This window comes from Fistularia commersonii, chromosome 10 (assembly GCF_037954325.1).
Source record: "Fistularia commersonii isolate RoL2024-O1a breed Wild chromosome 10, RoL_Fcom_v1.0, whole genome shotgun sequence".
In the NCBI taxonomy this organism is placed as follows: domain Eukaryota; kingdom Metazoa; phylum Chordata; class Actinopteri; order Syngnathiformes; family Fistulariidae; genus Fistularia; species Fistularia commersonii.
Window position 1 is genome coordinate 15,543,034 of NC_141293.1, and position 144,179 is coordinate 15,687,212.

Sequence of the window (144,179 nt, forward strand, 5' to 3'; positions counted from 1 at the left end):
GTCTCTTCTTCATATTTGAACGGTAAATGTGAATTTTTTTGAGAAAAAAACTAACAAAAAAACCTACAAGTGGTAAAGCTACGTGGAAAATAACTTAATGGAACAAATCACTGAATAAATATCACCATTTAATTTATTTTTTCATTTTGCATTTTTTTCTTTCCGTGATGGCCCAGCCTCCCCTGCCTCTACTGACTGCACGTCACTGGTATTGATCCTCTTCAATACGAAGTAAATGTGATTTAAATCACACAGTATGACTTCATGTAACCAGCTCAACAAGGAATATCAATAATACTTCAGTTATTATGGTACAGGACTGTCTCAGATAATTAGAATATTGTGATAAAGTTCTTTATCTTCTGTAATGCAATTACAAAAACCAAAAATGTCATACATTCTGGATTCATTACAAATCAACTGAAATATTGCAAGCATTTTATCATTTTAATATTGCTGATCATGGCTTACATCTTCAGAAAACTCAAAAATCCTATCTCAAAATATTAGATTATCATGAAAAAGTAATTTTTGTTTTTTTATTCTAATTTTCTGAGACAGTCCTGTATATGGGGAAGAGGAACCTGATGGAAAACATGATCCAGTTTTGGGAAAACATGAGAAAAATTTCAAGAATAGGACTGTTGTGGGGGGACGGTGATATAAGTCGTCACCCTCCCTTCCATCCTCCATCCAGCCACCTCAGGTGCGCCGCCGTTATTTACAATTTCCCTTCATTTCCTGTTGCTGTCCGTCTCCCGTCTCCGCCACTCTGCATTCACGTCACGACTGCGGGTGACATTGACAGGAGACTTAATTTCCTAATGGAGAGCCAGATGTGTGTGTGTATGTGCGACATTCTGTGAAATGTACCATAAGGTTCGATCGTAGTTACCAACCACCACAAACCAATTAAAGATTATGTGTGTGCTCTTTTCCTTTTAAATTAATCATATCTTTTACACCGCGGCGCTTTGACTGGTTCCGCTTACTGACGCTGATTTACGCCAAAGTGGAATTTTTCCCATGACTGACAGCTTCATTTCTGTTCACATGTCGGACGCTGAGGGGTGAGTCCGTAGAAGGCGGTGGTTGGCGTGGGGACGGCGAGCCCATCCTTCTTATAGATGCAGGGCACGAACGTCCTCAACTCTTCTGTTCTGTCGCAACAAACCATGAGATCAATCAGCTAAGCACAAATTTACATATCGCCGCTTGTATCAAAGAGATTAGCCCCCCCCACCCCCCCATCCTCGCTGGTGCAAGATAGGAATCAGTTTAAGATGGGTGGAGGTGCTGGGGGGACATAATAACGAATGAATTTGATCTCTGATAGGCTTTTTGGTGTATGAAGGTAATGGAGATGTTCAGTGGTGGGTGAAGCAGGGGGACACACTTTTGTGTGCATGTGTTGACTCGTGTGTGTGTGTCTGCACGCTTGCTTAGGCGGGATTTTCAGAAACATTTTTTTGAATCAGTCATTGAAGAAATAAAAGCAAACGCTGGAAGAAATGCACAGATGGTATAAGGTCGTGGGGGGTCATTTCTTGATTTTTTTTATTGTTTTTAAATCATTATAAATTCTACACAACTGGAACAATATTGAAAATAATAATAAAAAAAAAAGATACATCAACACACCACAGAGCTCACAACAGCGTACCACAAAATATACAGTGTACAATACAGATACAAAGAAGAAAAGCACTGGGAATATCTCGGGGAAAAAGGAAAAAAAAAAAAAATCTATGAACTGCCAGCTATTGGAAAAGGATAGGAAAGTTCAGTAGTTCCAAAAGTGAGAATCCCCTTTTTAAAGAAAAAAATAAAATTAAATAAAAAAAAACTTTTAATACCACAATATCTTTCTCGTATAAAAAAAAATCAAAATTCTAAAACGATGCTCCACATTGAATTTCTCCCTGTTATTACAGGTTCGCTAACAGTCAATAAGCTCATGGTGGTAGATCAGTAGAAAGACATCGAAAGCTAAAACAAGCCCCTGCAGGCACAGATAGTGGTTTGAGGTGACCTTTTTTTTTTTTAGTTTTGGATATCAAGGCCATCGGTTCCAGTGTACAATTAAGTTAAAGGGCACGTCAAACCGCCACCCCCTCCTCCTCAGCCCTCCAGCCCCTCTCGGCGAGAACACCACCACCACCACCACAAAAATCCCTGGACCCACAAATTAACCCCCCCACCCACCTCCATCTCCCATTGGATTGCCTCTTTGAGCGCCAGCTTTTTTTTAATTTTATTTTTTTAGATTGTCGATTATTCCTGCCCATCCCTCCCTCAAAACGTCACAGTGAAAGTCGATGATAACCGGGGGCTTTCCGCTGGCGCGCCTTTGCTCGTGAATGGGTTTCATCTGTGACCGAAAAGGCCTCGTGAAAGCAACTTGGTTTGCAATTACAGTCCCTGCTAGCTGGTGACATCGAGCTTCTCATCACTGGGCTTGACAGGCAGGGCCATCAGTGGGCAGAGAGGAGGTGTTACATAAAAAAAAAACAGGAAACCCATGAAAAATAAAAAAGGAATTAAAAAAAAAAAAAAAAAGTCAAATACTAATATACAGCTATGCTGGAAAAGAAATTTGTACAACCTGATAGCTTGCTTGTTTGGCGGATTTGGATTTAAAAGAGGCGAAGAAAAGCCCGGGCTGCTTTAACGTTAAGCTAATTAAAAGAAGGCTTAAAAAAAAAAATGCTGAGAAATAATAAAAAAAAAAAAAAAAAAACATTCAAAGGCGTGTGATTAAAGAAAATTCAATTAACTATAAAAGGACCGAGGCAAATATGTAATTAAAAAAAGGGAGGATCTTTGGAAGCGAATGTCGGAGCTGCATGTCCGACGCCGTGCGTGTGGACTGAAGGGGGGCGAGTAGAAGGATGGAAGCCGGTGATTGTTTACCCAGAGCAGAGACTTGGAAGTGCACGCCAAAGCCGAGAAGCAGCTGGCAGTGCAAGCAATCCAGATCAAACCAAAAGCCGGGATATTAACAATCGACGCTAGCGCTCGCGCCGCCAGAGCCCCGCCCCCTTCCCCTCGGCCCCACCCCTCCAATCCCATTGGCCCCACTATTGATCCAATTTCCACCTCCTCATCCTTTCCTTAGCCGCGTGCAAAGCAAAATTAAAAACCAGCCCCATTTTTCTTCATTACCGCTGACCTCCTTCCCTTCGTCCCTTTGCTTGGTCCTGACATCACTGAAGAGGAGAGAAACAAAGAGCAAAAGAAAAGATTATTACGTTGAAACACCACAAGCATGATATGGCGAGCGTATATGACCTCCCCATGTGTTCATTTTTCCGATCGTTCCCATCATAAAATCAGCCTTTTGATTCTAACATGGTATCGAAGCTTACATATTGGCCTGTGACATCACCATGATGCTCTACATCAGGGGTGTCAAACTCATTTTCACCGAGGGCTACATCAACATGATGGTTGCCCTCACTGGGCCACATGTAATGGTAACAGTATAAATGTAACTAAAATATAACTACTACTCTTTAATGTAAAAGAAATCCAAAATGTTACGTATGCATTCCTATCTTTCTTGAAACAGCCTTCCATGTCCATCAACTTTTTTCTCTTCCTAGACATTTAGGGATTATTTGAATCATGTGGATACACTGCAATCTAACGGCGGGATGCCGTCACTTCGCGAGTCACATGATTGGCATGAATTGTGGGAAATGTAGTTTATGGTGAATGCACGCATTTGACTTCTTTATTTTAAGACAATCGAACCTTTTAAGATGTTCTCGCGGGCCACATAAAATGACGTGGCCGGCCACGTTTGGCCCGCGGGCCTTGAGTTTGACACGTGCTCTGCATGGATCAGCAGAATATTGATCCGCAGAACCTGATAAAAAGCGATAACTGATAAAATCAGCGGACTGATATATTGGTCTGACTCTTCTGGTTTCTGAGACCCTCCCCACGCCCCCAAACACACACACACACACACATACACTCTGCAATGATTTAATAAGCGGTTTTCACTCACACTGGCTGAGTCTCCCTTGGTATTAGATCTCAGGGCACTGTATAACTGTCATATTACTATTGACGGCATTTTCCTCAGCGAATATCATAAGCGCCTGTCATTTTATTTGATTATTTACTGATGCAAGACGCCGCACATAAATACATCTGTCACCCGGCCGGTTAAAATGCGTCAAGATTCACATTCAGAACAAGATCCCTAAAATAATTCCTCTAGAAAAATCCCCAGAACGACAAGCTAGAGGTATCCTGTTTTTTTTTTCTTTTACATTTTCTCATTATATCCATTTCAAAAGCAAGGAGACGTGTTTGGTCTGGAATAAATAAATTAAATAAAAAAATAAAAATAAAAAAAAAGAGTCCCAGTTGGCTGTCAGTAATTTCAAACATCAGGCCGCTCTTAAAGCGCCTTTTTGCATTTCGGGGATCAAATACGCAGAGACGGCTTGAACTGACATGCAGCGCATCCTTTTCACACCCTGGATCTAAAAAGGATTTTAAGGCACGTAAAACCAGAGAGACTGATGATATTTCTGCGTTGATGTCAAATAATTCAGATTTATATTTAAAGTATATTTGAAAACTGGATGCTAATATTGCCAGTTGGAGCGTACCTGCTCCGTGGACGGCCTCTTGTTTAGGAGGCCGGCTTCCTCGTTGGCCTTGTCCGTCTTCATTTCCACCACGATGTCATTGTTCACCTCCCCGCTGGACCTGTGAGGACACATTTGGAGAGATCGGCAATCAACAAATGCAGTGCTGCTTTTCTGAAGGACACATTAATAAAATAATTAGTAAATAAATTACGCAAATTAAATAGATAAATACAGCCACTTATTAAAAAAAATTGTGAAAAGGGTCACATAGATATTCGGGTTGAATATTACCGGCCATAAACATGCATATGATGTGTAATGAAGACATTATAATCACGTTTTGGCCGCTTATAAAAATGAGTAAGATGCTTACTCACAGCAATGGTGAAAAAACATTAATAAAAACCTGTGAATTTCTAAAGATGACTTATAAAATTACAACAAACTCAATGATTTATCTTTATTATCCTTCTAATTATACCACAAGGTCTTGATCAGGTTTATTGTATCATCATTAATATTAATGCACGCTTTTTATACATAAATAAATGATCTGCTAAATTTGAATTTATCAACAGCGGAATATTTCACTTTGCAACTACCGGCTGCAACAATGATCATCTAAATATATAAATATACATATCTTACACATATTTTTGGAAAAATGTTGGAAAATTGTATATGATGTGTTTTCAATATCCTATAATCTAGAAAAACAGTTACTATACATTGTAAGTAATAACACATTATTGTGATAAAAAGGTTATAATAAGGTGTCCAAAGAAAAAAAAAAAAATGACTGAGCTGTTTCATGCCGATATCACATCAGCTGATTTTTCACGTATCCGCCCCCCAACATCACGTACACTCTACGTATTTTTAGCTTTTGTTCCGCGCTCATGTTTGTACCCGGCTTCCAGACAAATTTCCCCTCAGGGACAATAAACTTAAAACCAATATGAGCTCAAGAGTGTCTTTTACGGTGCAAAAATTGCATTTTTGTGTTTCATTTTAAAGTCGGGCGGGTAAAAGCCGATTTTGGTAGCATTTCCCTTCAGCTTCGAAACTCCACAGGCGCGCAACCTTTTTAATCTGTTGCTGTTTACTTTATATAGTGCTGAATTTATTCATTTCTCTTGAAACAAAGAGTTCATATTTACCTACGCGTGCCCAACCCCAACCCCTCCCCTTGTCAGCTTCCTGTCTACTCACACTTCTTTCTTGTCCCTCTTCCTGCAGGGCAGCTTGTTCTTCTTGCCCAGGAAGTAGATGGTGGCCACCAGCAGCAGCAGCAGCAGGACGCACACCACCACGGCGATCACAACGCCGCTGGACCCTCCCTGCTGCTGGTCAGCTGGGGCGCCGCAATGCGGGGAGGGGGCAACATGAAGGAGGGGAGGGCGAAGGAGGGGGTAGGTAGAGGGGATGGAAGCGGTGGAGTGGAGGCGGAGAAGAAGTGAGGGGTGGGTGGAGGTGGTTTTTTTTTTTTGGACAGGGCAGGTGGATGGGAGAGAGGCGTGATGGGGTTGGGATTGATTGGTGGAGAAAAAGTTAGATCATATTGGATGGGGGGGGCAGGATGAGGCAGGACAAATGGTGGAGGGGGGGGGTTGGCGGATGGGCAGGGTGCAGATGGAGACAATGGATGGAGGTAAGGAGGAGGGAGGGTTGGGGGAGGCAGGATGTGGAGTTAGTCTGAAGTTCTGAATAAATGAAATGTAATGGGACCCAAAATAAACAGGGGCCTGTATATTCAAACACAAGGCAACCTCACCCACCCACCCACCCAGTCTTGTATTACTATCCTTATGGGGACAGGACCTCGCAGAACCTTGGATCAGATGCTTCAGGTTGGACTCACAAGGACATGGACATGTTTTACCTCTATCCTTCCTTTCATGCTTTTCCCTCAAGCTGACCCCTGATAACTGGAATAAGTTTTTTTTTTGTGATTTTTTTTTTTTTTTTGTGAAGAATTGACCACAATGAAGAGAACCACATCCCGGTGGCCAAACCTAGGAAATGCAGGTCTGGCTTTCTAGATTATTTTCATCTGAAAGCATCTGAAAGCTTAATCCACATATTTATTTGAGCGCCTCATCCTCTAAAATCCCTTGAATTATCTTATTTCAATTATATATATATACATATATATATATATATATATATATATATATGTGTGTATATATAATATGTTCATAAAATATATGTACATTATTTAAAGCCTAAATTTGAATAAATCATATCTACAGTAACAAAACATCACAAGACAGATATGGTGTGTTTGGGCTGCGTTATTTATTTTTTTCTAGAACAGCTGTTTTTTCAGAACTTGAGGGACATCTTGTTTTAACAGCCGGCTACAGAAAAGCCTGAAAAAGCTATCATTTTCAGCAGGGATTTTTGTTTTTTTCTATGTAAACAACGCAGCGGCAGTGTAAACTGGGATGTTTCAGAATCTTTCGACATGTCTAAACCGACCCTCCGTCTGACAAATTTGTGCTGCAGAGCTTGACAATTAAATGAACCGCTCCTGCAGCTGTCGTCAGGGAAACCGACGTGTTTCGCGAGCGCAAAGCCGGCTAGCAGACAATGAAGTGCCTGTTCGAGAAATTGCTCCACTTGAAATCTAAATTAGCATGATCGCTAAAAGGAAAAGTAACGAGACATCGGGGAGGTCTGTCCTCATAAGTGCAGAATACAAGTATGCAAACACCAACATATCAGCTGTTGTAAACACAAATACACTAATCTGTGTGTGAGACACACATCAATATGCACACACAGACTACAAACACCATCCACGTGTTGAAAGGGTTAGCGGTACAGACCTGACTCAAGCACAGGGTTTCCAGAGAGCAGCACTTTGAGAGAAAGAAAGTTTCTCAGTCCCGCAGCAAAGCAAAGCAAGAACCATGAAAAGACACGCGAGTGCACGCGCACACACGCAGACACACAGAAGCTGAACATTTATAGTCTTACGCATGGCAAACCCTGCGAGCGAAAGAGGGAAAAAAGCGTGAAACAAGAGGGCGGTCGGAATAACAGGGGTGACCGAAAAGGCGACGCAAAGAGAGGAAAGGAAGGAATAGAATAGAATAGAATCCTTTATTGTCCCTTGAGGGCCACAAAAACTTGTAGTCGCATCCACAAAATATTAGACAAACATTGTACAAAGGTGAAGAGTGGAAGAAGAAGAAGAAGAAGAAGATGAAGAAGGAAAAGAAAAAGAACAATATACAATATCCACAGTGTTTGGTAGCAAGAGGGCAAATATACAAGATTACAGTGCAGCACAGGGAAGTGTGTATGTGTGTGTGGATCAGTGTAGGTGTGTGAGTGCTTGTGTTGCGTGTGTTCATGTGTGTGCTGTCCGCATGTGTGTGTGTGTGTTTTTGAGGAGGGAGGTGGAGGAAGGGGGAGGCGGGGCAGGGTTCTAAATCACAGGGTCTGCACAACAAAGAGTCCTGAGAGAAGGAGGGGGAGGAGGAGGAGGAGGAGGTGGGAGAAGGCTCTACCTCTGTTGGCCGAGTTGTCGATTGCTGCAAGACAACAGAGAGAAGAGGAAAACGGCACATGTTAGCGAGCAGGAAGCTAGGTGGCGCTCAAGATCAATACATCTGTAAGCGGATATCGGTTATTTATCAGCGTCATCAGCGTACGTACATTACTAAAGAGAAACAATGTTACTTTCATGAGAGATGAGATCGGTTTGTTGGATCTACGCTCACGTTATTCAGGCGATGAAATTTTCAGGCGATGAAATTTTCAGGCCATGAAATTTTCAGACTTGTTTTACATGGAAAGTGTCATGAGACAACTATGTCGCAATTTGCAGCCAAATAAACAAAATCTGACTTGACCTACAGATTATTAACTAGAGACAGCATCACATTCATGAAGGATGTGATCTGTTTGTCGGATCTACGACCTCGACGGAGGCTCACGATATTCAGGCGCCGCATTTCACTTTGTGACGTCTGCCCTCTGATTTAGATGATAGCATACGTTTTTGCTACTTAATTCTGAAATTATAGTTGAGGAGATATTTTTCATTTTACATTAACATGTGTCCGCAAAAATGATCCACATCGGTCCGAATCGTATGTTTTGAAATGGAAACAAAATACATTGATTCATCTTTGTCAAAGTGGACTTTTCTGGCATGGCGGCTCCACCACTCACCTTTGATATTTACTTGGAAGACCTTGCTATCTGACCCGAGATTGTTGGACGCCTCACAGGTCACGCCATTCTTCATGACCTCCTTCGTGGCCTGCAGGGTCAGCGTGCTCACCACCTTGTTACCGTCCAGCGACACCGACTGGCAAAGATCGGATCGATGCAGGTGTTGGGGAAGAGACAGAAACAGCTTAGTGATCATCGTAATAGGTCTTCTATATGTGAGTTTTTTTTTCTTTCTTTTTTTTTTTTTGATTTTTCAGGGGGTGGAACGGAACAGTGCACTTCATCCTTGAAAAAAATTAAAAATAAAAACACATCCTGTTGTGTTGAGACTGTTTAAACCCATACCTCTTCTCCTGCGGGCGTCCACGTGAACTGGGGCGAGCCGTAGGCTGAGCACCTCAGAGTCACCTTGTCTCCTTCTTTCCCCACTTCACCAGCGACTGGAGTCTCGATCACTGGCTTTCCTGGGAGGGGAGCGGAGGAAAACTCAAACAGCCACCAAAATGGAAGCACACCCTCTCTCAGCAATTTCCACTGACCGGACAATGTCTTTACTCCCAACCAAAACAGTACCAGCAATCTGCTCATGTTCCTGTGTTTGTTGGGTGGAAGTTTGGCATTTCCAAAGGTCTGGGGCTCCACGCCTCAGGTTTTAGAAGGAAGATGGAGCCACAATCTACGCTTTTTCTTTATCCTTGTTCGAATCAGCCTTCGCCGCCTTCTAGAAGCACCACCTTTTCTTAAACCAAGTCTGATTTCCCTTTCTTTTAATCAAATTTTTCCTTGAAACGAAACGCTTATTTGATTTCTGTGTACTGCTCTGTACACTTTTGCCTGTGACTTTCAAAAACACTTGGAAAAAAAATACACTATATATATATATATAAATACAAACACATTATGTGGCACTGCAGCACAATAATTAGCACTACCGCTTTACAGCAAGAAGGTCCCTAGTTTGATTCCAACAGTGGGACCTTTCTGCATGGAGCTTGCATGTTCTCCTGTCTAGGTTCTCTGCAGTTTGTTTACTGACTTCTCTGAATTGCTCAGACATGTGAATGACAGAAAGACAGAGTGAATGGTTGTATGTCTCTATATCTGAACCTGTGATTGACTGGTGACCAGTCCAGGGTGAACCCTGCCTCTCACTCAATGACAGCTTGGATAGGCAACACCCCCCCCCCCCCCAACCCAAGTGCAAGACAAGCAGGATAGATAATGAATGAATGAATATATTTAATCTCTGGTGGTGGATCTTCTTTTTGGGTACAAGTTGGTGAGCAAAACAGTGGATGTGACACTTAAGCCGACAGATGTGGGTTTTACCTTTGACCATGAGCTCCACAGTCTTTTCGGCCATCAATCCAGGAACGGACGGCACAGCGCCGACACACTTGTACATCCCGGCTTGATCATAGGAAATGTCACTGATGGACAGAGTGCCGTCCTCAGAGAGCACCTCGGAACCCTGGAAAAATAGGGTGACATTAAGAAATGAGGCCTTTTGGGTACAAACTCTTCATTAGCTCTTCCTTTTTTGCTCTCTGCGGCCAAGAAAGAGGGCTGAACCACTCAACCCAGGGCTGATTTTAACTAAAAAAAAGGGAAAAAATGATGGGTTGTCTTTTTTTTTTCATCTTACTCTCTCTCCTCTTGAAATAAACACATTCCACACCCAGAACGCCGGCGGTTTCTAACGCACCCATGAGACGCAGCAGTGGATCCGAAGGCTCGACAACGTCGGAGTGACATGCCGCGCATAACAAGTGGAGAACCGGCGTTGAGTATCAAAAAACGAAGGAAAAATAAAAAGCAGTATCTCTCTGATATGTTGTTGTACAGCATCTGAATGTAAGAATTCACTTCAGATAGACTACAAGTGTAAACAAATATTTTCTTGCGGACCATCTCTGCAGAAAGCTAAGATTGGAACATTGTACCACGTGCATCAGGCATCATAGGAAAGGTCAACACGTGCAGTCAAAAGGCCATGTCCACACTGAGACGAAAATGATCTTTTTAATTTTCAGAAAACGTTTTCCGTAAACATTGTCTCAAGAAATGTTGCAGCCTACATGCCGGGCCTGTACGTAGCCCTGTAATGCCGGCACAGAATTCCACCCAAAACAGAGAAGGCGATATCAGCATACATATAGAAGTTGTGTGATGAAAACAAACATGGTAATCTGCCATTGTTGTGGCTCATGCAGGTTAAGGGAGATTAGGGGGCATTGTTTCAGAAAAGATGTGTATTGGTCATAAACACAGCAACGCAGGGATGGCGTTCTGAGATTTATTCAAAAAAAGCCCAAACTCACCCATGAAAAACCCCCTTGCCTCTAAGCCAATATGGCAAATTTGCATGAAGCAGTTCAAGATCTGTTACAAAACTGTATCAAATCTGAACCAGAATAAGAAATTGTACTCAGGCGCAGAGGAAGAGACAGAGGCTGACCTTCTTCCACACGACCGTGTGTTGAGCCGAAGCCTTGGTCTTACACTGCCATTCCACCTTGTCTCCGAGCATCACGGTCTGAGGTTCAGCCGGGGTCACACTCATCGGGTCAATGTCTGCCGACGAGACGGAGGATGAGACAAAGACATGACAAATCACGATGCAGATGTGATGTTGTGAATGAAAAAGAAAAGCCTCCAAAAATGGTGGCATTGTTGGTATGGGGGCCTTTCCACTGAAATCGCAGCCCTTTAGGCCATTTCCGAGTTGTTGACTGAAGGGTGGAAATTCAAATATGGATCTACAAGGAAGGCAGCCCATTGATATTCATTCCATTCTATTTCTGCGAATTTTTCATATTCAAAATCGAACAAACTAAAAAAAAAAAACAAAAACACACATGTAGATTTGCTTTACTCACAGTGCACAAGCAGGGAGATTACCCCGCTCAGATCAGCCTCCAAGTTATCATAGTCGATGGCGACGCACTTGTACTCGCCACTGTCTGTGCGCTTGGCAGACTTAAGCACGAGCAGACCCCCCTGACCGATGATAGCTTTATCCTAAGACAGACAACATTGCCGATTTAAAGACAGCAGAGTAGAGTGGTCGTTCATCTGTGTGTTATATTCACACTCACATTTTTGGTGAAGTCAAACTCCGGCTGAGGGTTTCCATCCGTCTCGCACTTCATTGTGATATTATCACCCTCTTTCACCGGCTCCGTGTTAAGTAAGGTAAAGGACGCCGTCTCCGAGGGATCTAGATGGACAAGAGTAGACAGGAGAGCAGGTAAAAATTGCTACCCTTTGGATATACTGTTGCGGTAGGGGGGTTAGGGTGGGGATGGGGGTGGGGGTTAAATTTAACTCCTCTTCTTTTCTCACGGTCATTAAACAGGATAAGATTATTGCACAGTTTGCTGTGCTGCAACTCTTTCCACTGTGTAAAACTGTGTAATTAAAATTAAAGGTCAGAAATCTGAAGTTTTCAATTGGTGCAGCTCACATTTTAGAAATAGTAATTTAGCAACACATGTTATGGCTAGGTTTCTAATATTTTTATGAGGATTTGCAATACTTGTGACATTTTTAATATATGTAGTTGTATATGTAGAGACATACAACCATTCATCAACTCATTCATGTGTCTGGGATATCTGGGTTCTCCAGTAAACTACTTTATGTTTTTCGATTGTAGGGGGGGGGGAACTAGTTAAACTGGAGGATTGTCCTGGTCAAAATGCCTGTTTCTGCAAAATAAACACATCGGCATCGATGTCACTCGGCCCGGCCCGCCCCGCATCTCCGCACTCACAATTCAGGTTGATGGTGATGGTGTTGGACTTTTTCTGTTTGATTTCGTCCCCTGGCATGCTGTACTCCATGACGCACTGGAACACCGAGTCCTTGTCCGCCTTGGTGGGCTGCATGTGCAAAGTGCTCGTGATGGTGTAGAGACCTGAGGCCTCCTTCACCACCGAGGGGCTCATGTAGGTTTCTGGCAAAATTTGTAAAGTTGAGGGTTAAAAGATTGCGAGACGCAGCAAGTGCAGGTCATCGTCCGATCGTGCCAGGATATCAACTAATAAGGAGGAACGTACTCTCTTTCCTGTCCTTGACTTCTGGCAGGGGCTGACCATCCTTGAACCAGATGATCCTCGGCTGGGGATGTCCGTTCATCGTCTCGCAGGTACCGATCTGATGCACAAGCAACAAGTCAATCAGTGACTGAAAAACAATACGGAAGGGTATTTTATCTGAAATAGATTCAATTTCTGACATTATTTGAATTATAGAGAATATTCTGCAAAATATTATTTCTGCTAAATATCAGTAAGTGACTCACAGGAAGCTAATGCTAGCCACTGTCTGCAAATATTAGCAAGTTAGCTTGAGGATGCTGGCTGCTCGATGATATGTTCACCTCCATTTTTATTGTTCTTAATTATTAGCCCAATGTGACTCACAGGAAGCTAAGGCTAGCCACTATCTGTGAATATTAGCAAGTTAGCTTCTTCAGCATCATTGAGGATCCTGGCTGCTGGATGATATCTTCACCTCCGTTTTTATTGTTTGAAATTATTACTCCAATTGGTCCTAAATTGATAACTGGACCCTAATTGTGATTTTAAGTTGACGAAATGGAGTTTGCGATGTAAGTAAAATACTAGCCATTTGATTAAGATAAAAATACATGGCATTGTTTTAATCTTACAATGTTACGGAATCAATTTCAAACAAACTTCACAATGTGACTTGCTAATAATATATTTGATTGTCAAGTGGCAAATTGTGGCTGCACTGTTGAAATGTCATTGATGTCTCACTGGTGAAACTCAGTCTGAATATGACAATGTGATACCCCAACTTAAACATGATCCATGTCAGGGAAAAATTATTATTATTCTATTTTGGTGAGTTGATAATGTCGACACACCTCAGAACTTGTTTCCGATCCAACAGAAATGGCCTGGCTTGATGGTTTTGTTAGCTCTGGTTTCTCTGGAGCATCTGAGATGGAAAAACAGAGGAAGATTAAGTATTGTTTTTTTTTTCCTTGGAAGGCCATGCCTTATCACAGGCACACACACACACACAACCAAACACACACAAACCTCAAGACTGAACTTGTTAATCACTTAAAGTAGTAAATATTCCGTTTCGCAGCAGTCCACTGTGACTGGGTTCACACTAGCTGATAAGGCTCAAGTGAAAAACACACCTCCCTCGCTCTCTAGTTCACACAGGTTACTTCTCTTCTTGCATTGTTTGATTCCTCCGTGGGCTTGTTCACACCCAAGGTCATGCTATCACTGCCAGCTGTCTGTAGCTTGTAAAAAATAAAAACAGCGGGTGGTATTTTTCCTCTCACACACAAATAGCAAGAAAAATAAACTTGTTTTCTGGAATTCCAAATCATTCTACCACCAAATTTCTATTTTTATGTGTGTGTTGCAAGCTAGAGTCGTACAACAAAATTATTACAAACTATGACCTGGATTATGACTTATGACCCACTATCAAACTTCTCTGGTGTTTACATTTGACTTCCTTTCGGAGGATTCCATCGTCACTGAAGCCAGAATCCATCTAAACAATAGTCACCGTGTTCTTTTCTGCTGTGGCCTGCTTGTTGTGTCTTCCATGACACCTTTGCTTTGAGCCAGAGCAGACTTAGCGAGAAAGGTGGTTTGCCAAATAAAGCATTGCCATCTTAGCACTGTGAGAAAACACAGTGGAGAGAATGTAGAATGTGAATTATCCATCTTGTTCTCTTATTTTTTCAAACCTTACCAAGATTACATCTGTGATCCTCCATAGTAGAAATCCTTGGTGGAGAACGTCATCAAGGCTAACGTTACAGCAATAAGTGAGCCACAGAACTAGCATCAGTAGCTAATGCTAGACCCATTCTTTGAATGTTAGCAAGATAGCTAGGCTAGCAACTTTGTTGTATCCAGCCACTTGCCAGTCAGCACACACATATACAATATCATTGTCTAAAAAAATACGCCACTGTTAAGTGATTTGTTAATGTACTTATTTTACAAAGCTGAGGCTAGTCCTATCATAAGAATGTTTAAAAGTTAGCTACCTTAGCATCTTCGTAGTATGCAGCTGTGGACTGATCGACGTACATACGTTATCATTTTTTAAAAGAGGTGTACAGTGATTTGCTTATCTATTACTTTTTCTAAACTACTGCTACTCCTCATTTTGTGAATGTTAGCAAATTAGATTACATTTGTGTCTTCATAATTTCCAGGTCACGAAATTTATACCTTTTTATTTTATTATTTATATTATTTATTTATACAATTTATACCTCAAAAGTATCACAATTGGTTCCTTTATTTATTTAGCTAAACCAATGCTAGCCAATGCTAGCCCTTCTGTGAATGTTAGCAAGTTAGCTACATTAGCATGTTGACAGCGTCCACCTGCTGGAAAATCGACAAGCATATTTTATCATTATTCACCATAAATATACCACAGGATTGAAAACGGCACACATAATCATTATCATTCTCCAAATTAGAATTTGGATTTAATATTCTAAGGATCACTGTCAATATTAATCTGGAGAATTTTTTTTGCTAAATAAAATAAAATGAAATGAAATAAAATGAACTTTGAAAACTAAAAACCATTTTCCATCAACCGGTTGTCTGAAGAGATTCATCTTCAGCAATAGTGAATTTCTTTTCCAAATTCATGACCAAAAGCTTCAATTTCTCATTTTTCTCTACCGTATTCTGTAACCACATAGTTGATCAAATCCGTTTATATTACCAAATATTTGATAATTCAAAGTTGTTATTTTGGTTCACTTAAGTTATTCAGTGCATAGTCTATCAAACCTACATTAGAATTATGAAAAGATGACCTTTAATTAAGAAAATCACCGGGACTTTAAAAGAGAATTTCCTTTTCCTCACATTTTTAGTGTGTTTGTGTTTGAAAGGCTGTTTGTGAAGATTTCCCTTGAGAGAGAAACCGAGCTGTCTCAAGTCTCAAGAGACCTCCCAGTAAAAGCATCTAAATCATCCCCCCAAAGTTTCTCGTGGTTAAATATGGGCAAAGAAAAAATCTCTGAGACTGTGAGAAATGTTGAGAAACGGTGCAGCTGCGGCCCTTAAGCCTCCCTAAAAATGCCACTGTCCGAGAGCTCTTCATTGAGTTATTGTCTTTACAGATCACCGGGCCCGTTCGGCCTTAACGACTTTTCTTATTCGATTGATTTAGACTTCATTGCTTCTGAGTTCATAAATGTTAAAGGACAACTTGGAAGCACTTTTTCCAAGTAGCATCATAAACCGAAAAAACTCCTCCGACACGCAGTTTCCCGTAGGGGTGGGGGTGATTGATCAGCGATCCTAAATGCAAATGAACTCGATTCATTTCACTGTGACCGTTAATTGCTTAAAAGTGTGATTGATGTGGGCTCCCCGGGTTGCCGTGGGAGGTGCAAGGACAAGGAGGGTGAGCCCTCGGCGCCGCCTCGATAAATATCAGCCGTTATTTAGGTGAGATATATGAGACATGACAGGTATGATTGAACTATTCATCAATTGTGTCAAGACTGATTAGATTGCTGTTAATTGACCTCTGGGGAACTTATCAAATGAAATTGCTAACCTTACGCGTTGAATTAGCTTCCAAAACACACCGTGCATAATGAAAGTTGAAGTCCACCCCAATCTTTCTGACAATGGACACGACAATGACATCTTGTATGATTCTTTTTATGAAAATATGTTTTGGTACCAGATTCGCCGAATGTATCGCACGCATAAAGAGCAATTAATCCGCTACTGCATGATAGCATGCGTGAAGACGCCTGCAGATGTGACTAAAGTCTGCATGTTAGCCGCGCAGACGACGACGAGCCATGAATTCCAGGGTGTGAGCGGCCGACTCACGGAAGACTTTAAGCTTGGTGGAGGCTTCTCCGGTGCCGGCGGGTCCGGCGATGACCACGCAGGTGAGGGTGAGTTCGTCCGAAGCCTGGACTGACGTGATGGTCAAGGTGAAGTCCTCCTCGACGGTGACGCGGCCGGTCAGACGGGTGTTAGCCTCGCTTTTCCCCACGCCGCCCTGGGAGCGGAAAGCAACTCGCGTTTTGCTCCCTTGATCTTCCTGAATGGAGAGACAATGCAGCGACAGAGGGAGAAAAATTAAAAGAAGCGACAGGAGGAACTCCTAGGAAGTATACTGCTCAAAAAAATAAAGGGAACACTTGAACAACACAATGTAACTCCAAGTCAATCACACTTCTGTGAAATCATAGTGTCCACTCAGGAAGCAACACAGATTCAGTTTGACTTGTTTTAAGGACATTACATCAAAGTTGGATCAGCCTGGAGTGTGTTTTTACACTTTAATTTTGAGTGTGATTCCTAATCCAGACCTCCATGGGTTGATACATTTGATTTCCATTGATCATTTTTGTGTGATTTTGTTGTCAGCACATTCAACCTTGTAAAGAGCAAAGTATTTCATAAGAATATTTCATTCATTTAGATCTAGGATGTGTTTTTTAAGTGTTCCCTTTATTTTTTTGAGCAGTGTACATACGTGGAATGAAGTATCGGAGTACTTACGAGGTACCACTCCACGACCGCGTTGGACTGCGGCGGCGACGCGTCAAACGAGCAGGGAAGTTTGGCCGTGCTGTCTTTTAAAACCTCCACTTTGGGAGACACATTCACCGTCACAGCGCTGCATGCTGTTGAGAAAAAGAAAGAAAAAAAAAAAGTCTGTAAATAAACAATAATAATTTGTGTGATTTAACATTAACCGCTTAATGAAATTTTATTTTATTTCATTAAAATGGATTTATGAATTGAATTACTTTTGAAACAGTGATTTATTCTATTTATCCTTTGTTTACTGACCCCGACTGAAGTGAATTCAATTAGAGATAAACATTGGGAAGCATTTATCTATTTATTGTAAATCAATTTTTGAAGTCTCATCATGAAAAAAAAAAACTCCAGGCAAGAAAGTAGAACAAGAGTTGTGGTGGTAGGGTAGGAGCTGAATCCCTTCCAGAGATTTTTGTTCTTCCCCACTGTTAACTCTTCTTGTTCAACATACTTGTAACTTTAAAATGCAATTAAGAATCACAGAAAAACAAATGATAAACAGCGCAAATGAGGCAAAAAAAAAAAGTAGAGGATGTTTTGAATGGCGTAACGCCACATGCCCGCCAGTAGGCAATGTTTAATCTTGGTGCAAAGGTCCACTGGGAGGGGAGGGGGTCAAGAGACCAAAGCTAAATATATGTCATAAATAATCAATTAGCATGGTACACTTATATAAATCCAGTGTCCTCATATGGGGACATTTTATTTCTAAAGACTGATTCATGTTCATATGCTTGTTTTTGTGCTTCCCTCTGATTCCCAACACTTTGGAAAATCTGAAGCTGGCATCTCAGGGGGGAACGACGTGCCTCCAAAAGCGAAGCTTTGCAGAAAAACCATCATCACGTGACTCCCAGGTGGAGAACCGAGGGGGAGACGTTTTCCTGGGGTGACTCCATATTTCCGGGAGTCATAACAGACCTCGAGCAGCCACTCGTCACCACGTCGTACTTAACAAGCTTTTCCAAATCCCATCTCTGGCTTTCTTAGAAGATCGTTCCCCTGAAAGGTGACGAGTAACGACCACCCGTGAAAAACTTGGCGGCTCCCGAGCGCCCGCGAGGCTCCGCACACGAGCAGGAAGGAAAAAAAAAGGCAAATGAAATCACTGCAGCGGCACAGAGCATCATAAATCTTTGGGCAGAGGAACAAATGAAGCCAGATTGGGAAGTTGTTGTGAGCCCGATGCTATAAAAGTACAACAACATATTGACAAAAACACCTTGACCTCATGGGCTCCCATTTTTACGACGCCCTCAAATATGTCCATTTGTTTCTCAATTTTTATTAAAAAAGAAAAAACTTGGGGTCAGATAGAGCTGAGCGTGACAGAGAGCTAAGCATGGTGAATCATACCTTGCTTTACGATCTATTTTAGTCTAAATGAAACCATAAACGCGGCGGTGAGGACCATCGATTGAAACCATAAAGTCATTCGGGCAATATTCACTAGAGTTATAACTCCGGTAAAGGGAAAGTGGGCTCATTTTCACAAAATAAGCGCCACTCTCTTTCTGCTACCATTTATTGTACAATGCCGGACTCTCGAATGAGATAAATGGGGACATACAGCAAGGGAACAACGGTAAACAAACACTAAATAAGCCTAAATTCGAGTTTCCGCGCAAACGTCAAGTATAAAAAATCATCCGAACGATGTTCCTCCTGGAGGAGCCGGGACATCCTGCATTCTGTAAAACATGCTTGAATAATGTCACAGATTTTCGAAAGTACAAAATATACACTTTACACTCACAAACTTAAATTATTGATATGTTGTGAGGAACTGCGGAGAGTGTGTGTGTGTGAGTGTGTGTGTGTGTGTGTGGGGGGCGCCTGGGAATCGAGTCCTGGTTGTTTGATGGAGCTGGTTTTCTTTAATAACAGGGCAAAAGTGTGTATGTCTGTGTGTGTCGGGGGTGAGGACATCTTGTTGTCGGGAGGGAGAGAGAGAAGAAGGAAAGAGGAGAGAGGAAAAAAGGGAAGGGAAGGAGGTAAGAAGAAAGGAAGCGGGGAGGAAAGAATAAATATAGGAATGAAAAATGAGGAAGGAAAAGAGGAGGTGTGACGGGCGGGGATGATAAAGAAAAAAGGTAGGACACGAGGGAGGGAGGAAGGAAGGAAAGGAGTCGAGGAAAAAAATAAATGAATGGCAGGAAGGGAGGGAGGTGAGAGAGATGCAGGAATGATGGAAGCAAAAATAGAAAGCAAAAGGAATCGATGAGGAGAGGAGGGAAGGAATGAAAAGGAAAGTGGGAAAGGAGGGAGCAATAATGGGGAAGAAAGAAGGAAGGAAGGAAGGAAGGAAGGAAGGAAGGAAAGGAATGATTGAAGCAAAGTGAGTGAGGAAAGATAGAAGGATTGAAGGGGAAAGGAAGTTTTGAAGGCTAGGACCATGTGTCCGTGTGTGTGTGTGTGTGTGTGAGTGTGTGTGGCCCCACACTGCGACCTACAAAGCTAATGGGGTCAAAGGTCAGCAAAGCGTCCCCACGAGATGAAATAACCCAGTGTTGCTCTCACTTTCTCTCTCTCTCGCTCTCACACACACACGCAGACACACACACTGAGTTGATCCCACAAAAATCGAGTGTATATACAGTATATATACAGTGCATGTACAATATATACATTCATTTCTTTTTTCTCCTCTATGTTTAAAACACTCTATTGCCCTGGAGTTTTTACTCCAATGACATGTTGCCATGACAACGCTAAAAAATACCATGTCTTGGATTACCTGTGAATTTTAACATCTTGCAGTTGTTAAATGTGGGGCTAAAAAGAGGGACTTGACAAGTACCTTTAGTGCTGTCCACCTGACATTAATGATTTTTTTATTTACTTATTCATATATATATATGTAAAAATACAATTTTTCAATTCAAAACATTTTTATGTTGAATGTTAATTTTTGGTTTTCTTCGAATTTCTACAATATTTTGTAATTAATTGATCGTTTCTAAATGTTTTCTTTCTGATTTTAAGGCACAAAAAGAAGATAATCTAACCCTAATTTTAAGCACATTTTTGCTTCTATTTGTTCTTTTAATAATTTCAATTTACATTTAAGTACATTTTGAAAGATATACTAGGTTATTTCTCACAGGCAAGTGATTTTTTTTAGAGGAAATCAATGGAAAGGATAAATTTCTGGCTTTTTTTTTTTTACCCCTTTGAACATTTTTTTCTTATTCCACTTAATTTCTTTAAGACTTTCCATTATTTTGGGGGATTTTTTTTTCCCCAAAGTTCCCAAATAGTGATATAATAGTATAATAGCACCAGTAATAATAATAGTACAACTAATACTATTACCAGTAATAACAATCATATAATTACATGTTTTGTTATTATTAATAATAATATAACAAAATAAATAAACTCATCTAAATAACCGCCGCTGAACGTAATAGTATTATTATTATTGCTTTGATATGCTAATAGTAGTATATCTCTATGTTGTTATCGACTGGCAACCTGTCTGAATGATCCCCTGATCCGCCTGTCGACAGCTGAGACCGACTCCGGCCCCCAAACCCCCCTCATGACCCTGAGTGCAGGATAAGCGATAAAGCAAGGCAGTCACAGCCCCAGAGTTTGGTGACGATGAAAATTTTTCGAATTCAAAACAAGTCCAACATTCACTTCCTGTTCAGAGAATAAAAGCAGACGTGCGTGTCACTTCTCCTTGTTACTTATTTCATGCGAATTTACTGCCAGATGTTATAATGGAATGTAACTCAGGTGTGACTTTCAGTCTTTCAAGCTTGATCTTGATGGGGATGGGGGGGTGGGGGGGAGGTGGGGGGGTCGCCATAAATCAAACTTTCGCAGCGGAGTGTGTCGGCACAAACTGCAAAAAAAAAAAAGGAGGGTCGGGACGCTCGATGGTTTCGGGTGTTTACAGGCGTGTGATTTGTTTTTCACCACCAGGTTGCAGCTTACATGTAAACAGAGCTACCGGGGAATTGAAAAAAAAAAAAAAAGCCGGTCGCACGTGTCACATCTCGCCTTGTTTCTCTTTCATACACACTCGAACACACACACACACACACACGCATCTGTCAATGTCATTCAGAATGGGTTTTGTTGTCGGGTGATCAATCAGGCCGCAGCACCAAGGCAGCTGGACGGATGGAGCAGGCCAATTAAAAGCGTTATTAGGGAGGCCTGTCTGAGCCTGGAGCACCGTGTGCGTGTGTGTGTGTGTGTGTGTATGTGTGTGTGTGTGAGTGTGTGTGAGTTAGAAACATGGGGGTCTTGTTAGCTAATGCGGGGCAGATAATCGGATTTTTCTTTCTCAAAAACGAGGGGAAAGTGTACGCGAGGTGCCGTGTGATGGGGTTCGTGGACGACAGATGGTAACGAGATGGTCGGACGGTGACCCCATACACACACACACACATACACACACACGCACACACACACACTCTCTCTAACAGTGTATCTATAATGCATGTGATATTTATGAGAACTACACCAAAAAGGCTTGGTTAAGTGTAGTGTGTGTGGGGTGAAAAAAGAAGAAAAAGAGGAGGAGGATGAAGAAGCGGCAGCCTAGCAGAGCGAGGACACCCGGAGACCGTTTCGGTCCCGCGTCTGCTGAAAAGTTAATGTGAAGCCGTCTTCAATACCCATCTCCTTCTGCAGGCTTGGCTGTCTGTGCCTGCATCACATCTCTTTCAGACACACACACACAGACGTGAACCCCTCATTATGAAAAGAACCAGCTGGATCTCCTCCTGACCCCCCCACCCCCTTCACTTCCCCATTCCAACCCCTCCCCTCTCAGTGTTTTCCCCTCCACCTACCGTCCTATTCTGGACATCAAAAACAGTCTATTCCTCCATCCATCCATCCATCCATCCATCCATCCATCTATCCATCCATCCATCCATCCATCCATCCAACCCCCGTCCTCAAACAGCATTCTTGAATAGCCGGCAAGCAAAAAAACGTGCGTGATGGAGAATGAAGACAACGGTGGGGAAAACAAACTGCTCGTTTCGGGGATGCGAGGGTTCCCGGTAAACGTGGATTCGCTCCAACACAAGTGTGTGAAGTTAAGTCCCACACGGATCCTATGGTTTGCAAAGGACGAAGGAAGAACGATGTGATTCTAAAGGATGTGTGTATATCCGTGTGGGTGTGTGTGTGTGTGTGTGGCCCCAAACAACCTTGGCTGTAACAGGATTAGTGTATAACTGTTGACAAAGCAAACAGAAGTAAAAGCCTCAATGTCACGAGGAATGGTCGCATATGGGTCTTTGGAAAGATGTCGAAAAAACATCAGAAATTTTCACACAAAAGTAAATCTGTGGAGGTTCTCAGTCATCCATGTCACGGTGAATTCTTTTTAAAATCTTGTCGTGGCAACTGGACTTGAATTTCTTCACTTGAAGACCCACGATCCGAGCTGCTTCTTCAGCTCTAGTTTCCTATAGGGGAGTTTCCGAATATAACTGTCAGGGTTCCGGGTAGTTCAAGGTTATGAGGGTTTGTTATGGAAATGGAGGGTTCATCTGCAGAAAGTAGGTCCACGAGAGTTGTTCTATTAATGGTGTGTTGTTCGCTGGGGACAAAGGAGCAACTTTGGGGGTTAAGAGATGAGTTTGGGATGAATATGGACACTGCCGTCTTGAAAATAGCCCTTGTCCTTCAGGTGTAGGTGGAGCGTGGAGTCCCGTCCTGAAGAGGTGGCTCTTCTGTGTTAGGCTAACCGGTTGCGCAGAGGTTGTTTTGTCTGTAGACGTCGTCACAATCCTCAGTGCAAGTGGCAGCATACACTACATTCTCAATCTTATGCCTGGATGTTTTGTCTTTGGGTTGCACGAGTTTTCGTCTCAGGGTGTCGTGGGGTTTGAAATGTACCGGTATGCGGTGTTTGTTGAACATCCTTCGGAGTTCCTCCGAAACACAACACGGTACGACGGTGTTTTTTTCGTTTGTTGTTGTCTTCCTCCTGTTCTACGATCCCGCGACCGGTGGTTTCCGATTTGGTGAAGGCCAATTAGAGTCGCTACGGGATCTTGCTGCTTCGGCGAGCCTCTCGGGGGTGAAAGAGAAGATTTCAACAAGAATTCGAAGAAGATTTTAACAAGAATTCACAGAAAAAGTAAAGAAATTTCCCTTGAGTTGGGATTTAGATAAGATGGGATTTTTAATCATTCTATCCATTTATAAATTTAAAAATGGGAAAGTTATTTGATTTATTTTTGATTCATGATGTCTGTGTATACGGGCAAAGCGGGGTAACAGGGAGCTGCGATGGTCAGGGGTTGCCATGCCGAACACCCAGCCACACACACACACACACACACACACACACACACACACGTTGACAGGACATAATGAATGAACCCCTGATGTTCCCAGCCAGATTGAACTCCCAAAATGAAATTAACAGGCCTTTCATGCTCTCTCGCGGGTCATGTGATCGTCTGACTATGTGACCGGACGGGAGGAATTACGCAGCGTCAATTTATCCGTTTACACAACAAACTTGTTTGGAAGTTGGTCCGAGGACATTGCGTTGACTAACAAAAAGAGGATACCTGCATGTATTGTAAAGAAATAATTCTGCTAGTAACTCAGTCAGTCAAATTCAGGGCTCTACATAGGATGAATTACCCAATGAATGTATATGTGTGTGAGTGCTCCTTGATATGCACGTTTGTGTGTGTGTGTGTGTGTGTGTGTGTGTGTGTGTGTGTGTGTGTGTGTGTGTGTGTGTGTGTGTGTGCATGAAGTAGGAATCGGGCTAGGCCAGACCGCCAGTATCAGGGTGGTACCATGTAAGGCCTGGAAGACCGTCAACTCCTGACCGATGAGACCAGAACAGGTGCAGTGCAGGGAACAGCAGCTGGTGAAAGAGACACATGCACACAACCTCACACACACATACACACACACACACACACACACACTCACACACACTCTGCAACAATGAATGCCACACAGAGGGTGAAAAGACCTGCAGCAGGAGGCGCCGCACCGGGAGGGAAGAATGGGGCGCAGATGACGGTTTCCATGGGGATGATCATAATAAATCAGATTTTAAAAAAAAGTTAAAATATTGCAAAAATGGTGTTGACCTTTGATAAAGATGTGCTGATTTAGAAGGAAAATGTAATACACTGTTATTACACACACACGCACACACACATTAAGTGTTACAAGAAAAGATTTTCATAAAATTGCAGAGGCTTTGGCCAGAAATGATAAGGTAAGCAAACAAAGCAAAAACATTCTGTCGCTCCTGCATTTCATACATGCTCTATTACCGTGTAATAACCGTGTCTGAATCACAAACCAGTCCAAACAGTTCAGCCATGTGTCACTGTGGGATCTCGCAATCACGTGATGACCAGGCCAGATTGACTCATTTCCAGTTTTTGTGGACCATAATTACCAGTTTTCCCCGTTGGGCATGATTTATGTGACAAAACTCTTTTATTTAAGTGGAAAAAATTGATTGAAAAAGTAAATAATCGTACAGATTTATCTGCCTACTTGATTTTAACCTCCCACCCCTTTTAGTTTTCTGGGTCATAGTAACCTGATCAGAACCGAGGTTCCAGTAAAAAGTCAATACTGCTCTACTGATAATATGCTATTTTCGCTATCGTATAAGGTGCAAAGTTTTAATGAACATTTTTGAAGTAAATTTTTGACTTTTCTAGGAGGGGCTGACATTTGCTACTACGAGAAATATTCCGGAAATCCTCTCCTCCAGCTCTTCCTCAGAATAAATCCATGTTTATTTACTTTTATGCTTTTGCGTTTTACATCGGTCGTATATCCTTCCCTTCTTGCAAGCTTGTGTACACATACTGAACACGAGGAGGGAATATTTCTGGAATGGAGCTCGGCCCTCATTTTAAATGACTTCCTGTGCGTTTGATGTGGGTTGCGCTTGATATCTGCGTGCACGCGCGCCTCTCTATCCTGATTAAAGGTGAAGATAAACCCCGTCCCGGAAACGTGGAGGCCCCACATTAGGTCTTCGCGGCGCAATTACGGGATGCAGAGGGGATGTCTGGACTTGAATCGTGAAAAAAAAAATTAGATTCACTGAAAAAAAATCACACCTGGAAGCCTGTGGCAACACACACACACACACACGCGTGTGTTTGCACACACCTGGGTTCAAACTGGTTTAGGAAGCACGCAAACACTCGGCGTCTTAATAAGCAAAGTATGTCTGGCGAAGAGTCTGAACAAAAACACAGATTTTTATGCGTAAGATAAGAACCTTCTTATTCTTTTGCCTTGCGCTCACTACTCAGAAGTCTGCAGGGCCGTTTCTCTTTTTTTGTAATTATATGTCAAATTTCATTTCCGCTGAGGGCCCGATTGATTAGCATTTTGAATACGCTCGCTCTCGTTTGGAATTGGAAGTTGATGTGAAAAACGAGAGACGGTGGGGTGCACCGGGGGGCGGCGGGGGGGAGGCGAGGGATTTGAGGGCGGAAGAGGTCGGACGTTCCCGGCGACTCGATGTTGACGCAACGCGGCTGAGTTAAACACGAGGCTGTTAGCAGTTAGCCTGCGTACACACTGCTTTCCCACAGCCATAAAGCTAACAATATTAGCACCCCTCTGTTGACGGAGTAAAATGCAGAACCCCTGAGTGTGTGTTGACCTCAACAGGGCACCGGGGTAACGCTACAGTGTGTGTGTATGTGTATATATGTGTGTGTGTGTGTGTGTGTGTGTATGCGTGCGCAGGCTCTACAAATAATAAAAGTTTTACTGGTGTGTGTGTATGTCGTGTCATCCCATGGCAAGTTTTAGGGGCTGGAGTTAAACAGTGTGGACGACACTTTTGTCAAGCGGGAGATTCCCCCTTCCTCAGTTGCCATGTCGACCGAATGATAAGACAAATGTATTCAAAAAACTCGAGAGCTGCATGATAAGAGCCCCTCTCAGAAAATCAGGAAATCGGTTTGGCCTCAAACCCCTTTAACCCTGCAATAAATATCATTATTTCTCTTAGCTCATAATTGTTGACATTTTCACAAGTATTATATTTCGAAAGATTGCACACATTTCTTCCTTTTTTTCTCTCTGTGATTTTGCTGATGTGATTACCAATTTCCTGGAATTTTTTTTGCAGATGATCCAATTTTTACTTACATTTATTTTTGCGTTACCAAATTTAACGGGGAAAGATGAACAGCGACATTAAGGAAAACTTTGAGCAGAAAATTAGCAGTTACAACAATTATTAAATTTCCTTATCATCTGAAGAGTCTTCAAATGTGTGTCTCTGTCATTACAACAAAAAAATGTATTTGGTTTTAATACATTTTTATTTCTACCAATTTCTTGCTAATTTAGCGTATAAACTGGGGGAAAGTGTCCGTGGGTCAGAGCCTGATTATGCAAAATGAAACGGCAACGATGATATTTGTTGAAACCAAAGAATGTGACAAAGAAGATGCCAAAAAGAAATAAACAATCTAACCAAAGCGGAATATCAACTGACTCTGCTGACAGTCACCCACTTCACTGCTGAAAACCAAACCAAAAAAAAAAAATCACACATTTCATAATGAAATAATAAAAAGAGCCGCCAATGCACGGGATCTTGTAAGTTTCAGTGTCGCGTAAAGTGCCGCGGTGAAAAAAAAAAAAGAAAGTAGCTTTGATATATTGTCCCGCTGATAAACTGGAGGATCCTTTGAGTGTCCCCCCATTAGAGATAACTGAGGTAAATGGAACTCATCTCTCAAACAGAATACCCGGGCAATTTCTAAAAGCTAATATGTTTTAGCGGACACAATCTGGCGCCATTAAATGTGACTCCATTAAAGGGGAGTTAGAACGACAAGAGCTAGCATCTCTCTCCGACTGGACCTCACGTCGGGGGGCTAAAAAAGAAAAAAAAAAATCCCATTACTTTTCTAATCCGAGGGCACGAAACAGAGACGATCCACCGGTTACTCCCCCTTTCATTTTTTTTCACCTTTCGGAGAGGGGTGATATCCGGTGCGAGAGAGAAAGAGAGGCCAATCATTGGGTATCACCGAAGGGAGCAGCGACAAGACATGACGTTAAAATTTCATGTTTCCTGGTGCCAATATGGTCATCTTCAACACTGTCTTTCACCTCTTCCTGCCAACCCTCTTGCCTCAGGCCTTCCAATTAACCTCCCCACGCCACCCCGACCCCACAGTCTCCCACCCGCGCACCTTTCCCAAAGTACCCTGCGGCAGAAGCATAAAACCTATGCAGACGGGAAATGGCGGTTTCCCCATCGGCCAAAAACTGTAAGCTCACTTGCTTAGTTTGCTAATAAAGAGGAGGGGATGAGCGGAAAATGGTGGAAACACCGCAGAAAAAAGAAGTGTGTGTCTTTTCTATATCTCCCTCTGCCCATCACCACCGCGCCCCTACTTTCCTACATATCGATCACGGTAAATGACTTGCTTTAATGGGCTTGAGTGTTTGTCACAGAGACAATCTGCATGCATATGTTGCTGCAAATTTTACCGGCATCCGTAATGGGTTATTCTAATGAGGCCCCGTTCGATGAGGACGGGCGCGGAGAAGATTATAAAGTCGTCTCCAGAGCCCATAAGACCTGCCCTGCAAAGATGGATGGATCGGGCGTAAACGCTAGCGCTAACCGGTGCTGTCCTGGCGTAATACACTTTCTAGTGGTGTTACACAACAAAGTGAACTAAACAAAGCGACAATTCACAATACCGGTAGCAAACTGCAGAAGTATGGCAGTATTTCTAGCGTGTAAAATCATTTACGGACGATTTTTCTCTCGTGTGCTTAAGACGACGGGCCTATACTTTGGGCAATTTCAATGGTTCCATTTTGCATTTGGAAGGTATTGGAATTTCACAAAATCCAAAATGCGGAATAAATATACCCAACAAGTCATCACCGGATCCGCGGAGTGAGCGGATTATTTCTGCGATGGAGTAAACAACGCAATCGGATATCCTTTATCGGATAAAAGCTGTAATCAGATTATAAGAAATCCGATAAACACAATATTGTGTTTTAAGTGAGGCACTTTTTGAGAAATCTCGCTTATTCTAACTCATTTAAACCCGTTTTCTTTTCTGCTATTGAACTACAAAGGTGTGTGCAAATCAGATTGTTGCCATGAACCTGGTTATTTTGATGCAGTTACCGCAGCGCATAAACACACATGGGCAATATCAAGCAAAATTAATCAAAGTTTTTGCATCGCTAATACTGCTCTCCAGACATCTAAACCGACCCACATTTGCACCCCTGGTTCAAGAGAGTGAATGGTACATCCCATAACTGAGATTTAGGTCCAAAAACAATGTAGTTTCCCTTGAAATACATTGACCTACAAAGTCAGACACCCGAAAAAACGTTGATTCTCTTTCTTTGCAGGTGATGTTCAAAAGAAAGGAAGGAAAAGGCATTTGATGCTGAGTTTTTGTGGTTCCTTGGGCCACAAGTAACAATAAAAAGCTACTCTGAACACTTCCACTGCACAAGCCCACTTACGCCAAATTACATCTGGCATTGAACTGCAGTGGAAATAGCTTAATCTGCATTAAATTGCAGGTCATCCCGCTGTTCTGTATCGCAGTTAATTATCAAACCCTCTCACCAGATAGCGGAAACCAAACATGGGAGCTCTTTCCTGCCCAACTTCCGCAGACCAGCTGCCAGTTCGTGACTCCTTGGCATCTTTGTCATCCCGTCCGCCCGTCCCTTTTCTCACAGAATTGATTCCCCAAATAGATAACGAAGTTCTGCTTTCACCCCTGTTTTCCTATGCGGCTGGGAGGGGGAAAAAAAAAAATCTTTGCTGTCTGTCAGAGAGGCTGAGTCAGTATAAAATTGTTAAAAAAAAAAAAAGAAAAGGAAGGGGAGGGCCATAGAGCGACGGCTAATCTCACTAAAAGGGTTGAGACAAAATGTCGCCTCCCCCTCCCCGCGCAACGATCCTTGAATCAATTCATTCCTAACATCGTTTTTCAGAGCAGATAAATGCGCGGCGCTCCCCTGCCCTGGTACGGTCATAAAAGCCCCGCCGGACTGCGTCCATTTCATCCATTGTTTACGTATACGTAGGGGGGGGGGGGGGGGGCTTTAAGCATACACTCGCCTTCCGGTGTGTTTGAATAAGATTTAGATTGACAAACACACCTATGTACATTTGCTTAAGGGATGTTGATGTTGGTGGCGGGGGAGGGTCATGGTCGAGTGTTGCAGATAATTTGAAAGGTGAGAAAGAGGTGGAAGTGGGCCAACGTATATCCCTTATGGCGTCTCAAGTGACCGCGAGCGGTATGTTCGGCAGCGTGTTGGGATGTTGACCATAATATGGAAAGGCCAGTCTATTTACAGTAACCTATTTACATTATGAGCAGTGTTACATTGACAAACACACCTGCCTGCCCTTCATATCACAACAGCTTGGCTCCTCAAACACATCATCATCCCCAATACTTCCTGCCCTGAGTCATCTCCTGCTGAATTCTGGCAGCCAGGTGTTTTGTTGCCCAAACAAAGGGTATGTAAGCTGGATGGGGGTTGCACACACACACACACACACACATACACACACACTCCACAAGCTGAAGTGGAGTTGGCACGCAGGCGCTAGTGGTAAATAACACAGGGCCGCTAACACGCTTAGCTTCATCAGCTTGCTAATATAAGCTAACTATCAGGTTTCTACATTCACTGAACTCTAATCTGGATTAACCTCTTTTGTTCTCGGAACACACACACACACGCACACACAAAAAACAATAACATCATTTACCTAAATTTACATCTGAAAGCCTGTTAATGATGGAAAACAATGTCGGCACGTTAAAGTTAAGAAGCATCTCTAATCCCTCGCCTCCTGGCTGATAACAATTAGTAAAACTGCAGGTCTGTGAAACATTATCACCAGGTTTTATTTTCAATGCGAAACCATGATGATATCATTCTAGTTTCTACGGTTTGCTTTACTTCCTGCCTCTCTGCCGAGCAAGCGACGGAGAAATGCCGTGTCCGCTTTGCAAACTAGCTGTTGATCAGAAGCTAACACATTGTTAGTGTGTCATATGAAAAACCAGAAAGCAATATTTTGAACAGTGGATTCTTGTAATTATTTGGCGCAGCGGATTCCGTTTCCACTTGGCAGCAACAAGGTTTTTGGTTTGATTCCAACAGAGGGCCTTTTTGTGTGGAGTTTGCATGTTCTCCTAATGTTTGCATGGGTCTCTTCACACGGTCCAAAACCTTTTTTTTTTTTTTTTGTTGTTTTACAAACCCCTGTTCATGTGATTTGGAGACGATACGACTGCATTATAACCAGTTGTGTCAGTCGGCAGATTTTAGCAGAATTCACCATATCGTCACCCTCTTAAAATAATCGTCATTTTTTCACAAAAATGTTTTTTTTGCCTAAATCATCTCCTCATGATGCTGACCACCATTGGCAAAATTGCCAACATCCTCAGTGAAACAGATTGTGCCATTCTACCCCTTTAGTAGAAATTGCCTATGTCAAGAGTGTGTCAAATGGCTCAGTTTTTTGTGTTTCCTGAAAAATCTGCAAAAATGAATTTGGCGATTATTTTAAGAGGGTGATGATATTTCTTTAACGATAAAGAGACAAATTTCGAGTTAAATGTTTTATGAGTAGAGGACCTGATTGGATTGCTGTACGGTATGTTACATTTAGATGAACTATATAACTAACTAAAATATAGCCAAAAATTGTATATTTTGGAATTCATTTGGACCATGAAAAACAGAGTAGTTCAGTCTTGGGCTCATCCCAACCATATAGCAGTGGAAGTTATACATTTATTAAACAATGGTAAAACAGTGATCAGATCAGAGAATTGCATTTTTTTTCTTTTGCATTTTTTCATTTTTTCTTTTGCATTTTTCTTTTTCTTTTGCATCTATCTGATGAAAGAATTGACATCTGGACTGCATATATTTTTCTGTCTGTTTTTTTTTTTCTTTCTATTGCTTCTCCTTAATCGGCACCCGCACACACCCCTCCTCCACCCGTCCTCTATCTTGTTTCTCATTCACCCTCAGTCGGAGCCTAGCAGCACTCCAACCGTCTCATTTTGAAATCTCTCCTACGCTTCACTTCTTAATGAGCCTTCATTTTGGCGGCGGAGAGCGAACCATCCTGACCACTTCAAGCTGACAGCGGCTCCCACTCGAAGCCCTCGTCTCATGCCCGCCTGGGACGACGCGAGAGGGTCGGAATAGGGGGAAAATGCTGGAACAAATGGATATTCACCTCCCCCATTAGCCTCCATTATCAGTGAACATCACTTTATAACTAGCAGCTAACAAGGCTACGCGTTGGGGATTCGGATGCAAGCCTCTTCAAAGTTTCGGACGCACGCATGCGGAGTGTTGGCGCACGGCGGAGAATTCCCTAGTTTTTTTTTAATGCCCCAGCAGAAATTGGAGCTTACTCGCTGAATAAAGGGGGTCTTATAAGGGGGTGAAGGGCGACCCTGAAGGGGCGCAGGCCAGTCGGGCATGTCAAGCCGGTACACCGCTCTGCAATGAGATAACAGGCCGCTGGGGGGGCCCACGTTGAATCATTCCTCCTTTTCATTTCCCCTCTACTCTCGTCGCTTATCCTTTCATACCAAGCCGAAAAAGAAGAAAAAAAAAAAAAAGGAAAAAATCAAGCTGCTCCGCTCGGTGCGCTGGTTAAGCCCCAGTGTGTGAGGCAGATAGAGGGATAGAAGAAGGGGTAAACATACTGGCAGGGAGATATGGGCAAAGGAGAATGAAAGGGGCGTGAGGGCGTGGATGCGAAAGCTTGACTGGGATCAAATATGTGTATGTGTGTGTGTGTGTGAGGGTGTGTAAGGGTGTGCCGCCACCGCTGTTTGGCGGGCAGAGGCAAAATGCGGGCTTATCAAAGGATGGCGAGATGGGGTTAACACCTTCAGACAGGATGGGTAAGACCCGACCCCCCCCACCGACGCCATCCCAGGACGATCCCTTCACCTGTCCTCCCTTTCTTCTCCATCCCATCTCAGACTAATACAGTGTTAACACTGGCAACACTCAGCAGGGGGGGGGTTGGAGAAGTACAGCATACTGTGAACCAAGAAACTTACCACCAACAAAAGGTTTCCTGCTCTCTAGACAACCTACGCTAATTGACAGTCAGCACTCGCCTCCTCTTTCCTTCCCCCTTGATGGAAATCCTTGCAGGGGTGGGAGATCGTGGGTGTTGCTGGGGGGGTCAAAACCTGGTATTTTATCTAAATGCAACGAGCTGTCTGCTTATCAGCTCCCGCTATCCCACAACAGAGTATAAGCCTTAGATTTAGAACGCTCCGTCTGGCCCTAAACCTGTAGTCCAACCCCCTTGGCATACCGCACACACAGCCACACACACACACACACACACACACACACACACTCTCTATTTCATGCCCCACCTCCAACCCCCCCCCCTCCCCTTCTCCCAGAGTTTCTGTCTTTTTGCCTATTATGGTGGATTAACTTATCATGCTTCGATGAACTTCGGTAAGCGTGTATGTGTGTGTTGGGGGGGGTTACAAAGTCACACGTCAGTACACTCACAAACGCTGGCTTGGCTGGCAAGCAGACGCGGTCACAAGCCTACTGGCACAGACACCCCAAGCCTTCTGGAGAACCGCATGCCGTGGACTGCTATGTGTGTGTGTGTGTGTGTGGTTGCACATTGTTTTCAATAAAGGAACTCCCGCGTAGAAACTGACTAAAAGGTGAACAGTCAAAAAGTATGCTACCTAATAACCCCTCCCGGATCCCCTTTAACAATGCTGAGTTAATTACCACCACTCTTCATTTTCTTCTATTTTTTCCCTTTTTCCCCTTAAGTTTAAGCATTACATCGTCTGCCATCCCTATTCGTCTGCGTTCCCGCGCTCCTCTTCTTTTTTTTTTTTTCCCGCCCCGCTGCCTCTCGCCTCTCTTGACACAGTCCGCTATGCGACAGACTTAAATTGGAAGTAAATATGGTTATGAGCCCCATCTCTACCACTTTTTTTCACAACACACACACACACACACAATCTTGGCAACAGCTGACAGTCTGGTACTGAGGTTGTGTCTCCCCCGGATGAAGTTTGGAACCACGGTGAGTTTAATTAGAGTGGAGAGGGAACCCACATGGCTGGCTGGCTGACTGGCTGCTGTACGACCGGTTGAGAGGCTCCCTAACAACCATATTGCGAGCCGCGGGGGAGATTCTCTTAAGAAAACACAAAAAAAATGTTCACACAAACGCCGCAATATTTGTAGCGTCAGTTGAACACAGTCAGAATCCGTCCCCCGATCTCAAACCGGGTCCCGTGTTCAGATATTAGAAATGCAGCTGATCAATATTCGCGTCACGTCACGTTATCCCCCAACCGCCGTCTCGGGCTATTTTGTCACGCGTTTATTTTTCAAGTTGGTGGGGAAACGTGGGTGAATTCTTTTCCCAGAGGGTCGCTTCTATTTTCTGCACCAAACACTTCAAGACAGGCGGGCAGATAAGCCAGAGACGTAGGAGATAGCGACAGCCTCCGCTTGTCCGTACATGGCCGAGACACACACACACACACACATATGCATACATTTTTACACACCCAGTAAGCATATTTCAAATATCATGTACAGGGCAAGCGCATAGTTTACGTGGCACACATATCACACATTATGTGCACATATTTTAACGTAAATCCTGGGCAGGAAACAGACGCCACTATGTGCGCGCGTTTTGAGTCTGACGCCAGACGTCGTTCCTCGCTTATCGTCACGGCGACGATGACAAACCTGGAGTGCAAACAGGCCGGATTGAAATTCAAACGGTTTCCCGACGCGGGTTAATGTTGCTGCTACCGGTGAACTTGGGCGTCGGGGGAGGGGAGGGGAGCCGGGGGGCCCCGGGGCCGAGTCAGAGGTGTCGGCAGCGCAGGCCAGGGGCCGAATAACTAAACCGGCAGGCAGGCGGGGCAGATAGGCAGGGTCGCATTATTATTGATTGTTCGACAGTATGTCAGCAGGGGGGGGGGGGTTTCACCGAGACAGACAAATAAATTGTGGCTCGCCGTCAAAGTCAGGCTGCTGACACGGAGCCGGCAGGGGGAAGAAAATCGCTCAAGGTGGGATTACAAGTTGGGGGCGATACACACGGGCATAAACGGCGTCCGCGAGATACCTGATAAAAAGTGGTTGTAGAGCTAACGCTCGAAAGCGAAAACCACAGAGTTAGGGCGAGAGGAAATGTCAGCTGCGGATAATTTCAATTCCGAGCTGTGACTTTTTAATGCGTCCGCTTCGTGCAAATTGGACATTTTTCAGAATTGGTGAAAAAAAAAAAAAGTCAAGCTCATTTACACATCAAGGGCCTCCTCAGTGGAGACTTACCAAAGGTACATTATTCCTGTCCTCATAAAAAATTCCAATCTGCGATTCTTTTTTCACGTTCATTACGGGCTGTTTGATTATTATTCATTGCTTGGCTGATGATGTGATTAGAAATGAAACTGGAGACAACAGGACAAATAATTAGGGGCAAAGAAGCTGTGATTTAAATATTCAAATCCCCTTGTCATTTTGACTGATTCCCATAATCTGGCAAATCTGTGAAAGGCATTCAAAAATAATTGCCTGGCCGGGTAATTGTCAGGACCGCCCGACATGGCACACGTCTTATCCCGTTAAGGTCGCACCCGCGCTGCGACTCTTTCATCCGAGAGCACCGAGCTACATCCGTCATTGTCTGCTAAATGACTGACTGCCCCATCTGAGATGGCTATCAGCTAAGCTAACCAAAGCCTGCCGATAGTATCTGGAATGTGCTGAACCCCAGAGACAAAACGCCGCACGTCTCGACCTGCACAGACCCGCACCTCCGGGCGATGGAAGATACGGACGCGGGTGTTTGATAATGGAAGTGGGTGAGGCGGCGGGGGGTGGGACGGGGTTTTGTCCCGCGAGACGGACGTCATCCGCAGCGGGGATGTTCTCGTCAATGGAGGGAAAACAGAGGTGGGCCGGAGAAGAGCTTGAAGCAGGTAGGGGAACAATTTTTGTTGACGTAGAGTTGACGCGACTTCCGGTGCCAATAAAACTGCCGGTACGAGACACGCAAACGATGCCCGCCGTTGTTTTCGCCGTGCCCCAGCCAGTCCGTACCGACCATTTTATTAAAAAAACTGCAGTTTCTTTGAGAATCGGCGCACAATTGTGTTTCTTTGACCATTAACAGCATTGGGAAAGGGTGTCAAACTACAAACTTGTGGCTGAGAACTCAAATCCGAGGGCTCGTCAGTCCAACTATACATATAGAATTCCACTATTGATTCCAATATAGACAGTTGCTTAAATATATGTAATAAATATTTATATAGGCTTGATTGATTCCTCTTTAGACCTCATACTGTTGACTGGATGGATACAAATAAAGAAACGATTGATACCAAGGTACAAGTGACTAATGCCAATGTAGAGGTGACAGATTCTAACATATGCCGGACGAATGCAGCTATAGATGTGATTGATGCCAGTGATAGATGCCGCTGTAGACGTGATAGATATTTATGTAGGCCCTGCAAAAGTACTGAAGCTATGGAAGTGTGTGTGTCAAATAAAATTCTTTTTTAAAACTTGAACGTTCCAAAGAGAAAGATATACTTTGACGCCTTCTGTGCCGACTTGAAATGACTTCTCGTGGGTGAGGTGGATCTCCGGCCGCGCTCAGTTTAGTAGTGAAACCCCTCCCCCGCGGAAATCGGTTACCGTGGAGACAAGGGAGATGGAAATGGAGTTTAATGGGACTGACAATTAAGTCTGGTATCAGGTGCGTCTCACAAGTGATGGTAAGTGCTTTTAAACTTCTCGTGCCCTCTAACACATTCACTTATACGTCCTCATTTACACAAAAAAAAAAAAAAAAAAAGCCTTTCCTCACCCGTTGGGATTCCCATCGCCTTTTCATATATTATTATTCCCTCCCGCACTGGCGCATTTCCTTTTTTTTTCTCAGTGCACTAGAGTCAAAGAGAAACCGGTTTAATGAGTCACTCTAGACACAAATATCTCATCAGAAAAAGCTAAATTGTTATAATATTGAGTTAAAAGTTTTTGACCAATACATTTTCATGTAAAAATACCACTTTTAATATTGACGGTTCGATTTGAAATGAATGGGCGTTGCGCATACGTTTGGATAAACCCAATTATCCGGACAAGGGGGTTCTGAAACATGACTTTGCAAGATGAGCAAACCAAAGTGACGTAAATATGATTTTCAGCGGGTCGAGACCTTTCACCTCACGATCGAGACAAGAGGCCGACTGAATGTGCGACGACCGACAGCATTCCCAGTCGGAAACACGCATAAGAAAGCGGTGCGTCACTTAAAGCGCTAACGCATCAGTCACGACGTAACAAGGCCATTCATTGTTCCGCCTACTTTCCGAACTGAGTGAAATACATCGCCAGATAAAGATCTAGCTTGTTCTCCTAGCCCTGCATCCGAGGGGCTTTGGCGCCGAAACAAACTGGCGTTTGCGGGACATGCAGAAGGTTTTTGAGAAAATCTGCGCCATTGTTTTTTTTTTTTCAAAGAAGGGTCGATGATGCCGACCTATCAGCAGCCGCGTTGACCTGGCGTCTCCGGGAGGAATCCCAAAATTGGAGTATAAAGACGGGTGAGATTGTGAGCGTGAAAAAAGAAAGGAAAAAAAAACAGCACGAGATGTTTTTTTTTTTTTCCTATAACTCCTCGATCGAAAATGACATCAGAAAGGAATGCAGTCCATACCGTACCGCGGTTAACTTTGATAAGATGTGAGAAAAACATCTAGGAGTGAAAGAATTTATTGAAATGCATTCCGTATATAACCGGAGCTCTGCAATCTTGTGACTGTATCCGGATCTGGTGCCACATGCTTTTCATTCTTTGTGACATATACACACACACACAGTCAGGAACACAAAAACACACGCAGTAGGCACGAGATAAAAGATAAAAAAAGCAAACGTGACACTTTTTTAATTCTGTTTAGACCCCCCCCCTGTTTGCGTCACACCAAACAGCGTGTCCGATATCGCATCGCTTTGAGTCACTTCTCAGTTTGGAGTACGTCCTCTGAGTCAATATATCCCTAAATGTCAATGGGACGACACTGAACATTAGTAGCACAGAGGATAGAGTTACACACATTCCAGTTTTTGCATGGAGGGCCTGGGGGGGGCAAAGTTTGACATTTACGGTGGGCTGAAGCTTGTCCGTGCAGGTGTAACACAGGCGGGGCGGATGGGGAAGAACAGGAAGGAGAGGCGGGGGGGGGGGGGCGGCGGCGAAGGGCTGGCTGTCACATTCAGGGGAAAAAAAGGCGAGGACTGCGGGAATGTGGCGCAAAAGAAAAACACGGTTGAAGGACGGGAGATGTGGAAGATGTCGATCATCGGCACGGAGTTAGACATTTTTTCCACGGCTGCAGCTGGAGAGGTAGCTGCGGGGCAAAGACACTGACTCCACTATCTCCATAATGAGCTGCGAAACCTCAGGCTGACATTGTGGGGGGAAGGTGAGCGAGGCGGAGTTTCGGGATTCGGTCGCGCATAAATGCGGGCCGGCGGCCTCGAGAGACATCCGTAAGACGCGTTTCTTGAATTTACGTTAAGCAATACGAGTAATCGGGTTATCCCTCCGATGCCGCAAATCAAACCGACAGATTGCTCCCCGCCTCATAAGGGAACTTACCGCTTCAGTACTTTTGTAATCTATACTTTGGCAAGGACTTTCTCGGTTTCACTCCTCCCACCCAAGCCGACACATGTGGAGTCCAGACACGCAGAGAGAGCATTCCGGATGGTTAAGACCATCATCGCGGGAGCTCAAACATCACCGCACGATCGCTTGTGGGTTTTTAATTTCCGAACCCGGTAGACGACATAATATATCACGTTCCCTACGCCGAACCATCATTCAGGCTGACACTCGCCAAAGTATCCGTCTCCATGGTGATGAAGATGTCTGGTGATATGTGCTAATCCACCCGCCCGCTTCCTGAGGTTCCATACACTATTTTTAACTTTTATAAAAGCTTTTAAGGCCAATTTCCCTCCACTGAGTTGAGGGTCGGCGGGCCGGAAGGGGTGCCTTTGTTTCACAACACAACCAATTTATGAAGCTTTTTTTTTTTTTTCGGACTGTTTATTCAGCTTTTGGATGGGATCACGGCGCAGGCGGCTTTTGCAAACACAGGCAGCGCGGCGTGTCAGTGTTAGCGGCTAACGCTTTGGGCAGAGCCGCTGATCGGGTCTGGCTCGGGGTGACACGGGAAGAGGGGGGGGGGCGGGTTGTTTCCACGTTTGGATATTGACTCGTGTTTGTACTAGAGCCTTGGCTGCCCTTTGCGAGTCAACTGGCTGATAATCCACTGCCGGGGCTCTGACCACACAGACGAAGGGGTAATAGTGGGTGGTAGGAGGGGGGACAGCGGAGCCAGAGAAACACTGGAAAGCTTTGGGATTCGGCACCTGACGTCCAATTAGAGAACAACAGGAACTGGAGAGAGAGAGCGGCGACAGTAAACCCCCCAAAAAACTTTAACCCTCTCGTTCTTTCAAAACCGAACCTTGCAAATCGAACAAAAGCACTGGCTGTAATTTGGATACCGGGCACACGGGATACAAAAATGATATTCAATTGAATGTGTTTTGAATAAACACAAAAATCCTCTTTGTCACGTTCGTTAACCTTTTTATGTACTTTGAAGTGTTTTCACAGATGAAAACGCGGATAACAAACTTAAAGGAGATGAATATTCATTTTCTTATCAAGTAAACCATTCATTCGTTCATGCTTGCAGGGTCACATGAGTGGGGCAGGAGCCAATCAGAGCTGTCATTGAAACAAGAGCCGGGGTTTGACCTGTCAATCAAAAGTCCGGACGTAGAGACATCATATGGACAACCTAGATCAGGGGTCTCAGACTCGCGGCCCAAGGGCCAACGGTGGCCCTCAGAACAATATGTCGTGGCCCCCCCGCCTGAAATCTAATCTTTGTGTTACTACGTTTTTTTCTCACATGCATCTGGGGGTTTCATACAGTGGATTTCAAAAACAACTGAGCAAAGAAAAAAAAGAAAAAGTAACTTTGCAATATATTTTTTTGCCTCAAAATTTGAAACCAAAATGATTTTTTTGATGAAAAATACGCCTCGTCACACTGTTAAAACGATCTTTCTTATTTCTATAAAAAAACACGATAGCAAAAAAAAAAAAAATGGGCAAAATTAAAAAGATTGATTTAATAACCTGAATAGCCACAACTAACCTTGTAAACATTATACCTCTCCTTTACATGCTACCAATCAGTTTTCAATCAGTGGCAAATTTTCCCACAGTGACAAGATTTTCTCTTTTAACTCAAAAATATTTTTAGGCTGTTATTTCATCAATTCTTTTTTAATATTCATTTTTAATATCAATTCATCATGTGTTTTTTAGAGGAACAGTTCATTACAAATCAAGATTTTTATAATGGAAAAGGAAAAGGAAAAATTTAGACTATCAGTTTTACTGGTTTGGCTCTCTTGATATCCAATTAGGTCGTATGCGGCCCCGGAACCAAAATGAATTTGACCCTGATCTAAAATGACGAGTTCGCTTCAGGATGGGAGGCCGTGCTCCGATACTCGGACGCAGCCAAAAGAGGGAACAAGCATGCCATTGTTCAAAAACCGTGAGCTTTATTTCCTAGAAATTATCATAGGACGTACAATCTACCCGCGAGTTCAAGGTACTGCTCAAGGTTACCAGTGGAACCGAGTGTTGTGCAGTCACACGGCCGTGGCTGATCCAGAACCGACGCCCCCTGTCTGCAGGCACGGGTGAAAACAAATGGTGTACCGTGGGGTTGAGGGGCTGCGAAAAAGGAGTGCATGTGGAAATTATAATCTTTTTTTTGCGCTTCCTTCCTCACCAAAGAAGATGGGGTATCACAACCTGGATTATGTGTCACCAGCTGGCAATCACTAGCCGCCAACTGGATGGCACAATATGCCACTGTGGATACGGCTGGAGTGGGTGGGGGGCAAGTGATGTTTTTTTTTAAACTTTGTTTTTTTTCTACGACGTGAAAATGAAGACAAAGGACGGGGGGGGGGGGGCAAGAGGCGAATTCTTGCTATGTGAGGCCCCTTGGGTGCTCTGGCGCGCTCTGCGAATTCACAAATCCGCTGCTGTCCCAGTCACCAGCTGGTACCATGTGGAATTGCACACACACACACATACACACACACACACACACACACACACACACACTTATTTATAACATCTGTTAAATCCGGATTGCGAGTCTGGCTGGGGTTGCCGCAACATTCACATACTCCTGACTGGTCAGAGTGACAACGGCCACACACACAGCACAGTCCAGCGCCTCCCCAATCAGTGAAAAACCCAACACGCCCACCCAAAGACACACACACACACACACACACACACACACACACACACACACACACACAAACACACACACATGCTGCTGTGTCGGTTCAGTTAACTGCAGAAGCATTCCAGGCACATATCAAAACACACTCGGACCTTGAGAAAACCCTCCCAACACCTGTAGACCACGGCGCGCGCGCACACACACACACACACACACACACACACACACACACACACACACACACACACACACACACGCTTGACACACCCATGTCACATGTGGCATCCTGCTTGCTCCTTTCCTCACCCTTCCCTCTGCACTTCCTTCCCTTCCCTATGCTGTGTGTGTGTGAGTGTGTGTGTGTGTGTGTGTAATCAGGCTTGTATTAATACCTGCATTCCAGCAGCCTCCAGGAATGTCTTAACAAAGTATCCTTGTTCAGGTACTCAGACATTTTGCTGAAAAGTGCACAGATAATACGGCGATGGTTGCCATGTCGTATGCAGTGCTGGACAAAAACGTCTCTGCAGTGGCTCGTTGCAATATTATTGAAATTGACTTATAGATACAGGCAGCGGCAAAAGTACATTTCTCATGTAATTCCTTTTTTTTCAGATTGCTACATCGTACGTCGCAAATTTTAGGTAAGACGAGAAAACGGTAAGCGTGTTTCTTACAACTTTCCATGGTTTCTTTGAGATGACATGAAAGAAATCCATTAAAAAACTGAAAAAAGGCCAAATTACCATTAATTATGACTTGAGTAGACAATTAGACACTATTCTTGTTCATTTTAATTGGAGATTTCTGTCATTCGTTCATTCCTTATCTACTGCTTCTCCAGAGCTATCCTGTCATTGGGCAAGAGGAAGGGCACCCGCCAATCACAGTGCAACATATAATAACCGTTCACTCGCTTATTCACACATTGAGGATCTCAAATGGACCCTCCTGGATGTTTTTGGAAACACACACACACACACACAGAACATGCAAACTCCACACAGAAAGGCCCCCTTGTTGGATTCATTCATTCCTCGGGACCCGTCTTTGAGAAAAGTGCAAACAACCGCATCCCTTCTTGTCCTATGATAGAGACACAAGCCATCATGAAGACCAGGGGTGTCAATTTATTTTGGCCACATACGACCTCATTTGATATCAAGGGGATCAAACCAGTAAAATCATTAGTCCAAATTTTTCCTTTATTTTACTGTAAATGAGGTTAACAGGTAAATTATAAAAATCTTGATATGTAATGAACTGTTCCTCTAAAAAAATACATGATGAATTAATATTAAAAAATGAATATTAAAAAATAATTGATGAAATAACACCCTAAAAATATTGTTGGGTTAAAAGAGAAAATCTTGTCACTGTTGGAAAATTTGCCACTAGAATTTATTAGAGAATTGATTGGTAGCATGTATAAGAGGAGGTATAGTGTTTACAAGGCTAATTGTGGCTATTCTGGTTATGAAATCAATCTCTTTAATTTCGACCGTTTTTTTTTGTTTTTTGTTTTTTTTTTTGCTATCGTTTTTATGTTTTTTATAGAAATAAGAAAGATCGTTTTAACAATGCCACCAGCCTTTTTTTTTTTCATCAAAAAATCATTTTGTTTTCAAATTTAGAAGCAAAAAAATACATTGCAAATTTATTTTTCATTTTATTTTCCTTGCCCGGTTGTTTTTGAAACCCACTGTATAAAACCCCCAGATGCATGTGACAAAAAACCGCGAGGCGTTACAGAGGGCCGCGAGTCTGAGGCCCCTGATGTAGACGGAAACTAATCCGATTTTGATTTCTACAACAACTATTTTTTTATTCCGAGATTGATCGTGAAGTACCTGCTGCTGCATCACCATAAGTACGACAGTCGTACTTGAGCTGTATTTTGGGAAATCAATATGTATTGACGTATTGATAATACTCCATAACCCTAATCATGTTATAGATTTCAAAGAGGGTGGTAAAAAAAAAAAAGGCGATGACATTTTGAGAGCTCACCCGCCCTCCTCCATCCCACCCTCCTTTGTCAGCCCTTATTATTGAACATGTGTCCTCTCTGCCTCTGCTATTAACCACCCAACCACCCCCATCCTTATACACTCCAAGCGGACAGGGACACACACCCACATGCACACACAACACACACTACCCAACTGCTAATTGACGTGGGGAGCCTGCTTCTTTCATCCGAAGTGTGTGTGTGTGTGTGTGTGTAGATGGGTGACAGCGAGCCAAGAATGGGATCAAAGTGTGTGTGTGTGTGTGTGGGGGGGGTTGTCGGGTCCTGAAAAACCCCTTCGTGCCACTCCAAACCAGCCAAGGAGGTGCTGGAAAAAAGACAACTACCCGCGATGCGTCATTGGTCGCCACAGCGGCTGAACCTCGCAGACGAGCAGGTTGCGCTGCGTACTCACGGCGAGGAATACTCGCCGCCGGGAAGAAGACCTAAGATGCTCTTGAGGCAAAACAGCGGGGTCGTAATTACTTTAGCCACTAATAACAAGACGCTAAATCAGTTAACCACTTTGCGAGGCTAACATTATCCCTTAAATTACCATCCTTCACGTTTTGCCGTTGGTGGGACAAGTAACCGAGACCCATTTAGCCGGATGGATGTATGAAGAAATAGAATCCCATTGATTTTTAGATTAAATATTCATATAGACCCGCAGCCAGTGAGTCCTTTTTTTTTGTTTCCCCTGCAGGGCTGAATCAGAGCCGGGTTTCGTAACAAGACCGTGCCTCATATTACCAGAATACCGGCGCAGCGGATGAACAACACCGGAGATTTAGTTATGATGTTTCGGATGGTGAAAAACAAAGTTTAAAAAAAAAAAAACGCATCCGCCTTAATGGAAGTGGAGTGCTTTTCAGCAACCGGCGCTTTATAGATGATGGCATAAATCGAAAGTGGCGGTGAGTCCAAACCTTCTGGCTCAACTGTTAGCATTAGTCGCATTGTTTGTCAAAAGAAATTACCTTCCCCGGCGTCAGGGATCACAAGAGACGGCCCATCGCTGCTGCGACGAGGGTGCGTTTTCGGTCCCGTTATTATGACGATGATTAAGAGGCCACGTCTCGGGCCTCGATCGGGAAATGAGATGCGAACGATAGAGGGTAAGACAAGGAGGAGACAGCCATCAAAGCATCGATTTACAAAGATGGGAGGTGCGTTTAAGAGGCTGGCAGAGAATCCCAGGGTGAAACGAAGCTAAGCCAGAAGAAAGTCGAAGTGAGGTAAAGAAAAGGACGAGTCTAGGCGAGGCTCCGGCAGTAGGGACGGGGACGGGGGGGGTAACTTTACCCATCTTTTCGTTCAAAGTCAAGTACAGACAAGCAGAGGGGGGCAACTTTACTGCTTGGGTCCACGTCTAACGCAGAAGTTTGATAAGACCGAGGCGCCTCGTGACTCCTCGGGGCGGCCGCAGGAGCCGGGAAGCCGCGTAAGCCGACACTTGCTCTGTGATGCCGCCGCGCCGCTCCGACTCTCAGGTAACACGGGGTAATCCCCCACCCGCTTTCCCCAGGTCGCCCATTCAAACGTGAAGCCTCTCCGCAACCTCCTCGCACCACACACCACCCCCCCTTAAAGCAATAAGATCTCATTGTCAAACTGTGACCAGCCTCACGGGAGAGGTTAACCACCGTTGCTTAACCATTAACTAGATTGAAGTTGGGCGAGGGGGAGCGCAGGAATGTTCTCTGAGAGATGAGAAACCGAGAAGGACAAGAGAAGTGGTTGTTAAGAGAGATGTGAAATCGCGGCGTTCCAAAACCGACTGTTTTTTTTTTTTTTTTTTTTTTTTTGTTTGTTTTGCGAGCGTATTCGCACACGGTCATACATTCTGTACACACACGTTACACACAGGACCGTTTCCGCCGACCTCTCCGTCACCTTTCCTCTCCCCGCGTTATCGTTACGCCACTCAGATACTCTTGGGAAGAGAATTCCTCTGCGCTCGACAGTCGGATTTCTGAAACTGCCTCTGAGGAAGCAAAGGGTCAAGAGGTTGTTCCCTAAAATGATAATACTTTTTTTAACCAAACGTTAAAAAGTAGGCAATTTTTGACAATTCGGTTAAATTGATAATATGCTAAAAACATAGCTCTTCACCAAACACTACCCCACTAATCGCACTTAACCCCCCCCAGAAAAAAAAAAAAAAAAATTAATGTATGTGAGTACATATAGTTTTGAGATGGCTATTTGGTAGCACTTTTTGTAAGTCGCTTTGGATAAAAGCGTCTGCCATATGACTGTAATGTAATGAAAAAATATGGTGAAATTTATGTGAAATAAATGGTGAATATATATGTAACGTGGTAAAAATAGGAAAATTCAGGTGCACATTTTATCGAAATCATGTATATGTATGTGCGGTTAGCATAAAATAACAATGTTTTGCCATTTCTATGTATATTAAAATATGATAATGAAGGAAAGCGGCCCGACGTTCAAACAGAAAGACAAATTTGAATCACCGCTACAGGAGTTGATCCGTAGGAGGAAGAGGAGGCCAACCGACGCGCCCAAAACCGGCGGAGCGCGGAGACGGGCGGCGGCGGATTGGAACCCAGTAGGTGTGCGGGAAGGGCGGGCGAGTCGGGCCTTTTTGGAAGGGTGCGTTCAACAACTGCCGCTGAGGCAACTGTTGATGTGTGCAAAGCAACAGCTTGCGGAGGTCCCCGAGGACCCTCTCCCCGCCAACAGTCAGATGGAGGGTTTAGGTTTTTGGGAGTGCGGGGGGTTAGGATTTCTTTTTCTGCTGCCAGGAAATGATCCCCTTGGCCACAGATCCAGGCTTTTTCCAAGGCATTCCCATTTGCTTCATAGTATTCCTCCATCCGAACATCCTTTCAACGCTTCGCTCTCTGCCTTTATCCTGTGGTCTGATTTTACCCCACCTCACCCGCCTCACCCACCCACTCTTGCAAACGTTTTGAGCCGTGCAAAACAACTGCACCAGACAAAATACAAGTGGTAAAACCAATTGCCGGTTACACAAACCGCGCCGTAACTCCAACACCATAGCGCAAGGGGTCGGCATCATGCGGCTCTTTCATCCTTACACTGCGGTTCCGAGTGGCTTGGGAAAATAAATGACAAGTATTGAATTGAAGTGTATTTTGTTTGTTGTTAGTTCCTTTTTTTAATTTTAGTTCTAAATTGGAAGAGTATTGTGATCTTGAAATATTGAAATAAAATCATATTTGTTATTTTTCTATATCAAAATAAACGTCAATTAATAAGCCAATTTGTTGAGACTTTCAACCCCAGGTGGTCAAATTCTGGAGAAATGTAAGAAAAGAAAAATATCTGAGGAAAATAGAGCATTTAATGATGCCTGGGCAGATTCATTTGCGTTTACCTCTGACAAGGTTGGCCTACCAGTATGCCTAATTTGTGGAGAAAAACTGGCAAACAATATAAAGTCAAATGTCACAAGACAATTCAAAAATACACAGAGAGCCTTTCCTGAAAAATATTCAGAGAGAGAAGAGAGAAAATTTCCGAATTCATTTTTAAAATTCAGGTCAAGGCTCTGCTGCACACTCTGAAAGCCCAAAGGTAATATCAGGATGATGCTACAGGATAATTTAAGTTCAGCTTTTTAATTCATTTGAAAGAAAAAAGACATTCATCTCAGGGTATCTCCCTTTATTTATTTTTTATTTTTTAAGTGCATTTATTAAAAAAGATTTTTTTTTTTTAAAAATCTGTCTTTTCCTTCTTCGGGGTTAACCCCCAGCCATAGACCTTGGTGCTTTGACTACCCTTGAGGATGGGCTACCCGTAATAATTTTAAAATCATTATTTCTTCTTCTTCTTCTTCTCATTATAATTATTATTTTTTCAATTTTATTTTTATTTATTTTCTCTTTATTTTTATTATTTTATTTTTTATTTTTTTTTAAATGTTCAAAATGTGTTCATTACAAAAATGAAATTTAATTTTCTCTCTAGCACTTTGTGGATTTCATAAGCAACACACTATAGTTGTTTATACAAAGTGTAAAGGTAAGAAAAAGCAATATGTGCGGTGGTACCTTTATTTTAGACGTCAAAAAGTAATTGCGGCTCGTAGTGTTTCTTTTCCGTGGAAACCGGGTCCAAACGGCTCTGTGGATGTTAAAGGTTGCCGACCCCTTCCAGAGACGAAGAATGAATCCATTTTTCACAGATGAATTTTTCAGGTTTTTGTCGCAACCCTGGATTGCAACCCCCCCCCCCTTCCAAGTAACTCTCCATTTCCATTCCCCCCCAGTCGCACCGACGCTGCTACTCCCAACATCAAGCACACACCAAGGACACGCACGTAGAGCCTCTTCAAGGCTACATTTGAAATTAGCTATTGCCATCATTTTCCTCCCTTGAGACGAGAACAACAAGACTGCAAAGAGGCAACAAAATAGCCGGTTTAATCATCTCCCATCCCATCCCTTGTTCTCGCCTCCCTTCCATCCCTTTCCTCTCCGTTTCCTTCCTTCCCTCCCTTTGACTCCCGCTAATGACAAGAGAGAGGCGGCCAGGAAGCCCCGGAGTTTCACCAAATTCGAAAGGCCGCCTTCTCCGCCTCTTGTTTCTGACATTGTTACATGTTTCATTTGAAATTATAACATGCTTAACTGAAGAAAAACTAATGGGTCAGAGACTAGAACAGGCCAAGAGTGGGGAGTATTTCATTCCTGTCATCAATAGTGACCGTAAATCGGCTGGAGAACGGTTTCTTAGGACCGGCATTAAGATAAACAGAACTCTCCTACACTCAAAACACAGCGGGCGACCTTCCTGACGCTACGTGGGGTCATAATCTGTGTTCCGGGGACAAAAGCAAAGAAAGCCACCGCGGGCGAGGACGGCCGGGTAAATCACAGCTGGAGACCTCAAACATAAACACACTTAGAGCTTCTCTACGGGACACAAAAGAGAGACAGTAGCCCAAAAATGTGAGACTGTCAGAGAAGAGGTGTGTGTGTGTGTGGGGGGGGGAGGTCGTTGGAGACATCTAGGAACATCAACAGGAGAAACGCTGTTTTCATTTCAGTAGCTGTGGAGAAAGAACGCCATTGGAAAAGTCACCTTTCATGAGTTCCATCACATTAATGTAACGTAAGTTGGTTTTGTGACGCCGAATCGAGGCTGCGGTCGCTTCTCCAGGTGAAGCCACGTAACCGTCCACCTTCCAGAACGGCTCAGATACTAACCAAAGGATGATGAAGGCGCTAACGTACTCGGCTCGCCAGAAATTGGACAATCAGAGGAGAGCTGGCTTTTGTCGAATCGGGTCTCTTTAGTTTTGTAAAAGTGAAGTAAACACAATCTTACAAGTCCAAGCATCATTTTGGAGAAGGATTTAAACGATTTTCTTTTCTGGCTAGCTACTTTTTTATATTGTTCTCGAAGTATAACCCAACATCTTTTTACAAGACCAAAAGTTAAAACAGTTGGGAATTTAAGGGGCCGTATAATCGAGTATAATCGCCCCCCAAGTACAAACACGGAGATGGAAAATAAGGAAAACACAAGCGGGGATCATCTTTCTATCAGGCTACAAACTGGGATTGGCCAAGCGGAGGAAAACCAACTGGTCACGCAAAGCGGCTTCTGGCAACCAGCTACGATCACGGCGCGTCTGGCGAAGCCGATTTTCGTCGACCGCCTATCCCCCGTCTATTCAGCTATTCAGCTCCCTGTTGCGCCCAAAAAAAAAAGAAAAGGGGGAGTCCTTTTTCCGATGGAATCCGAAGCGTCGCCAACTTAACACCCAACATTTCCCAGCAAGCTATGACGTGTCGGCAGGAATGCGGTACGCACCAACACATATCAACTCTTACAGACTAACCGAGGGTGGGGTGACTCCATCTTTATGGTCGTGCCATTCCTCAGCCTCAGGGCCTCAATGACAAGGCGGGGGGCGGGAGGGCAAACACCGCCTTGCTCCTGCCAAAGCGCTATATAGTTCGTCTGTCACTCACCGCCGTGAACCCCCCTCCGGTTTCCACGGTTGCGCAACACAAGAAGCGAAGGGGCTGCACTTGTGTCTACTTTCATATACATTAGTACCCGGGTAGGATTCTTCAGTTAGCACGTAACTACTGCTTGAGGATCACGCCAACAAACGTAAGCCCTAAAACTCCAAAGGAGAAGAAGAGGTCTTCCTAGCTTTTATCTCCTCATGGCTAAATGCCCCCTTTTTTCTGGTCTAATACCATAATAATTACACATGGCTGCAGGGGGTGCACCTTGGATGCTGCGTCCGCAGGAGGGGGGTACAGAAATTAAAAGTGAGGAAATGACCGCGGGGAATTAAGGCGGCAATAGACAAAAGGGTCCGAATCTGTGTCGGAGGCCGACGCCTTGAACTCGGCTGACGCTTGTCACCGCGATTCTTTCCACCGGTTCCCTCAGAGTCAAACGTAAACTGTGCCCTTTTTAAGTTTCTGTTCTTTTTTTTTTTTATTCGCGAGCGGGAAAAAAAGCCACTTCCTTGAAGTGTGGTGGGGCTTTTTACATTTACATTTACATTTTTTTTTTTTCAATTTTTTTCTCACCCCCTGAAACTTGCATCTGAGCGGTGAGATGCCAGTTTTTGTTTTTTTTTTTTTTTTTACAGACGTGAAAGACGAGGCGGGTCAAAAGGTCAGCGTGACAGCGGGCATCAGCATGCCAAGCACCTCAGGGGCGCCACCGCCTACCTCAAAACCAAGTAACCGCGAGCGACACAGAAAATTCAAAATACTTGCTGCCGTTCACGGATAAGATAAGAAAACACACGCTCTGCAAATGTGCACGTCCTACTTCAGCTCCGGAAAAAAAAAAAAAAAACCTCACTGACATACTTAGCTGGCAAGTGTTGTGACCAGTAATTGTGGGAATGTGAGTCCGTGTGACAGAATATCCCACCGAGACCCCGAGTGAGTCGCTATTATTAGACGAAAAGTATGAGGAGATTTTTTTTTTTTTTTTTTTTCATGATAAATGCTTAAGGCACTAAAGTTTGAGGAAAAAAAAAAAAAAAAAAAAAAAGCTACGGCTCCCTCAGAGTTGAGATGGGCGTGGCAAAGTCAGGGGGTGCCGGGTGGATTCAACATCAAGCCCAGGCTTTCAATCAATGTGCCTGCAGCTGTAAAGAGAGATTTGTGATCTGCACCGCTCCCGGCCAATATGAGGCCATTTCTTTTTCCTTTTTTTTTTTTTTTTTTTTTTTAAACCAGGCACCTGTTAAAAAGATCTGCAGACGGCAAAGCTGGACAACTCTCTCCCTACGGGGTGGGGGGTGCGTTAAAAAGATCTTGAAAACAATGACGGTATAAAACCTTAAAGTGGGTAAATTTCAGTAAAACTTAGCAGAGAAAGATGTTTGGAGTTTTTTTTTAAATACACATTTATTCAGCGGATTGAAAGACGATGATAAGGGGAGTCGCTGGACATGAACAGCGCCAACCCCACCCTTTAGCTCAGCTTCCTTCAAACCAGCGGAGGCTATTTGAAATAACTCTTTGAAAAAAAATAATATATAAAGATATTGTTGCAAATTTAATTTTTTTGAACCCACGCTCAGTCGCCCCGCGGAGGCGTCAGTCACTGCGTTCTCCATTATTTAAGAAAAAAAAAAAAAAAAGACAAAAAAAAAAAAAAGGAAAAAAAACAGCCACATGAAAGATGAAATGAAATCAATAATATATCTAAGACGGGGTTTGAGAAGAGGAATACCGCAGTGGGGTAGTCATATCAGTTTTCAATCAACGCTCGATGAGAAAGAAGGGCAAGTCACCCCAGGGGGTCACCAGGGGTCAATCGTGAGGCAGCTTTTTTTTTTTTTTTTTTTTTTTTTTCCATACCAAAATAAATCACATTTATCATTGGATTTCTGGATTCAGACTTGATTTTCCTCCTAAAAAAAAAAAAAAAAAAAAGCTTCTGGCTCCCAGGGTGACACGATGGAAGGAGGGGAGAGAGAGACTGATCAAAGAAGGCGATAGAGGAGAAAGAAACACTGGCAAAAAAATAGATACACCAACGATCTGATGGGGTTAAAGCTTTTTTTTTTTCTTTTCCTTTTTTTTTCTTGAGGGTTATTTGATCAATTATACATTAAGAAGCTGACGCACGAAGAGCCGCACCGCCAGCAAGTGCACCGCCAGTGCGGGATGCGGGGGAGGAGGGGCGCGTTACTTCAAAAGACACAAAAATTAACTCACGTTAACTGCGATTAATCCGTACAATAACGACCTACGACAGACTGAACAAGGGAATAAATCTCTTTTCTTGTCCGAGCAGGAGGTGGGGGGATCGCGGTCTCCACCTGTTGTGGAGCCAAACCGGTTACAGATCAGCCGAAAAGCGCACGGAACAACTTCTCACGTCCGTGGGGGGGACGCGGGTGGAAACCCACGGAGGAAGGAAGCGGGCTGGTAACCATCGGGAGAAGCTGGAAACTTTCTTTTGTGTTTAAATGTTTGTTTAAAGTGTGTGTGTGTGTGAGGGAGAGAGGTTGAATTAAAAGAGGTACAAAAGTCTTACCTCGCATTGCCCACAGCAGCAAGGTGCACGCGATTTGCGCGCGTCCGAGCGTTATCCCGTCCATTACTCGCGTTTTAACTTTCTCTTCCTTTCTTTCTATCCCTTTTGCCTTCTTCCTCCTTCTTCTCTTTTCCAAGAGAGTAGTTTTCACTTTGTTTTCGCTTGTCGGGAGTGAAATGTAGCAGCGGCAAGTCTTCCTGCCTGCTTTCAACGGACCCTCTCTCTCTCTCTCTCTCTCTCTCTGGGCAGGAGGAGTGCCTCCCTCCCTCCCTCACACACACACACACACACACACACACACACACACACACACACACACACACACACACACACACACACACACACACACACACACACAGAAATCTGATGCTGGTGGCAGTCTTCTCTCTGGCTTGATGTATTCGCACAAAAGGTGCCCCCTCCACCATCACCTCCAATCCCCTACACACACACACACAGACACACACACACACACACACACACACACACACACACACACACTCTCTTTTTCCCTGAAAAACATCTACTTTTGTAGTCACTCGCAGTGGATTTATTTTGCACGTGAAAAGAAAAAATAATGTAAACACCTGAGAGGTGTCCACCCGACCCCGGCCCCCTCAGCGTCGATACGGGCGCCAATTTTCAGGTAATACATCAGCCCTCGGTTAGTCCCGGACTTCAAATTTCACCTCATTTAATATGGAATTGTCGCCCGAGTTTGAATCCGGCGGCTCTGAAACAGCCGTGACGGGGTGAAACAGCCTGAAGATATTGCAATTTGAATGTGACGGCGCCATAATGGACACGAGCATCACCTGTTAGCTTAGCTAAATGCTAAGTTAGCTCAGGAAGGCTACTAGCCGCGGCGTCTTGACTCTTATTCCATTTCTTTTGGCTCCTTGTTCCCTCCCCCCACCCGCGGGTTAGTCCTCCAAAGTCCCCGCGCCGGACTTGCATCAACCCCGAAAACAATGGCGCATTTAATTTTCTGGGGCAAATGGAGCCAATTGGTTTTTAGGGGGGTCAGGGGACTAAGCTGTCTGCCACCGCTAGACATACCGTTCATTCTTAGACATAAAATCCTCTCTGAATTGTTTGGGTATTTGCAGGGTCGGGTATGAACGGGCTATTTCAGTGTACAGTTCAGCTATAAAGTTATTAAGGTGGGGAGGTTGGAAGTGGCTTATTCTTAAAGCACTAATACCAAGCTGAGCATTTGGACGCTATTGTGTGACCCAAGAGGTTGATTTCCCCCCCAAGGCAAGTGCAAAAAGCATTTTCAAAGCACAAACAAAAACGTCGGCGGCGTTCAATATACGGCGGCTCAGTCGCGAGCTGACATTTCATCTCACAATGTGGACATCTGTTTGGCTTCGGCAAGGGGTGTATAAACCTGTAATAATGGCATTCCAAACATAGCCGCTCAGAAAAACAGACGGTTTTCATGCTTTTCACGAGACGGGAGGACGCCCGCGACCTGCTCGCCATTGGGCCCCGCAGATGGGCCGGGCGGAAGAATCCGCGAGTGTTCAATGGCGCTCCGACTACTCGCCGTCAAGTTACGAGATCCTCCGACGAGTCCTATCTCCCGCGGCGAAGGACTTAGCTCGGCGTAGCGTTTCGGCTGACTTACATAAGCCCTGTTTCATGCCGCATAGCTGTGCCTGATGCTGATTTAGCTGAGCGCAGAGCGCTTGTTACGTAAGGACTTTAGTCATACTGTGCTGTGATTTACCGTATTGGTTCATTACCTAATGGAGCTGCAGTAGGGGAGAGTGAAGGAGATCCACTGCGGAGCAAAGAGGAGAAAAAAATAACAAGATAGAGCTGTGAGAGGAGAATATGGGGAGGGACGAAGGACGAGGAGAGCGGATAAAGAGTCTGGGCGGAAAGGTTCGTCCAGGAACCCGAGCAAAGTAACCCGGACGTCCTTCTCCGAAAGCAATTGAACGTCGATCTCAAACACGTTTCACAAAGTCAGCCCCGATGACGACAGCTTACTCGCCGAATCCTCTTTGCCTCATTGACTGAATGTCGCCAACATTTAGGGCCGCCGGTGATTCATCAATCTGTTGGATGAGGCCGCCGCACCGGAGAGTCAAGGAGCAGAATGACTTCCAGTGACTCCGCTGACATCGTGAAACTGCACGAAAACCAAGCCGTGTGTGAACGTTTTTTTTTTGTGCTCCGATAACGTTTGACGGCATGGAAGAGTCACAACTACCGAAGCTAATCGCCGATCAAAATAGCTAAATTTAGTGGAAATTTCTACTGTCAAGGCCTATTTATTTCTCCTTTATTTAACCAGGAAAGTCCCATTGAGATTAAAAACCTCTTTTTCAAGGGAGTCTTGGAATTATTAGGGTTTACGTTATTTATCCTGACACCGCCCTTGTGGCTTCCCTCTTGTCCTGCATGACAAGAACCAGCGTGCTTTGCACCAAGTATATCAACCATAAACGATGTTAAAGCAAATAATCAGGACGATCGGACTCTAGCTGTTCCTTAAAGACCTTTGCTCCACCATTATGTATTTACCACCGTGTAGCTATTTCGTATCAAACCTTTTTCTCCTCTCAAATTAAAAGACTACTGGTGTGAGAGAATAAAAGAATATCCCCGCACTATTATTGTCCCATTTCGATTGTTTTTTTTTTTAAGAAGCAAGAAATCATTTCTGCAATTCTAACTGCAAAACAAGAAGTGAGATGTGGTTTTTCGTGAAAATGAACGGCGGCAAATGTGGCGCGCATTCTCCGAGCATGTTCCCGTGAAAGGAAAGAGCGTTGTCAAGTTCAACTAGCATTGTTCTGATTAACTGAATGAAGATTTGGGCTGGTTATGTTCTCAGCTGCTGGACTTGGTGGTCTTGCAGGACAAAACAATAACACACCTGTTCTGCGGAGGCGGGGCAGAGGAGATGCGGTAATAACTGTTTTCTTCCCGGAAAAAGATTGAATTGATCTAACAATAGCCGCTTTCACATTGCACGAAATGTCTGCAGTTCCTAGAACCTTTTCAGGAAAAAGGCTGTATTTTCATAGGACCTCAGCTCCCAGAACCATTTTAGCTCCAACACGAGACAGGGCCTTTATACAGTTCCATTGGAGTTCCTGTGATTTTGGTGCCGAATGGAACTCATAAACATTACAAGATGCTACTTACGGATTGCAAAGTGGAATTTTTTAATACTATTTTGGTCACTTGTCAGTTGTTTTCTTGCAACAAAATGGGCAGAACAAGTGAGAAATGGACCGACAAAGAGGTCTGAGGGGTCAGAGAGAGGTTACGAGGGCTCGAGTCGGAAACATAAAGATTTCCGCCAAAAATTTGTAAGCGGTTAGCGAATGGCAGGGTTTTACCACGTAGCGAGACAATGCTGAGAGAAAATAAAAAAACACTTCAACCCATTTCATGGTCCATGGTTATTATTCCCACCGTGCAGAACATTATCTTTGTCCGTGTCGTCTTTCTCTTCTTCATGGTGGTTTGGGGGTCCCTCACTGCTGCTGAGAATGCAAAATTTTAAGGTTCCCCTCGGGAGGAGAGGAATTCCTCGAATGAAATTTAGGCCAGACAATTCTATTAACTCATAACTGTTCTGTCCAAAAATGGCTAATCATGTTGCATGTTTTAAAATGGATTTATAACACGCATGTCACATTTGATAGGTTCAACCAGGCTTTACTCATGGCTCGATCGAGCAACACACACACACACACACACACACACACACACACAGGACAACCACAGTTACATTTGATACACAGGTTGATTAGCATTATGTTGAATTATTATTATCTAATTATAATTATTATAATTGTAATCTAACATATTATAATCATTTCAATATAGTTGTTCGCATTTATAATTATTATACAATTATTATTTTTTATTAATATAAAATTATCTCCTGGTATACATCCACCCTAGAGCCAAAGCAGCCTCAGAGCATGTCAAATTCAACTCAGATTTGAGCTTATCTCCCCTGATGCCCAAAAATTCATCATAGATAACTTTAATCACTGCTCACAGTATGTCAACTGCAAAAACCTGCCTGGGGAATATAGAATACTGACTCCGATGTTATTACATTATAGCACATTATATCATTATGGCATTATTATAACTCACAAGTAACTGTGTCCTTGACAGTCACAGGCGTCCCACTGTTCTAGGCGTTCTCGGAAATACGACGAAAAAAGAACAAGGAACTCGAGCCTTAAAATTATGCAAGTTAGCCTTGAAGCTCGGCGGGGTTCTCACGAGGGATGGACGAGTTAAACGTTTAAATGGGCCAATAGCCGTGGAGGTTCTTCGGATGTTTCGGCCGAGGCTGTTTGGTTGTTTTAATCCGAGTATTTTCCTCATGTAGCACAGGTGGCACATCTCATTGGGTCTGTAGCGACCTGAATACAAGATGTACCGCTACACTTAGCAACCATCCCTCCATCCAGTCCTTAAGCCTTCCAGACAAATTCAAAGTTGGGGTTGGGGGAGGGGCGTGAAACGGAAACTCTGGCTAGCATTAATAATGAATCTTCATAAGACCGTTTTGAAAATAGGTTACTGGTGCTTCTTCCACCATTAAACCGCTATTACATGAACCGCCTACTAAATGACACCGATTGCTATGTGCGCAAGTTTCTTCACCTATGTGGCCTCCCTGCTGTTAAATTCATTTTCATGTTTTTCCAATTTTGGGTGGAAGGATGGGGAAGGGAGAGTAGAAGACTCTCATTGAGTAACCAGCGGCAGCGCAGGAACTAGACGAAAGCGTGACAAGCAGAGTCAATGAATTTTTTTCATTTTTTTTTTTTTTTTTAACCAGTCCCCAGTTCTTTGAAAGTATGTCAAGTTGCAGAAAGTTGCATCATTATTTTTTTAAGTTGTCAGGGTAAAGGCCTCCTTTGGTTGTTTTTTTTTTTTTTTTTTTTCGGTTTTTGAATGACACCATGAGCACCCTCGCTTCTTTATCCAGCAGCTTAAGCGAGTGAAATCCATCTTGTTTTTTTCTTTCGTCCGCTCTCGCCCCCCCCCCCCTCACCCCCAGCCGTCTCCCGTGAATTCAAATCGTGTGGAACGTCCGAAAAAGGCGTAGCCACCGAATGCGGGTCTCAACGCTCAAACGCCTCAACCTCATGCTTTTTATTCCGTTGAAAATACTTTGAATTATCTCTTACAAAACGCTCATGCTAATATGCTAAAACATCACTTGAGGAGTAAAGGAATGGAAATCCTGCAACCGCTTGGCACTTGTTAAAGGGCCTACATGGCAATTTGTCACACCTTGCAAAATGTAAACCATCCAGATATATTTCATAGCCCTCCTTTTTTTTTTCGTGTGTGATATTTGCGACCCCCTCCCTCTCCCACATACACACAAAAATCAGAGAGAGAATATTTTACATGTCAGCCTGAAGCTCGGCACCGGAGAAAGAGATGCGGAGGCACTACAAAGAGGAACGGAGATGTGTAATGAAAGAATAATGAAGAGATCAGATTAGAAGCAGAGGAGGGGAGAACTTTAATTCCAAAGTGAAGGAGGGAGGTGGAGGAGGGAGGGGGGGGTAACATTTCGCCCGGAGGAATAATGCTGATTCTAGGCAAGAGGTGGGGACGGGGCGGGGGTGTGGATTAAAAGCGAAGGTAGCTTTTACATGCCCGACATCAGAGGCCCGAGGTGGGAGCGTTTGACGACGGATGAAAGGGGCGGCCATCTTTCACTCCGCTAATTTTTTTTATTTTTTTTGAGGAGGCGGGGGGGTTCCTTTTAGTCTTTGCACGTGCGCACTCCTTCTCCATCCACTCTGATCCCTCCATATATCTTTATTGCATCCTCCTCTTCCTCACTCCCGCCTCTTTTCAAGGTCCCTTAAGAGAGTCTGCTTGATGAGGCAGCATTTCTAAGGGGATGGGTGATAGGGGAGGCAGGGGGGGGCGCAGAAATCGCCCGACCGACCTCGATGGGACAGCGGCGACGTCACTTTTGTGAGCCGGCCGGTGTGATTCATCCCGTTTTTCCGGTGAATCTTGACTTTGCCGCCGTAAATCAATCATCTCAGGGGGATGACGGACTTTCTAGAAGTCGTCCATGACAGAATGAACAGCTCCCTCGCTCTGTTTACTGTCCCTCAAGTGTTTAACCCTGAATGTGTTGCTAAAGTGTGTGTGTGTGTGTGTGTGTGTGAGTGTAAGAGTGCGTGAGTCAAGGCAAATTCCTGGCACGAGACAGCTTTCTGATGAGAACGGACTCTGTCATGCTCACAATAGGCAACCGCGATGGGTATCAGGAGTGTGACACACACACACTCACACACCAAACATAGAGACCGTGTGTGTCCGTGCTGTGACATCATTGGTCTTGTCAGCGGCGATCATAAGAGCTGAGTCACTCACACACACACACACAGGCGGACTTACTGATCCAGATCGGCTATTTTTTTTTTCTTTTCTGCCCCCACCACGTTTTGCTCCTTCCAGAAAACAAAGTGAATCTTACACATGATATGATTGGATTTTGGAGCAAATTCAAAGCCTTTCATTTTCTGTCCTTTTTTTTTCATCAACTTGCAAACAATATCATATCAATTTGTAAACTTTTCTTATTACGTTTCACATTCATTTGAAACAGATTTGTCAACACATTTGTGATGATTTCTTTGTAATTCTTACTCATATTCAAACACATGCCATGCAGTATTTTCATATCATTTAAGCAACTTCATGTGGACTTGTACACTTTTTACTTGAATCACAGTTTAACCTGGTTTTAGAACATTAGGAACATTTTGAATGGGAATTCTGCACTCGTATTTGCTAGATTGTTGGTTGCAAAGCAGGACCCTGGTGAGGGTGTAGAGCTGCTCGATTTGTCATTGAAGCATACCCTGTGGTACCCTTCTTAAGCCTTGTGTTGTCTTGCGGGTCAAACTACCATGTTTAGCTGTGGAAAGACCACCTTAACCTAGTTTTTTCAACTTGAAATTTTATGACTTTTCCTAAAGAGACCCCATAATTAGAAAAAGTGATACTTCTTTTTTGTTTATGTTTCCCTGTGGGCTGTACACCACTAGGGTACAAAGATTGTATTATGGGACATTTTGACCCGGGGAGTAAACACAATGTTAAGATCGCACGAGGGTTGATGAAAGGACCGCCACCCAGTTCTACCAAACCTGAGGCACTTTCCCGAATGTGCATTCGATGCTGCATGTCAACAAAATACCCTCACAACATCCAGGACATTGAGAAACTCCAGTTGGATCTCTTGGGTTTAAATCCCCTTGGCAACTTCAGCCTCACAGACAGTGGAGCCCAGCTCCCAGTCCCCAGACCCTGCTTCCTCATTGGAAGGTATGTAGGATTAAGGAGGTCAACCATGACATCTCGTATCGAGGTCAGACACAATGTTGACATACCTTCCTGTAAGCTGTCTCTCACGGGCCACAAAGGCCCCATGAGATTCCCTCTTCTTCTTGCCGGCATCCCTTGTTTCCGATGTCTGCCAATGGGTTTGTGGGGGTTGCCTCCACCACAAGTGCTCACCACCTTACAGCATCAGCTAGTATTGGCCAAAAAAGGCACAGAAGATTGCCCACTCAGACGTGTCCACTGTTTCCCGCCTCCCCGGTATGTCATCAAAGTTCTGGGGAGGAGGTTGAAGCTCATTCTGACAGTTCACAGCAGAGCTTCACAACACCTTTTGCTTTACCCTTCCCTACTATTGGCAGCGACTCACAATCAGGTGGTGATCAGTTGGTTACTCTCTGATGAACACCAACATACATATACCAAGCTGGGGGGCAACGAGTATGCTGACACCTGCTCTGGCCCTCTCCCTGGTAGCTCCAGAGCCGAAGGGAATCTAACCCCTGTCAAGGACACCAGTTGCAGAGCCCAAGCTGTGCATTGAGGCCGGCCTGAGTTTACCCAACCAGAACCACTAGACTTCATGCAGCAGACCAGCAGACTTGACTCGCTCAGGCTCCCTCTCCCTCTAGGAAGGCAGTGTTCCACTCGAGCCCCCCTCCCTTCGGCCACCAGCCAGGACACAATGCACCCGACCCCCTTAGCACCTCTTACAGGGGGTGAAGGGGCCCCCATGTTTTTTTCTGGCTGTGTCCATGGGGGTACGCCCAGCAACCAGGGGCAGGCCATCAAGCCCCGCCCCCCGGCCTGCCTCCAGAGGGGACCCGGAAGGAAAATAAGGTCCAAAGATTTCGGTCTTAGATTCGCTGTGGCGACCCCTTGAAGGGAAAAGACGAAAGGAAAAGACAAAGAAGAAGTTATCGGTTTTAGCGGGGGTTCCTCTGAACTGCATTTTGTCTGGTCCCTTACCAAGGGCCTTGGGTGACCCTACCAAGGATGAAAAAGTCCCCGACAACTGAACTCTTAGGATCATCAAGACACGCAAACCTCGCCACAATGAGAAGGTGGACGCTCCAGGACGGGAGTGTTTGATCAAAAAGACTGGAAACCATGATATTTCCTTTTTTACAGTGAGGGACTGACTTGATACTGTATTATTGCCTATTAACTTATATATTAGGGTTAGGGTTAGGCTAACCCTAACCCAAGGTAATAACAATATTAGGTGGCTTTAGATATCATCAACAGACAACTTTGAAAAATGGACAATGGCAGTGACATGCGCTGAGGTTCATGGCTGGTGAGGCACTGACGTCATTACAGTCAGATTTACAAACATATGAACCCTACAGAGTAGCTTATTCACCATTTTATTGGCAGCAGTTGACGTGTTTTGTTTAAAATATCATATCAGCAGTCTTTACATATACAAACTGTAGCATAGAAAAAAGCACATGTAAGAAAATGTTATTATTGCTTACCTTTACTTATAAGTGAAGTCCATGCGCCGCTCCTGAAGCGTTGATAACTTGCTTGTGGAAGTCTTCCTTATCTTTCTTAAGTTTTAAACGTCTCTCTGTCTCAATGGAAATCACTGCCAGTGAAGCCAGTCGTCCTTGATCGGTCCTGTTACGACTGTATGTTTTGAGTCTTTTCGATGCAGAGACTGACTGCTCCACCGATGCTGTCGTAGCCGGAATAGTGACCACTGGCCGGGGCAACTTTGTCACCTCAGGAACAGTTTGAATGAGATCCTTCTGTGCCAAAAAGTTGAGAGGCTGACCAGGAGATTTACATTCATTCCTCACCGTTTGTGAGCCGTACAGCCCGATGAGATCGGCAAAAAAATAGTCGGATGGCTGCACATTACTTGCTAGCTGTTTACTGTAGCTTGCTATTGCGAATTCTATTATTCTATAGCCGAGTCGTAAGAAGGATCCCTGGGCTCAGCGGTGCCCCCTACCGTGAGGCACCGTCACTGCGTGCCTCACTTAATGTCTCTTCCCAGTCGATTGGGATTACGAGAAACACGTTGCAGTTGTTGACGAAAAACATTAGACACATCAGCTAAACTATGGAAATTTAGTTCATATATTAAAAGTGTTTTTTTTAATATTGACATCCACAGAGACATCACTATGGTCTCAGTGCATAGCATGACAGCAAAGTTAGCCGAATCATTGCACTCCATCCTTGGATCAGCTGGTTGCCGCGTCACTGCACGTTTCTTCTTCATATTCGAACAGTAAATTTGAATGTTTTTTAACGATTTTGAAAAAAAAAACTAAAAATGGCGAAGCAACGTGGAAAATATACATTATAGTACAAATCACTGAAAAAATATAACCATTTACTGTATTTTTTTATTTTCCATTTTCTTTCTTTCCATGACGACAGGTGAGGCCCGGCCTCCCCTGCCTCTACTGACTGCACGCCACTGGACAATGGTATTATGGACATAAGTATTTCATCATGTTACTGGCAAGAGTTGATATATTTTCCTTCTTTGTTGTTATTTTTACCCAAAGTAATTTGATAAAAATGTCAAAAAGCCGTACCAGTATAACATCGTGTGAGTAAATATTTTATCACGTAGCTAGCTGTGGTTGTCCAGCCTCAAAAATGTAAAGCAAACCAAACTGATTGGCTGATCCAAAAAAATATTAAAAATATGTCATGCTAACACTGTATATTTTTTTTTCCCTGTAAACTATGAATATGTCTTAGCGTTCTTTCTTTGTTGGGTGTCTTTCCTTTACTTCCTCTCTCTCTGTCTCACTTTTTGGTGGCACATGTAAACGCAGCATTTCTGTGGAAAAATTAATTAACAAACGGCTCTTTTGAACGTCTCCTGCTCTTTCCCTGAACATTCCCTCCCGGCTACAAGCACTTTATCTCACCCGCAGCTGCTGAACACGGTGTCTGTCCTCACACTGCCACCGCTACCACCAACTTTCCCCCGCCAGGTTTTGAAAATAACTAAATAAAACATTTTTTACTATTTTATTTTAAAATATTAATAATGTTTCTACAATTGCGGGTGATTGTATTTCGCTGGTTATTGGAAACATTCAATTAGGCCTGAGTGGTCATGTGACACGAGCGCATTTGCATGTTTCATGTGGCAACATATTTGAAAATTTGCATTATAAATTATATCTTAACAAAAGGCCATTTCATCAACTGGCGGCCAGTCCAGGGTGAAATCCACATATATTTGTCCTTTTAATGATTATTTGTAGCATTTTCATGGGAATTTGGCGACATTTCCATGCAAATTTCAATGTTTTATTTTGTGAATTTTCAACGTATCACATATCTGCTCAGATTTATATTCATTTTTTTAAATTTAAACAGTTTCATGTGGATTTCCATGTCTTTGCATTATTTTCTGATAAACTTTACACAAACATTTTTAACATTTCCATGTGAGTTTTGATCTATTTTATTTGAGATTACAACATTTTCTCAAATGTTTGTCAAATGTTTCAACAAGTATGAAGGACTTCAAGATTTTTGTCACCAGGTGTAGGACCTTTTCATTTGAATTTGCAACATTCTTTGCAAATATTGAAGAATTTCAGATGGAATTTGAAAATGTGTCAAATTGCTAAGAGATTTACCAATTATCAAACAAATTCTGCATGTTTTCACCTCTACTTTCACAAAATTTTGAAACTTTCATGTAAAAAAAAATTGTAATGTGACAATTTTTTGATAAATGTGACCATTTTTCTAGTCAATATTACAGATTAAAAGTATCATGAATATTAAACAATATTCATGATACTTTTAATCTGGTACAATTTTCCAATTTGATTGAGAAATAATGTATCTCAAATTAATGTAAGCTATGACTATATAAGAGTAATTATAGTAAAAAAAAAAAGAATTATAAAAGTAGGAAACACATTCTGAGATAAGCCGCCAGGTGACTTGATGTACTCTTATAACATCTTGATAAAGTGTCACAGTTACCACCAGTTTGGCCATCCCTCCCAAAAGTAATTTGGGGTGCAAATGAACCCCGACATCTCTGCACCTCAATCAAGGCAAGCTGAAGCGATGCTATTGGCCCACGCTAAAACGTTAGCATTAAAAAGCCACCTGACCAGGTCTCGCCTCTGTCCCTGAACACAGCGTGTCAGGTCAATGACAGCAATCATACCAGTTACTTCTCCAACTTTGCCTTATTTAACCCATCAAAACTGGAAACAGCCTTCACTCAGCATGTTCTTAAAAATCAAAATACCCCACCCATCCTTCCCCCCCGTCTCGGTGTATCCCCCCAAACTGGCTCCCCCTCGCCTATAATGAGGTATTTGTGCTGTTGTCGGCCACAAAGAGCAGGCAGCAGGGGGTCGGAGGGAGCGTGACACATGCCATCCATGCATCCATGTGGCCCCCATAGGTATGGAGATGCTGAAAACTTTTTCGAGCGAGGAGGAGGAACCCAGGAAATGGATTTAGAGGCGGGCTGAAGAAGGATGGGTTGGTGGGGAATTAAATCCCACTGTGGCATTTTAATTTGACACAAACAGCACGTCTGCATTACTAAGAGGGAGAAAATGGAATGGACAGACAATAATCGCCTCCATCTGGTGGTCACCGTGGCGCTGAATTTTAAAAGACCTGTTCAAATGTTGTTGTTTTTTATGATTTCAGGCAAGATTTTATCACTATTTTGTATTTCATTTTGTATTTATCAATGGATTGATACAATTCTGTAGTGCATAGATTTTTTTCAAGGGTTAATTCTTTAAAAATAGAGGTGATATTTCCGGTAGTGTCTGTAAAACAAGTTAAACAGGTAATTTCAAGGTATAATTTACCCACCCAAAAAATCTATGTTTCTGTGTTTTGTCCGTCATTATCTTAACTAACATTTTTTAAGGCGGCACTTGTGGCAAATATGAAAACAACAATTTGACAATGACCTTCACCTTTTTCCACTTTTGTTCCTGCAATGGGTTGCCTATTAAATAGGCAATAAGGCAGTATTAACAACTGTGCATTGTTATGTGATGTAATAGTTATAAAGAAAAATAAAATATTTGGTTGGACGGGTGGGAGTCTATCTAATTAGTTGACCTTGTCAAGTTCACTGGGGATCCAAATAATTCACGTATTCACCAGGACAAAATTGAATACGTTTTAATTACCATGCCATGTAAGTATGTGGATATTTAAAAAAAAAAAACGATAGGACATTTCAGTTTAAGATGAAAAGAAATAAATAAATACATTTATTAATTAATTTTTAAAATTATTATTACCATTATTATTATTATTATCATTATTATCATTATTATTATTATTATAATTATTATTATTGTCATTATTAGGGACAGGTAAGGAGTGGGTACAAATAAACAGTGGTTCATCAGGTCAAACCAATGTTGCTATGATTTGTTTCAGATATAGAATAAAAACAAACAAACAAAAGAAATACAAAATGTCACCGCCACTTTTGGTGGCAACCGGCCCGGGCGGTCATCCCTTATTTATGACTCGAAAAAGGAAACCAGGGGCTAAACATTTTAGAAGCAGATTGCTGGTGGAGCAGCGGCTGACGACAAAGGCATTAAAGATTTACCGACCAGATTACGCTGGCGCCACACTTTTTCACACCTCGTTGCCTCTATATTAGTGAATTACTTCTGCTGCTGAATTTGCCCGTTCAAATCAATATCTGTGTTTTGACCATCAAACGGGAGCAGATGTTTTTTTTTCTCTTGTTTTTTGGTGGAGGCAGGGGGTGGGCCGTAAATGGGATTTCAGTCCAACCCCTGCGTTGGTTTGAGTCTGAGCGCCATTAGGGGGCCTGAACCCAAGAAAGTCAATTAGGGTTTCCTTTTCCACGCCAACTCACACACATTGCATGTGTGTGTGTGTGTGTGTGTGTGTGTGTGTGGTCGCATCTGCGGTCTGATGTAAAGTGGGGGCATCATGTCAGCGAGGTGACTCAGCTCGGCCAGCTGTGGTGTCTTCAACACGGGTTTTGCGGTGACCTCATGACTGTTTGTCACTATCGTGGAAAACGCTCTTCTTTCGTGTGTCAGAAAAACAATGCCCTCCCTCTGGAAGTTAATTTCACTCTCAAAGCGTTTCCTGCGACAAAACTTGGCGAACAGGGATCTCCCTGGGGACGATCCAGACGCTATGGGACGAGCACTGACCGGCCATCTGAGAGGGGGACATCCCTTCCACCTCAACCTCCATCTCTTGAGAGACGAGACGGACCCCCAGCCTCGGTTCCCGGCTCGTTTCAGCCGGGACCCAACAGCCTGATATCGGGTAGAAGTACTGTAGAAATGATCTGGCAGCAGGAAGTTCCTGGTTCAATTCCGACAGAAGCGCCTTTCTGTATGGAGTTTGCACGTCTTCCCCATGTTTTTGTTTCTGCCGGGCTCTCCGGGTTCCTCCCATGGGCCAAAAATACCCAGGGTCTCCATTGGAGACCCTAAATTGCCCAGATATGTGATGAGAGAGTGAATGGTTGTAGATCTCTACGTGTGACCCTGTGATCAACTGGGATGATACCCGCCTCTCGCCCAATGGGACAGACTCCAGACCTCCGGCGACCCCGAATGCAGGATAAGCAGTACCAATAATGAAATCCTTCTGTTCTGCTGTGATTTTCTGAAACTATCACTCTCACTCTATTTACTTCTGCTGCCTCAAGAAACAAACAAGTTTCCCTAGAGAAAGATACGGGGATTGGTGGTGATGTCCTCATCTTAACTTTAAGAGGGAGTTTTGCAGATGTGCACAACGTGACTCAAGCTATTGTACTGGTGCTTCACCGTGGGAAGTAAGGCCGTGGGACCTCCTCCGGAGGGACCCCTTGCTGATGGAACAGTCAGACAGTGGGGTCAAGGCAGATTGTCAATGCCTCCAAATTGGACTGGGGACTTCAAGTTTCCCCATCAGTGGGATTTCTGAATGAAAGGAAAATCCATAACAACTGAAGGATAAATACTGAAAATGAAATGACATTGAAATCAAAAATGCTTGCTGGAACTCGGGGACCTTTGGGAACGTTTGGGGTTGGTTTGGCGCAGGAGGACGAGCGATTGATCTTGAAACTGAACATTCCTGGTTTGATTCCTGGCTCCTCCTAGTGTGTCGAAGTGTTGTTGAGCAAGACTATGAACCCCCAACTGCTTCCCTGGCGCTGCTAAACAGCAGCCAACTGCTCATGGGTTCATCCATGATGGGTTAAATGCAGAGAAGGAATTTCCCACGAGGGATTAATAAAGTATAAATTATTCTAATTATTAACTTGTTTCCTTGCTGACAGGAAATGGCAGTCCTCTCCCCGACACCTGCAGACCTCCAGCAACCTCATCCTCAAGTACAAGTCAGACTCAAAGTGGGACACTCATGACAACAATAGAAGAGGAGGACCACCTCCACAATGACAACATCAGGGTCGGCCATGTTTTCTCTGGACAAACCTCATCAGAACTTTACAGCTGTAGCGATACATATTATGGGTCGAATTTGGTTCAAAGCCTGTGGCCTGATGCAGATAGACACCCTGTCACATCTCCCTGACGCTCGAAAGTTGGCAAGTTTGCCAAGATGTTCACGCCCACAGTGGGCAAGATTAGATACTTGTAGATGGAAGAATTTGGGTCTGACACACTTTGCTAAGATCAGATGCAGTTGTGAAAATGAACATTGTTTAGTTCAGTGTTTAGTTTTGCGGCACATTAGTGTGCCGTGAGAGATCATCAGGTGTGCCGTGGAAAAATGCCCACTTTCACCTGATTGGTCCGAAAATTATTTATTCAACGCAAATAATGTGTCTTCCTATGTCTATGTGGGCAGCGTGCCCATTCGATGGCAACGGGTAGTGAATTAACCTGTGCGTCTGTGTATCAGAGTGATTAGTAACGCTTTGCGTGATTCATTTTTAAAATAAAAAGTACTCGTATCCGCGTAAACAAACAGGCAGCATTGTTGAAAACTACCAAGACGAATGAAAAAGCAGTGACAGCTTGCTATAAAGTTGCTGAAACAGCAAAACATTAATACTACCTGCCGGCAAAATCATTGTAGAAGAAATGCTCAGCTCTGGCGTTGATAAAGAAATAGCCAGAGTTCTCTCAAATAATACCATTTTCAGACATATTGATGACATGTCTTATGACATTGAAAAAAGTGTTCTGGAAAAGTTGCACGTCGGTGGGAAATTTGCATTGCAACTTGATAAATCTACAGATATAAGATATATTAGATTTCACACTAAGTAAATTGAGACTACGGTTTCATTCTAATTCATTAAAAAATGTTTTTGACATATTTACTAGATGGTGTGCTGTGTGATTTTTCTAATGTAAAATATGTGCCGTGGCTCAAAAAAGGTTGGGAAACACTGGTTTAGTTCATTCACTTTGGTCTCACGATAGAAGTACACGGTACGGTTCATGGCTCAGGTGATGTTAAATCTTACCAATGGAGGAACCAATGGCTGTTTTTTTAATGTCTCCCTGCCATCCTTGCGCATCAGGATACTCCTTTGTAAAAGTTGGTTCTTAATGGTCTTCTTTCGCCTTTGCGGTCGGCAGCAGACTAGCATTGCATCTGTTGTAAAGAATACCAATACCGTACACACAGGGCAACGGAAAAAAACTCAACGGAAAATGACTTCACAAAGCCTACTTGGCAATGTTGAGATGTGCTTTGGAGTCTTGGTGGGGTTTCTAATGAATTTGCTTGAAGAATTGCAGGAGACCAAGGAAGAGAAGGGCTTCCCCTTTGCAAGGACCAATGATTCATCAGCTACCAAACATTGGGCTACAGCACTGGCCCAGTGGATTGAGGAGGGCGAGGAGGGCGAGGAGGTATCAATGACCACTTCTGACATGAGAGGGGAGGCGAGTGCAGCAAGTGAAGCTGATCAGCTTCCAAAAGAACAGAAAAATCGAAGCAATAAGCCGTAAATGTAACATAAATCTCACTTTATGTAAACACTTCCTTACTGGCAATGAAGACATGCTTGCAATACTGATCACATCCTTTGACCCCAAGTAGTTTTATTTGTTCAAGGGCAGCAAGCAACCTTTTTTAGTGGGTTCAGTTGATCATGTAAGCTCTTTGTCAGAGGCTTGACGTTTTGCCTCAAAATGAGTCTTATCTCCCCTCCAGAGGAGCTGGAGTAAGGCAGGGAGGGAACAAATGATTATACCATGGTTTGAAACAGCCCTGATACACTCAGCAGACAGGTAGCTTGAATTCTTCTTCCATTTAAAACACTTAACACACCTACAGTGCCTGTTAATATACCCACCAACCGCCTCTCTCTACCCCGTGCAATTGTTTGAACACCCAATGATGGACTTTATTGAGCTTAGCACATCAGATGGGAAATCAAATCATCTCGTCATGGTAGATATGTTGTCCAAATGGGTGGAAACCTTTCCCGGCGTCTCAACAAACTGCCAGTGCGATCGCGAAGGCGTTGTTACGAGAGATTATCCCAAGATGGGGTATCCGGAGTAGAATATCTGGCGGTAATGGCAGACATTTTGTCAATGAAGCCACCCAACCACCAAGCGTGTATTGGGGCATTAGATCTAAAACCCTGCTGTGCTTATGAGCCGGTACAGTAATAACGGTACTCTAAAAGCAATGTTATATGCTGCAAGGACACGGGCCATCCCTGGACAAAGGCCCTCGCCAAGGTGCTGATGTGCATCAAGATGAGGAAAAGAGCACAAACTAATCTCTTTTCTGATGAGATTCTTTTCGCGTCATCCCCCCGAACACGATGTAGGAGTGACAACTCCTCTCTCACTCCTGTCCTCCACTAATCTTTGTGACCATGACAAACTTTCCTGTTGCATTAACTTTAGCTTTGTGTTCCCAGATACCAGGAAGCAGGTGTCTACATCCCTTCCTTGGGTAGCAGACTAAGAATTAGATTACATGGAACCTGGTGATTTCATGTTGAGCAAAGATTCTGGCAAGACTCCATTCCAGGTGCAAGCGGTTGTCATCTCCGACGGATTTACCAACGTTGCAGGAAGACAAGGAGTGGCGTGCAACCGAGGTTCAGTGTAGCCTAAGAGGGATCTATGCGCCTGCGAACATCACGAATGCCCAGCAGACAGCAATCACCCTGTAAACATGTGGAGCCTCTATGGATAGAGTTTGAATAAAATATGCAAAGATACGTCTTCCCTCTTCCTCCGATCTCCGCAACATACCGTTTCCTGGTGAGCGCAGATGGCTTCATCTTTGATGGGTCTCCAACATGTAGCCTGGTAGCACAGTGGTCATCACTCCCGCCTCATGGCAAGCAGATTCCTGGTTCCTTTCCAACTGGTCCTGGATCCCCTCGCCCAATGACGACTGGGATGGGTTCCAGCATCCCCGCAACCCTGAGTAAAACAAACGATAGATAATAAATGAATTAATGATTTAGGTACCTCCAAGTTTTGCAATACGCCTATTATGATATCACAATGAAAAGTAGGCCCTGGTTTTCCTCGGAATATCCCTCGAAATGTCTCATGCATTCCCTTATCATCGTCTCTGACTTTTCACTGAAAGGCGACAAAATATTTTAATCCACCCAAACTCATGCGAGCCTGAGAGGCACCGCACTGAAATCGGACTCTTTCCCACCGTTAGCAGTCACAAGGTATTGTTTAGCTCCATCGCATAATCTTTAACCCCCCCATCCATTCTCTTCTCTTCCTCCTTTGCGCTTCCTCCGGGGCGCCAGCCTCCATTTCGTTACTCAGAAGAAGAAAAAAAAAAAAAAGCCGTGGCTCATCTGCATGCAGAGTGTCTCGGTTCCAGCTGCGATCGGAGGGGATTGAAATGGAAAAATGCGATGGCATGGGTGGTCGGCTGAGCGGCGAGTTGGGGGATGGGAGTGGCAGAGGGGGTTTGAGGGAAGTTATCGCGGTTTCGGGACTAAACCAAAGAGGCGGTGGATCATACGCTCCGGAACAAGTGCTGTAACCTTGCGCACGTACACACTGAGGTGAATAAATCCCGCCCATCCCATGGCCAGAAATTGACCTTCAAGAGAAGATCTATCAAAACAAAGAGACGTTCAGATGGATTTGCCGATATTTGAAATGAATGAACTTTGAAATGAATGAATTTTGTCGCAGTTGGGGAGTCGGGGCAATATGGCCGATCTATTCCGCCAGATCCTCTCTCTAAAACCAATCACGTCAACCGTAAATACAGTTTACTTAATCGAACTTGGACACTCAAATGATACCGAACTCCAGGTGAAAAGAAAAAGCCAGGTTCACGTTTTTTAAGCCCTGTTTAATTGATTGACAGGTGCCTAGAAAACGAGCCCCCCGTCTCGACACCCCTTTTATAAAACGTCGGCCCTCCCTCTCTTTTTCTCCCCCACCATCTCTATTCATGAGATTATTTTCTTTTTTTTTTTCTTGTGCGTCCCCAGGAAGGGGGCCGCAGATGTGAGACGGGGAAACAGAGAAAAAAAAAACACACTGTAGTATAATGGAAAATGAAAGCGGTTTGTGGATATAGATGCAGGGAGGTGATTCACTCCTTCTCTGGTCGTCTTGACCGACAAATTAAGTGAGAGAAGCGCTTGATCTGGAGTCAGAGCGACGGTGGCATTACACACAATATTTTTCGTTCCAAGAAAAAAGGCAATACTTTGTGTATTTTTCTTGGCAGTAATACTCCTCTCCTTCAGTTTAAAAGGGAGACGCTGCAAAATGGGAGTTAACACGACCGCTGCATTCAAGCGCATCGTTGGATCCGTTCCGTGCACGTGCCCGTCGGCAGGAGCGGATTAACAAAGAGGTCTGACGGGCTTGTTTGCTGGAACAGTGGGACGATTTGACCTCTGCGCAGCGGGGGTCAAGGTTGGAGGGGTGGGGGGGGCACGGTGAGTCCAGGGGCAAATGAGGACGCACTGGAAGAGTTCCAGGAGAGAGAAGAGGGAACTTGTGAGTGTGTGTGTGTGTGTGTGTGTGTGTGTGTGTTGGGGGCGGTATTCGGATCAGGATAAAACGCATGGTGGCGCCTTTACCTGCAACATTATGTATTGGTGGTGGAGAGTTGAGTGTGTGTGTGTGTGTGTGTGTGTGTGTGTTGGGGGCGGTATTCGGATCAGGATAAAACGCATGGTGGCGCCTTTACCTGCAACATTATGTGTTGGTGGTGGAGAGTTGAGTGTGTGTGTGTGTGTGTGTGTGTGTGTGTGTGTGTGTGTTGGGGGGGTATTTGGATCAGGATAAAACGCATGGTGGCGCCATTACCTGCAACATTATGTGTTGGTGGTGGAGAGTTGAGTGTGTATGTGTGTGTGTGTGTGTGTGTGTGTGTAGACTGTCATGTTGTTGTTAGATCCTTTTCTGACTCCCATTTCCCTCATGTTTCCTTGATTCAATTGTGAAACCTTTCAGGAAGTCACAAGATAATCACAAGCCGTGAATTCACAGGATGCAGGTCAGGAGACCCTGGAGTGTGTGTTTGAGTGTGTGAGTGTGAATGTGCGTGCATGCTTTAATTTCGGAATGTGTTTTCTATTCTTGTGAGAAAAGAGATTATTTCAGATGGCTTATTCAGCTGTGTGTGTGTTGGGCGAGCGAATCAATTACAATTAGTAATTGACATTTTTTTTATCATTCAAAGAATGTATTTTATATATTCATCCCTGTCCAACATTGTAGGGATACTGACTTTATTAATACCACGCAGGGGAGTTATTTTCTTGTATTTATATTGATTGTATTGTGATCCATATTATTGATTTTGAAATGATTGCATGGTGGCATGAGGATATTTCAATTAAGGGATTGTTGAAAGTCAAAAAAAATTACCCACAAGTCTGATGTAAAACAATATCAACAACAAGAAATGACAAAAAACAGACAAAATATGGAGGGTTAAAAAAAGAAAAAAATATCCTAAAGTTTGACACAGAAATTTGAAAGCCAAAAATGTTAGCAAGAATAAAAAACAGAAACAAAAACAATCACAACTGTATCATCGAAATAGCTTAAAAAAATCATGAATGAAGTAGGAAAAATAATGTTAAAAAGAAGGGAGAAAAGACATAATTTAACTATAAACAAGCGGAAAACTGACAAAAAAATGATCACACAATAATAATAATAATAATAATAATAGTAATAATAAAAATAGTAATTGGATATATATGATTGAAAAATGAATTTGAAAGATTGGTATTCGGTAAAAAATTACCATAACCACAAACGCTTAAAATAAATAAAATAGTATAAAATATACTTATTTTACATTTATTTATATTTAAATATATATAAGAATAAGAAAACGTAAAAGGTAGGAAAAAACCATAACCCTAAATAGAAAGAGGGAATGTCTCCCAAAATAACCCACGAGCTACTAAAAAGAAAAATCAAGAAATTTCCAGCCCAAAATGATTGCAAAATAATGAAAATGAAAATTAAAATGGAAAAGAACAGAATTAATTTCAAAACAAAGCTCAAAAAAAGGGCCTGAATAAGTACAATTTTTCAGATGCTCCCCCCCATAGGAAAAAAAATACTGTTAAGAAATCTCATGATCTCATGTAATTTTTCCCTGTGTGTGTCTGAACCCCCTCCCCTCCCCCACAGCGTTTCCATGGTGACGCTGTCGCAACTATGATGAGTTCAACACGGGGGGTTCAGGCTCTAAGGGAAACCTGCCAGGTCGACTCACTGGGTTCGGTCAGTGTCTGACGTCTCCGCTTGGCATTTCTTTGAGCTTTGGGAAGGGGGGTGGCAGTCAGAGATAAAGAAAAGACACACACACTCTCTCTCTCACACACAACCAACACACACACACTTAAACCCAAGCTCAGCGTCACTTCATCAACTATCTCCAGACAGTGTCGCCACTGAAAGAAATGTAGGATCAAAGCTTGAGCGTCTTGACGTGCACAACTGGAAGTCTGCAACTGCTGGTTACACACATGCACACACACACACACACACACACACACACACACACACACACACACATCAGGCTTGGCTTTGTAGACCACCATTTGTTTGGCGGCCTCCTCCCCCTCCGACAGGTGGAGGGGATTCAGGCTTCATCTAGTGAGATGCTCACAAATAACCCACAAAGACCCGCAACACTGACACATGGTTAGTATTTTGCCTTTGCACATGTTCACACACACACATGCACACGCGCACACACACACACACACACACACAACTGCTGCAGTGGCTTGTGGTGCCTGGCAGGCTTAGCAGCACGTTGCTTGTTCACACCACCTGCTCTCAGACCAAACACACCACAAGGAAATGACAGCACACTGAAGCATACACAAGACAGGTGTGTGAGGATGTGTGTGTGTGTGTGTATGTCCGCATATGTGTGTGTGTGTGTGTGTGTGTGTGTGAGTATCCTGAGACATCAGGGTCAACAGGGTCAAACTTCTTCTACAAAAAGCAAACAATCAATTCTCATGAGGCCAGAGCATTTTTCTCACTTTCTAAGGCCTGAGGCTCAGAAACACACACACACACACACACACACATACACACACACACACATGCACACAAACACACACACATACAAATACGTACACATATCTTTTGACCTTGCACCAATTTCTACGAACACCATGCGTGTGACGGCTAAAGCATGACTAATCCGCTGCCTTTCTTAGCATATTAAAGTAATATGAGGAAGGGGAAACATTAAAATTTAGAGTTAAAATTTAAGATGGAAATTAGAACCAGGGAATCCAAATTAGAACCAGGGATTCGAACGCGATCATTCTATCATTCGGACGCGGCAGCGGCACAGTCTGATTGGATTTCATTGTGGAACGGAGCTGGGATGGTGGCTGAAAAGTTGTTGGTTCACCTTACGAGCGTTGCCGCCGTGCCCTTGAGCAAGACGTTCGACCCCTGCAATGCTGCTTGGTGTTTTTACAGGCCAGCCGTTTCACTCTGTCCTCCCTTCACGTCCTGCAAGAGATTAATAAATACATAATATGAAGTGGATTTTACATGGACACACAAACAAGCACAAGCATTCAGCCTTTATACTCCTGCTGATTATGGCATAAATAGATATACAGACACTGCTCAAAAAAATAAAGGGAACACTAAAATGACACATTCTTGATCTGAATGAATGAAATATTCTTATTAAATACTTTGTTCTTTTCATAGTTGAATGTGCTGACAACAAATCAATGGAAATCAAATATATAAACCCATGAAGATCCGGATTTGGAGTCACACTTAAAATTAAAGTGGAAAAATACACTGCAGGCTGATCCAACTGAGGTGTAATGTCCTTAAAACAAATCAAAACATATCAGTTTTGTTTCCAGATTGATTTCACAGAAATGTGATTGACTTGGAGTTACATTGTGTTGTACAAGTGTTCCCTTTATTTTTTGGAGCCTGTTCTCACCCCATCAAGGTGTTATTGTGTCTCCTTCAAGCTCTGGTCCTTCATGTTCCTAGGATTGCGCTTCTCTTGACAAAGATCTCAGATGTTCTTCCTGGAATCTGCCGCAGTCGCTCTCCACGCTTGGGGGTTTCCGCTCCAAGTGACCCGTTCACTCCTGAAACCACAATTGCTCTCTCCTTCTGATGTTGCTGTCACTTGGGTTCGCTGCATCCCGAGTGCACTATGGCTGCCCTCTACTGTTTGTCCACCATCGCTGTGTCCAGTCTGTTCTCCACCCCCAGTATGTCATATAAAGTCCGGCAGAGTCAGATTTTATCAATATAGGCCCATATCACAACTCAGTTGTCTCATGACACTTTGTGTGGAGCAGGTCTGGACCACACGCTTTGTGATGATAAACAGAAAGCCCACATCCTGTCATGATGAAACCACTTGCCGACAGTGGTGATAAAAAAAAAAAACGCCTTGCAGAAACATCGGACAGGTCAAAGCTTAATGTGGGCGGCTTTCTGTCTCGACAGGTGGGGATTAAAACAGACAGAGCAAGAAAGAGAGAGAAGGTCGTAGTGGTGGAAGTTAAGTGATAAAGACAGAGGGAGGGACAGGCATAAATATTCAATGACTACTTTAACAGTTCTTTATCCTTCTGAAAGGCCACTCACTTGTCCTTGATCATCTTTGGAGGTATCTTTCACCTTGATCCTGCAACCTTCAGCCAGGATGTTCCTGCGTACGATGCGTGCCACCTGGTTACGTGGGTCTTTCCTGCAGGGGTCTTACACCCCGTTGTGTGTGCGCTGGATTGTCTCAGGAGGCTTGACTGCACAGCTTGCATCCCGGGTCCCGTATGGCTGGGCCGACCCCGGCCGCGATCGATCGCGTGTTGTAGGCCCGCTCACGTGTGGCCATGATCAATGCCTCTGCGCCGTCACTTAGTCCGACCTTTTCCAGACGCCGGTATTTTTTCCACCTGCTGACGGTAACGGTCTTATAGGGTCCCTTCAGGATCCTTCTAAAAGGCCCTCTGCTTCTTGAGGCGTTCACTCTGCAGGTCATCATCTTCCTGATGCTTCCTGAGGATCTGGTGCTTACAAGTCTTCAGTCGCCTGTTTTCCACTTAGTGTATAGCCTTGTGACACTGGAATTATGGTGACAACTTAACAGACAGTGCGAGGAGCCTCCTTGTCTTTATATATAGTTTCAATTTTCTTCCATATATATATATATATATATGGAAGAAAATTGAAACAAAAATAAGTAACATATACACACATTTTTTTTCCATTCAGGCATGCTAAATTGTTTGATAAAAAAAAGAACACTTATTCTTTTTCAACAGCTACTTGCTTATTAGGGAATCCACTTGATTGTTGTAAATAGCTTGTCATAAACATAAATTATCATAAATATCTAGCAAGCAATCAACTAAAAATGAAATTGGCCACTTATTTCAATCATTTCCATGTCTTCAGTTTATTCACAACAAAAAGACAAAAAAAAAGGGGGGGGGGTCAGAATAATGTGTTTGCTGTTGGTAAATTCATGGAAAATTGAAATGGTTAAGATTATTATCATTCATTATGCATAAAACCTGCTATTAATTATCTTTTCTTCAATATGAAGTGAATTGTTTTAAATAAATCAAACAAATCAGGAGTCACGTTGAAAAAATGACCTACCATTTGCCCTGTAGAGCAGCTGAAAGAATCAAAAGTTAAATACCAAGTCCAAAAAGTGACCTAAAATTCCTGAAACTTGGCAGATAAAGCATCTAGAAATTATACTTGAGTATAGCACAAACAAAATTATGAAAATCAGAGAGAAATCAGGAAGGTATGTGGGAAAGTGAGATTTTCGAAGACGGCCACCGAGTCTCGCGATAGTCAGCTCGTTCCCGTCATCTCGCGACCGTGTCTGCTGTCAAAAAGACTGGGTCAGGAAGTAAGTGACGTAAGGCTGGCAGAATGTGCCAGGAAAGAGGGTGTGTGTGCATGTGTGGGTGCATGAGTTTGGGGCTTTGTATTATTGCTGCGTTTGTAGGAGCTCTCCAGATAGTGAGTCTATTTTAGCAACTTGTGGGACAGAAAACACTTCTTAGTTATCTGCCGTTTTCAGCCCGGAGGAGGTGAGGAAGGTTCCTCAAGCCGTGTGCAAGCAGACGTGCATGCGCACCCACATCCTACACATTCACACGTTTTCATAAATGAGGTTGGTCCCCACCCGTCCAAACAGTTGGCTTGCGGCTGCGCCCAGACGGATGGCGGATTCCACGCATTTGCTTTGCGCCACTCAAGGACATGTTCATCCTCCTCCTGGTCTGAATTACAGGGCGAGAAAGGTCAGGGGGTGCAAGGGGAGGGTCAGGCGTTCTAGAACAACTGACTTGGTTTGGGGGAAGGTGATGTAGAACCTTGCTGTTTGAGAAACAAGTGTGCGCACACTGATAATATCTGTTCACCTTCTACAAGGACCGGTGACTAGCGAGGACACAGGGACGTAGCAGCGCAGCCCGTTAACACTGGCTTCCGGTTGCGGAGCCTTGTGTTTGTATCGCTGGCAACAAGTTGAATGCCAGAGTGTGCACATTATTTGACAAGCGCCATTCGTTTTTGCGCAAGGGGGGAGGTGGGTATTCTATAGGCTTTGGCGCCCTCTTCAGGCCGTGGGATAGAGCGCACGTGGATCATGCGCTTCCGGATCAAGTCGCTTGGGTTTGTACGTTCACGCGGCCGTGGTGGGTCATGTGGTTGAAATGCTGCCAATAGTCTATTTATACACATGCATTAATCAGGGATCCCTGATTGACCAGATTGGTTGGCGTCCCTCACCAGCGACCTAACAAGTCTATTTGGGGGAAATGTGGTCATTTGCTTGTTGAGCTGGCCAGGTTGGGTCAGACATGAAGGGAGCTCTACAGGGCCAACCGGGGATGAGCGGCGTGCTGGTGAGGGAGATGCTGGCAGAAGCCCTCACGGCTCATGGGTGGCTTTTTACTGATTAAGGGGCAACGCCGGCGCGCAGTGCGATGGCCTTTCGTGGCCAGGATGAAACGACAAATTGTCTAAAACCAATGAGCAGAAATCAAACAAGACGCCTCCGCTGCTCCACAGACTGCTAATGGTCACTTTTAAAGCGACAGCTTGCCGGGCTCTATTTCCCAGCCCACTGGCAAACCTGAGATGTAGCTTGGACCAGAAAAGTCAACGCAAATCAGCCGAATCTTCAGGGTCACGATGGAAATTTGACAGGCAAATCGGGCCTTGGGTGTCAGAGATGGTAAAACATGATTTTCAGTCAAAGACAAAACGCCTGATTGAATTTCTGGAAAAAACATTTTATTAAACAGATTTCTTGTTTGCAGCTGCAACCTGTGGGAGGGAAAAAAAAAAAGTAGAGTCAGACGTTTTTAAAAGTCCTGCAGCAAAGCTGTCATTGTGCTTTTTAAAATAATATTCATATTAAATCTATTTTCTTGAAAGGGGAGGTTTTATTTTGGTGGTTTATTTAACTGATCAAATTAAGCTGCCGAGATCTAAATGTTCCTTATTTCCATTACATTTCCTCCAAGATTTCCCATTATCCAGCACACTATTGAGTTTAGACATGAAATTTTGACACACTGCATTAAGATTCTATCAAAATGCGGTTTTAATGGGGCTGACTGAACACAAGACAAAGTATTTGCTGTAAAGCGCTGTCTTTTTGTGTTCTCCCTGCTGTTAAAAGTATTGAATGACTTTGCTTGCAAGAGAATAGTTATCTAAAAAGCCACCAGGAACTACAGCACACAATGGGGATTCGTGGAGGGATGGGGAGCCACAATGCGCTTCCTGCCAGTTTGTGCAGCGGACGGGGGGGGCGAAGGGAGGGGGCTGGGACCTGGTCTGCTCATCTGCTTGCTGCTTATTAGCATTGGATAAACAAGGAGAATGCCGGCGCCATACGGCAGAGTTGCCAAGCATGAAATTTCCTCCTCATGTTCGCCCCCTTTACCCTTGGATTGTTACAACACTGCTTCTGCTTCTGACTTGACTAAGCTCAACTGCCATTTGTTTATTAAGTGAAGGTGAACAAACATCATCCAAGACGGACCTCACACAGAGGACAGAGACTAGTCAAGGACAAATCTCTTCAAAAGTCATGCTCAATTGATGGTGGGTCCGTGTGTCGTCAAGACTCAATGAAGGGATTTCCCAGGGTCAACCATGCCTATCATTCTATCGTGCATATAATTGTCACATGGAATGAGAGCAGCATCAACCTCAGATAGAACTCACCCCGGTGACATTGAGTAACAACATTCAACTACAAAAGGAGCTGTTGTAAAACCAAAGTGGAGAAAGAAAAAAAGACCAACACAGTTTGAAAGCCACTCAGTGACCCGTTCTTCCATAGACGGTGCTAATTCAAGCCAGTCTCTTCAGTAAACAAATGTGTAATACAGAGGCAAAGCAGTTTAATGGTTTGTTCTTCTGCTGAATGAATTGCATCTTGAATTAATCACACATACTGAAAGAAATACTCTGTGGTACACCTTGATAAAGGTCCTAAAGTGAGGCCAAAGAATTTGAATTTTTAGACAAGGCTAAAACCAAAGTTAAAAATGATTTCTTGCATTATGTCAGTGGATGGTAGACTTTTCATATGGCAAGTCGTGCTCAGAAAGCTTCAACACTGCCGGTTCATGTTTTGTACGAAACTCCTAATTAAATCATCACAGAGAATGACGTTTTTTTTTCCCTATCATGGTTTTACAGTCATCCTAGTAGCGCAGCAAAGCCATGGAAGCAGTCTGAAATGCAGCAGACCATTGAGTGCTGAGTTCTGATTTTGAAGCTGGGCAATATTCCTTGATGGACTGAGACCTGCGACATGGAGGTTTACACTGCAGTCACATCCCACCATGTCCAACCACGATGATACCAATTCACCTTCACTTAGTAACATCATTAACAGATGGAGCGAAAAAAAAACAAACATACAAAACCACACTTGTATTCCAGATCCCCTTACTATGAGCAAATGTGATGTTTTTGGCATATTAGGGTTTCAACCTCAAGACATATATTAATGTTTGTATCAGCATCAATACTGCCCATAAACACTAACTGTAGCTATTCAGTTCCAATTATTTCTGTCTCAAAGAAGCCTCATGCATATCACAGGTGTTTGATGCAACGTTTCCATGTTTGAGCAGTGGTGGTACACGAGAATACAAGCGTTACATATTCTAGCACACTTAAAGAAAACATCTATAACTAATTCATGATTTCAGGGCATTGCACATATTCCTGAGGGAAATATCTGCATTTGTACAACTAGAGAGAACTTTGGTATCAAATAAACTCAAGTGATACCATCCATATGACTGTACATACTGCTCGACTTTTATTACAAAACTAAAATACAGATGGGGGACTATGCACAACAGTTACAATGTATGGATTCTTACCTGGCCAGCAATCCTGTCAAGATCTCTGGTTCCCTGGGAAGTGAGTCTACGACCACTGAAAGGAACACAAATTAGGGTAAATTACAAAAAATGGAGCTACAAGGACTCTTCACACAGTCATTCCAGTTAGATAAATGCATCTAGGCCAGGCCCAATATACTGCATCAAGGTCGAAATCAAAAAGTTTTTTAACCCATCCCCCCCCATTTCAGAAATAAATTATTCAAAAGACCATTTAACTTTGCCATTGAAATTCAAAGACATGACCAGAACGCAGTTACAATAGTTTGTGTTCGACAGTTCTTGCAAATACATCTTTTTGTACAGTTATAAAAGGATCAACCAATTATCCAACTGGAATATTAAACTTTTGCATTTGTCTTTAACACACCTTATGTTCTGTTGGGTGATGTGTTCTGCCATTAATAAAGAAATGTGATATTTTGATTTGGAGGTCACATACTTTGCAACACTGGCTTTCTTGAAGTTGCGAGTTACTTTCAAATTGCAAGTTGATAGAGGTGCAAATAACACAGCACAACAGTGAGCTACATGTCAGCAGCTTAAATATCAGTTGAGACCCCCAGAGGCAAAGTTTTGAAATAAAGAATTAAAGCATAGGCCAACTTCAGTTAGTGACAGTGGATTTTTCTGCAAACAGGGAACCAAAACACCGAATTCTTAGTTCACAAAGGGTTCATACAAACATATGACCAGGCAATTCCCTACATGTGATACTGTGAGGTGTTTGAGAATGTAATGGAACATCACCTCAAAAACCAAGGGTAAGTAGCTTTTCCAGCACATTTTGGATTCCTGTCCATGTTAACCAGTGTCAACCAACTGCTATCAACTGAACCAGTTACTATGACAAGAAGATTTTGACAAGTATGTGAACAAGCCCTGAAAGACTGAGAACCTCCACAGACATTTTGAATGAACCACACAGGGACGCCCTTCACTTGGCAGGGGTAACTCATCTCACAGAACATTAAAAATGTTACCATGACCAGTCCACTGTAGATTTTTTAGGTCTATTATCCAAACTAATAAGCATCTGTGGTAGTAAATTTAAGTTATGATAATACTGGGTACACACTAACCCATTGGGGTCCTTCTCAATCATCTTGAGCAACTCTAGGGCCTGGAGCACTTTACGGGCCACGTTCTTGGATCCCACGCTGTAATGAGCTGGGCAAACACCGTTCCTCTTGCGACCTCCATAAATCTTGGTCATGGAGCCAACGCCAGCTCCGCCACGGAGGTAAAGGTGGCGCACTGTTGAAGCTGTTGGAGCAGAGACAATGAGTTAAGCCAAAAGATATAATGGTGTCAAAGATGGCTGTGCAAAGTCAGCACTTTGAAGTTTGCTCAACTTGTAAAACCTTAGTTATGATAGATAACTACAACATGGCTCACCAGAAAGAAACAAAATATTGATATTAACTTACAATTACTTTGTTATATTATCACCCCTCACACATACACACAGACTTAATGATCCAGACATTTTTGTGAATTAATCATTGGAAGTTAAGAAGATAAGACTAGACAATGGTACACATTAAACAAGACTAGCCAAAAAAACATGTAAATGAATTGGGCTGCAGTCTGATTTCTTAGCCTGTTGTGAGCAAAATCTGCACATCACTCATGACAAAATCAGATGCAGTCAAAACCAGACTATAACCGTGATTACAAAATGTCAGTAATTTGTTAGAGGCGCATTAACTCATGGAATTATCGCAACAACAAATGAAATCATCAAGACAGATTGTCCAATAGACTGATTGGAAACAGCAAATTTTAAACACTATCATGACAACGCTTCATTTTCAATGTGAAATATTACCAAACCCCTTGAAAATTGGAGTAATAGAGTTATCAAACACTTAAATGAGGATTATATGACACAACTAGAAAGTTCTGTGTGAAATCTCAACAGTTTGTCACTGAAATCACTTAGAATCTAGTACTTAACAGTAAAGGGCCAGCAAGTACTTGACGCTTGAAAAATGGAAACAGTGCAAAATGAATACAAACCAGCACGGATGTAGAACCAGTTTTCATCACTGGGGGCCAGTTCCTTGTGTTTTCCCAGTTTGACCAGGTCCACCCAGTCAGGCACCTTCAGCTTTCCTGACCTAAGATGAAACAGATATTACTGTTTGGGTCAAATCCTACCAAGTTGCCCTGAGATTAAGAAGAGAATCTCATCTACAATGAACTTTTGAGTTTGATTGCACATAGATGTCTACGAAAAAAAACTCACTTCTTCAGGAAAGCCGCCAGTGCAATGACGAACTCCTGCTGATTGACGTCTTTCACTGTGATACCAGGCATCTGATCAAAGTAAAAATAAAACCCCAAATATTTACAAAATACACGACTTCATGGCTTGAGTGAAAAGTTTACTCTACACATCGAGCCTGATTCAGAAGAACCACAACAGGCACGATTCACATGCGAGCAAGATTCACAAGTGACAAGTACTGGCACTTCAGCAAAGCAAAGGTTCAATCATTTCCCAGAAACTTGCAAATACGTTTGAAAACATCAAATCCACTCCGTTGGGCTTTAAATTGGTCAAATTGACAAACACTTCTGTAACGGCTACATGTATGAAGCTTTCGCAGATATGGTAGCCAGCATTAGCCTTTTAACCATGTGTCGCCGATTTTCTTTGCAAAGCGAATAAATCCCGTCGTATTACTTTCCGAATAAAAGCATGACTACTTTTAAGACACCACCGAATTCAAAAGTGTAGCGCCATTTACATGTAACATGACGTGACAACGAACAATGTAAGTTTTATGAAAGCTAGCCGGCGGCTAGCAGGCCTCAGCCAGGGAGCATGGGAGCAGCCATTACTAGCTCCCCATTACTAACAGCGTGATGCTCAAGTACAGCACCAGTAAATAAATTAAGCGATGGCGACGACCATTGTAAATCGTTACCACTTTGTTAATAGACACATAATAAGATACCTGACATCAATTTGATGTTAGAACGGAGAGAAGTAAAGGTGAAAAACAGGATTATATCAACTCGCAATACAGCTAGCGCCTTACCCTGCTTGTGGACAGCGAAGGGAAGAGGGTGATACGGGGTTTCCAACTCGTGTTAAAACGGGCAAATCCCGTCTTATCACGCGAGAGCTGGTTATTATTTATTTATTTCTTTATTTAGTTATCTATCTATTTATTTATTTTGTTGCTATCAACTGAAATCTACATTCCAATGAAAAATAGATGATTGTTGTATTATTGGAGGCTCATACAATCATGCAATGTTTTAAAGGAAGGGCAGTTACGTTTTAAATTCCACAGTCCACCTAAGTGCTTGCAGGTGCATTGCGGCTGGATTCCTGAAAATGCTTGAGACTATTCAAATGCAAGATCAGTCAGAAAAGAGATTATACACACAATCTGAGGGCCCACAGTTTATCGTCACATTGATTATCCCTGAGCAGGCTGTGTATTACATTCCCCCCCCCGAGTGTCCCCACATTCCCTGCAAACCAATATAATTTAGCTGTAGTAGCCTATTTAACATGGCAAAATTACTTCCCCAAATCTATTTTCTGGATTTGTATTATGAGTATGGGTTTGTGAAATGAGCCCCTTGATTGAGCTCATTGTGCCCTGCGCTTGGGGCTTGGCCCCTTTGCCAGACAATAGCAGAATGATTTGTATTACATTATATGCTCGGGTGATTTTTTATTTTTTTAATGTGGGCACATTTTCCAGGCCATAACTCAGCCCTAGAGTTCAATGAAACAATTTGCATATAAAACTCTCTTTTCAACTAATTTGTTGGTTGGCTCATGCTTGTTGGTTTATTATTTATCCCTTCTTTGCTGGGATATTATGTATTATTGACGGAGCGGTCTCATATGAAATAACACAGATATTAAAAGATAATGGCAGCCTCATTTTTAGCACTGTCTGACAAATCTGTTTGGATACAACAGTTGATTGTGACTCAGCACGGTGTTTGGTGTCATATGAAGGAGACCTGTCCACTAGGGGTTTCAGTAAACATCCCAGTTGATAACATAAATGAAAAGATTGGTGTAAACTTGCATGGATCAGAGAGAGGAGCTGATTTTGTACCCGTCATTCAGTCAAAAGCGGCTTTTTATTCATTACAAGTTATAATTCAACACATGTTAATAGCTATTTTTCTCTCTACGACACACGAGGATTAACTTGTCAGCTTCCATTAGGGTCCTGTTACGTAACCAGAAATTCATCAACATTCAATTATTCGAAGTTTAGATGCATTCAACTTACATTAACAGGGAATGCATTGGCGTCGCCATGACAACCACACCAGCCAGACTCAGTTTCAGACCCACAATCAACCTGAGTATAATAAAAGGCTGCATGCTTGCACTTGTGTGTATGTGTGTGTGTGTGTGTATGTGTATGTGTGGGTGCGATTGAGATCAACCCAGTGGGATAAATTAGTCAAATTTCAACGAAAAATATAAAAAATAATAAGGATAAAAAAAGACTATACACACGGGTTTCTGTATGAGAAAGGATATAACTAGGTCATGTTCAATTCACTGCATTTACTGAGAGAGACCTCTTCGTCAAATGTCAGCCTCCAATCCATCATCTTCAAAAGCTGCAAATAAGAAGGTCTCCGTGCACATGTGGGAATCGCGCCCTGCGGTCTCTGAGAAGTGCTTTATGTTGAGACATGCGCTTCCAAATTTGCACACAGCAATGAAAGGGTTAAGCCAATTTGAATCTGTGTGGTACATTTTCTTCTCTTTTTCTTGCGTCTCTAAAACAATGGAGCTGTAATTCACCCATAACAACAATCCAAAAGTATTTTGTCCAAAGAGGGTTTGTTTGTTTGGCAGCGTTTTTAATATTTTAATTGAAAAACAGACAGCCTAATTAATAACAAAAGCATTTTAATTAAAATGTCAATTTGTTTTCGCTGCTCTTTCTGGCCCTTTAAGAATAGTTTTAGCCTGATCTGAGCCAAGCGATTCATTATACATCTGATTAGTAGGCAATATCATAGATTTATTGTATTTTCTCTTTATTTAAAAATGAATGAAACACTCAAAGCTGAGGAAATCGGAGCCGGATGCCATGGCCAAAAGCCGTTTTATTGTCAATCAAATGTCCAGTGAGACTGGTATCGGCAAAATGTAATCACTAGATTGCCCATTTTTACACTAAAAAATGCAAATGAAAAAATGAAAATGGTAATATTTTCTAATCAGTAAACTATAACAATCATATATATATTATCATATATCATAGTCATATATATATCATATATATATTATGAAAAAAAAATGTATATATTTTTTTTTCTTCATATATTTTTTATATATTTTTTTATATTTATTGTTTTAGTTTACTGATTAGTTAAACATTTTTTTTTTTTATTTATTGTATCAAGTTATAAATGGTAAAAGTATATATTTTTCGGGGCAAAATTGTGTCATTACAGCATTCTGTGACCCAATCAGTGTGATTTTTCATCCCCGTTTTCGCCTAAAATCTTTGCTGGTGTGTGCATGTGATGCCTGATTCGGCCTTTGCGCTTATCAGTCTAAAAGTGTAGCTGTGATCCAACGTTGACACAATTGATGTGTTTGCACAGTCGGGATGGAGGGATATAAGGCTGGGTGGATAAGCGGAGTTCATAAAGCCTGTCGACTATCCAACCTCTCTCCCACAGCAGACGTAAAGGGGGAGCTGAAAGGCAGGCTGAGGGGGGGGGACTGCAACACAAACTGATCCATCACAAAAAAGGAAAAACAGGTAACTGCATTCTTTTTTTTCACACTTGTGAATAAGCAAGTATTTTTCAGACTCTGATTGATTAATTACAGCTACGAATCACAGCATCAGAGCAATCGCAATTGAAAAGCAACAGCCGGCAGATCAAACTACCATCATTTACCTCCGTAAATCAATTTTTCGTCGCGGCCCTCTGAGACGCGACACGAGAGAGAACTGTGTCAAGCTGCAAATCCGACCGACGGTGAGTTATTTCGTGCAGACTCGATTGCTCTGCAAGAGCGGGCTGTGTGCGGCAGACACCCCAAAAGGTCAACCTAATTACTGGGAACGGACAGGCGGCATACTGGCGGGAAAAAGCTGCAAAGTTCAATTTTCATCCGCCGTGCTTTACAGCGGACTTTTGTTTTCGAGACAAACAAATCGAATGATTTACCAATCATTTTTGACTGCGTTTTGGAAAAAGTGACTTTATCAGAAGGCGCTGCGGCCGTGCATGAAATGTAATGTAATTTTCTGGCGTTCACCGCGTCAGGCCTCTCTGGCGGGGTTTCCACAGAGAGCGGGAATGACTGTCGGTGTGTTTGCATGGCAGTCATGCTTGCGATCCCACCGCCCTGTCAATTCTGGTCCGGCCTGACCTTTTCACTCCCGGGGGCACTCTTACAGCTCTCCGGTGTATATAAAAATATCTGCAATCTACCTGCCAATCTCTGCCCTTAGCGTGACCTTACACTGGTCCCTGCTTCCCGTCTCCATCAGGCTGTGATAACTCGCACCTTATTTGCCTCCAGTGGAGACTTTGGACAACCTGTGGGACAAAACATGAAAAAATAAAATGACACTAACTTTTTGATCTCTTTACTTTTTTTTTTGGTTTGTTTTAAAGTGAATAACAAAAAAAAAAACTTTATTTGAATTGAGAGGATGAAACAAAGTAAATGGATTTAAGTGTGAAACTGGTTGGATCCAATGCAACATTTGGGATTATTCTTGTCAAAATCTTCCTGTGTGGGCAACTGGACTTGAAAGATGTTTCACTCAGGGGTGAAGAAATTCAAGTCCAGTTGCCACGACAAGAAGATTTCCACAAGAATTCACCATGGCCTGGATGACCGAGAACCTCCACACTTGCAGCTATGTATTTGCATTTTTTTAAAGATGATTTATTTAACCCCCCCCAACACTATCAGATGCTACTTTGGGCCTGAATTCCTGACAGGATATAGTGATTTGAAAAACATGACCAAATATTACCGAAAAAAAAAAAGATTTTTTAAATAGCTGAAACTAATATTTCTTCTGCTAATTTTATTTTTAATTTTTTCATTAAATTACACAAAAACTTGCAAATCACACAGCTACAAAATCCTTAAAAAATATTACAAACAAAGGTGAGAAATAATAAAAAAGTATATTTAAAAGATATCACTTAAAATGGAAGAATATTACATTAAAAAAGGAGATATAATCCCTTAAAATCGAGGAAAACAATCTATCAAATAAATACGCTATTAAAAAGTGACAAATAACTGGAAAAATTTGGGGTGGTAGAGGCTGAGGATATTAAATGGAATTGAAATAAAGATCATTCATTTGTGCTCCTACTCCGTTTCCCTCAGACGATGGAGCTGCTGTGGCTTTTCTCCCTCTGTCAGTGTCTGCTCTCCGTGGCTGTCATCGTGGTGAGCGTGAGGCTTTGTATGGTGGTCAGCGGCGGCGGCGTGGGTGGCCGCCCCCACTCGGACCTCCACGCCGAGGTCTCAGGGCCGCCACCTGGGAGTGTTTCCTGCTGCCTCCGTCTGTGCCTGGGCTGGGTCGGGGCCATCGGCGGCGTGGTGGGGATCCCCGTGACGGTCCTCCTCAACCTGAGGTCTCCGCAGTGTCTGTACACGTGCATCACCCTCTTGTGCTGCCCCCTGCTGGTCAGGCAGTTTAGCATGTGGCTGCTGGTGCTGCTCACGCTCGACTGTCACCTGCAGCGTCACCTGGCCGACAGGTGAGTCTCACAGGGCAGCTTCTTTTTTTTTTTTTTTTTTTTTTTTTTTTGTGAGAGTGACCCTACCAACGCTTTCCATCTGTTCCCAGTCGTAAACAAAACAAAATCAATGAAAGCCAAACAGAGAAAAGCCCGGGATCGCAACACATCTGTAGCTCAATCTCTAAAGATGTTAAAAATGAAAAGGCTACAAGGGTATTTTTATTTATTTACCAGCCTCTCTGTGAAACCCCATGTTATTTATTCATCGTGGTTTTTTTTTTGTGTCATCATTTCCTTTGTCATTGTGGCCAGGGTGAACACCTTATGAATTTAACTGGTGCGTCCCTCACATTTAACAAGTGTATCCCTCACAGCCCCTGGCTATTTTTAAGTCATGGATAACAAATATAATTTTCATTTACTTGATTATTAAATGAGTTTTTTTTTCCTGATAGTCATACAGGAATTCATGCCAAAAAAGCAGAAAATAAAAGATTTTCCCGTAAAGCACGTTTATGCAGTAAAAATGACATACATTTTTGTATTTTTCCTTTACTTGAAGCTAAAAATTTAGAGCGTGTCAGTTTGATCCTGTAACACAACATAAGATTTGAAGCCACTGTGCATGTATGTGTGTGTGTGTGTGTGTGTGTGTGTGCACGCAGGTACCCAACAGTGGTGACCCGCAAGCGATGCCTGTGTGTGATCCTCCTCTGCTGGGTGGCCTCCGTCTTGTCCTCCTTTGCCCAGTTCATTACTTCGGATTTCCCCGACACCCGGCAGGGCACTGGCCTCGGGCTGGATGGCAACCGGACCGATTCCCCGCCCGGCGACACCCGTCCCTCCAAGTACCATCCCGACCGGAAGGTGATTGGGAAGTATCTCCCGTACGGAGGCTTCCTGTCGAAGTTCTACACGGAGGACACGCGTAACTTCACCTACGCGGAGATTCACGGCAGCCATTGGGGCATTTGTGCCCCGGACGCCGTCTTCAGCCCCGCTTTTTTGCTTTACGTTCACGGCACCGCCGCTTTCCTGCTGCCATCGCTTTGCTTACTGGCCATCTATCTTCACCTGCTCTTCAGGAAGCCCAAGAAGAGCTCCTTAGGTGGCTCCAAACATGACTCCAGCGGGCTCCGCCCTCTGGCTCTGTCGCTCTCGCTTTTAATCGCGTTATGTCTGCCGCTCCATGTCATCCACGCTCTCTTGGTTTTGGCTCCGGGCACCGATCCGCCTGTCTGGACTCACGCGGCAGCCTTGTTCCTCTTCCAGCTTTATGGCCTGGCGCCTCAGCTGCTCTTCACCCCTTCAAGAAAATCGTCCGAGAGGAGGGAATGCGTCGGGGAGGTGCGGGGCGAGGCGGCGGGGGCGACGTCTTGGGGTTCGTCTAAATGCACCCTTAAGGTCAAAGAATGTCCGAAAGTTTGAATCCTTGGCCAAAAGCTCCTTCGAAAAGCATCCCGTTGGCGTGGCGGAGGAGGAATGCGCACATTCCCGTTGCCGCATTTCTTTCGAATCAACGTCTAACATGTTTCAAACAACCCACAAAAGGAAATGGGCCAGTTAATTACGGGGATCGCGCCAAATGTCAGCATGGAAAATGAAGTCTCCCGGCGATGACGACTATCACGATCACAGATGTCTCATTCTTTTGACCGCTCTTCCTGCGGGCTTTTTTTTTTTTTTTTTTTCACTCTACGCAAAGCCAACCAGCAGTAATATAGATATATGAGTGACAGCCTTTAATTAAACATGCGGTAATAATACGGTGGTCCAGAGAGGATGCGGCATCGCAGGGAAAACATAATTAACCTGCTTTTGACATACTCTTCATGGGTGTTTTGATTAAACCTGTAAATACAATGTGAGGCTGTCTTGTAATAAAAAGGGTTCTTGCGCACTCTAATTGGATTGTTCATCTTGAACCGTGTTTACGCAAAAGGGAAAAAAAAAAAAAAAAAAAACCTTACTGATTTCGTGTTTTGTCCCGAGCTTCTCTCCGTTTTCTTCCATCATGGCGGGGGTAGAATCCCCAGCCGGAGCGTATCGACGCAAAAATCTGGCAAAGGAGGGGGAAAATAGTCCCTCCTTCCCACAGGGCGCTGCTGCTGCTGGCGCCTGTTCAATCGTTCCGTCTGTCCAGGAGCTGATTATGCCGGGCCTCGACACAGTCGGCCGCCTCTATCGATCGCTTCGTACTTTGTCGCCACTTTGCACACTCCCCCGCGCCTACCAAGGGTCAAGGTGCCGAGACCGGCGATAATGCGCGCGTGCCGATCCCAGCGTGTGCGTTTAATCCGATCTGTTGGCGGCGTGAATGTGGCACTTGTGTTTGGATGGGCTGTCGCCTTTAGCTGGAAGCCGTGGAAATGAAACGCGGTGGAGGTGGGCGACGAACCATGGCCGGATCCTGATTATAAAAGTAGCTTCACAAACCGCTACAGGGGTTAATCGAAGAGTCATTCATTCATTCATTATCCATACCGCTTATCCTGCACTGGAGTCTATCCAAGAGAGGCCGGGCTCACAATGGACAGGTCGGCGGTCGATTGCAGGGCCACATGGAGAGACAAACCACCAATCACTCTCTTATTGAAATGTCTGGGCAATGTCTAGGCCTCAAATTGGCCGACTGCGTGTTTTTGGATTTTCGGGGGGGATCCCGGAGGAGAATGTGCAAGAGTCGAACCAGGGATCTTCTGGACGAAGCGCCAACCCAAGGGTGCCCCCGCATTTTCTGCTTGCAAGCAGCTTAGAAATGACAATTAAAATGATCTACCTTATAAAAAAAATGATAGATAAAAAAAATAATAAATAAATAATAAACAAATAAATGAATAATAATAAAAAAAATAATAATAAAAATGAAAAACATATATTTATCTTTAATATATTAAGTATTCTTTGTTGTTTTTTTTTTCTCTGCTGCAGGTTCAGAGAAAGAGATATTACAGATAAAAAATAATAAATAAATAATAAACAAATAAATAAATCATAATAGAAAATAATAATAATAATAAAAATGCAAAACATATATCTATCTTTAATATATTAAGTATTCTTTGCTGTTTTTTTTCTCTGCTGCAGGTTCAGAGAAAGAGATATTACAGTTTGGACATTTCCGCAAAGCATTTTCCAACTGCTGAAAAATGATTAAAAAGTTCAAACTGATAAAACATAAATAAACCTGCACAATTTGTGTCTGATAATAAAACAAAATAGGAAATTGACTTTATCTCTCTTCATGTGTCATGTTAAATAACATGTTTATCAAAAAACAGGATTAAACAGTCCGACAATGCCGCTTCGGAATAGCAACGACAGATTAGGCGAACGCATACGACATTGTGAAAAAAATTGAAATTTTATGTAAATAAGTTGGAGGTTAATCAGGTGACGCGGTAGCTTGCTAGAGTTTTCCAGTTGTTGGTGTTGCGTCAATCACGCGCAGTTGTATTTTAGCTGAAAAAAAAAAAACAAAGTCGGGAAAACGAACCCAATCAGGCCTGAGTGCTCTGGATCTCACGGACGAAATGACTGTTTGAAGAGCACGCTTCTTCACGAATATTCCTACTTTTATTAACCATCAATCATTAGCCTTCCGCCGGCTCCAATAGCGGGAGCTTCCCGCCTACCTTTTGGCATCTCGATAAACCCGAGGCAGAAGGCGTCGCCTTCCCGAATGGGTCGGTAGGGAGCGTCGACTCCGGCTAGTGGCGCCCGGCGAGTCCATTACTTTGATTGCCGTTTGACAATCTGTCTTTATGACGGGTTGCCGTCGAGCTTTGCCATCAATGGAAGAGAAACACATCGATCTATCACCCGGCGACCTCCGGCAGCTTTCAAATCTAGCCCCGAGCGCAGATGGACATGTTGAGTACTTCTCGACAGAATCGGGTATTGATTGGGTGGAAGTTAATGGCAGAGTCATATTTTTCCCCGCGCATCTGACTCAACCCTTCTGTCAGCCTTTATTCCCCGCTATCTTTTCTTATGATTCATTAGCGGCGCTGCAGAACGTTCTGTTTTGTTTACTCTGTATTCTGAATGAGCTGCCAGTTATAACTGGCTCTGCCTTGATCTCTATCTTCCTACCTCTATTCCCCATTGATCTAATCACATGCTCTATCTCCCCCACGCTCTTTTTCCTCAAGATTTAAAAAAAGCAGGCGCTAATTACACGGAAAGCACACATAAGAAAAAACAAAAAACAAAAACAACAACAACCGGTCTGATCCCCTGTTATTTTCAGTCACTTTTTTTTTATTTTGTCGTGCTTTGTTTCTTTCCCCTATAAAGAAATAGTTAGCTATATATCAACAGTGACACGTGGACTCTAAAAGAAACGGCGAGAGACAGGAGAGAAGAAGAGACGACTGGGCACAGGAGACGAAGAGAGAAGTATCGGGGGGTGGGAAGAAGGCAAAGGGGGTAAAAGTGTGGAAAAAAGACAGCAATATCTCTACAGTGGAACCCAAAGCAAACCATGAGAAGTGTACATTTCTTTAACATTTACAATTGTAATAATAACAACGGCAATAATAATAACAGTAACAACGATCATAACTGACAAATAATAATAATTAATAAAAAAAATCAATAAGACCTCTGGTTTCTCATAAAGACAAATCTTTTTTTTTGTTCTTTTTTATATATTTTCTTTAAAGATCACTGGACAGTAGTTTGTTCGGCTTCGCAACTCTATAGGCTAATATTCTGTGTTAGTATAGTCGCTTCATAATGCGATGCAATAGTAAACAGTATTCTTATTTCTTAAAAGTTTCATTTAATTTATGCACTTGTTCATTTTTTATATTTTTATTTTATACAAATAAGGAATTCCGAGATATGTAGACTTGCTCAGTTGACATGTTTTACCATACGTATGGATGTGTTATGTGTATGTGTGTGTGTATGTGTGAGTGGAGGCGGCCTAGTGCATGTTTGTGTGTGTGTGTGTGTGTGTGTGTGTGTGTGTGGTAGCTTTCACCAGAAGGGAAAAAAAAACACAACCTTGCTCTCCTCGCCCTCCCTATTAAGACTTTTAAAACCTCTTTATCCTTTTAATGACATTCGAAAAAAGGGAAAAATTAGGCGTTTCTTTAATGTCTTAGCAAGTCATATTCCTTTCTTCTCTGTCAGAAAACGCAGCCCCGACACTAATCCTTTCACCGGGAGCCAAACAAAGGAGGAGCAGATAGAGGAAGGGGGGTGTAGGAGGGCGGGCGAAGGGAGAGGACGGTAAAAAAAAAAGAAAAAAAAAGAAAAGGTGAACGGAGATGAAGGGCAAATTCAAAACCGGGAGACGAGAAGCACCTTTGCCTCAGTACTGCAGTCGGAGCGAAAAAAAAAAAAAGCTATAGTGCTGCAGTTACAGCGGTTCTACGTCGGCGCTTGGGAAAAAGAAAAAAATAGTTTTTCTTGCATCGAGCGGTTCCGGGGTCGACCCACGCCCTGTAATTTTTTTTTTGTGTCATTTATTAATTTTTCCAACCCCTCAACATGATGCCGTGTTGCACCCGCTGTCGAAAAAAATCTCAAATATATCTGATGGCAATGAAGAAAGTGCCGGACTGAGTTTTGGGTCCTCGGGTTAATGATATTTTTTTGCTTGTGTATTTCATCCTGGTCACCTGAGATACTCTGGGAGTCACATGATCGCTGGAAAATCTTAAAAAGCGGACAATACATGATCCGGCTGCACAAATTTAGGCGTGCAGCCCCACTACACAAGTGACGTTGACATGTAACAACGAAGGAAGTTTGTGACCAACACTGAAGGGTTTAGTGGTGGGTTTAGTGCGCAGGATAAAGATAAACATAGTGACTTTTCCTGGTAGGCTATTGTTTTTTTTTTTAACTAGATGTGTCGCAGGCACTGTTTGGAAAAAAAAAAAGCATTTATGGTTTGTATTTAATTAAAAGAAATAGTATCTCATGTTAAAAATGGATAATTGCGGCCTACATATTTACAATTAATTTTTTCTTTTCAAATTTAGCGGGTGCGGCTTATATTTAGGCGCGCTCAATAGTCCGAAAATTATGGCAAATCGGCACAATCATAAGCCGCGACACTCCCAGAGAAGGTGGCCGTTCCCGGGCGTCATACATGGCATCTCGCAAAGGGGAGGAAAAAAAACAACGATAAAAATCTGTCTCCGGATGCGCAGCTGCTCGAAGATGACCGACAGGTGAGTCAGGCCGCTGAAATAACCAGCGCTGTACTGGGGCAGTGCAGCCAAATCACGCGGGTCAGCAGAATAATAAGAAAAATAAAAAGAATCCCGCACTGTTTCCGGCAACCTGTCGGACGTAAACCCGCAATCAGTGACGCCTCACCAACCCCCTCTCCACCACAACCGCCACCCTCTGCTTCCATTTCCGTCTCTTGATGATTGAGTTTAGTGAAATACATGTTCTTTTCCATTGGATGCGGAATTATAGCAGTCATTTGCCCCCAACCACTTTGGTTGCCGCGCACACAAAGTGCCCAGTTCCCTTCTTCCTCCCTCCATCTAAATAATAATGGCATCATATTGTTACTGTCTGTATTCACGCCCCTTCAGTTTCAGTGTATACTTACATTTTATGGCTCGGTCATTAATGGGTCTAAAGGCTCTCCAGCTGTTTATGGGAGCAATTTTTTGTTTGGAAAGAAAAAAAAAAAGAAAGTGAGAGGAGGGCTTCAGCTTGAATCGGGAAACTGGGAACGTTTCTGCGATGTGGATGGGGTGATCTCGGCTACCCAGCGTGGAAGAAAAAGCCGAATTCAATGCGACTTTCCAGCGGGGAGGATTTTTTTTTTTTCGTTTTCATTTCAAAAGCGAAAATTGAGGTGAAAATATTGCAACGGGGATTTGTCAAAGAAATCCGTGCCCCCCCCCCCGCGCCCCCAGGCTATAGTAACTATGGCATCACTTTATTTATGTTTACATTCACCTCCCCCCCTTTCTGCGTGGCTCCGGTTTAAGTATATTCAGATATACTTACAGTTTATGGCACAGTCAGTAATGGCTGGTAGGACTATAGGCTCTCTTTACCTCCGCCTGGTCGCGCGTGTGTGTGTGTATGTATGTGTGTGTGTGTGAGGGAAACATGGAATGGCGTGTGCAGTTTCTGTATACAGTCGTTATCAGAAGGCGTGTTGTGTCGATGCAAGTGCGTGTCTGCGTGAGTGTGTGTATATGTGTGTGTGTGTGTGTGTGTTCTTCATCTAAGATAGGGAGAAGGGGCAGGAAGGGGCGGCATGGGGATGAGGTCAGAAGGACAGGTGGGGGTTGAGGGTGGGGGACGGGCTACAGTAGGTACTCTTTCTTGCCCTGGGTGGCGTCGTTCCCGTTGAGGAAGGCTTCCTGCACCTCGCCGTGTTCATCCAACCCGCTGGCCTCGTGGGTGAGATAGGAACCTGGGTGGGAAGGATGACAGAGAGAGAGAGAGCAAGAGGGAGATCGGGGATGGACGGTTAGGTGGCGAAGCGACACTGCGGCGCCATGCAGCATTATCAAACCCAATCAGAGCTGATATTATTAAGAACCGCACCTGACAGATTAATTCATTGGTTAACTGATTGTTAGGTCAGTACCAAGCAAGGATTGGCTCTCGGGTGCGATATGAGCCTGCCGGCGGAAATTAAAGGTGTGGGATGGATGCGCGGAGGGGAGGGGGTTGTTAAAGAGAGAGGAGAAAAGACGGGTAGAAACGGTGAGAGGAAGGTCAGGTGAGAGAGAACAATGGCACGGTTTGCATCGCTCAAAAAAAGCCGTCAAACACACTCGGACGGCCCTGCGGGTGTGTGTGATTGATGATTCGGCGCGCCGCGGGTCATCGGGGAGCAAGAACCGTCACCGCAGTCAGGGGGCGGGGGGGGGCTCTCGTTTGGAGCCGCTCCTGGCTCTTAATCGCTCCTATCTCTACCCCGATTGGTCATAACGGCCGCCGACGCCGCTCTGATTGGTGGAGAACGCTGAATGACAGCTTGTCCGGTGACGGCGGGTAAGTGATGGCCGGTCGCCGCGCTCCGGCGTTCCCTGATCATTTCTTGGCAGCGGTGCTTCGCGGGTGGAGGCTGCCAGCGAGAGGGCACTTAAAAAGATAGGGAGGCTCCTGTTAATGGATGAGCCTTGATACACTAACATACGCTCATAAAACACAGAGCCGACACCTGCGTTTCCCGCCCCGTCATCTGCTTCCCCGGCCAAGGTCGTCGACGCTGGCCGGTGGACGACCGCTACATCCAGCCAATTCTTTTCCCCGTCCATGTGTGAATGCTGGCGCCAGAGGGTTTTTTTTTTTATCGCGTGGTAAGAACACAGCAGGAGACAGTCTGATGTTGTACTTCCCGCTCGTTAGGGTTTTTTTTTTTTTTTTTTTAGCATAAACGCTAACTCCTCGCTGGAGCCACGTTGCCAGGTTTTTGCCGTCACCTCACATCAAAATATGACAGCGTCCGCGCCCGTTTCGGTCGGCATGAGCAGAATAGACCCCTAGGACTCAGTGCCGATAAACTTTTTTATTTTCTTTAATAATATAGCTAGCTGTAGATTTTGGGTCACACTATGGTATAAAATGAACACAGTGAATTAATTATATATACAATCCAACATAAGCCAAATATAATCCACTAATAATTCATTTGTATTATTCAACAATGTTTACAGATTTACACAATTATCATTTTCAGCCACCACCTACCCTCTGCATAGGGACTATGACTGCAAAATAGCTTATAGAAATAAAATAAATAGCTTCAAGCTAATGCAATGTACCGATCACACACCGTGTCTGTGCAATAAACTAAAATAAATAAACATGATCACAGTTTGAGAGTAATCTAACTGCTAAAAAAATAACTTAAAAATGATAATTGAAAAGCGAGTTTACCTTTCTGGCGAACGGAGCACCAGATGGTGACGATAAGAACGCAGATGACGGTGAAAACCAGCAGTGCGAGGACGCCTCCTATCACGGCGTACGGTACTGCACTGTGAGTCTCCACCACTGCTCCGGGATCTGAGGAGGAGATGGCAACACACACACACACACACACACACACACACACACACACACACACACACACATATGCACACACACACACGCAGTATAGTTAGTGTACTTATCAAGAAAAAATTGACATTTCTGTTGAAAATGTGAAAATAAAAATTAGCATTGCTGCTGAAGTGCAGTAGATAGTGAAGTCAATTTGAAAAGCAGGTGAAATTACATTGATATAAAGTCAGAATGTACAGGGTCAATAAATGGTGTTTTCAATAACAGCAAAATATTCATACAAAGAGATGATTAGTTATTAGTTAGAATTTTCTTTCTTGAGATTTTCTTAAAGTATAGACATTTGGGTATAAAAGTAAACATATATAGTTATGCTGTTAAGCTAAGTCTCTGATGCTAGCCTAACAAATAAAAATATATAAACTTCTGGATAAAAATCTTTGTAATCTGTGAAAGAATATCAAAATAAATCCACAAACAAAAAAATCGAAAAGAATCAAAGAAAAACAACAAGCTCATTAAAATACATTTTGTCTCCAGAGGCGAGGCACCATGTTTGATATATTTTCACTTGACTTATTACCTAAGAGATGTATAATAAATATCAGCTACTTCCAGCTGTTTTATATATATATATATATACATATTTTTTTTTTTTTTTTTTGATCATTTCACAGGTTAACATATTAATCGACCATTTCAGCTGGTCCTCTGACTTCCCACAACGATTTATTAACACAAACTCTGTCTGTCTTGCTCTTTTTCTCAGTTTGGTAACTCTATTCCAAAAAAAAATTGCCAATGCCAGTCTTTCTGATTAATGTTGACTTATTTTTATCCATTTCCACTGATTTCTGTAATAATAAACCCTTAATTTCTTATTCATTTATATTTTTATTTATTATGGAATTTAATCAAAGTCACATAAGACTTTAACTTTGGACTTCATTTGAGCTAGTCTTATGCTAATAGTACTATTTTATGATTATTATTTTGTTTTTGTTTTTTGTTTTTTTTCCAAAAATTGTCTTTTTTTTTCATTTTAGGGCGGTCAATAACTTTCAGGATTAATTTTAGCAAATCTGTTTAATACTATGCTGATCTGAAGGCACTTTTTAAAGTAATATTTCTGCAAAAATTCTCTCTCTTTATATGTGTATATACATATAATCATATACTTTTATGTGCTGCACGTATATACACATTTTCTTAAAGTTTATGTTCTTTTTGCTTATTTTGGTTTCATTTGTGAGAATCAGACCCCCAACACGTCTCACGTGTAGCACCACCCAGTAAGTATCTTCAAACACACACACACACACACACACACACACACACACACACACACACACACATCAAACACACTTTTTTCACCTCCCCAGCTGGAGTCGAAGCTGTTTCGCTCGTACTGCTGGCCAACAAGAAACCAGCAAGTAGGTGGATGAGGGTTGTGTATATGTATGTGCAGGTGCGTGTGTGTGTGTGTGTGCAAGGGTTGGGAGGGGGGTTGACAGGTTGGAGGGAGGCGGATGTAGAGATAAATCTGTGCAACAACAAACAAACAAACCTGCAAGGCATGTGTGGACTTTGGTAATTAGACTAATTGACGGGCAAAGAGTAGATCCGGTGATTCCAGCAGGAGGGAGGAGGGACAGAGTTATCGATGCAGCTGCTGCACCTTCACATGAATTTTTGATGGAGTCGAGACACGGAGGCGGACAGAGGCCGACCTGGATACCCAAGGAGAGCAGCCAGCAGCACCTCTTTGGCAAGAACTTCAAGAACTCAACATGCTCTTTCGCAAATTTGAAGATTTATGGATGTAGTAATAGAAGACACAAAATTTAGTTGGTGAAAAGGGTTAGACGGAGGAGGTTGTTTCACTGCGGTGACCCCTAAAAGGAGCAGCTGAAAGGAGTTTTGAGATCATGGGGTCAAAAAAGTGAAAAAAAAAAAAAAAAAGTAGCAGAAGCTATACTTAGCATTTGCAATAAAATGGCACACCGAATAAAGGAAAGCGATTGTGAAAATGAGCCAGAAGAGCAAGAAGAATTTGCCCCCCCTAAAAATCAAGTGAAGAAAATTATGCAAAAATGTTCTGTAACACAAGATAAAGGATTATAAAGTGAGCAGGAATTGAATTAAATCCTCAAATTTTCTTAAAACAAATTTAGAGAGAGATTATGTGGCAAATCATTGAGGTTTTAAAACAACGAAACAAAAAAACAAAAAAAAATCAGGTGGAAACTATTAAAACTAAAAATACTTGTACTAGTAAGGGCTTATCGCAAAACTTCAAAAAATATATCTATGAATTAAATTAAACTGCTTTTAAGATTTAATTTAGATTAAAAAAATATAGCGCATACACAAATACACACATACACACTTTTGTAGTGATGCTGGGTGATTCCACTCAGACTGAAAGGAGCTCAGACCCCTGCTTGCAGGTGTTTACACAAAGTCTTAGTAGTTGACATATAGTCTGTTTTGCGCCACCCCCCTCACACACACACACACACACACACACACACACACACACACACACACACACACACACACACACACATAGTGTCAAAAAACAACAGACGAGCAGCTGCTGATTTAAAGTGTGTTTCAAGAGGAACGACGACCTTTACCTGCGCAACAACATCCACCTCTTCGCCGTCTTTGAGCAACACAGGAACGAGAGGCATTGCGAAGGTGTGTGTGCGCGTTTGTGTGAGACTGAGATAAAAAGAGAGTGAAATGTGAAAAAATACATGCGCGAACACACACACATACACACACACTCAGGTGCCAAGCTGCCTCTTTCTTCTCCTGTCACACTCTTCTGGGATAATATGATTAGACAACCACCTGGATCTGTGATTTTTCTGTCTTTTTATTGGCCTCCCTACCCTCTCTCTGCATGTGTGTGTGCACATTTATGCACATATGTGTGAGTGTGTGTTTACAAACGCTATCCTGTAGCTGTGACCTCGACCTCCAGGGGTCATCTTTAGTCATCAAGAGGCTGTCTGTCCCCTTGCTTCCGTAAACTGCATGCATTCATTAGCAGCACCCACAGAACCAGTCTGTATACACACACCAATACACACACACACACACACACACACACACAAATGCACACGCAAACGCTGACAGGGCAAAGTGTGTGGGCAGTGATAAGAAGGGAGAGCAGGAGTGGGAGGTTGTGCGTGGTGCATACCCAAGCATCTGCACGCCAGCCGAGAAGCAGGATAGGGGAAGGTTGCAGCAGAACAAACTCATTTGTGTGTGTGTGCAGGTTTGAGTGTGTGTGTGTGTCTGTGTGTGTGTGTGTGGAAGGGGGGGGGCGGCCACCTGAGAGCCATCAGATTACTGAGAGAGAGGAAGACACCAAAGGAGAACAATGAAGGGCGTGTAGAGTTGGAGGCAGAATGAAAGTGTTCCTTACCTTCATGGTTTGGAGGAATGCTGCGTGTTAGGAGGGTGGGGGTGGTGAGGTAGGAGGTGATTGGTTGGATGGTAGGAGTGGGAGGGGCCATTGTGGTGATTGACACATTTTCTACCGACAGACGGGGGTGACAAACATACAAACATACATAGAGACTATTATCTACAACAGAAGGAGCGTTTGAAGTTGTGGAATTAAAAACATGGTTTAGGATGACTTACCTTCTCCTCAGGTATTATTGGATATTTGAGAAGGAGGGAAATGTATGGAGGAAAATGAAAATGGAGAAAGCAGTTCTTTTTCCTTTTCTGTTTTTAGTCTTTCACAATGCAGACATACATCACATTCAAATAGACTCAGGTGAATATATGGATCCCCCAAACAATGAGAAAAATGTTAATAATAAAAAAAAAGAAAATCATTATTTCTTCCAAGAACTTCCTTCAGATGTTGTATTATAAAATATTATATATATATATATATATATATATGTATATATACAGTATTATAAATATTATTATAATATTTTGATTATGTCTAGCTTTTGAATTTGTCCTAATTTACAGTTGTTCCAGGCATTTTAAGTCATCCTTATGTAAAGATGTGGAAATCTAACATGAATTGAAACCTTTTCCTTTTAAATTTCCTGACCTACTTTAGATTTGTCGTCGCTCTGATGTGACGTCATATTTGACACATTCGACAAATCTTTTTAGGTCATGATTAGTCACTGATTATATTTATTGTTGCAACCTTAAAATTGATCAATTGATCTATTTTTTTCAAAAATACATGGCTCCGTCCCTTTCAATATTAATAATATGATAATAATATTATGATAATAATAAATATTAGTAATTTGTGCAGATGTCTTTTTGATGGCAGAGAAAAACATGGAATTCCAATTGACTTTTTGGGAGCCACGCTGAATCAATCTGACCTCACTTGAATAGAACAACGCATTGACATTTATCCACCAGGTGAAAAGAATATACGGGGGCGTTTTCTCTAGTCCTGAAATATATATATTTTAAATGGCACAATGGCAAAAGAGAGAAAGAGAAGGAGAGAGAAAGAGACATTGTGTGTGACGGATACAACCCTGCGTCAGTAACAGCATCATTCAGGGCCTCAACAATAGCTTTGGGATTTTGACACGTTCTCAGAATCAATGAGGGAGGCCGGCGAAGAGCGAGAGCGAGAAAGTGAGAAAGAGAGATGAGTTCACGGTGCAGTTAAAGACAAAAATAAAGGTTTGACTTGAATCGAGAGGTGAGCGGATGTGTGAGTGCACATCAGCACTTTTCACGCTGAATAACACGGCACTTCATCAAACAATGTGTATAGAGCCGCGACGGGCAGTGCGACGCGTCCTGGCGGCACGTGCGTGTTCGCATGCGTGGCGGCTCATGCAAATTTCGCTTGAACGTCGCTAACACCCGTGCACTTGCCACTGAGCAAAATAAACACACACCCAGACATGCACTCAGCCTTTGTTATTCAGGGGTAATTTATTGGTGAGTATTCCTCTGTCTCTTCTCGCTCTCTCCCACCGGCCCTGAGATCATCAATCTCTCTTTGCTCTCCTCTTACGTCAGCATTATAACCCCCCTCCCCCAAACCCCCACCTCCACCCCAGCAGGCCCGACACAGATAAGTCATTTTATCCCATCTGAAGAAATGCGACAAATTGCAAAAGTTGTGTATTTTTCTTTTTGGAGGTGTAATAGCACTTGTGTCCGTTCATTGAATAATCATAGTTTGTGTTGGGTGCTGGGTACGCCGAGGATGGTCAAATAAGGAGAAAAATCCTGCCAGTGGTGCATTCACGTGCTTCTACTACGTTTGACTTTGTTGGACGAGTGGCTGAAAACTTTACCGCTGGACATATTTATAAAACTGGATCCGAGAATGGCATGTACTGTTCATTCAATCGTTCACTCATTCAATCATTCATGCTCTAGATCACTTCCAGCCAAGGTCACGATTGGGAAAGATCATGATCCCGCACAGTGCACGATGATATGCATGTATACATATATATACATATACATATGGACACATACATACATGCTTATGTATATACTTCTTCTTCTTCTCCCTTCTCCATTTAACCCTATTCTCTCTATATTCCTGTTTCACACCAACTACCTTCATATCCTCTCTCACTACGTCCATAAATCTTCTCTTTGGTCTTCCTCGAGACCTCCTGCCTGGCAGCTCCAATTCCAGCATCCGCCTACCAATATATTCACTATCCCTCCTCTGTACATGACCCAACTATCTCAGTCTGGCTTCTCTGACCTTCTCCCCAAAACGTCTAACGTGTTTTTCCTCTGATGGACTCATTACTGATCCTATCCATCCTGTTCACTCCCAAAGATAACCTTAGCATCTTCATCTCTGCGACCTCTAGCTCTGCCTCCTGCCTTTTCATCATTGGAAGTGTTTCTAGTCCGTACGCCATCGCTGGTCTCTTCTCCTCTTTTCCACACTCTCTGTTGTTCTGGACTGTTGACCCCAAGTACCTGAAATCCTCCAACTTCTTGATCTCCACTCCCTGTAGCCTCACCGTTCCATTTGAGTTCTTCTCATTCACACACATATATTCTGTCTTGCTGTGACTAACTTTCATTCCTCTCCTTTCCAGCGCATACCTCCACCTCTCTAGATTTTCCTCAATTTGTTCTCAGCTCTCACTACATAGCACAATGTCATCTGCAAACATCATGGTCCATGGAGACTCCTGTCTAACCTCATCTGTCAGCCTGTCCATCACCACTGCAAACAAGAAGGGGCTCAGAGCTGATCCCTGATGGAGTCCCACCTCCACCTTGAAACTTCTCTGTTACCCCTACAGCACACCGTACCACTGTCTCACAGCTAGCATACATGTCCTGCCCCAGTCTAACACACTTCTCTGCCACTCCAGATTTCCTCATACAATACCAGAGTTCCTCTCTTGGCACCCTGTCATATGCTTTTTCAAGGTCTTTGTATATGTATATGTATATGCATATGTATATGTATATGTATATGTATATGTATATGACATTACTGCACTAGAGGGGACCTGCTTTGAGGAACGGACGAAAATACCAGCAACAGAGTGTGAAAACCTTGTGAAGACTTACAGAAAACATCTGACCTCTGTCATTGCCAACAAAAGTTATATAACGAAGTATTGAAATGAACTTTTGTTTTTGACCAAATACTTATTTTCCACCATAATATGCAAATAAATTCTTCAAAAATCAGACAATGTGATTTTCTGATTTTTTTTTCGTATTCTGTTTTTCATAGCGGGAGTGTACTTATGATGAAAATTACACACTTCTTTCATCTTTCTAAGAGGGAGAACTTGCACAATTTGTGGCTGACAAAACACTTTTTTGCCCCACTGTATAAATATGTATACATATATATATAAATATATGTATACACATCCAAAGTCGAGCCCAAAATCATTCATGACCCAGGGGAATTAATACTTTTAGGTTTGACTGTGTATATACAGGCTGTCTCAGAAAATTTGAATATTGTGATAAAGTTCTTTATCTTCTGTAATGCAATTACAAAAAACAAATGTCATACATTCTGGATACATTACAAATCAACTGAAAATATTGCAAGCCTTTTATTATTTTAATATTGCTGATTATGGCTTACATCTTAAGCAAACTAAAAAAATCCTATCTCAAAATATTAGAATATCAGGAAAAAGTAATTTTTTTTTTTAATTGGATTACAGAAGATAAAGAACTTTATCACAATACTCTAATTTTCTGAGATAGTCCTGTATGTGTCTGTGCCTGTGTCTAATACAGACATACACCCATACCTAAATTATTCATATCCCTTGAATGTGTGTGTATATATATATATATATATATATATATATATATATATATATATATATATATATATATGTACTGTTTGATTTCACAAAACGAATTGACTTGGAGTTACATTGTGTTGTTTAAGTGTTCCCCTTATTTTTTTGAGCAGTACATATATACATACAGTTCGCTTGGGAAGCAACACTGATCCATTTTGACTTGTTTTAAGGACGTTACATCCGAGTTGCATTGGCCTGTAGTGTGTTTTTCCACTTTCATTTTTAATTTTGAATGTGACTCCAAATCCAGACCTCCATGGGTTCATCCATTGATACCCATTGATAATTTTTTTGTGTGATTTCTGTTGTCAGCAAATTCAACTATGTAAAGAAAGTATTTAATAAGAATATTTCATTCATTCAGATATGTTATTTTAGTGTTCCCTTTATTTTTTTGGGCAGTATATATAAATATATCCATATAAAATTTGTACTATTAATAGTATTTATGGCTCATTAGTGATTAATTTCTGCTCTGTCTTGAGTGAAATAACAACAGCCCTGTCTTTACTTTTCCTCCCTTATCTTCCTACCTTCCTCTTCAGTCCTTCTTTTCTTCTCCAGTCAAACCCTTTCTCCTCCTACCTTTGCGTTCCTTTCATCCTCTCGCCTCTCTGCTTTCGTTCTCATAACCCCCCCCGCCGTCGCCGCCCCTCTTCCACTTAATTAAGAAGAAAGGAATACAGCTGTCGTTCTCTTGGCTGATAGCGTTATTTTAGCACCCCCACCCTCCCTGTCCATACACACTCACACACACACATCATATTGTTATTCATTAACACTATATGGCTGCCAATCAGGCAGGAAGCCCGTGTTATTTCCAGGGATGGATGTGGCGGCACTCGCGATAATGACGTTTCTCCTCATATCTCATTTCGGCAGAAGTGCGCCTGAGGATACGACCGGCGACATTTTGGATGAGTCTTGTTATTCTTTCATGTTTCGAGTTTCTGATTACGGAGTTAGTGGGGTAGGGGGATGTGGCCAACAGGAGCCGTGAATCCAGTTGTCAATCAAATGGCGCGGAAGTTTCGATGTTGGTCAGAGAGATCGCCGGCGAGGCCGAGGAGGTCCACGTTGATTGGCTAAGAGCCGGTTGGAAATGTACTCAAAAAGTGTATTGCTATTTGTGGAGGGCTAGGGGGTTTCTGTAAAATATGCTTTTTTTTTTATTTCCAAGCCAACCTGACTCTGCACTATCTCTGGTTTCTTTAGCCAATTTTTTTTTTTTTTTTTCCATTTTCACTCTCGGTCCGTGTTTTTTCGGCAGGTCTTCATTAAATGGAGGTCAGTGTTTTTCAATCCAATTATCCCGACAGCTCATTACATCGACGTAGGGGGTGCGGACTAATCCCCGGTCACGTCGGGTCCCTCCACACCTGACCGTGAAACCCGCCGGTTATATTTTCTGTTCTGTTAAAAACACCACACCTGCCTGGAACGGCTCCGAACCTAAAACCAAGACGAGCGGAGGCAGTCCTGATGTCTTGCGGCGAGATGAAGCAAGATGTTTTACCGCCTCCGTCGTATGACCGCGAGCTCACAAGTGCGGGTCGGACACAACACGCGTAAAAGAAAATAGTTCTTATCGCCCCCCCCTTTCCGTGCATCTGTCTCCAACTCGCTCACTCGCCGCTGCGATTCAATTCTAATGGGTTTTATTGGCTCGGCGATTCATCCGAGTGTGCAGCGGCACAGGTCACTTACATAAGGGAGCCCTTCAGGCTTTTGTCAGACAATCAGCAACATTGTACGACCGGTTACACACAGGCGCAAGCGTGCATTTGTTGCATGGCCATAAACATACATGAAAAAAAAAAAAATCCAATTTCTCCATGCAACAGAGATGAAACAACCAACAAAGGCCACATCCTCTTAGCATTCTGCGGATAAAGGCTACTAGGAAACGCGCGTGTGTGTTTTGTCTAATTAAAAAAAGGCTGCTATCCACCGCAAACAATTCCTCACATTTAAAAAGTGACTGACCGTCTGAGAAATCTTTTTCTCCGTTTTGTAACAGAAACACCGGCGGCGTCGCTGCGTTTTCGAACACTAACGGAATCGTGCACCAACGGACTGAGCACTCGTGCGCGCTCGTGCAAGAGCTTGACCTTTCCAATAAGGCTTTGCGTCTTTCCCGGAGTTTCTTACTATCACAAGGGAAAAGACAGGGGGCCGGAGAACAGAACAGAACTCCTCTTTTTTAATTCCCACCTGTATTACAATGATTTATTTTCTGTTGACGCGTCTTCTTCTGCGAGAACCCCGTCTTTTGCCTCCAGGGTTTCCCTTCGGGCAAGATGGGAAGCAGAAGATGATCAGGTTTGCAAACAGGCCGCGATCCTGAATGTTAATCCGTCTCTAACCTCCCGTTGTCCTTCCTCTGCCCCTGTTCTGCACGCCAGGCTCGCTGGGCCGAACACGGGAAAAGATGCTGAAGTGCGGGGCGATGAAAGCTGGCAGCGGTGGCGGGGAAGAAGATGAAGCGGGTGGAGGGCGCCAAAGAGGTGGGAACAGATCGGAGCCAGCGAAAGAGAAATGCCAACGGAGAGAAGGGCGAGCACTCGCGGTTATGGGGACAAAGAGGATACGGAGAGGAGATGGTCGACTAAAGCAGGGGCCTCAAACTCGCGGCCCGCGGGCCAATTGCGGCCCTTGAAACAATATATTCTGGCCCCCTTGCTTGAAATCAAATCTTTGTGTTAGTTTGGCCCGCGTGTTTTTTTCTCAAATGCATCTGGGGGTTTTATACAATGGGCTTCAAAAACAACCAGGAAAGGAAAAAAATGAAAAAGTAACTTTGCAATGTATTTTTTACTTCAAAATTTGGAAACAAAATGATTTTTTCATGAAAAAACGTCCAGTGACATTGTTATACCAATCTTTTCTTTTCTTTTCTTATTTTCATAAAAATCATAAAAATGATAACAATGAAAAACAGGCAAAATTAAAAAGATTGATCTAATAACCAGAATAGCCTAAACATTATACTTCTTCTTATACATGCTATCAATCAATTATCTGATAAATTCTATTGGCAAATTTTCCCACAGTGACAAGATTTTCTCTTTTAATTCAACAATATTTTTAGTGTAATTTCATTGATTCTTTTTGAATATTCATTTTTAATTCATCATGTATTTTTTTAGAGAAACAGTTCATTACATATCAAGATTTTTATAATTTACCTGTTTACCTCCTTTACACAAAAAAAAAAGAAAAATTTGGACTAATGATTTTACTGGTTCGGCCCACTTGACATCAAATGAGGCCGGGACCAAATGAGTTTGACACCCCTGAACTAAAGAGATAAAACATTATAATAAGGACGGAGACCATTTTTGAACATTTGGGGGACGTTTTTTTTTTTCTCTCTTTATCTCTCTCTGTCTGCTTGTAATGTTTTGTTTCCAGCGAAAGCTGACTTTCACGAATCCGCAAAGACTCCCCGCCATCCGAGACACTCGATACCTGACGGAGGGTCCGGCTTTTATTTTGAAAATCCACCCGCCCTATGAAATTTTACAGCAATTGACAGCAACTTCCTTTTCCCGAGTGGTTCCAGGTTCTGGTTTCCTCCAAATGCCATTAGGCCTACTTGAGATCAGGGGATTGGGAGTTCCAATTTCATAAACATCAGGATGACTTTACCTCCGTCTCCTGACTTACCCTCCCCTCTGCAGACCGTTCCTTATATTTCTTACGTAAGTCATCGGCGGTGCACGTTAAGATACTCTGATCCTCCACCTGGTGTGGAGGAAGGATTTGACGTCGGCGGCCTCTTGCTTGTAAACATGTCCCTTTAATTGGTTGTGTTGTAACTGCGCTACAGAAATACAATTCTTTCTCCGCTCGCCGAAGGGGAGCTGCTTTTTCAAATCCTCACAACAAGGCCGGGCAAGCTGACAGAGGGGTGGGGGCTTTCCTGTAAAACGCTTCCAAGACACACCGCATAAAGGGAGTTCGATGAAATTTGTCGCCGCACGCTTTGGCCTTGAAAAGCATCGGTTTCTAACACTAAATGTCACAAAGTGACATTTGGAAACAACAACGACGCGTTACACAGAGGAACCGCGTTTTCTGGCAAGGGCAGCGGCTCTCAGCTACCGGTACCTCATTGCATCGATCGATGTTCGCTTTTATCAGTATGGAAGAAACGCCGGGGAAATGGACGCTCATCTCCGGCTTATTTTTCTTCACCGCGGTCCCCGTCTGCGCCCCTTCGCCGAGGACAAGTGGCGAGGGGGAGATGAAAAGACACAAACGAAAACACGCGGCGAGTCTTGAAAGGGAGCCGAGCCGCCCGCCGAGAGCTTAAAACACAGGAGGGGCAACATCGGAGCCAAGAACTAGAACCGGTTCCCACCTGTTAGGAATCACCGGCCCCTCCGATCGTTCCCGCGAAAGTGAAACCGTCTACCGATAGCATGTGCGCTCGGGTCCACCGGATTTGACTGGTCCGTTCGGGGAAAACAAAAAAAAGTCACGATAACCATTTAACTAAATGTCTTATTTGGAATTCCGATTTCAAGGCAGTCGCCATTGAACCTCGCCAACAAAGCTTAAATTTGAGGTTTGTTCAGGCTCCTAATGTTTCATTTTATAACCAATGTCATCCTATCAAACATGTGAGACTTTCTTTTACCGTTGACATTCCCTCGGCAGGTACTTTTCTCTTTTTTTTATATCGCTCCGCCTGGTTGTCAACGCTTGCTTTTCAACTGTGAGTCACGGAAAATGCATTTATTCAGCTTGGAACAAGAAATAATGAACAGTTATAGATCCTGCCTGCCACCCCATTGTAGTTTCCCCGTCTTGATTCGTTTTTACTCGGCACTCCCTGAGCCTTGAGTAAATGTAAACGTTTATTTCATATATTAACCGGTCCCCGCGCCGTATCGATCATTTACTTTGAAGCTGAAACAAAGTGTAGCGCCGGACAGCGTTGGATTTTAAAGGTAGATTTATTCTCCGTCGATAGTTAAAAAAAAGGGGGTTCCTCAGGGTTCTATTCTCAGACATCTTCGGTTCCGCATCCACGAGCTTCAGTAATCCCAGAACTCTAAAGTATTCTATCCTTCTTTTCACAAAGTGCAAATCGGTATTTCCCTGGTAACAAAGATCAGGCATAATACGTATAAAATCTCTCGTTTTGCAACAGAAGAAAACATTTTTTTTTTTCCCTTCCTACAAAAATCATCCCTCAGTCTTTGGTCGATAAACTGAAAGTGTGAAAAAGATCTGCTCATTGATTCCGCAATTAAACAGTGTGAAATAATGGATTTTCTAACCCGGGCGGATTATTTAAAGTTACACTACGGTTACAGTTAGTGATTTTAAAAACCAAAACAGAAGCCAAAAGAATAAATGGCTTAAATTTCTGCAGGATACAGTTGGTTTGACTAACATTATTACTTTTTAAAATGGGCTTCTCAATAAAAAAAAGAAGGTTTTGAGTTAAAGCTCGCAATAATCCTTTTCCCTGCTGTTATTGTTGTTGTTTCCTTTTCATATTAAAACTCGCTTCACTGTCTTTCATCTGCTATTGTCTCCCATATTCTATATTAGCCATATTTATTTTAAAAAGCAATTTCATTCCACCCGGAAAAAGAATTAAATCCTTTTTGTCGTGTTCTTTTTTCGTTAGACCTGGTTAGAAATGCAGAGTCATTTGCCTTCGCCGCTAAAGGAAATATTAACATGCTGGCGGGAACGGCGGAAAAAAAAAAAAAAAAAAGACAGTTAGAAGGTGTTACTCAACTTGTCTGGAATTTAATAATTTATAGCAAAAAACGATTGTACTTTTTTTTAACTCTCAGAAACGATGAGAACAAAGTAGAGTACCTCATTTACACCACATTTGTTGTAGCGTAATTCCATTAACGGCTGGTCGCACTAAGATAATATTCGCAGGGATGTGCATATCAATGTAAAGATCCTGCGACAAGTCCTTGAGAGAGAATTAAAATCACGTAGCCGGATTATTGGTTGTGACATACAGGAAAATTAAGAGCGACTTTCAGTCTGGAGCTTAATGTGATGGCTGAATCAACAACTCCAGAGTGCTTAGAGATAAGTTGCAGAAAAAAAAAAAATTCTGCTGGCGGCGGCTGGGTTTTTTTTTTTTTGAAGTAAAGCAAAGCACTACTGATGCGAGAAATTCATTCTGAAGTGTATATGAAATTTGGGTTTTGAGGTCTCGTTTAAAAACCCCCCCGTCGATGGTTCACGTTTCGGTTACATTTAGTTTACAAGGGGGGGGGGGGGGTTCCGGGCGCTGAGCACAGCGCCACGTGATTCATCTCTATTGCTGATGCTAAAGTAGGCTTCACCAACTCCCTCTAAAATCCAAGTTGAATATGGGTTGACAAAATAGCAGAAACACCTAAATTACACCCTGCAAATGGCCAACACCTCTGAGGGAGATGGATGACAAACTAGACCGGGATGCGGCTTATTCTGGGAGATTCGCCATTTTGCAAAAAACGCTCTCACAGGTGTGACACACAGGTTTCACAGAGCTCTATTTTTGGAATAATGTACTCTAATGGCATGATGTCGGGTCTCTCCGCAGTGTGTTCAGGGTCTTTGCAGATGATCTGGATTGTACAAATCTATGCCGGGGATCTGGAATGTTTCGCTTTTTGCAGATTTTTATTTTTATTATGAAATATCTAGAAATGATCTAAAATGTTCAAATATTTGCAGATGATTTGAGATGTTTAGTTTTTCGCAGGTGATCTTGAATGTTCAAATATCTACAGATGATCTGGATTGTACAAATCTATGCGGGTGATCCGGAATCTTTAGCTTTTTGCAGATTTTTTTTTTTTAATTTTGAAATATCTACAAATGATCTAAAATGTTCAAATATCTGCAGATGATTTTAGGTATTTCCTTTTTTGCGGATGATCTGGACTGTTCAAACATCTAGAGATGATTTGGGATATTCAAACATCTGCTGGTGATATGGAAAATTCAAACATCTAAAACATCATGATCCAGAATGGTCAAACATCTGCAGTAAGTCTAGTATGGTCAAACATCTGCTGGTGATCTTGAATGTTCAAACATCTGCAGATGATCTGGATTTTACAAATCTATGCTGAGGATCTGGAATGTTCACACATTAGCAGGTGATCAAATATTTGCAGATGATCTGGAATGTTTAGCTTTTGCAGTTTTTTTTTTTTATTGTGAAATATCTACAAATGATCTAAAATGTTCAAATATCTGCAGATGCTTTGAGATGTTTAGTTTTTTGTAGCTGATCTTGAATGGACAAAAATCTACAGAGGTTCTAGATTGTTTCAATATCTGCGTAACTCCAGGGTGTTCAAACGTCTACAAATTATCCTGAATATTCAAGCATCAGCAGTTGATCTGGAATGTTCAAACATCTTCCGAGGCTCTAGAATGTTCAAATATCTGCAGATGATCCAGAATATTCAAACATCATCAGAGGCTCTAGAATGTTCAAATATCTACAGATGATCCAGAATATTCAAATATCGTCAGAGGCTCTAGAATGTTCAAATATCTGAAGTCGATCTGGAATGTTTGGATATCTAGAGATAGCCTGAGATATTCAAGCACCTGCAGGTGATGAGGAACGTTTGGAATCTTTAACGTTAAAACATCTACAGATATTCCAGAATGTTTAAACGCCTCCTGAAGATGTCGAATGTTCAAATATCTGCAGATAATTTATATTGCTCAATTTTCTGCAGACGATCTAGAATCTTTAAACATCTGCAGATGATCTGGAATGTTCAAATATCTGAAGATGATCTGGAATGTTCGGACATCTAGAGAATGGCCTGAGATAATCCAGCACCTGCAGGTGACGAGGAACGCTCTGAATTTTTAGACCGATTTTTAACGTTAAAACATCGACAGATATTCCAGAATGTTTAAACGCCTCCAGAGGATGTGGAATGTTCAAATATCTGCTCAATTTTCTGCAGATGATCAAAAATCTTTAAATGTCTGCAGATGATCCAGAATGTTCAGATGATCAATGTCAACTGTGGAACCGCTCACTTATCTGGAGAGGAGACCAAAGTCACCGCTGTACTATGAACACTTCCATACTTAATGAAAAAAAATGCAAAACGAAAAGATGGATAAAAAAAAAAAAAGAAGAAACCTTCTATGCACTTAAGCAGTTAAGCTCTGCCTGTTGGCAGCTCCGTCCTGTCAAACTCTGCTTTATTGCCCTTCCTCATGTTGTTGTCCGAAATGTTTCTCGGGATAAAATCCCCTGACGGACAAAATTGATAATCAGATTAAAAACATAACCCTGGGTTTTTTTTTGGATGAGCGTTGGTGAATCTAATAAACAAAAAAAAAAAGTCTCTTAGCATGATCTTTCTATTTTTTTTTTTTTTTTTTGGAGTAAAAGTCATATTTCACACACAAAAAAAAAATCAAAACAACTAATGATTCGTAGCAGCTCCTGGCCTTTTCAGACCACAGACAATTTATATAAATAAATACATATTTAAAAAAATCGGATTTTTAGCTTGTATGCAGGGCCGTCTGGCCCATTAGGCGACTTGTATCGCCTAATGGGCCAGAGGGTGCTGAGGCCTCCGGGGGGGGGGTTGGGGCGCCACAGAATCAAGAAAAAAAATTCACCCTTGGTATAATTATATTCAAACTACTTTTTACTATCAACTCTTTAAATGGAAAAGCTGACATCCATTCAAATGTAAAGCAATGGGCATTGCCACTCCGGCTGATCGATAACTGCTCGCTCCCTGTGGAGCGAGGGGTGAATTTATTGATGCAAAGCATTATTGATTTTTTTATAAATGAGTAAATTGCCGATGGAGTCGGGGTCGGCGGGAGGGTTTGCCATGTAAAACCTTGCCTACGGAGCCACATTGTGCAGGGCCGTCTCCGCAGGACGCCTGGCGACCCTTTGCCGAAGGCTCTAAACGCGTTGCGTCGCATTATACTCATCAAGGTGTATCTAATAAATTGGAAAATGATTACATGTGCCCTTTAACCATAATAAGACATGATAAGGTGGCGCTGGGGGGGGGTTGACGAATGAAATTAATAACCGGCACCGAGCTACAGCGCGAAATCAAGACGATAAACGATGAAATGCAAAGGGGGGGCGATAAATGGTGTGCAGGGGGGGAGGACAAATGGAAATGCAAGCTTAAAAAAAAAAAAAAAACGTCGAGGGAGGAAGCCGGGGAGGAGGGAGAACATTTTTCTAAAGAGGTGGCGGCGCATTTCAAAGCACGACATGTCTAACCTACCACACCGGGGAGACGGTGGGGGTGGGTGGGTTTCGGGGGGGGGTGCGAGTGGGAGAAGTGGGTGGGGATGGCACCTTTCATCTTGTCACCGCGGCCACCCCTGATGCCGCTGGAAAGCTTCCATTATGCGTGCCGTTTGATGCTCGCCGTGGCGATCCCCCCCCCCCCTCCCCGACACCAAATGAAAGCGGCACGGGGGCCATGCTGTGATTGATGGATGAGGGGGCACCGAGTGAAAATGTTACATAAGATATCATGTCTCTATTCCCTGCATACTCCCGCCAACCCCCCTTGGTTCTAATCTCCAAAAAAAAAAAAAAAAAAAAAAAATCAGTTGGAGGGTGCAGTGACAGAAACCGCCACCGGGGGCACCAGCACATCAGCGGCGAAAAAAAAAAAAAAAAAAAAAAAAAAAGAAACAACCTGCAGAACGACAGGAAGTTTGTAATTAGGGCGGAAAAAAAAAGTTGACAAATTTCACAAAAATTACCCCACGTGAGGATGGGGTGGGGTGACTTAGGGTTGGTTTCACATGTGTTTCCGCAAAAATAAAAACGGAAAAAAAAAAAAAAAAAAAAAAAAAAAAAATTTTGCGTTGTTAGGGTGCCGTTACAAGCTGTAACATCATTTGTCTTTGAGCCGCTGCTTCCAGCCTATCTGGGTCAGCCTTCATTAAGAATTTAACCGCCTGCAAATCTGGGCGCAACATCGAGGAAATCGTGTAAAACCTGAAAACAAAGACCCCCCTCCTGCGCCCCCAACCCTCCCTCCTCACAAGCCACTATTTGTCCGCCCACCACAGATGTTGTTATTCTTTATTTGCCAAATGTTACCATGTAAAATTCAGTTCCAACACGCTCGGCATCTCGCATTGATCCTTTGCACCGTGCCAGACTCACGCTGACTTTTGTTTTCCCGGTCGCCACCGCCGCCGCTGCAGCCGCCACTGCCGCGACCGCTGCTAGTTATTTCCAGTTCCGTGAAAAAAGATGCTCGGATGTGGGGCGCTGATTCTTCATAGGAATAATGATGTCATGACAAGCGTGCGGCGGTGGCGGCGGCCTAGCGAAAATCAATATCTCCTCTGGATTCGCGGCGGAGGTCGGGGGGGGGGGGGGCGAGAACAAATAATCGCCAAAGTTAGTTTGCACCGAACAGTGACAGGTAAAAAAACGATCGATACCATTTGCAAAACCTCATCCACCAGGATGCACGGAGAGACGGAAAAATAAACACGCGTTCCGGGTAAAATCAATGGCGGGTGGCGGTAACCATGGCGAAAACTCACCGTAGACCAATAGGGTGTAGTGATCGGCAGCTCGCCCGTAGTCGTTCTGCGCCTGGCACAAGTACGTGCCGTTATGCGACTGGCTGAGGCGGGAAATTTGAAAGGTGGGTCCGGAGATCTCCGCCCTCTCAGGTAAGGTGTCGTTGATCTTGGACCACAGGACGTCCCTGGGGCTGGAATATATAAACATATAAAGTCCAAATGTTTGTATATTTAAAAATCAAAACGAACAAAATCGTTTAAAACCCGCGGCGGCGCGCTACTCGACCACAGACTGAAAACACAAATGGGTTTCTTTTTGAAACAGCGCTTTCCAAGCCTTTGTTTTCAACGGTACCTCATACTTAGCCGCTCAAACACACAAACTCAAACGTTAATGGACTGGGCGAAATTAGACCTTTTATTATTTTCCAAAGGCCTCATCGTCGATGCGACATTAGGGCGCATTTAGACTCAATTTTTTTTTTTCTGGTGTGTTACGGAAGAAAACAACAACAACAACTTATAGAACAGAAACAAGGTCTGCTAATATTAGGTATAAACCAAAGCGCGGAGTAAATTGTCTAAACCCGAAAGGTTGCAGTCCTGTTGGATGTTGAATTCAGCGACCGTAAGAATAAGAAGATTCATCCACACTTGTGATATGTAAAAACAATATATGTTTTTTTGATTTATTAGGATTTACACGCACAAACATGCACACACACCTCTGAAAAGTGGTGTTGAACCTGAAAGTAGTGTGTGACGCATAGAAGAGGAGATGCGTATACATGTGTGGAGACAAAATGAAATGGTCATGAAAGACAGGCAGACAGGAGCCGCAGGGATTACAGAGACACCCTGAGAGTGTGTGTGTGTGTGTGCATATGTGTGTGTGTGTGTGTGTGTGTGTATACGTGTCTGGCTCTGTGTCATGGCTCATGCCACCCAGGACAGATTACAATCCTGACTCATCTGGGTTTTAATCCCTCAGGAAGTCTAATTAAACTTTTTTGCTTAGTCACACACACACACACACACACACACACACACACACACACACATAAACAAAATGTTCCATTCCTCGCTATCTCTCCCCCTCAAGCCCACTGGGCTTCCTCCAAATACACAAATGAGAAGCCAATCAAATGAAATGACAAAACGGCGCCTCTTGTCTTGGACTCTGACAAAAGGACACGGCGTCTAATTGGTTGTTAGCCGCCAACGGGGGCGCTGGCAGGCCACGCCGTCGAGCGCGAGGGTATCGGAGGGGATCGCCGTGCACGCGCGTTTATGCGTATATGCAGCGCGGCGTGTAATTAGGGTCAAAGGCCAGAGAAACCCGCTGTGTCATCTCTATGTCACGTACACACACACACACACAGAAAGATTGTCCCGCATCGGCCGTTGCGAAGCTTTAGCGAGCCTATACGCCCTGTGAGGTTATCGAACCCGTGCACACGTGCACGCTCGTGTGAACGCGGGAGTGGACTCCGCCCGCAGACAGACAGCCATCGAGAGGAGGGTTTAAGAGCTTAGGAGCTAATACGCCCCCCTGGAAGGTGCACAAAGGCCTCAGAAGGTGCCAGAAAAAAAAGCCTTTTTTTTTTTTTTTCCGCTTTCAAACACCGATGAGGTTTATTAGCTCTTCCCTCGCATCGGGGCTTTTCAAAAAAACGTCCACGCGCGATCTCTCCGCCTCCGTCTGGAGCGTCGACCCCCCCCTCCTGCCCCCATTCTGTCCTTCGGGCAATAAAATATGGATCAGGCTGTTATCCATCCATCAGGCGTAAAATGCCAGGTGAGGTGATACCTCAGACGCTCGCTCCTCTGGCTCCCATCAAACTCCAAGGCGCGACAATAACTCTTCAGCGCTGAGATTTTCATGATTACAAACACGTCCTGATTGGCCTTGTGACATTTTTATAATGCTGTAAATTCACTTGGGAGAATGTATCAGAAAACCCTTTTTTTATTTTTACCTTTTTTTCGCTGCCTCTGATGACGCCTTAAAGCTTGATTTGTGCAAAAAAAAAAAAAAAAAAAAAAAGGCCGCCCTGTTTATTATTATGTTATTATCATTTTTTTTTTTTTTTTTTTGTGAAGGGCACCATTTTTTTGATGATAGAAAAAAAAGGAGTTGTAACTCCGGGATCTCATACAGCAGCAATTACAGGGATTATACAGCGTTCGGAGAATAAAAGTATTAAAAGTTCTCAAGGAAGAAGTGGATTTATATTGGATTAGAATCAGACTAATTATAAAGACGGAGGGGTCACGTGGTGTTCGACATCAACAACCCGTGCAGGTACTGCCAGATGCTGGGAGGAACGTCCCCCCGAAGTGGCAACGCTATTTATTTGCAGATATGTGATGGTTAAGAAGGGGGAATAACCTACAACACAAATCCCCCGGGTCCTAAAATTAAAAATGCTTAAGTAACTTCCTGCTGCCAACCAAGGTTGCAATTATAATATATATCAAGAGGCGGACGGGGGGCTGATCCTCATATATATTACAACCGATCTGACCCTGAGCAAAGGCGATAAATTAAGCCGCCATGACAAAAGAGGAAACAACCGATCTGTAATACGCCCGCGTCAATGTCAACCCCCTTTTTTTTTTTTTTAAATGTGTTAAATCGCTAAAGCCATGGGATCAGTTCATGCCGCTGTCTTTTTGATTTATCGCGGGGAGAAATATATCGGAACAACGGCGTTGACAAAAAGAAAAAAAAATATCTTGGGAAAGGGACTTTCAATGTCACTCATTATTCCTATGTTAAACTCAAAATTAAAACAAACATTTTAAAGTTACTTTTTTTTTTTAAATTTCCTGAGTGTTTTTTTTGTAAAGACAGGAATTGATGTGACGTCGCGAAACTTTTCCACTCGTGTGTCTTTTCTCCGTTCGTATGAGCAGAGATGACAAAATATGGTCCTAACCTTTAAACCGCGCGCTGATCTTTAAAAAAAAAAAAAATTGCCGCCACATATTGAAGGACAATAAAGGTCAAAGTGAGGATTTTTTATTTTTTATTTATTGCCAAATTTAAATGGTAGCCTTTGTGATGGCACCGCATTTGAGCAGGCTCCAGGTTTTTGCCATTTTGCAACCCGACACTAAACACAACACACACACACACACACACACACACAAACACACATATTGACTTACAGAGGATTTCCAGTGATTAGGCAGCTCAGACTGAGCGAGTCGCCCTCTCGTAAAATGCCGGTGGGAGGAGCGATTCTCACTGTCGGCGCAACTGCAGGGGGGGAAAAGGAAAGACAAACGTTCGGAGTTCAATCGGTGCCTGTCAAACCAAAAACAGGGCAAAGTGGACGCATGGAATCGCTCGACAAAGAAAGAGAGAAACATCAGATACAGGTGGGGGAGAAACTAAAAGGTACATTGAGAGAGAAGCCGGTGAGTCTTTAACATATGTTTCCAAGGCAACCGGCGCTACTCCTGCAGCTGCGTTGTTGCGCTTACTTTGGCGGAGGCGGGAACGATGGGAGGCCATTTACGTCCAGCCCTCTGACTGGAGGGAACATTCTCAAAACTGTCGATTACTCATTGTCGGAACGGATCAGCAAATATTCGATGCACGCTCAGCTAATTGGTTGCAAAAAAGCGACGGAAAAGCACTTCTTGGAAATAAATCAAACATTGAACCAGGACGGCCGACCATGAGGAGAGTTTGAATGCATGAACGCGTGAAATCAGCTTGTGTTGTGGGGTTGGGGGGTTCCAAATGATAAAAAAAAAACAACAAATAAAACAACCCCCCCCCCAAAACTCAATTACCTCAAATGATTAGCTAACCGAAAAAAATAACATTGCCATTTAAGATATTCTGTTTAATTGGAAAAATTCCAAATTATGAACCATGGAGCGGCAACGAATTTAATTGATTCCTGAGATGTTTTATTTATGTGCATTTTTTTCCAAATTGTGACCCCCTTCCTTCAACAAAACAAAAACAAAACAAAACAAAATGTCTTTTAGCGTTATACATGCTTAAGGTGAGAAAAAAAGTCTTTGAGATTATCATTAGTCGTAGCAAATCAAACGGGGCAGCGGGCTGAGGTGGAATCGCTCAGTTGCTCCAAGTCCCAATGAGAATACATCACTCGCTTAAAATCCTGTTTGTAAATGACATTCAATCTCGTAACAAAAGGGGTGTGTGTGTGTGTGTGTGTGTGTGTGTGTGTGTGTTTGTGTGTGTGGTATCGTCGGTGATGGGAGGTTGACGCCTGACCAAATTATTCCTGGCGTTGAAACACAAACACCGCTGTCCCTCCTGGTTCAATAACACCCGCTGGAGCGACAGGAATAAAATTATTGATGATAAATTTTTTTTTCTCGAAACGATAAAGCGTCTGCGAATCGATTCGATGACAGATAGGATGGGATTTTTATTGAAAATAACATTTCCTCAAGGACTTCACAAAAGTACGGCTGCCTCCGCGGCAGTCCAATATATTTCAGATGACGTGACACGTTAATCCGGTGTTTACATTGTGGCAGGTGGGTTGCACTTAAGTGCACAAGTATAACGCAAATTATTAGTAATGTACTTTAGAAATTCCCCCCATCTTGTAGGCTAACTAATTCAATGGCTTAGTTTTCAAGAAACAAATAGACAATATATAATAATACAATTAGCATAATTATCTGTATAATTATACAGTACATTTTGCTAATAATACTGTACCTCTCTACTGTTGCTTATGGTAAATTTAAAGCTGAAGAATTTTCACTTGGATCTGAAGAGCAAAAACACACGGGCTTACAATTCACATCCAGGCGGTAATGTCGGATCCTCCTCTGGCTGTTGAGTGCGGGGTGGGAGGCCTCGCAGCTCAGCGCCGCCCCGTTGTCTTTTCGTTCCACCGGGATCCGGATGGTGCTGGAAACGCTGAACGTCTTCCCGTTGTCCTGCTGGGAGACCACGCCTGGCGGGGACGAAGGCGGGACAAAGGTGGTGAGATGCGTGCGCGAGTGAAGCGACGTGCAACTTTTGGGCTCAAGGGCCGCATTGACTTTTGAAATTTGACAGACGGCTGGGGTCACCACAAGAAACCACAAAAAAAAAACGCATTTGTAGCTTCACGTGCAGCTCATTTATGTGTGTCAGTACGTCCACAGTAAAGGTTAACTCCAAAAGCTTAGCTCCAAAAATGAACTAATCTCCTTTTTGAGCTCCCACATTCATTGATCCAGTCATTTACATCAAGAATGAATACTTTAACAATCTTTGGCGGGCCGGATTAAAAAGGCCAACGGGCCAGATGTGGCCCGCGGGCCGTAGTTTGCCCACCCTGTGCTACATGTACATGCGTGAAAATCTCTGCGCGTGTAAATTGGAGAAGGAAAGGGCAACTTTAAGAGTTAAAAAAAAAATCATAAAGGTTGATATTAAGGCCAAATGGGTTTTTAGTGCGGTGCCAGGTAGCTATGGAGCAGAGTTTCACTGGGTGACAGGTTGCAAGTCAGTCTCTTGCCACGTCTAGACATAAAACCATTCACTCTCTTATTCAAACGTCATATAGAGACGTGCAAACATTTACTCTGTCATGCATAATTCTGGCCAAATTTAGTATCTCTGCTCAACTTGCTGCGTGTTTTAGGACAGTGGGAGGAAATCCACTCGAGACAGATCATGCAAAGGCCACACAGAACAGCCCCCCTGGTGGAATCCAACCGCAAACCTCTTCGCTGCATGATTGAAGCGCTAACCCGCTAACCACAGCGCCGCTCTGCCGCCTGTGGTATAGAATAAATGAACATAAAGGAAAAAAAAAAAAAAAGGACGAGGACGAACTGGTATTTGAGCGGAGCTTTGGGGCGGGAGGGTCGGGCTGAAAGAGCCAGACAAGATGGACGCCTTGTGGAAGCAGAAGAGTAAAAACGGCAAAAAGACGTAGAGAGGATGTCGGAGGCGTCTGACTGATGGATTGGTCACATGATCTTATCATCCCATGTCACTGACACATCCATAGATAACAATGTTACAGATCAATATCCCACATCAAGATCTGATCGGTTTGTTCCGTCGGATGCGGGGACGTCTAGCTTCACCATCGAGTTTTGCGTTGTTTACTACGAACGTCGACGCAAGGTTATATTTTAGGGCCTCTCTTGTTTTGGATTTTTTTACCCCCCTTTGCATCTCTCAGCTGGTGAGTTGCCGTCTTTTTTGACATTTTTCCGATATTAAACTTCCATCTCCGGGATGCTAATTTCACGTCCGCGTTCTCGCCTTACTTCCGGCATTAAAATGTCAAACTTCGGACGTTTAATTGATGTCCCGCCGGACCTTAGATTGCTGGGTTTCTTACTCACTTCTTTCAGAAAGTAAACAAACGTCTCACCGATATTAAACCGACTCCCGTGAATCAGGGCGACCTAAAAAAAAGATCCCTTATCGTTGGCGCTCTGAAACTAATAAAGCCTCACGTGGAACAACCGGGCAAGTTTGCCGAGTCCGATCACGACAGCGTTGCTTATAAATCTCTAAGTAGAAACAGGCTTGGCGGAAGTGTTGCGGGTACGGGGTGGGGGTGGTTAAAGGGTGCGGATCATGCCGGAAGGGCGGACGGGGCGGACGGGGTGGGGGGATAGCTGATAGCGTCTTAATTAATGAGCGCTTTCCCGTATCTGTTGGGATCTGTCTCTAACCTTTAGTGTCACAGTTCATTTACCTCCGGGGCCGGAAAAAAAGGGGAGGTGAGGAGACAGGAAGAGGGAGTCGGAGATAAGGAAGAGCCAAGGAAAAGTTTGGTGCGATGACTCCTCGCAGCAAATAACTGAGCCGGGGGCCGTCGGGCCGTCATGTCATTGTCGGGGTGGGTTGGGAGGTGGTGGGTGAAAATTATTAAAAAAGAAGAAGTGAGATCAAATAAAAGGAGAGAGAAGTAGTAGGAGGAAAGGGAAGTGTGTGTGTGTGTGTGTGTGTGTGTGTGTGTGCATGTGTGTGTGTGTGTTGAGGAGGGTGACAGGAGTGCTCTAACAGAGAAAAGGGATAAAAGATGTGTCGGCTGTCAGACTAAAAGACAAGGTAAAGGAAATGACGGCTGAAGCGAGGTTTCAAAGGGCGAACCAGCAGCTCGCTGTGCGTCCAAAACCCAGCTTTCATTTTAATTATTTTTTATATTTTTGTTGCCGTTACGTTTGCTTTTATTTATTTATTTATCCTTTTTTAACTGAAAAAACACACAAACACATCAAGCAACACATTTCTAACACCAAACCCGACGAGAGGAAGATGTTATTAAACTGCGGCATTTGTGTCTGTGTGTTTGTGTGCATGTGTGTGTGTGTGTGTATGTGTGTGTGAGGGGGGGGGATTCTCCTCACTCATCGCTAGAAACCCAGTTGTCGCACAGAGATTCTACGTGTATCACTCATATATAGCTACTTCTATCACAGATAGAGTGATACTTGTCTGATCTGGAACCGCATCTATCAAATCTAGAGCTACACCCGCTTCATATGGCTACATCTTTCCCATCTAGAGCTACACATATGTCATACATATCTATATTTTTTCCCATCTAGAGCCAGATTGATCACATCTAGAGCAGCACCAGTATCGTCTATAACTATATTTATCACATAGGAAGTGACACGGATCCTAACTATAACTCCATCTATCAATTCTAGAGCTCTACTTGTCTCAAATATAGCCAGATCTATCACATCTAGAGCTACATCGGTCCCTCTAGTTTGAACTATTTTCTTTGAATATTTTTACAAGTATTTTCAATCCATATTGAATTTAGAAACGCCTCATTTTTTTCCTTTTGTTTAATTTTGTGTGGAGGATTTCATTCAAAATAATATCGGTACATTTATATGATCATTAATGATTTTAAAGTTAAAATAAAGTGCCAAAAAATATAAATATTTAAACTGCAGTTTTCATTTTGTTCAATTTACACAACACCCAGGTGGCCCGTGTATAAAAATGAAATAAGAAATGTGGCCCGCCAGTCAAAATAATTTCCCACCCCTGCTGGAGAGCACCGATCGTCCAATGAATAACTAAATCTATGATAGCATGAGCAATAGGTTAATCCGTCTCATCTGTAACTACATCTACCGACTATAGAGCTACAGTTATCTCATCAAGAGCTACACCTTTCCAATCCAGATCTAAATGTGTAGCTAATCACAACATTATCTACACAAGTCTCATCAATAGCTACTCCAATCAAATCAATCGCACCTTTCACATTTCGAGCGATATCCGTCTGATCGGTGTCATTTATAACTACATCTATATAATGAAGAGGTGGAACTGTCTGTCACACCTGTCTTATCTGGAGCCGCATCCATCTTATTTATAGCGACACCTGTGTTACTTTTAGCCGAGAGCTACAGCTATCTAATCCAGGGGTGTCAAAATCATTTTGGTCCGGGGGTCACATACGGCCTAATTCGATGTCGCGGGGGCCGGACCAGTAAAATAATTACCTAGGAGGAACACTAAGTCCAAATTTTTCCTTTGTTTTAGTGTAAAGGAGGTAGACAGGTAAATTATAAAAAGCTTTATATGTAATGAACTATTCCTCTAAAAAAAATACATGACAAATTCATATAAAAAATGAATATTAAAAAAGACTTAAAAAAATATTGCTGAGTTAAAAGAGAAAATCGTGTCATTGTAGGAAAATTTGCCACTAGAATTTATTACAAAATGGACTGGCACCATGTATAAAAGGAGGTATAATGTTTACAAGGCTATTTATGGCTATTCTGTTTATTAAATTAATCATTTAAATTCTGCCCGTTTTAACAATGTCACCAGATGTTTTTTCATCAAAAAAATCTTTTTTTTTTTCAAATTTTGAGGAAAAAAATACATTGCAAAGTTATGTTTTTTTTTCCTTGTTGAGTTTTTTTTGAAACCCTATGTATAAAACCCCCAGATGCATGTGAGAAAAAAAAAAAAAAACACACTGGCTGCGCTAAAACAAAGATTTGATTTCGGGCATGGGGGCCACAAAATATTGTTCAGAGGGCCGCGAGTCTGAGACCCCTGATGTAATCCATTTTTGCATCCATCTCCACTATAGCTGTATCATTTATAGCTACACCTGCTAAAAGGCTACTCTATCACCTCTGGAGCTGCACCTGTCTTATCTAGAAGTACACCTGTCTTATTTATTGCAACATCATCTAATCTAGAAGCACATCTATCCCATCTAGAGTGACACCTCTCTTATCTACAGCTATACCTGCCTCACCTTGTGCTACATCTTCTATATCTCAATAATTAAATCAATCTCATCAATAGTGACCCAAAGTATAAGTCCCTCCTCCTGGAGCTCATTATTATGAATTATTAATCATCATTTTGATTAATTTTGTCAAATGCAGAACCCAATCCAATTTTTTTTTTTTTTTATGTCACAAAGATTTATCCTGTTGAGGATCCCACTCTTGTCCGTCATAAAACGGCCGTCATAGATGAGAGAGAGCGGGGCGTCACATCCGCCGCTCGCCGTGACGACAGGCTGGCAACATGGCCGACTGGAAGCAAAGCGTCTGATGTATTATTGAACCGAGCGTCCCTGTAACTGACAGAAGCCAGGAGAGACGTCAGCGATAGAAAGGACGGACAGATTAAGGCGGCGGCGTGATAGACGGCCGGTGTGGAGGACAATCTCCACAACGTCCTGTGTATTTGTCAAGTTGGCGGAAATCACAAATAAGCGGGCAATTATTTACGAGAAAGTCAGAAAAAAAAAAAAAAAATTCTAACTTGAATCTCTCTCCTGCCTGCATGGAAGCACCTGCAATTCAGCGTAATTACAATCAGTCAAAACAATTACTCGAAAGACGGCTTGATAAAAACCAGGGTAACAATAGTTTGCATTTACTCAGTCGAGGAAATAGTAAAAAGACGGCTTAAGGATACGGCCGTGTCATGTCACGGATGTATTTCAACATTTATGACGACCGTACATTCTAGACTTTCCTCTAATGGCACCTGAAAGCAGCACGATCTGTTAATAATTCATCCGTTCATAGTAAATGGTGGCGCTTTAATTACGGTTGCGCTTCAAAAGTGCTTTTCATTAAAACACATTCAGCCATTCACTCACACATGGAGGGAGCAGTCGGCCTGTTCGGGCAACACATTCATTCATTCACATCCTAGATGTGTGAATTTAGGGTCACACAATTTTAGATCAGGGGTCTCAGACTCGCGGTCCTTGGAACAATATTTTCTGGCCCCCCAGCCTGGAATCAAATCTTTGTGTGAGTGCGGCCCGTGCGATTTTTTCTCACATGCATCTGGGGGTTTCACACAGTGGGTTTAAAAAAAAAATGGGCAAGGAAAAAATAAAAAAATAACTTTGCAATGTATTTTTTTGCTTCAAAATTTGAAAACAAAATGATTTTTCGATGAAAAAACGTCCGGTGACATTGTTAAAGCGACCTTTTCTTTCCACATTTCTATAAAAATCACAAAAATGATAGCAAAAAAAAAAAACAGGCAAAATTAAAATGATTGATTTAATGACCAGAATAGCCTAAACATTATACCTCCTCTTATACATGCGACCAATCAATTTTATTATGATTCTAGTAACAATTTTCCCACAGTGACAAGATTTTCTCTTTTAACTCAACATTATTTTTAATGTTGAGTTAATTTCATCAATTAATTTCATCAATTCTTTTTTAATATCCATTTTTAATATTTATTCGTCATGTATTTTTTAGAGGAACAGTTCCTTACATATAAAGATTTTTATAATTTTCCTGTTTAACCTCCTTTACACTAAAACAAAAGAAAAAATTGGACTTAGTGTTACTCCTAGGTAATGATTTTACTGCTGCGATCCCTTTGACATCAAATTAGGCCTTATGTGACCCCCCCGGACCAAAATAAGTTTGACACCCCTGATTTAGGGTCTCCAACTTTGGGAAGATCCCAAACTGATATGTGGAGAAAATGCAAACTCCACACAATCATACCCCCTGTCTGAATGTGGCACCTTCTTGCTGTGTCGCCTCCAATGAAAAAAATATTCAAAGAAATTCAAAAAAATTGAATTCTTTTTCATCCCTGTGTCATTTTCTCATAAAAGCTAATTTAAAAAAAAAAAAAAAAAAACACAAAAAATTGGATCATTTCTTTTCAGTAGCGTTCCAAAATTTTGACTATTTCTTCCGATGCAGTAAATTTTACTTCTCAAAAGGACTTCAGGAATATTACGATAATCATTTTTAGACACGGCCCACGATTTTAAGACAAACGCAACCACAGCACCTGGTATTTCCCGGCCGTTCCGGACCCAGCGAAGGGTCGCCGCTGGTTTGCTACGCGGCGAGATACAGCTCAGCTCCACCTCGCCACCTTCCACGGCCTCCTGCTTCACCTCCACCGTCGGCGTGTCGGGCGGTACCAGGACGGACAGCGTCGCCACCTGGTGGTGGGTTGCATCCGTGTAGAGCTGGCAGAAGTAGCCGCCCTCGTCGGACACGCTGACGTTGGTCAGTTCGATGCGCACCATCCGCGGCGTGAAGAGCACCATCTGGAAGCGGTCATCTTTCAGGGCTGGAGGGATGAAGATGGTAGAGGTGAGCGGTGAAAGGTTAAAGATCTACGGGAATGAGCGGAACTAGGATGCTAACAGAGAAAAAAAAATTGCTAAAAATGAAACAACAACAAAATGAATTTTCCTCCAAGGCTTCAAATCTCACAGAGCATGTCTCTTTTAACACAGAAACACCAAAATGACTGTCATTAAACATACATTAAAACAGTCTGACAGGCTTTTACTTGCTGGAGTTCAAATAATTTGATGGAAGCACTGCTGGGGGCACTAATTTTATTTCACAAATTTATTTATTTATTCCATCCTTAAAAATATTCAACTTTTAAAATCCCTCAATACGTGCATGCCTAGTTTCACCTCTATGAAAGAAAGAAAGAAAGAAAGAAAGAAAGAAAGAAAGAAAGAAAGAAAGAAAGAAAGAAAGAAGAGGAACTATATAGATATATATTTATAACCACACCATTACAATTCTATTGCCTTTTTGGCAGATAATGGTGTATACCTTGACAGGTTAAAGTAACCAAAATGAAAATACATTGCTGATATAAGAGAACACAACAGAACAGACATAACAAAAGGGAGCTCAAGGACTGAAATTAATTTCATTAGTAGAAATGTAGTTTTGAGATTGTCTGTTGCCTAATATCAATAATAATAGGAGTACAACCCATTTCCAATAATGAAATGATTCCATACGGTAGTGCACTATTTTTCTCAAATGTTGATCCTTATATTTGGTTAGTAATATAAGCCTAGTCTTTTTTCGTCTTACTTTTGAGTGCCTTGAATTGCTAGAAAATAATTAAATAAGGAATAAATTGAAGAAAAAAAAAAAAGAAATTTTGCTATTGAAAAGAAAGTCGTTAATTCCTTCCAGATACACTCTCTCTTCTCTTCTTCATCTTCTTTCGTCTTCCTTTCGGCTTTTCGGCGAATCGACCTTCTCCATCCAATTCTATTCTCTGGATCCTCCTCTCTCACTCCAACTACCTTCATATCCTCTCTCACTACGTCCATAAATCTTTTCCTTAGTCTTCCTCGAGACCTCTTTTTCACACTCTCTGTTGCTCTCAACTGTTGACCCCTGAAAACCTCCAACATTTGTATATATATATATATATATATATATACATAAAAATATATACTTTTTAAATTCAAGGGCTAGGATCATTAGGATGGCCTTACGTAAGGGGAAGTTTGTCTTCTCTCGTCTGCTGTGATAAGATTTTTCACGGCTCTCCACTTTGTGAGATCCGTCTCCTCCCCTCCCAAACCACCTCTTCCCCCCTACACCCTTTTGGAGCGCTGGAGGAGGAAAATTGCAAAATGTAGGAGAAACAGAGAGAGAGAGAGAGAGAGAGAGAGAGAGAGAGAGAGAGGGGTCGACTGCGAAAAAAAAAACACCCCGGACGACTTTTTCTGCTCTGGAATTGATAGTGCCGCAAAATCTAAAGCTTTAGTTTCATTTAAAACGAAAAAAAAAAAAAAGTTCAGAGAGTTGGTGAAGAGCGTCTCGACGGAGCGGCTCGGGGGCCGCGCATTGATAAAACATAACAGATGTCTTGGTTCTCTCATTTCAAGCCTTGCGAGAACGTGGCTGCGTTTTCGCCGGCACTGATTGGACGGCGCCAAACTCGACTCCATCCGTTCCTTCTCTTTGTAACTCCTTTCCCGGGCCCTCCGAGGGCCAATTTCTAATTAACGTCTGTCTTCTTTCATTCCTTATTGTTTTTCTTATTAGACTGAAATCATTATTGTTTCTGCTCACCGTTGTGCACTTGGCGACGGCGTCTCTAGAAAAAAAAAAAAAAAACTCTTCTTACCGCCGAGCCAAAAAATTGTTTAAGCGAATCTATTATTTTAATATGCGGAGCCGCCCTGCGAGTCAGAGAGATGGGCTAAACACTGTGTTTTCCTGCGCAGGATAAACACTGCAATTCACTCCTTTGGAAAATCACCGTGATAGAAAACGAAGAGTGACAATGCCGCCGGTCTCTCAACAATGTTTTGGTGTTTTTTTCCCACCACCGCGGCCACTCTTGGACCGCAGACCAATTAGCCGGCAGAATAACTAACCCCTGTAATGCACAAAAGGCAGAAAAAAAGAACACGCGGCGATTATTCGGAGAGAACGTGGAACGATTTTTTTTTTTCTTCTTTTTTTATCCTACGAAGAGAGGGAATAATCGATGACGAGAAAAAAAGGCTGATGACAAAAAAAAAAAAAAATAACAAAACAAATAAACAGAAAAAAAAAAGAAAAAAAGCTAATAACAATCCGCGGTGGCTTGACAGTGGCTCGATGTCCATAGATTCTCATAAATACCTCTGAGACTCGCTTTTTATTGACTCTGCTCTGAGAGCTCCTTTTCAATTCCCTGTTTCCTTCGCCCCCCGACTTCGCCTATTGTTTGACTGGCGGAGGGAACGCGTTTCGTTGTCGTCGTCGGCTTTCGATCGGATCGTATAGATATGTCCCCAACGTGTCCGCGTGCACGTGTGAAAGAAAAATACAGGTGTTCCTCACCTAAGGACATAGTTATGTTCCAAGGGGTCTGTCGTCGAGCGATTTCGTCGTTGAGCGAAAAACCGTTTCTACTACCGTAAATCATTTGGATATATATCGTCCATTTGTACCGTGCTATTTAACCGTTTCTTTTCCTTTTAATGTCTATATTTGCATGAATATTGGCTAATTTTAAGCGCGTGCAATACCTTTTCACACACAACTCCGCTGCCAGTGTATTCCACTTGTATATTAAATATTATTAAAATAATATTATTTAATATCGCAAAGCCCGTCGTTACTGTGAGTTGAGGTAGGTAGAAATATAATAATTCCAATCCCAGCTGACGTAAGGCGAGAGGCAGAGTTTGACCCTAGAACTGTAACATCGGGTGATTTTCACCCAAAATATTCTTGTCATGTGATTTTCATGGTGTTGCCATTGTCTGAGTTTTATGGTTTCCTTGGGTAACTTCAGGCTGCTAATTGATGTTATTAATTGTATGTTTGTTTCCCTCCTCCCATCGGCCCATCTATAAATTGATGAAAACTGTATTTTATCCAGGATCTTGTATTGGGTAAAATATACCCGACGTGAGTGATGGTGTTACTTATTTTAACGTTAGTGTTCTGGTTGTGTCACCTGTCAATCACAGGGGCCGCATAAGGAGAAACCCAACCATTCATTCGGATTGGAACTCCCCGATGTTTTCTTATCGGGGAGAAAGCTCGAGAACCAAGCCGGACGCGCCATCGCCAAAGCGGAAACATGGGAGAACCGTCTCGCTGCGAGGCACAGCCAAGCGGCCGGCGTTGGTCCACTCCATTTATCCGTCGGCTCGGAGAGAGCGTTGTCAGAAACCTATTTCCAACAGGTAGTTACCACCTCCCCAGCTCCCCTGCATCCCCCCCAACACCTCCCCTTAGGTAATAAATGGCAACTAAATGTCAAACTTCTGTTCAAGTCTGAGTTCACCTTTATTGTCCGAGCCTCATTTGCATGCCGGGGGAGCCGGCGTCAGTTGGCGGGGGAGAGAGATATGGACGGCAGGGGAGAAAAGCGCCGTTTGGTTATTGGCCCGCCCCCACCTCGCCCCCTTTGCTGTGTTTTTGTGCGTTCAAAGGCACCTGTGAACGGTTGCTAGCTTGCAAAATAGTCCATCTAGCATGAGATACGCCCATTGCTGATCTGACGAGGGGGTGCAGAGGGTACCCCCTTTGACGTCAGCCTTATATGGCGATTCCCACCAATCAGAAATTGGGAGTAATTTAATCAACCTCAAAATAACCACTGAGTAAATGAATAATTGATATGTCAGCGTGCCGTCAGGCTCAAAGATGGATTCGTTGATTTATTCTTTTCCAACACGGTAAACAGCATTAATTGTGCTAACACTTCAGCTAATTATGCTAATTACATATTCCGCCAACCTTTTTTTTTTTTTTTTTTTTTTTGTTGCATCTGGAGGTCTGACCGTCAACAGGAAACCTGTTTGAGGGCAAGTCACCCGTTAAGCTCCACGTACGCGGTAGAGGGGCTTGGGGTCGGGGGGGGGGTCCCGCTCCTTGTAAACACACCGCCACTTGAATCGGAGAAAAATGGGCCTACTTGCCCCTCTACTGTATTTCTAAAACCCTTTTCAACAGCTCACAACTGCTAGTCCACAGCGGCTGATCCACTTCTGGAGGGAAATTAGCCAAACGACCCCGACCCCCTCGAACAGCCCGACTGGACTCGGCTCACGTCAAGTTTTAATATTTCAAAATCTGATGTGGGTATTTTGATTTTCTCAACAGTGAGAGTGTGGCTCGCGAGCCGGGACGGGAAATAAGCGATCTGATGCCAAAATGAAATGAAAACAGCCACTATCCTTTGCTCTGGCGAGGCAGCGAGACAAGCTGTTGCTTCCCCCTCCTCGTCCTCCACGGGCACCGAGCTGAGCCGAGGGTGTCTGTCGCGTCAGGAAAACACGGATTCGTCACGTTTAAACCGCTCGTCGCTCTTGGTGACGGAACAGCTGGAACACGCATGTGTTTGCGTGCGCGCGTGTGTGTGTGTGTGTGTGTGCCGATTTCAACGGCAGACAGACTGACAGACACCAGATCCAAATTGGATCTGCTCCTGCGTAGAAATGAGGAACTTGTTTTTGTTTCTCATTGCACAATAGGAATTACCTTTGTATTTGATATTTTTTTGCACGGCGGCGACGCGGTTGGTGCTTCCGCCTCACAGCAAGAAGGGGCTTGGTTCGATTCTGACAGCCAGCCTCCGTAAGAAGTTTCCACCACCATCCAAAAACATATAAATTAATTCTGACTTTAAATGAGAGTGTGAATGGTGGTATGTCTCTATATGTGGTCCTGAGAAAGTTTGGCGATCGGTCTTGCCTAATAACATCTGGGATAGCTTCAGCGCCGCGGCGACCCGAAGCGCAGCATAAGCGATAAAGAAAATGAATGAATATTGTCACATTTGTATCAAATTTTACCTCCCGTTCTTGAAATTTCCACACTCTGGGACGATGAAATATTCATTCATTCATTCATTCATTCAAGTGAATTGGAAGTCAGATAAGAAAATCTAATTGTTGATAAAAAAAATAAGTTGTGTTCTTGGTTATGAGAGATTTGAGGTCCTCCTCCCATGTGGGTATTTTGGCTACTTTTGCTCATTTATGACCTGTTTTAGATGTAATTTTAGCATCCTGTCCTGGGTATAAGTAGTAAAAACACAAATGTACATCAGGGGTTTGACATTTCGAGGATATTTCAGGGGACGGGGGGGCGACATATTGGCTCTCTCGTCCCGTCAGCATCTGCCAAGTGAAGTCTAAGGACGGTGAGCTGCTGCCTCACGTGAAGGTGTCACCAAAGCAGCGAGGTGATAGAGGGAAAATAAAAAAAGCAATCAAATCCCATCCAATTTTTTGCGACTATTTGGCGCCTGCCGCTCTCGGACAGGCAGGCCAGAACCATGCATTATGACCCCCCCCCTAAAAAAAAAAAAAAGAGCTGTATACATGGTTTAGCTAAATGAAAAATCTTGTTTCTAACCAGCTCAAGTGAATTTGTTAGCACTAGCAGCGTCGATTTGTTCCTCGCCGTCTCTCCGCTGGGATACACATGGATTAGGATTACAGCTCCCAGCAGCTGCTGCTATCATCACAAGGGCTATTGTTAATCAAGCTAAACCCGATGGTACCCACTCCACCACATTGTCATTTCAATACAAAAAAAAAAAAAGAAGCTGATACTAACCTTGTTCGAGTTTAGGAAAAAAAAAAAAAAAAATCTTTTCCTTAACTTTTTTCTTTTTTAAAATTTTTCTGCACCACTGACCTCATTAAAATACTGGTTACAAAAGTACACCCGCTCTGATAACCCCTCCTCCCCCATCTCATCATTTGCCGGGGCCAGCGGAGGCAGCGTGTCCGCGCTCGGAGAAGATAATGAAACCATCTTTGGGATAATCCAATTTTTTTGAACGCGGTAAACCTTAAAAAGAAAGAAAAAGACCTTCGGGGGAGACGGAGGTAAAGTGGTTAAAACACACAAATGGACGAGGAGGGGAGAGGATACACACCTCGAGTGCCATTGAAGAAGAGGGTCTGCCGACGGGGATTCTGAATGACCACGATAGATCCGTCGTAGTTCTGCAGGCGGCAGGAGATCTGGGCCGTGCCGCCCTCTAGGACCGTAACGTTTTCCGCCTGCACGGCCTGACAACACGCTGAGGAGAGGGGCGGTGGGGGTGGAGGAGAAAAAAAGAGGGACAAATGGGATGAACGGAGACAGAAAGAGAGAATAAGATGTTAGATTTGCACATTATTGGAGACGGACCCTATCAAAACGGGGGCGCTTAAAGGATTGTTCATTTAGTTGCTATTCATCACACATATACAATGAGGGAGAGGAGGAGACGGGGCTGATGAGGAGACCGAGAGCCGGAGACGAGGCGCAAAGCGACGCAACAAGTAAAAAGGGTCCTCGTGAACAATGTGTTCTTATGATCATAATTAAGATCATTATAATTACAGCCATTCATCTTTTAGCGTGCAGGAAAACACACATGCAAATAGCCCCTGTTGCCTGGGGCTACGCTACCAGAATGCACAGAGACACATTTGAATACATAGAGCCTTATTAAGTCCACAAGTGGCAGTCAGCGGTGGACTGAAATGCGCGCACGGAAACACACACACACACACGCACACACACACACACGCGCGCACGCAAATGGACGCAAAACAGCTTGCGTTCATATTAATAGCCGGAATGTCGAGAGCCTTGGCCTTTGTGGAAGGCGCCCATGTGTTGTGCGAGGTCACGGACCTGCGCGCACGTGTCCCGTGTGACTCACGCGCCGGACGGAAACTTTCAAACTAAGTTATCCGACAAAACCCCCTCACCCGCTCGCCGACCGAGCCCCGAATATTTTTAGATAAGAAATAGCAGGGTGCCTCTTTGATGCTGCTGATGGGCCAAGAGTCAGTAATGAGGAGGTTGATTACGCAGTGATTGGAGTTGCCTCCGTGTTTGTGGGTCAGACGACAACCTCCCCCCCCCCCCCCCCCCAAAAAAAAAAAAATCCGTGCATGGACGCCGAGCTCGGCGGGTCGAATCCAAAAATCATTTTCCGGGCAATTAGTCGCGCGGCTGCAGCCGTAAGCCGGGGTCCCTCTGACGAACTTTTTTTTTTTTTACCCCGTTTTCATCCCTAATTTGCATCCCCGCACTGCTGGCAGAGCGGCAGATAGCCGCAGCGAGTTTCTCAGAGCACTGGCGGCCGGGATATGATGATGAGGCAGGCAATTAACACCAAAAAAAAAAAAAAAGAAGGGGGCAATGAAGATGGCGGGACTGTGCGTATTGAATTCCTGGGGTCTCAAACACTGTCTGAAGGCGGAAAATGCTGTGAGACAAACAGATGGCGTTGACTTGCTGATGTAGCGTTTTTTTTTTTTTGTTTTTTTTTTTTGGGAGGCCTGAGACAAACTTGTGTGCGCTACAGCCCGGGGGAAGGTATGCAGGTTATGTACGTCGCAATTAAACTACTTTTGACATCCCCTCATCCTTCCGGCGTCACCCAAATTGAATTATTCCCCTCGATTTTAATCTCTTTTAATGAAATACTCAAAGTCGACATGTTCCTCGCGTCAAAGGGAGGCAGAGAGACGAGGCGAATGTGGCACTCAAGTAAGGATAAAGACAAGATGGAGTCCTCTTGATGGAACAAAGAGTAAAAATCTTGACAATCACCACTAATTGTAGTCATTATTGCTCCCGTTCTCTGCATCAATATTGTGATTCATATCGGAGCCGTCAGAGCCTGCCGCTGCCATCCCAATTATTTTTCAAACGGCTGCTATGACTCATCGCCCCGGCAACAAGGCCAGCACCGCCATTGTTTTAAGCGGGGAGTTTTAATAACGACGCCGCTCGGCGTCGGGGCCTGACACTCCGCCGTCTGATTGGTTGACCCATCCGGATCTGGGAGGAAGGACGGCGACCCTCGACCCCGCCCCCCGTCCGCGGCGCCATCCGCCCCGACGAAACGAAAAACTTCAGAAAGGTTAAGAGAAGAACTAATTAGCTGTCCATTTTTACGCCCACTCCGGCGAAACAGCTGTCGCCCCCTTTCAAAGGAAATTAGCTGCCGTGGCGTGATGGCAAAGAAGCGACAATGGAAAATATAAACAAATGAACGGAAAGAAAACGTCGTTAGCGGGCGCGGTAGGCGCACGTCCAACGGCGCCGCCCGAAAACACCTGCCGGCGCCGGTGGATGATCAGAGCGCGGCCGAGGAGGAGAAAAAGACGGAGTGAGACGGCACCAACCAGGAAATGATAGCGGTGAGGCAGGAAGTGATAGTTTGGGTATAATAACACAGCTGGTGGGGGTCGGATGAAATATAACGCATCTTCGTCTACTCTTCTTCACAACACAGCCGGGGGTCGACCGGCGGGGTTTTTATAACGTCGCTACTCCGACTCCGCATTTCTCTGACAGGGATATCAATCTGAACCCCCCCAAATTTAAAATCCACACCCACAATAAACTAGCAGATGTATTATCAGCAGAGTGCGGCGTGAACTACGACAGACGGAAAAACAAACAAACAAAAAAAAAAAAGGCGGTACCCTCGGCCACCGAGCGGGGGCGGCATTTCGCAGAAATCTATAAATATCAGGAATCTCGTGCAAAAAAAAAAAAAAAAAAAAAAAAAAACGAAAGGGTTAGCCCGAGTCGGAAGAAGGTGGAGACGATGACGAAGAGCCAAGCGGGCCGCCTTTTGTCACCGTAGGCAGATTTAGCCTGACAAAGGATGAGTTTCCTGGCTTTGCCTCCTAAGCAAACCCCCCGTACCCTTGAAGCAGCGCAGTCACTGTCTCCCAATTCATTATCTCTCATTATCTTTCAATTGGACACGGGCCAGCGGTTTGTGTTTTCCTGTGTGCCGGCCGCGGGTTTACAAGGGGATCGATGTGGGAAGAGGCGGCGCAAACTCCATATTATACTTTGATTAAAACAATAATGGCGGCTCCTGTCCCTTCCGCTCTGGTGGGGTTGCCCCTTGGCAGCGTCTCAGTCTCTTATCGTTCCCCTGCGGTGTGTGTGTGTGTGTGTGTGTGTGTGTGTGTGTGTGTGAGACAGTGCTCCTGCATGGTTGAAAACAGAACCTGCTCAGTACCTGCGTTATTACACAAGATTATATTATTGTTATTTTCTAAATATCTAGTTTTCAATCACTGACTCCATGAAATAGCTAACAGCGAGGTTCCCCGATGACCCCCATCGATCATCATCTCTTATTTTTGTTCTCAGATTATATCCAGCTGAAGTCAGGATTCTGCCAATCAAATTCGGTGCAAAAAAATCACCACAATAATTAAAAAAGAAAAGAAAAATTCCCCCTGAAAATAAAACCTAATCCTTTAAATAAATCTTGTCTCTCTCATTACCTCCTCTTTTTTGATTCCCTCTCTTGACTCCCTCTCTTCCTCTTAGTCCACACCTCATAATCCTGGTGCCGCCGCCTCCCCTTCCGTAATCTCGCTCTCAAATCTCCTTGTTATTATTATTATTATTTTTAAATTATTATTATTATTATTATTTAAACCCTGGTCCTCGTCCCTTGCCTCTGCCCCATCCCAAACCCGTCCTCCCTTGCCACCTGCCCTTATCACTTATGCCATCTCTCATTGCGTGTGTGTGTGTGTGTGTGTGTGTGTGTGTGTGTGTCGCCAACTTATAGCACACCCGTCTTTGTTTCTTTCCCCCCGTTAATTGCTTTCCCTCCACCCCTGTTCCTTTCATTTCATCACGTAACCCCCCCCCCACACACACACACACCATCTGCAAGCTTTTTCCAAGCTGCAAACACTTTCATTCCTTCAGCAAAATCTCTCCTTCTTCCCCCCTTTTCTCTCTTTCTCTCTCTCTCTTTCAACACATCGGGAATCAGTCCCTGCCTCCCCGTGAGTTTTCTCTCCTCCTCCTCCTCCTCCTCCTCCTCCTCCTCCGCTCAATGTGATTTGTTCTGCGGCTCAAGTCGGCGGCATAATCGCGCTGCTGTTTTTTTTTTTTTTTTTTTCCTAGTGTGCCGGAGAGCGGGAAGACTCGGGGGCGAAGGAAGGACTGGTTGAGGGGGGGGGGGGGGTTTTGGGGCGTGAAGGGGATGATGGGACAAAACAACTGAGCGGATAGGAAAGGGAGGAAGGGAAGGAGAGGGGGGGGGGACTCAATATGGGAGTTTTTTTTCTTCCCTCTTTCATCTTCTCCTCTACTTTGGCCCGTTTTTAATCGCCTGTCCTCCTGCTCAGCCCTCTCCTCTTCGCTCTTCCCCCTGTTTTTGATCCTTAATCCCCCCCTCCCCGTCTCCGCTCCCCGCCCGCCATCCCTCCATCCGTCCGACCCCTGAACCGTCGCTGTTCCCTGAGCTTGACCCGCAAATCAGCCAAAATCAACTCGCTATTGTCTCTCCCTTCTTTTTGGATTTTCACCCCGTCTCCCTTCGCATCACCCCCCCAAATCTTCCCCTTTCTCTTTTCCTCCCTGAGCAACTTCTCCGACCGCCCCGTTATTCTCCCCGCCCTCCTCTACCCTTCGTTTTTCCCCTCACTATCCTCCCGTTTTTCCTTGCCAGCTAAAGCCGGTTAGCTCCGTGTGCTTCGCCGCCGCTTTATGGCCCCCCCCTGTCTGTCACAACCCCGGCGACAATGTGCCGCCACACGCATCCCGACAGCGGCTTAAAGTAAATTTACGGGGCGGTTATTACACGATCGCTACCGCACGCTGGAGATTCGCCTCAGCCAAGAGCGACGGTCTTAAAAAACCAGCCCCTTCAAAAACCCAACACACGGCCGCTTCGGTTTCTATCCATCGTGCACGTGTTTTTTTTTTTTTTTTTTTGTTCGATACTCGCGCGTACGTTAAAGAGAACGTCAGCCCGCGTGCACGTTCAATCCCACACACACGCGCGCGCCAAAAACTGCCCCACTGGCACCAGTTACATAACCGGCCTGCCTGCCAAGACACAGACTCATTCTTCCTCTTTTACACCCCTACTACCAACACCCTCCCCGCACCGGCGTCCAAGCCAAGACAATGTCCTTCTGTTGATCAAAAATGCAAAAGGACGGGCGAATCCAAATGAGCGGCGGGGAAGGAGCGTTAAGTGTATCACAATAAATGGCGGCGGCGGCGGCGGGGGGGATATTAATAGCACCAAGTAACTCATCCCACCTCTGTTTGTGCGCCGCTGTTTTCCTGCCTCCGCCGCCTCGCGCTCAGTCAATCTCGTGAATCTCGGTCCCCTCCGCCTCCCCACTCGTCGCCATCCTTCCCCACGCGGCCTTTTTTTTTTTTTTTTTCCGTCTTCAAAACCGTGTCTGACTCCGCAGCCTTCCTCTTTATCTCTGCCTCCTCATTGCAAACCAAAGCTACATGTTTCGGTCTCTTTGCCTCCCATCAGTCTTTTCTCAATATGTGTATATATATATTTATATCAGCTCATCGCGCCAAGTCTCGACACCTTCCCCTCTCTGGTCCTAATCCCCTAAAACCGATTCCATACGGTTGGTCACGTCTCCCCCGGGACCAACATCCCTGCAACCCAACCGTCTATCTATCTATCTATCCATCCATCCATCAAAAGTCAAAAAAAGGTCTTGAGCCACTCTTGCTCTTTTTCTCTGTTCTCATTTCTGCCTGTTCAAATCCTTCAGCCGTTTCATCCCGTCTCTCACTCTTCCTCTCGCATGTTTGCATCTTCCCATCCTCTCTATTCTCAAATCTCGATCATCTCATCGCTCGAGAAAAAAAAACTTCGGCATCGAGACACACCGGCACATTTATACTTTTAAACCAAGAAGGTATTTGAATTTTTTCTTGAAAGTGTTAAAGGTTACAAGCGGCAACCGACGACGTGGCCGGAGGATATTTAATGTGCAAAATAAAAAAAAAAAAAAGGACTTACGGACGACAGAGAGCAGGAGTGGGATCAGAACCAGGACCAGGCAGCGCAGGGCCAGGGAGAAGGGGGCACGGCCCGGGTGGCGGGGGAAGCGGCTCCGAACAGCCCGCATTGTGCATATGCGTGCCAAGCGGGATCAATGCTTCCTCTGTGACCCCTTGGCCACAAATGACAGCCAGTCCGCGCACGTTCTCCGCCGCGCCGCTTCGAGATCGAGGCTCTTCTCCTTCGCCGCGATCGGAAACAAGCTGCCGTCGTAGGAAGGCGCTCGGGAGAACGGGCTCTTATACGCTAGGCTGCATTAGCCGGGAAGTCAGACGGGCCTGGACTGTAGCCTCATGCGCGTGAACGTGACAAAGCTACCAATTTTGACGCTCCGCGGCAACGTGCACAGAAGGAGCCCGGTTGTTGATTCGACCACCTTCTTCTGCCACTTAGAAGCAACCCGTCGGGCATCGCCTTCAATCCCCTGCATCTGAGATCTTCTGCTGCTACCTCGCTGTGATGCAGTGGAGATAAACACCGCCGCCTATTTTCCACCCTAGAGAACAAACCCCTACGATTGGGAGGCAACAAAATAAAAATAAAAATACAGAAAAGTGACCGAATAACAACTTAGCCGCCGCGATGTTTGCAGAAAAAAATGTACCGCGCGCTGCCCCGAGGTGGGTCTCCCGGCGCAAATGCGCGAACCGGTGCTCGTCTCCTGTACGTCAGACCCCCTTTCCCACCAGCGACACTAATAAAGATATATTTCCGGGCTTGGAAAAAAAAACGTCTTCTGAAGCCACTAAAGTTTATCTCCTCTGATGTTGACTGAACGCGAACTTTTGAAATAGAGTTAACTACGCGGCGGCGCCCCCGAGGACAGAGGAAACTGGGGCGACGACAGTCATCCTCGAACAGATTGTATTTTAATGAGACGACCGGGCGCCTACCGCCGCTCCGAGAACCGTCGGGCGTAAAGCCGGCGATCCTCTCTCGGCCAGAACCCGAACGACCGGGCCTCTCGGAAGGAGACCCCGCGGAGATCGGCGAGGTTAAATAAAATCCACCAGGCTTGAGCGCCGCTCCGCGTAGATAAGACCCGAAGGTATCGAATCACCAACTTGAAAAACGGCCTTGAAAATCGGCGCCACGCTCAGATGCTTACGTTTCGGATATCGCACGTTCGGTCTGCTCCTCTAACGCGCGTCCATTTTCCGCACCAGGCGGCCGGCATGATTTGCCCCCAAGTGTTGCAACTCAATACCCTGTCACATAAACTTCAAGTCATTTGAGACTCGGAATAATCACAGGCTATCCGAGAGTGTAAATCGGCGAGCATCGACCGGACCGGCTTCTCTTTTACCGCACGCCCCGCTGGTCCCACAACCCGTCTGGCGAGGGCCGGAGGCTGCGACCCGCGGTCTCGCGGGTTCGAAGCGTGACGATTGACGGCTGAGCGCTATCTGGCGGAACTGAGCGTGCGTGTCATCCTCCGACGACGACTGCCCTCGCAGCACAAAGAGCGCTGACGGCTTCAGCCAAGAGGAAACTCTCCGACCGCCGATTCTTCTTCTTCACCGGTCAACCGGCCGACGATGCCGAAGGGGGGGGGCGACGGAGGATCCGGCGGGCGACGGAGGCGAGATGTGAAGTCCCTCACATTGATCTCGCTCGAATTGTTTTTTTTTTTTTGGAGGGGGGGTTTATTCCCGGCCCTTAATCCTCTGCTCGATTCCCCCGGCAGCTAGTTAGCTCTCACGAGTTCGATCCGTCGCGACACGGTCGATCTTTGAACGTCGCTAGATTCCATCATCGCTAAATCACCGCCATCTGGCCGTCCGTTTTCCTGCCTCGACTCGTTTATATAACCCCCCCCCCCCCGAACTCCAGCAAGTGTGGGATCGGTGTCTGCATATTTTGCATCCTATTTTGCGAAGGTTACAGGGACGGGCTGTGTGCGCGCACACCGCCACAATGGCCGCCTTTCAGGTCAACAAACAGTGGCGGCGTGTGTCTGAATGCACCCAAACTGTCCAGTGTGTGTTCAGGGTCTTTCACTATCTGCTGCCCATTAATTTGTCCGCACACACACACACACACACACACATAGAGGCATCATAGTGCCTCTTTATGTTAAATGGCTGTTTTTATGGCTGCAAGGATGCGCGCGGAGGTCTGCCGACGAGAACTGTGAGCGTTTGTGCACGAGGCGTTTGTCATTCAGAGCCCGATACGGATAAAGGAGAAAACAAACGTGACGGCAGCCGGGGATGTGAGTTATGCTAATGCACAAAAAAAAAAAAAAAATACATGTAAAGGCCCCGGCTCCGTGTATTTCTTGTAGCGACTAAAGAGAAATCATCGCTAACAGCCGATCCGATCTCCGATTCCTTTGTTCGAGCTCGTCGCCACGTGCGCTATCATTGCCGTCGCCGGCGATAAAAACCGGCGATAGAAAGACGACGGCTCAAAACAAGCGCGTTCAACTCCGAGCCCGTGACTTTCATTGTCCTGTAAAATACAAAGACGACACAGCTCGGCTTTTACGAACGACAACCTCGACACGGTCCCGATCGTCAGGGTCTTAAAGTGCGAGCGCCCTGTTTTCGTTTCGCCCGAAACGCGACGTTCCTTCTCATCGAATCGAATAAAGTCACGCTTTATTTACACTGTGCTTTTAACAAAATAGGGTCACATCCAAACGCTCCGCGGAGCAAGACAGGACATAATTAGAGACAAAAAGGAAGAACACATTATAAATCGCTGCACGGTTAGGCATGTGTGTGTGTGTGTGTGTGTGTCTGCGAAGTCCCTGTGTGGGCTACCCCCCGATGGGTGTATTTGTTTTTGTCGCAGTATGTGCGGAAGCAAGGGAGGTAATGGTGAATTGTGTCCCAACCCCCCCCACCCCGTTTTTTTTTTTTTTTTTTCTCCCCTTCTCTCTCCCGTCCAAATAAAATTTTTAATGGGTTTCATTGGTGCCACCGTGGAATAAGTGTTGCCAAAGCACTTAAGGGGCTTAAGTCGGCATCGTGCGGAAAATATTAAGCACTCAAACAGCCTTACAAGGATCCCTGCCTGTTTAAGTATGCCGGGGAGGTCGCGCCAACGTTTAATACCAATGGTATTACAGCGCTCTGACACGGGGAGAGCAGCAGGAATATAGATATTTACGGTATGCGCCGCCAGTGGGAGGGAGAGAGAGGGGTGAGTGAAAACAGGGGGAGGGTTTTGGTGGAGACGAGGGAGGGATACGGTGGGCGGGGGCAAAGAGGGCGGGGTGGTTGGAGAAGACAGGAAGAAAAAAAAAAAGTGGACGCAGAGGAGGGATGTGAGGGAATGTGGCCGAGGTGTGGGAGGCAGGGGTTGATGGGTGAGCCGCGAACCAGCGGCGGAGGGCTAATGTGGAGATTCTATCGGGAGGCTTATCCGAGATAAAATTTCTCTTTGTCCTTAAGGCGCTTCTTGGGTTAGCGGAAGTGTTGAATTTATTTCCTACTTCTCCCCAGAGGTTTGGTGTGTGTGTGTGTGTGTGTGTTGGGGTGACACGGACGTCTGTTTGTTTACGTCGACGTGACCTTCGCGTTCTGTGAAATGAGAGAAAAGGTGAACGAGCGTCGTCCCCCGAGGACGCGGCGGCGCAAGAGAACGGCCGGCCTTGGTGTTTTTCTGAACCGCGTGACTTTCCGGAGAAACCCAAACGCTTCGCTTGGAACACCAGGCCTCCAGGGGTTTGGTCATGTGACCTGCTTAGTGGTGACTTTGCGCCGGTGGCGGGGGGTGAAGTTCATGGCTGATGAGGCACGCAGTCAGATTTACAATTGTAAGAGCTTAAAAGTATCTTATTCCCTCTTCATTGGCAGCATGTATACTGACTACTGGTTTCAAACATACACACACACCAACAAAAACACACACAGGGAGATATTTGGCACAGAAAAGGATGTTTCTTTGGTAGCAACAATGGATGGAGTAGATGTGGTTTGCACCCTCCATGTGTTCTTCATACTCATTGTAGACAAATAAAAGTACGGTAGTATATAATAGTGGTCCCCAATCTTTTTATCATCAATGCTTGACAATTTTACCGCGGACCAGCAAGGGGGTGTGTGTGCGGTACACGTAGATTGTTTATATTGCAATTATAATAATAAACGCGAATCCACCGTGCGGATCCACCTTTTCCCCTTCGAAAAGAAACTTTCCGTCCGACGTCTGTTTTTACTAATGTTTTTAGCTAGTGGGTTACATTTTTGGCGCTCAAGTGACCGAGATTCTGCTCATTTTACAAAATAAAAGATTTTTTTCATAATAAAGATTGTTGGGACTCAAATAATAAATCCAATTGAAATAATTGATCACCAATTGGTACCAATTGATCCATGGACCAGTACTGGGGGTTGGGGAGCACTGGTGTAAAACACAATTTCAATTTTAACCCTCAGTTAGACTTTGAGTTGTTTTTAAACCTTTAAATTCTGGTACTGATCAATTGTAATCCAGGTTGGTCATCTATAGGATAACAAGTGAAGGAAGAGCATCAAATACCATTTGCGGTCTTACCTACTCTTCTTCACGGAAAGCTGTTGTTGTAAAACTCCCCTTTCTTTTGTTTTATTTGTCTTATTTATCTAATCCTGTGTCGCTTATAAAAGGAGGAAGGGAGCAACAAGCAGCTTTCAGCTCAGTAATGTCCGCTTCCCCTTGTGACTTTTCTCTGCAGTTCATTGTCCGATCAGCAAGAATAATAGGCTGTAGAAAATCATGATGTATATAATAATATGACCAATCTTTCTACAAATCTTTATTGGCCTCATGCTGAGAAACAGCCAAGTTTGTGAGAAACTCCACGTGCTGAAGTGAGTCTCAGCCATCAGGAAATGCGCAAATTTAGTGATTTTTTTTTACTCCGAAAAGTACATTTAAAACACAGATCAGAAGAAAAATAGTCATATTTATTTAACGTTATCATTATTTCTCTGCCTCAGCCGCCTCCCCTGACCGTATGACACGGCTTTGCATCCAAATATGTTATTTTTTTGCACCCGGCTAAAATTCTCAGGCAAAGGATTTGATCGGTTGTTTTCAGCGGAGGTGTTGCGAAACAAACAGGAAGTGGCGTCCAAAATCTGCATCCGCGGATCAGGTTTGCACAAGTGAAGGACATGGACTTAAAGCGAAACATACTTTTCAAAATAACAGTTCTTCCTCTATTTCTTCCTGAAGTGATAATAAACCATTTTCACTAGCTTTTCACCGGCACTCGAGTCCTGGGGCTGCGTGAAGGAGTCTCCATATGGAGGCGGATCAACGGGTTTCATGTTGCGCAATATTTTTATGGGCCAGCCTTTGAGGCGTCGGCGATATAAACAGCGAAATAAAATGATACGACCAGCCTTAAAATGCATTTAAGTGCATAAAAAGTACAGCTCAGATTGAACCGTGTCAATATGAATTGAACATTTCTAGTGCATCGCCCCCCCCCTTGTAAAAAAGACAACTTTTATTTTGCGATATTTCGTGTCACCTTAACTCTACGCCAGAGGGCAGCCAGCCACATCCCGCCGCTGTCTCATCTTGCAGGAAGCCTCCAGCTTCTGCACGCATGTTATAACCACTGGATAGCAAATCTGAATCCTTCATTTCGACATGAAAGAAGAAAAAAGAAAACTCAACCAATAATTTAGCCTCTCGGCAAACCCATCGAGGCGAAGGATGTGGATCACAAAAATATAATATTGTGACGTATTGTTATCAGGATGCTGAAGTAGCCATACTATCTCATGCGGACACACACACACAAACACACACACGCTCTGTAGTTGGCGGGTGCACACTCCCAAGAATGAAAAAATATCCAAAAGAAGAAGAAGAAATAAAAAAAAATCTCATCCAGGCCGCTTCGGGGGAGCCTCGCGGGAAAGTTTGAACTGACTGAGAAAATGAAAAAAAAAAAAAAAAAAAAAAAGAACCCACAGTTCTCGGGTTGCTTTTTTAGACTTATAGGCGAGTTGCATCTCTATTAAAAACCTCTGACACATTTTGATATCTTGGTCCGGGTTAGAACACTCCCTCCGTCCCCGGGCCCCACTTCCCCCGCTTCCCCCGCTGCCGCCGCTGCCGCCGCTGCCGCCGCTGCCGCCGCTGCCGCCGCATGCCTCTAAACCCCCCGTTTGTCTGCCTGACTTGGCGTTAATAGGCAGTGTAATCTAGTGCACTAGCTAATCCGCGGGTTTTTCGCTCTGAACCCTAATTGGAAAAGTCACAGTTCCTCGATTTAGGGACCCGCCGGCGTGTCGCTCGCGGCCCCCGGGACTGGAACCGATTCGCTCTCGGCCACGCAGATACAGCACCTCTCGCGTCAAGTTTTGA

At 43.6% G+C, this 144,179-nt stretch overlaps 4 protein-coding genes across 11 annotated transcripts in view; 1 reads left to right on the forward strand and 3 right to left on the reverse strand.

Moving 5' to 3' along the window:
• Positions 1–2,241: 2,241 nt before the first annotated feature.
• Positions 2,242–51,612, reverse strand: bcam (basal cell adhesion molecule (Lutheran blood group)). 2 transcript variants are annotated; one of them, XM_086154028.1, is made up of 17 exons: positions 51,377–51,612; positions 17,363–17,487; positions 16,682–16,898; positions 13,696–13,769; positions 12,860–12,956; positions 12,574–12,756; positions 11,897–12,018; positions 11,678–11,819; positions 11,257–11,372; positions 10,128–10,269; positions 9,144–9,262; positions 8,796–8,934; positions 8,129–8,152; positions 7,442–7,474; positions 5,823–5,964; positions 4,629–4,728; positions 2,242–3,209 (listed from the first exon to the last, which is right to left on the reverse strand). In XM_086154028.1, the coding sequence occupies exons 1-17, from the start codon at positions 51,438–51,440 to the stop codon at positions 3,207–3,209; spliced, it is 1,842 nt and encodes a 613-aa protein (XP_086010154.1). In that variant the 5' UTR covers positions 51,441–51,612; the 3' UTR covers positions 2,242–3,206. The 2 variants fall into 2 exon arrangements, with proteins under 2 accessions (XP_086010154.1, XP_086010155.1); XM_086154029.1 differs by lacking the exon at positions 7,442–7,474.
• Positions 51,613–77,477: 25,865 nt separating this feature from the next.
• On the reverse strand, positions 77,478–82,724 carry rps19 (ribosomal protein S19). Its single transcript, XM_086154020.1, has 6 exons — positions 82,688–82,724; positions 81,889–81,959; positions 81,660–81,760; positions 80,720–80,903; positions 79,617–79,671; positions 77,478–77,532 (listed from the first exon to the last, which is right to left on the reverse strand). The coding sequence occupies exons 2-6, from the start codon at positions 81,957–81,959 to the stop codon at positions 77,503–77,505; spliced, it is 441 nt and encodes a 146-aa protein (XP_086010146.1). The 5' UTR covers positions 82,688–82,724; the 3' UTR covers positions 77,478–77,502.
• Positions 82,725–87,015: 4,291 nt separating this feature from the next.
• Positions 87,016–88,799, forward strand: LOC147230594 (uncharacterized). Its single transcript, XM_086154459.1, has 2 exons — positions 87,016–87,389; positions 88,037–88,799. Exons 1-2 carry the CDS (start codon positions 87,016–87,018, stop codon positions 88,797–88,799), a joined length of 1,137 nt encoding a protein of 378 aa, XP_086010585.1.
• Positions 88,800–92,137: 3,338 nt separating this feature from the next.
• The window catches only part of cadm4 (cell adhesion molecule 4), a 170,061-nt gene continuing 118,019 nt past the window's right edge, over positions 92,138–144,179 (reverse strand). Inside the window, exons 1-10 of one of the 7 annotated variants that reach the window (XM_086154032.1) lie at positions 137,823–140,118; positions 131,928–132,074; positions 125,550–125,837; positions 119,056–119,217; positions 117,434–117,524; positions 114,278–114,450; positions 99,817–99,927; positions 96,252–96,380; positions 94,911–94,987; positions 94,641–94,776 (exon numbers count right to left, since the gene is read on the reverse strand). In XM_086154032.1, coding sequence (XP_086010158.1) covers positions 94,947–94,987; positions 96,252–96,380; positions 99,817–99,927; positions 114,278–114,450; positions 117,434–117,524; positions 119,056–119,217; positions 125,550–125,837; positions 131,928–132,074; positions 137,823–137,931 — 1,251 coding nt within the window. In that variant the 5' untranslated portion in view covers positions 137,932–140,118 and the 3' untranslated portion in view covers positions 94,641–94,776; positions 94,911–94,946. Of the gene's footprint in view, positions 94,777–94,910; positions 94,988–96,251; positions 96,381–99,816; positions 99,928–114,277; positions 114,451–117,433; positions 117,525–119,055; positions 119,218–125,549; positions 125,838–131,927; positions 132,075–137,822; positions 140,119–144,179 lie in introns of those variants that run through there. The other 6 variants (XM_086154035.1, XM_086154030.1, XM_086154033.1 and 3 more) reach the window with 6 other exon arrangements.

Bases quoted from the DNA above. Each gene is read 5' to 3' on its own strand.
- bcam (XM_086154028.1), bottom strand. From the start codon at position 51,440: ATGGACGGGATAACGCTCGGACGCGCGCAAATCGCGTGCACCTTGCTG. The intron at 17,488-51,376 runs GTAAGACTTTTG...TTTTCTCAACAG, and splicing joins GCTGCTGTGGGCAATGCGAG to CATGCAGCGCTGTGACGGTG. The intron at 9,263-10,127 runs GTAAAACCCACA...CTCCCCTCCCAG, and splicing joins TGTGGAGCTCATGGTCAAAG to GAAAGCCAGTGATCGAGACT.
- rps19 (XM_086154020.1), bottom strand. From the start codon at position 81,959: ATGCCTGGTATCACAGTGAAAGACGTCAATCAGCAGGAGTTCGTCATT. The intron at 80,904-81,659 runs GTTTGTATTCAT...CTGCTCCAACAG, and splicing joins CTGGTTCTACATCCGTGCTG to CTTCAACAGTGCGCCACCTT. The intron at 79,672-80,719 runs GTTAGTGTGTAC...TGTTCCTTTCAG, and splicing joins ATTGAGAAGGACCCCAATGG to TGGTCGTAGACTCACTTCCC.
- LOC147230594 (XM_086154459.1), top strand. From the start codon at position 87,016: ATGGAGCTGCTGTGGCTTTTCTCCCTCTGTCAGTGTCTGCTCTCCGTG. The intron at 87,390-88,036 runs GTGAGTCTCACA...GTGTGCACGCAG, and splicing joins CAGCGTCACCTGGCCGACAG to GTACCCAACAGTGGTGACCC.